The sequence below is a fragment of the Ammospiza nelsoni genome, chromosome 6 (assembly GCF_027579445.1).
Source record: "Ammospiza nelsoni isolate bAmmNel1 chromosome 6, bAmmNel1.pri, whole genome shotgun sequence".
NCBI classification, from domain to species: domain Eukaryota; kingdom Metazoa; phylum Chordata; class Aves; order Passeriformes; family Passerellidae; genus Ammospiza; species Ammospiza nelsoni.
The window spans coordinates 47,632,766-47,774,548 of record NC_080638.1 but is presented as its reverse complement, the minus strand read 5'-3'; the positions used below and the strand labels follow the sequence as shown (position 1 = coordinate 47,774,548).

The 141,783-nt window shown below is 39.5% G+C and overlaps 2 protein-coding genes and 1 long non-coding RNA gene across 3 annotated transcripts; 1 reads left to right on the top strand and 2 right to left on the bottom strand.

Annotated features, from left to right (window-relative positions):
• Nucleotides 1-30,474: 30,474 nt before the first annotated feature.
• On the bottom strand, nucleotides 30,475-77,475 carry KCNK13 (potassium two pore domain channel subfamily K member 13). Its single transcript, XM_059474718.1, has 2 exons — nucleotides 77,136-77,475; nucleotides 30,475-32,085 (listed from the first exon to the last, which is right to left on the bottom strand). Exons 1-2 carry the CDS (start codon nucleotides 77,473-77,475, stop codon nucleotides 31,193-31,195), a joined length of 1,233 nt encoding a protein of 410 aa, XP_059330701.1. The 3' UTR covers nucleotides 30,475-31,192.
• Nucleotides 77,476-81,223: 3,748 nt separating this feature from the next.
• TDP1 (tyrosyl-DNA phosphodiesterase 1) lies at nucleotides 81,224-117,180 on the bottom strand. Its single transcript, XM_059474051.1, has 16 exons — nucleotides 117,011-117,180; nucleotides 115,763-116,313; nucleotides 114,644-114,687; nucleotides 113,956-114,011; nucleotides 111,969-112,065; nucleotides 110,857-110,891; nucleotides 109,671-109,763; nucleotides 108,010-108,174; nucleotides 106,385-106,463; nucleotides 103,403-103,582; nucleotides 102,598-102,646; nucleotides 101,007-101,073; nucleotides 96,039-96,146; nucleotides 94,429-94,531; nucleotides 85,772-85,886; nucleotides 81,224-81,689 (listed from the first exon to the last, which is right to left on the bottom strand). The coding sequence occupies exons 2-16, from the start codon at nucleotides 116,307-116,309 to the stop codon at nucleotides 81,616-81,618; spliced, it is 1,812 nt and encodes a 603-aa protein (XP_059330034.1). The 5' UTR covers nucleotides 116,310-116,313; nucleotides 117,011-117,180; the 3' UTR covers nucleotides 81,224-81,615.
• An 85-nt stretch (nucleotides 117,181-117,265) lies between these two features.
• LOC132074314 (uncharacterized) lies at nucleotides 117,266-127,712 on the top strand. The gene is made up of 5 exons (XR_009418599.1): nucleotides 117,266-117,342; nucleotides 118,174-118,270; nucleotides 119,615-119,773; nucleotides 126,552-126,642; nucleotides 126,952-127,712. It is a non-coding gene; the product is annotated as an uncharacterized LOC132074314 (long non-coding RNA).
• Nucleotides 127,713-141,783: the final 14,071 nt, after the last annotated feature.

The window sequence follows — 141,783 nt, the reverse complement described above, 5'->3', positions numbered from 1 at the left end:
TGCCTCTGTCCTCAAGATTTTTAGTTCTAGAGTCAAGCAAAACTTCATCTTGTGCATCAGAATGAAAGAGCTAACAAGCACATAACATATTTCAACAACTTCAAAAAACTGGCAGAGCATGTTTGGGTCATGAAACCCAGTCCCTATGAACCCAGGCAGCCACACAATAGAATGCTCCAAAGAATTCCCTCTGTGCTATAGCTCTGCCCTGGAAATATTTCCCCATTCCTGTGATAAATATAACCTCTTTTGTACCCACTACCAAAAGTCCACAAGACTGTAACATGCCGCAGCAAAAGGAGATATGGAGAGATTCACTGCAGTCCTGGCAGCAGTGGGTCTTTAATGGGTGAACATGCCAATCTGATCTAAAAAGCTGATGGCACCTCATCTCTCCTTCAGTCCTCTACAGATTCTTCCTTTTGTCACTTGGCAACAGGGAATTTCAATGAATTTTCTCTGCCTGTAAATTGGATGGTTTTATTACTGTGCCACCATCTTTGTGCCTAAGTTTCCAAGCTGTCAAACAGCTGTGTAACCAAGCATTTCTGATTGCAAATTCCAGATTGTTTACTCGCACTTGATTTAGTTTCTCACACAAAGTCAGAAACCATGTTGGCAAATGAAAGAACAGGGCTGTGTTACTAATTAGTGTCCTGCCAATTTATAATATTTTACCAAGGCTAAGCTTCCAGCATGTGGTCACATGCTACACTCTGCTCTAAATTTGCTCAAAATATAAATGGAAACTACAGTGGTTCTTTTTCAAAAAATGCAAATTAAAATTAAAATGAATGTCAAAGATGTTCTGAAGCCTTTTGTTTCACTTAACAACACAGAATTCCTATTGATTCATCTGAAGTTCATGAAGCATGTCTAGGCCACAGCATGGAGAGAATCTGTCAAGAGGGAACTGGTCTGTAGAAAGACCAAATTATGTCCAGAAGAGTATCAGCCCCCATGTTCCCCAGCACTGCAAGCAAACCTCTGGGGCACTTGCTGCCCAGCAATGGAGGCTGGTTTTTCAGCAGGGCCTGTGCTAGAAGGATGTGCTCTGTGTGTGCAGGGCAGAGACACTGCCATGAACAGGAGTGTCTGTAGAAACACTCACCCAGAGGAAACTGGAAGGTAATGATGAGGTACAGCAAGGGCAGTGCTGACATTCCCAACCTTTCAGCTGCCTTTCTGCTTTATACATTAGTCCTGCAGAGATCAGCCTGAGCTTCCCAGGGAATACACTTTTTTTGCCATAGCTAGGGTCAGGGCAGTCACCAATCTCCCTGCAGCAGCTGGTTGTCTTCTTCTCATTAGGATGGAAAGAACAACTGTGGTAATACAAGGGCTTTTATGTTTTGTTGACCCCTAAATTTGCAGCAGCTGCTGCTTCTGTCCTCGAGGTACTTGGAGCTAGAGAGGCAAGCAGAAGGAATAACTCGTTCCCATAGCAGCAACCTCCAAGCCTTCAGTGCGGAGTGAGGCATGAAGGAAGGAGCCTGCCACAGGAGAGCAGCTCCCAGAATTTTGGAGTGTGAGATGTAAGTTCATCTGCCTGCCCATGGGAGGTGTGAGGGGTTTAGTGTCAAGTGCAGTGAACAACCTTACATCTTTTTCATACCTCTAGAAACCATTCTGAGAAGCTAGCACAGGTAAATCCTCTCACAGATACATGCCACCACTGCTCAGGGTGCCAGGTGGGGAAAGCATTTGGATTTGAAACATCTAACAAGGACTGCACTGCCTCACAAAACTGTGACAGCCATGCTGTGAACATCCTGCACTCCAGGTCCCCAGCTGCTCTGCAACATCTGTTAATTCTCACAACGTTAATTTGGCGTTGATTTTAATTGTTTTGTTTTTACAGGAAAACCCGACTTGAAGAATAGGTGACTAATCCCAGCAAGACTGTTCTGATGTGTATAATTTCACCCAGTTTATAGATAACCTTCTTAAGTACTGAAGGAAATTTCACATACTGGTGCCGAGCTGAGGAGGTGTGGACAATACCAAAACTGGTATCAGCAGGGTACAACCACTTCCCCAGAGTGCAGCAACATTGCCATTGGTACCTGATGGCGTCATCCATTGGCACAGTGTGGAGAATGGAGGCTTTTAGAAAGAGGATTTCTCTGCTCCAAGGCAAAAGCACTCAGCTAAAAAGAGCATTCATGTCAATCTGATGCCATTATGTTTAACAGAGCTAAATGTGTGACTTCTGCAAAAATAAAATACTCCTACAGCAGAAGGAGGAGAGACACATTTTACATTGTAGCAGCCCCATGGGAATGAGAATAAAGGCTAGAGATGCTGTGAGCCTAATCACACAGCTGTGGTTATTTTGTGCAATGCAAAACATGGGATTGATATTTACATAAATTCCCTGGGAAAGCTGTGAGGGCAGTGTCTGGCTTCCTGGCTAGCATGGCCTAACAGGCACAAGTGTCTCTGGCTCCCAATTCTCTGCTTTGTGATTTCTCTTTGCTTCCAGTGTCATGCCACTACAGAACTTTTATCATCATGACAAAGGCTTGGTAAAATTAACCTTCCCAGCAGAACTTACAGCTTCTCTCCTAAAATTTCAGAATTTTTAAATGGATCAATTAAAAAATTGTTGCTTGTACTATCTGGCTACATAACATCTAACAGTGCAGTAATGGTTAACCCACTAAAGAGTGTCTAGCCAACACTGACTCTCTGGTCCCAATTTTTCTGTCATCCCTTCTTCATGGGGCCAGACTTGCTAGCATGAGCAACAGTTAGAACCACAAAGAATTCATGTGCTCAAATTGCCACAAAAGACCACAGCAGAAAGTCTGAGATGCTAAACACAGTTGGTGCCCAGCCCTGCAGGGGCCTGGGGGAAGCTTCATCATTATGTCCTTAGAGAGAGTCTGCATAAGGAGCTGCATTTTGGCAGAGCACTTGACTTATACTGGGGGTGTTTAGCTGCTGCTCCAGCTGCTTTCCCTGCAGGTGTTCCTGGAGCATACCTGACTGGGCTGGGGATGGAGTGGGCTTGGGAGGAGGAGGACCTCTCAGCTACCCATCCTCCAAATGTGGCAGAATGTAGCACTTTGAACACATGCTATTAACACTGGTTTGCCATGGATGTCAGACATTTCTTTTTCTGCCTAGCCCCAAAAGCAGAACTCCTCACTCAGCCTTAACAAGATGCGGTATCAGTGTAGCATTCTACCAATCAACTTGTATTTGATGACTCCAGTTCTTCAGATCATGGGCAAATGCTCTATTAAGAAAGAAAATAGTACTTTTTTCACCTTGCTTATTTATTAATGGTATGAGTTACCATGGGTATAAAAGCAGAACACTAATTGGCATGAGGACCTATTTAACATTTAATCTGTATAATGACCTAGGTCAGTCAGTGATTTTGTCCCTTGGGATCTCAGCTTGACCTTTCTTGTGATATTCTGTCACCTCCAAGGATCACAGTGTGCTTTGTCTGGGAGCTTGCTTCTCCCATGGGGTCCACTCGTGATCTTTAAGATCACAGTAAAATGCAGAAAATATACAATTAACATACTTTATCCTGGGCCATATCCTGTAAGGACACCATATGCTTTCACAGCTTGCTGAGATTCTTTTTTAAAACCTCCAACAAAATCATAGATGCAAATTCAAGGGAAAAAAAAGTCTTGTCATTTGGACTTCACTGTGGGCCTTTTGCAGGTCTTGACTTCATTGGTCTGACTTAACTGCCCTGGTTGGATGAATCAAAGCATCCACATCAAAAAGAGAGGAGCCCTGGCAGAGTGCCACTGCCAACACAGTCAGATGTATTTGAGATTAACTGGTTGAGAGCAAAGTGCTCTGGCTTCTGTTTGGTTACAGTCAACATATCAGTGAGGTGACTGTCCTGCAGATCAAAATAGCCCCTTCTGGAGAGCTTTTGGTTTTGTCCTGGGGCTTACTAAACTATCAACATTAAAGTAACAGCTGCTATGAGAAGAGTTTGTGCATCCCATGCTTAAACAACTAAACACATTGATTCCTTCGAGTGAAATGGACTCTGCTGTTGAGTCATGCAGTCTTTATTACGGGCTGACTTCCAGAAGAGGCTGCATTTCCTACTGTCTTCATTATTAGTCTATTTATTAGTCTTAAGAATCTCAAAGTCTCCAAATTGTCAGGCAAAAGCACAAGAACACACTGGAATGGATTAGAAGTTAATATACTCTCTCAACAGTTATACTAATTTGGGAAGAAAATTTGTAATTGCTTTCAGGTCCATAAATATAGATCAAAAGCCCTTAATGCACAACTGCAGTGCATAAATGCTGTTTATCACTGGTGCTTTCCTTTTGTACATCTCAATGCATCCTACAAAAGTGAGCTACTGCAAACTATTACAGAGATGGGGAAAGTGAGTTACCTTTCCAAATCCCTGCCCAGAACCAGCATTATCCAAGCAAAGTCCAGGATTCATAAATCCATATTCATAATGCATGAAGTACTAGTCACACATAGAAAAGCAGTAGAGCTGTGCTCCAAGCCACATATTTCCCAGCTCAGTTTGGAGCTCACTCTACTGATTTCCCAAGCCTTAGGTGCATTGATGTCTTTGTGTGGGCAGGTGTGCTGGGGGTGGGGGTTTGCACCTTCCCACTGCTCCATCCTTCACCACGGCTCTGGCTCCCACAGGGTCTTCCAGTGAGGCCCTGCTGAGATTCCTGCTGCCCTAAGTAAATAGATTTTTTTCCCCAGTGCTTGGAGTGTGGATAAGAGCCCTCCCTTCTTCCAGCAGCAAGCTGTTCTTCAGTCTGAGTGATCTTGTCAGACTGTCTCAGTCACAAATATGCCCAGAGACCCTAAGAAGAGGATTCTAAAGATTATAGAATGAAACCTATGATTGTGAATTTGTTTGAAATGATTGTGTATTTGTTAGAAAAAAATTTTGAACATTTCTGCTTAAAGAACATCCAGTATTATTGGTATTGCAGGAAATAATTGCCCAGACAAGCCCAGTGGTTTGGATCAATGCAACAGCCATTACATTCCTGGAGACACTCTGTAATTATCCTGTATTTTAACAGTGGATAGAGTCTCAAGCCCCCATCATCCTGATCAAAGCTACCTTCATATAATGAGGTCTCTCAAAGTTTTCCTTCCCCCACCATATATGCTACTAGCAAGCCTTGTCATCCCATTTCTCACAAGACCAAGCACACTTGGCTCTCTTGGCATCAAGAAACAGGGCACAGCTGCCTCTTGAGGGAACCCACATGAGGAGCTGGTACTCCCACATGCTTCACCAGTGCTGCACCATCCAGCCTGTGCAACCAGCTCTTGCTGCCTCCCTCACTGCACTTCACTGTACCAAACCTGCCCCACGTCACAGGCCAGCTCCATTCCCCATTCCAACTGCAACACAGCAGTTCCTGGACTTTTTTGGACCATCAAACTAATTTTTGTTCTCATGGTATGTTTTAGGAGAGTTCTTCCTCAGCTAAGAGTCAAAAGGGACTGTGGCACTTGCTCATGATGCAGAGCCTTTGGCACACCAAGGGTTCTCTGAGGAGCTGGCAGTGCTGCTAAGAGTGATGGATTTGTCCCCACCTGCACTGAACCTTTTGGAGCAGGTCACCCACCCTACTTGTGTCTCAACACAAAGATCACAGCAGGAGAGGCCATAATGCTGCTGCTGTCATCACCCTTTCACCTCTCAGAGCAGAAGGAAAGAGTAAGAGACAAAGCAAATACAGCTTTTGCTGTGCCTTACCGAGGAAGCTGTCACCAGTGTAGGGCATTTTGGTGTATTTGTCTGAGGACAAGACTTCCACTTTTTCAAATTGCCATAGAAAAAATTGCAAAGGGATCATAGAGGCTTTTCTCTGAAGGGGAAGACTTGCTTCCTCCCAAGCTTTTACCTGCATCACCTAATTAGCTTCCTGCAATCCAGTCTGCATTGCTTCAGAACCTGATGTATCCTATATCCGACAAAGTCATTCCTGTTTCTATGTCATGCTTCAATTGCACCAGTTTGCAGGAAGTATTTGGATGTTAAATTTGATTTAAGTCATTATGTTTCATTTTTATTGAGACTCTTTGACTCACCATTTATTTAGCTGCTTCAGTTGCTTGCATGGCAGGTTGCCCATTGCCAAGGCGTCTGAGAACCTCATCACCAGTTTAAAAATCAGCAGACTGACAAGCCCCAAATCCTGAGAGAGTGTGCCAGATTTTACAGGGAATGATTCATCTTTCAGTTGGTAACTCCCAGCTGCTGACATTGGGAGGTTTAGTCCTCTGCATTGATAGCACAAGTGTCTCAGCCAGGCTCAGTCATTTCAGGCTATACAAAGAGACAATGTCTAAACTAGCTGATCCCTGAAGTGAAAGGGCCTGCCCCTGTTCATTGGCAATGTCAGGAAGGCTGTGTGCTCTCTAGTTCCCCTGATAGCCCTTGACATCACTGAGAACAGAGTAGCAGCTGTGTGCCATTTTCTTCATCCATGGTATCAAGATTAGGAATCAAGACTAAGTGTGAGAGCCCTTGTGATAAAGCAATATGTCTGGGAGCTGCCCAGAGGAGCATGTAACCTCAGAGGTCTGAAATTAGCAAGTAGGTTCTGAGAGATCCTGGGGTTGCTTTCTAATTATCCTGATGACAGCCCTCTAAACAGCCCTGCTGAGAGGCAAAAACATTTCACTAGGCTGTAAAATGCATGAACAGCAGACAAGACTTATGACATATTGTATGAGCAATGAAGTTGTTTTAGCAGTTACAAACATTGTCACATACAATAAATAACTGAGATTTTCCAAAATTAGGGCATTTTAACAAGTTGTCCTTAGAAAGCCTCAGAACCATTACAAGGAACTGCAAAGCCAAATTAGGGACTTCAGAGAAGCTTCACAAAGCTTTAATGATAGCAGTTAGCTATTAATGTTAGGTTCACACAGCAATCAATGTCAATTTTAGACAACTACATAAAAACTTTAGATTCTCAGAATGAATGTCCTGTCAGTACCCAGGGCTTGGGGACATATTAAACAGGTATAGTAAACGCACAGCCCTTGAGCATGTGAACAACAACCAAGGGCTGCATGGCAGCATCTTCAGCACTGTCTGACCCACACTGCTAGAACCTTCATCCAACAAGCTCAGAGCAATGCAGTGTCACAGGCCTGGAAACAGATCCTTTTTGGGCAATGATTATGGCAGTCTCCATGAAGTTTTTCTAGTTTTTCTACATCCTATGAGACTATTAATGTTGGAATCCATAAGTTAAAGGGTTTTTAGGAAATGGTTAAAAAAAAAAGTATGTAGGCCTTAGGTTGGAGTTTTGTTAGCATTGCAGAAAAGTTTCCCATGCAAGCAGAAAAGTTTCCCAAGCAGTAGACGTGACAAATAACAATAGGCCTCTGTAGAATTGGCTTTAAGATGGCAACAAGGTTATTTAATGTATATCTTTAGAGGTTAGCATGAATAGAACTTTGTTCTTTGTCTCTTATGAACCAGTCTTTGTTTTAGCTACGATTACGTATGTTTTATAAGATTGGATAGAATGCTTGTCAATACGTGTTTTCTGTGTGTGATTGTCTGAAATCTAGACTGAGATGATTTTATGTATTTCTGTATCAGCTATACTGAGGAGGACATTTTGGTGTGGATCAGTGAGCTGTCATGTCTCCATTTTGTATTTTGAGACTGATGTGCTGGAAATAAAAGCAAAAATCTCTTCACTGGTCTGGTTACAATGTTATCCATATTTGGATATTTTGCTGCGGCCTAGTGGGTTCCTTTTTTAAGACGTGGGTTCCTGACACAATTGGACTTGTATCTACCCGTCCCCCGCATATTAACACTACCTATAAAGCACACAGGAACATCAGCACTGAAACTGTCGGACACTCTTCAGGCATTGCCAGGTGTTGCAGCCCTACATGGGGCCATGGTGCCAGCTTGGGGCAGCTCCAGCATAGTTCCTGACCTCACCAAATCCCAGAATAAGTTAGGTAGGAAAAGACCTCTGATATAACCAAGTACAACCCATGACTGAACACCACCACATCAACTAGACGTGGTACTGAGTGCCACGTCCAGTTTTTCCTTAAACACTTCCAGGGACAGTGACTTCACCACCTCCCTAGACTGCCCATTCCAATATCCTCCTAATGTGCAACCTAAACCTTTCCTGGCATAGCTTAAGGCTGTGTCCTCTTGCCCTGCCACTGGTTGCCTGGCAAAAGAGACTGAACCCCATCCAGCTAGACCCTCCTTTCAGGGAAATGTCATAGGACATGCACTCCAGGGCCTTCAACAGCTCTGTTACCCTTCTCTGGACTCAATCCAGAGTCTTCAACTTCCTTCTTGAATTGATGGGTCCAGAACTGGAAGCAGTACTCAGCATGAGACCTCACCAGTGCCAAGTACCAGGAAACAACCACTGTCCTGGTCCTGCTGACCATTGCCACACCATTTCTGACACAGGCCAGGATGCCATTGGCCACCTGGACACTGCTGGCTCATGAACAACTGTTGTCAACCAGCACAACCAGGTCCTTTTCCACCAGGCAGCTTTCCAGCCACTCTGCCCCAGCCTACAGTGCTGTGTGGGGTTGTTGTGACCTGGGGCAGAGCCTGACACTTGGCCTTGCTGAACCCCATACAATTGGTTTTGGCCCATCAATCCAGCCTGTCCAGATCCCTTGGCAGACCCTTCCTACTCTCCAGAACAAACTTCCACCCAAATCAAACTTTTAAGACAAGGCTGACAAATGTGTTAGGGCTGTGTGAGAGAAATTTGCAAACTGGTATTTGCATCTGTCTCTTCCCAACTATCTCTGAACCCAGACAAGAGGTTGTCCACTCTTCACAGGGCAACACACACAATTTCATCCCCACAAGTCAATGTCATAGAGGAAAAAAAATAAATAGGGTACCTGAAGTTCAGGATATGGGTCTTATGAGTCACATAAATTTCACAGCCCAAATGACTACTGATGTACAAATCTGCTGAACTGTATGAATACCTGCATCAATGTGTTACATTATTTGGTCCTCAGTTGCCTGCTTAGTGCCAAAACTCTTGTCTGTCACAAATTCTGGCTTCTTCCTTGCACCCTTTTTCCATAATTGTATTTAAAACACATAGGAAGAAGATGCTTTAAAACTGTTTGCATTACTAACTGAAACATCATTAATATTAAATTTGTGCAGAATAATGAAATAGAGCAGAAACTAATCCTAATTTTGAAAAAACTAGTTTCTTGACATCTTCAGCTGTGGAGGGAAAAAACAATTCTTTCTGTTCTACAACTTTTGATAGCGTTTTATTCAAAATCCAATTCAATCACAGTTACATCCAGGCATGCAGTTTCTGGCCCCCTCCCAGGAAGAACTGGTATAATTGGGCTAAGGGGAAGGGTGTGCTCTTTCTTACCTGTGGCTCTTTCTCCAGCAATCCCTAGGGTAGCAGCATAATTTTTTTTCCTATGTCTTATCTCAAAGATATTAAAGTTACCACAGGGAAAAATAATTGCAGTGGATAAACAAAAAACAAGTGATTTTCTGCCTCTGGACCTGCCTACTTGCCTTCCTTAAATTAACAGCTTCTCAACTGAAATCCCAATACTTTCTAGTGTAAAAACCATCCATCCTGTTTATTTACATCCAGCAGGGTGAATAGTTCACTTAGTAGGCTCAAAAGGAAATCACTGTAAGCACCACCTGCAGCTGGAGAAAGGTTGCCCCAGGGCTCTCTGAAAGTCTTTCCTCTCTCTGTCCTTAGTCACACAACCTGCCCAAGGCAGCTGGAAGGTGTCTGCAGTGGCAGAGCAGACAGGGCAGTGTTCCCTGAGCCAGGAGAGTCAGGCTGTAACTCACTCCTTGTGTGGCCCTGGTCAAAGTACCTCTTTGCCCTACCTTGTCCATGGGTTGCCTGCTGGTGGGACACAGTGTTTGTGAGCAAGGGCTGGATGCAGCAGAATGAGCAAGGATGCTTCCTGAAACCAGGTCTGCCTTACGTGCCAGAGCTGGAGGTGCCTCTCCATACCTTGGAGGTGTTCACTAACCAAACACTGCTTCATGAAGTGAGACTGGGGAGAGCTTTTAATGTGGTCTAGTCATTAAAGAGCACTGGCCCTAAAATTGAGTTAAAAGGGAATCCAGTTACATAAAATATTAGCTGTTGTCTTGGTTTAAAAAGACAGGTGTCTGCTAAGGAAGGCAGGAGCCTCTCTTGAAATGGAAAATGTAAGCCTCCTCCCTCTGAATTATTATAGCTTTGAAATTAAGGGGGATCTCAGGCAAAGATATGGGAATGGGAATAACAGTTTTTTATCAGGAAAAATAAAAATGCAGTAATACAAAAACAACACTGACAAAGTCAGAATACAACCTGACACACGGTTGGTCAGGCTGTTGGTAGCAGTCTGATTGGATGGTGGCTGCAGTCCTCCTGCAGTGACACATCTTACATTTGCAACCCAAGACAGCTGTTTTTGAAGCCACAGGGAGAAAAGTTAGGTTAATTTTTTTCCCCCATTTTATCAGGAAGCTGCTTGTGAGGCTTTGACCTGATCTCATCATTCATGTAATTGCTGTAATCACTCCTGACACCTGATACACACACTTTCTAGCATTGAAAGAAAAGTATAAAATAGTGGTCTTAAAATTATTTCTGAAATGCAGGTTGGTTCTGTTCAAGCAACTGCTACATTTACTCTCTGCAAGGCAGAAAGCCTCATGGTGTTTTTTCCAGAGCACCTGGGATTAGGGAGAGACAGCCTGACCCCTCTCAATGCTTCTGCCTTCAGGTTGTGGCTGCTTCTGCCATACACAGAAATATTCTGTGACATCTGTAGCTCCTCCCAGAGCTACACTGCAGAGCTCCTGATTGTAACAGGCACACAGCAGAGACAGCTTGGGAACCCATGGTGTAAAATTAAGGAGTAGAAGTCCAGAGTAACAACCTGCAACACTGATGATGCTCATTACCAATCCTCACTTATGATTTTTGTCTACAGTAAATTATGACATACTGCAAACATGGGACTAAGTTTTAATGAACAAGTGCCAAAACCACCCCCTTCCCACATGTTAAAATTGGAAAGCTGAAGTGATAAGCAATGACTACACAGTTGCTGGGGCTCAGGGGAAACATATCACTGTATGTCGTTCCCAAGGACTGTCACAGGAGCTTAAATTCTTCCCATTCAACTTAACATTAGTCATCTGCCAGTTTCATTACCCATGAACAAAACCTGGAACAGCATGTCTTGTTGGAGTAGTAATATAAGGTGTCTTTATCGCACAGAACAAATAATGCTGAACTGCAAATATTTTTACTAAGACCTTCTTACACCAAGAGCCAAAGCTGAGAAAACTTGCTTGAAACCAAGTACTGCTGGCAGACTGACCCAGCACACCAGCGTTACAAGTGTCAGTGCCTGACACACCTTCCAAAGCTGTGGTACCTTGGAGTGTCTCAGCCTTTCAGCCCTAAATCGCCCTCACAGTGTGTCTGTGTACACACATTTCTGTACTTCTTGGCAGTCATCTAAAGCTACCTACTCTGTTTTTTTATTACTTCAGGGTAACACCAAAGAGGACAGAAGAGGTTCTGTAGCAGGTGACATACAGTTTATTGCTCCAAGAGCAATAAACACCTTCAAATCCCTCTAAATAGGTCACCTGCATCCTTTTTCTGTATGTGGAACAATGTCCTACTGTTACTTAGTGTATGGCTGTGCCATACAGTTTGTAATGAAAAGATTTTTAAAAACTTTGAGGCTGAAGATTTTGCAGGGTCAAGTCCCATTTATCCTCAGACTGCAAGTGACCCTGGGCTGCTCATCAGTGCACTGTAGGCACTGTTCCCAGCCATAAGGAGGATCCTTTTTTCTCCTCTTGAATACTGTGGTGGCATTTGTCATCAGGAAACCTGACCAGTGGGAAGTGTACAAACATCAAAATCAAGTTCCAGCTTTCCTTCACCACTTGCAAGTTACCTTAATCAGTATATTGCTGATTGATGTACATCAGTATATTGCTGATTGATGTACACATGAATCTGATGGTTTCATGCCCACCATGCTATTAATTTTAGGCTTAATCTGGGACAGAATGGGAACATGCAGAAAAGACAGTTTCAAAGCAATAAATCTGTCCTTTGGATGAAGGGTGTGCATCTACTATACCACGAGAAGTCAGAAAGCAAATAACTGAAATATACAGTACTGTCAGACATCTTAAAATGAAATTATTAATAATTTAGTCAGAGTTCATAAAATTTAGGTAGTTTTTTATATGAAGGATGCCTTAGAAGAAGACAATGAAATATCTTTGTTCTTTTCACTACTGCTGCTATCAATTAATTAAGTAGTAACTATATGTCATCTTGTCTTACTTTGTTACCAACTTGGGAAAGCATTTAGCTAAAAGAGATATAGGTGTTTACATAGGTGTAATAGAAAAATATTAGTTAGAAATGTTTGAAACATCCCAGTTTTAGGAGCACAGGCCTTATTCTGCGCTGTTTTTCTCAAAAAAAAAAAGTGTTGCTCCACTCAACCCATGAAACTCTAATACAAGGTTTACAGAACAAAGTAAAACAGTAACATCCATCTGAACATGACAATTTGATATTAGATGGGGCAATATTCTAAGCAATATACACGGTGCTGTTCCTGGAAATAAACTACTTTCTAAGTGAAAGGCATTAAAGAGACAGCTCCCAGATAAGCAAATTATTTCATAATTACTGATTAATAGAATTCAGTCACTCTTCTCTAAGGCACCTTGCACTGGTTACTGCCAGACACAGGTTTGATACACCATTCATCTGTATTCCAGTATTGTATTCTTCTCTCCCCATTAAGATAAAATAAAGTCCTAGTTGTTTATTCTGGATTGTTTTTGGGGGGGAGTGACTATATGAAATGAGACAAGGCATTGGAGAATTTATGGATTTTAAGTTTTTGTTTCAAGATGCTCCCTACCACCTCTTTACTTCAAATGCATTAAAATTATAATAGAAATTATTTAACTACACTTCAGGGAATATTAAAAGAAAATATCACCACATTTAAGAATTTCCACCATTAAAGGCATTGGAAACTGGATTTTATGTAGAGCAGAAGAAAATCGTGATACAATTTTCCTAAGCAAGTCTTGACATTCTCTAAAATACAGAAAGGCATTATTTTAAGAAAGAGACTGACATGACAACATATTTTGAACCCAGACATGCGTCTGTTGGGGTTGGATGGGATTATCATGCCCAGGATGCCTTTATACAGCTTAATTGAGTAACAACAGAAGCAAAGCTATGACAGGCACCAGCACTAACTGCACAAGCCTGCCAGAAAACTTTAATATTAACTCTTGCATCTAGGGCATGCCACAATGTTTGCACTGAAATCGTCATTCAGTCTCACTTGGCTGAGTGGGAAGGGGATTGCTACAGTGACCATGGTGACAGAACTGATAGCAGACCTCAGAATCACTGAGCTGCATCCCTTTAAGCATGATTCCATCATGTCCAGCAGTGAATGAAGATAAAGGCAAAACACAGACAAAATGTAAATCAGCTTTTTTTCACCTTTCAATAACGAGCTGAAGAACAATTCACAAAGAAGTGGTGGTTCTAGAAAATCAGAGGCCTGAGATGTCCCATCTGTTAGAGCATCACCTGATTTCCAGAAGGCAGGCTACTCTAGGGTAAACATTTTTCTCCCCTTCTTTTATTGCAGCTGTATTAAATCTTAATACTTGTATAAAATATTTGAACAATCACAGTACAACAGCTTGGGCTCTTATGCAACCTAGCAGGTGAAATACCAGGTTTTCAAATCCCATTCATGGGGAAAAAAGTGTCTGTATATGAAAAATGAGTTATCAGCAATATACTCCTTGGGAAAAGGAAGAAATCAATTTGAACACTTGGGGTACAGGTGCAATGTCAAGTTCAACCTCTTTCAAGAACCATGTATTGCAACCATAGGAACTGTAACCCACAATCAAGGCTAGCAGTAAGAAATTTGGTGGGTTTTATTACATACTTGTGATCATTTGGTCAGTATCTGATTCTTATAACTAAGACAATTAAAATGTTGGGGTTTTTTTCCCTTGTCAATGTAATGTTCTGCTAAGCTTGCATTATCTGAGAAGATAATTAAGGGAAAAAGTAAGTATCAAGCCCTAGATCACTGTGACACCAGGAGTTGGCTTTGAGCAGAGGCAGCATCAAGAAGAGCATTCCCTCCCAGAAGGAGCTGTGTGGGCAGAGCACAAACACAGCAGCAGAAGTGCTCAAGTGGGCAATGAAGCTGGTGGGGATGAAGACTGTGAATGACAAATGTCACCAGCACAACACAAATTAGAGGGGGAACATGACATTTAAGTCTGGCTTAGCAACCTCCTAGTTCATTCAGGGAAGGGATGTAGAAAGGCTTGGGAACATGTTGAGAATACAGCTGGACTAAAGAGCTGCTGCAGGTATGGTCTGTAGCTGGCAAGGCCAGGGAAGGTTTGAGATGTTGGCACAAGTATGGAACAGTTGAAGGAGAGGAGGTGGCACACCTATGGATTGGAGCAAAACGGAACTGAAGCAGTCAGCTGCTACTGTTTCACCACAGTTAGCAGAAAAAGGTGTTTACCACTGACATCACAGAAGAAATACTATTGATCAATGAATGAGACCTTCAAACTGGTAGTTCCAAATTGCCTGGGTTAACCACAGACAGTCCAGCACTCAGCAGCATATCTCAGCTGCCTCTATATGAACACATATTTGAAGACCCAGTTACTTAATGGAACATCCATGAGGGACAAGCAGCATTTCCTTCTGAAGTGTTCATTTGAGAGTGAAGACCACAAATGAGTGATTTAGTAAGAGCTGAAATTATCATCCTCCTCTTATGAGTTCCATTTTGCATTTATCAGAGCCAAGCTGCTCTCTGAAGACTTGTGTAGTTTTCTTTAGACTCAGATAATTTCCCCCATGAAAATGTTCAGTTGAGCCACTTGAGATTGATGAGAATTCTGAGTCTTTTCAGGAAGAGATGTAGCTGCTATAATTGGTGAACAGAAATTGCAGGGTCTTACTTTGATAAGCAAAGACAGTCCAGGCTGCTGGGGAGAAAAATAATTTCTATAGCTCATTGGCTTCAATATAGCTTTGAATTTTCCTTGTTTCATGCTCCGAAGAGGTGGCCTGACAAGACCTGGGGATGTTAACCAGTCCCTGTTCTTGTCACAACATTTGCACTAGTACAATGATTAGCACAGAGCCAATTGGCTCTTTCAAGTTCTGACCCTTGCTGACATGACCTTTAGTTTTAACGTCTTAAAAACATTTTCCTGTTCACTCTCCATAACCCTACAACCACAGCCTTGTGCAGCATTCCTACCCACAGCCCATATTCAGTGTGTCTGCTAAAAGTGGAGTTTGATTTAATTTCCCTCAGATTGATCATTTTGTTGGCTTGAATGTTTCCCTACCAAATGACCACAAGTCACTCCAGAGAAACACCATTATGACACAAATGCAAACCACTTAATACACTTTATCCAAGTGGATGTAACTCATTACTGTCCATGGTTAAATTTGATCCCTCACTCCCTGAGAGAAGTAAGGTAAAGTGGTAAAGAGCCAGTATTCTCAGAGTTCTGAGATTCATTCATCAAGATAACACCTAGCAACAAAAGATAAATGTCTTTATTAAGAACACCAGAGAACCACCTGCACTGTGGTGTTTTTTAAAGAAGATGCTAGTCTAAACACTCTCGCAAGAAGCAGAATATCTAGAAATAACCTTGCAGCTTTGTGACATATTCTCAGAATATTAGAACTATTATAGATCAAAGCTATTTTTAAAAAAATGTGTAGTTAAAGTAGTGCTGCATTAGGGATAATTGTATACAGAAAGTATCTGATTATACACTTAATGGCCAGATGTCATTCTTTTAATGGCTTTTTGATATATTGGAAACTAATTCAAATGCTTATTGGAAGCATTTGAACTTGCTCTTATATTTTTGCTGCAAGTGGAATTGCTCAACTTTGTGCTGTATTGCTGGAGCAAAGTTAACTCCTACTGCTCAAGCAAAAGGTAAGTCCCAGATGACTGTGACATGCATGGTGATGAGCACAACATGGGACATGGATTTGTTAAAAAGCTTACAGGTAAGTGACACTGTCATCACTTTTCCTACTACAGATGCTTTTGTTACTTATATCTTCAGGACTTGAAATTTTAAAGTAATTTTAAGTACTTTTACCATCAAACTTGTCTGCCACCAAATCATTAAGGGGCAAAGAATTCTCAAAGTTGGGAAAAGAAATTCATAGGAGTAAAATCAGTGGATGAGTGAAAAAAAGATTATGCAGTGAACATATTAAAATTTCTTTAGAGCTAATATAAAGTACACACATACATGTAAGACATATAATCACAAAATTTTCAAATGCAGTTTAGTTGAATATGTCCCTGAGACATACCTCAATTATTCCTCTTGCACAGTCTGGTCTGTGAGCTTATACTGGAGATTTCAGTTCAGCCTCATTTCCAAGAATATGAGAAACCTTACATAGTGCTGCTGTTTAATCTATTTAGTGTTATTCTCTTAAGATTTGGCTACCATCCCAGGAAAATCACATAGGTAAGGGAAACATTTGTAAAATAAAGGTGAAACTTTGGAGGAGTTAATTCAAATAAACTAAATGGGACGAATTTCAGGAATCTTAGAAAATCCAATTGCATAAATTCAAGGAACTTTAACATATAGAAATTGTTTTTATTTTAGTATGACTACCACTTGCAAATAAATCCATTGCTAGCTGTTAATTAGCTGTCTGGACAACAATAGCAATGAAAACACAACCCATAAACACATCATCAGACTGCCTGTACATAGGGCAATTGCATAGGCACTATCCCCAGGCACTTTGAGTTTTGGTTCTTGGCCCACAATAAAACCCAGACTGCCAGATCTTTATTCTGGTGTTTTCCCTGCTGCAGTCATTCCTGAACCTTCTCACCCACACATGCTCCAAATCTCCTCAGTGTTGTTCCTTTTACAGTTACTTTCTTCTGGAGGGCAAACAAAAACATCCATGCTTTTGGACCATGTGCATATAGACTTGCAAAGCTGTGCACTCCAAAATGGCATAGACATTAACTGGCAACTCCAAAGAAAAGTGCTAAACTTTTGTCTAAGGAAAAAGACTTGAGGTAAAATCCCATAACTCAAAATAACTTTTTCTTGTAGCTGTTCCCAGAGGAAATAAAATTAAGCATTCTGTATTTTTGGCAAATAAAGAATGGAAAGGAGAAACATGTTTCCTTATTCTTTTTGAGGTCATATGTCCCATCACAAATTCCATTTAAACAGGCTACAAGAACCCTGCTGTAATAATGAGGGATAAATGGAACTTTCAATCATCTCCTTTTCAATCAAACATTTTAATTTGGAAGCTGAAGACTGAAGTACAGGAAACTCATTCTGCTCCTGGATATTAGATAACTAATTCATAAGGGTGTCACATCTGCTATATGCAGGAGGAAGAGGGAGCATCATAAAGGCAGAGGAACTGCCAGTGCATTAAATGGCAAATTTACATAAATGTCCTTAGATTTCTATCAATCAACACATGTAGACTTCCTCTGAGCACAGCTTCTGACCTTCAAATCAAAAGTAATGGTCAAGAGACATAAATGAGACTACTTGCATCTATTTTCATCAGCAAAAAGTGGTTTTAAATAATCAGTGTCATGGACATGCTATGAAAACTTCTGAGACAATCAGAAGTAACAGGAAGTAATCAGTAAATTGGGGGAGTATAAAAAGTAAGAAAGAGGACAACTTTAGCAGAGAGTGTGTGAAACTTGGTATGAAGCACAATTCTCCCCTCAGATGCTCTCAGTGTTGGTATAAAAAGTATACCAACAAAGTATACCAAAAGAATCTTATCAAAAGTTAATTTAATCATTCTGACTACCCCTTGGAGTAGGAATAAGGCTTTCAGGCATTATTAGAGTAACCATACCAATTAGAAAGCATAAAATGAACAAAAAACCATCCAAATTTTGCCTCACTACTTCATTAGGACTTTACTAATAAGCGCTAAGAGAAATCAGTCACCCAAGAAATATCAGAAGTTTGAGTTGAAAAAAAATAGCAGAACTTGTGATTATTGCATCTGAAGACTGAGATTCTTGAACTCATAAACTGCAAAAAAATACCCAGCAAAAGAGGATGCTGCCTAAAGGAATATAGGTTAGAATGCAAACAAATGAAAAGTACAAAATCCATAGCATGGTCTCTTCTGTTCTCTTCCATTCTCATGGCACTGCCCTTGTCTGCAGGTCGGATCCTTTGGACAGGCTTTCAATTCTGACCCTTGAGTTGACCGGAATGGAGGAAGACCCAGCACCTGGAAGGCTGGATACCAGACCTGGGGTCTGAACACATCAAAAGGAGTAAAAGGGCAGAGCAGAATCTTCAAAACCTGGAGCTTCCCAGAGCTCCTCCTTGGCACTGATATAAAGGCAGGGCAACATCAGGCAGTGACAAGCCAGTGTCATGTACTCAAAGCTTTCAATATCAAACAAGCCTGATGCTCAGGGTAAAGCACAGCAGCACATTTCTAGCAGAGCACCTGGTGGTTGGTATTGATTGCACTGGAAATGAGGAACAGGGAGAGTAAATTGAAAATAATATTAAGTTCAAGGGTACTGACAGTCAACAAGCAAAGAACAACAAGATTCACACTGACATTTACATGTGTTTGTCTTGTTTCAGCCTGGTAAGTACCTACCAGGCCTGCTACATTATCAGTCCATCATGCCACAGACAGTGTACTACAGTCAGGATTAAATGGTACTTTTTTTTCCACCTAACACAGCAGAGTCTTTCACCACTCCAGCTATTTTCTAAAATATATCACATAGAATTTTAGGCTCTAGACCAAACTCTCTTCTGGTTAAAAAAAAACTCAAAAAAAATACATAGACCTAACAGACCTTTCCCCCACCAGTTTGCCTAATTTTCCTATCAAATAGTTTGATTTTTTTGCCACTTACTAATTGGTGAAATGTTGCATACTACAGTTTTTGTAAGATACAACCTAAAGGAAGCAGATCATGACCCTGTGACTGAGACACTAACCTGGGGTGTAGTAGACTGCTCTTTACAAGAACAAAAACTAGGTCTGATAATTTGTTTCCAACAGGAACTTCAATCTGAATACCAGCATTTTCCTGTGGGATTTATCTTGTACTGAGCAAAGCAAGAGGAGACTAAATCCAGTTACAAAGTATCTGTAAAACATAACCCCCCAGGTTATGCTCCAAGAACAACATTATCATTTACTACCCATGCGGAACATGAATTCTCCCTTCACTCACCACTGATAGTGTTTGTCAGGAGCACAAACTCAGACACAAGAATAGCTTTGGAAAAAATAGAACTGGAGACATAAAGATAATCTTAATTATAGCAATGGAGTTTCAGTGAACAGAAGCATCTGCCTTTGGGCAGACAGCACACATGGAGCCTGTGTGTGGGTCTGATGCCTCACACCAGAAGGGACAAGTGTCTCAATCAGCCATGTGCTGAGACCATGGCAGTGCTCAAACAAGCTCCTTAAACACCTCAAAAAGGTCTTTGGAAGAAACCCCAATTGTTTCCCAAAGTGTGCTGGATTGTTAAGCAGGTGGTAATTTTGGTCAGTGTTATCTGGAAAAAAACTTAATCCACACACATGATAACATCCCTGCCTTTCATTGAAAAGAAAACTATCAGTATCTTAATTTTTCAAAAATCATCTCTGGGCAAGAAAATAAATGGATTGCATGCTATTAATACTCTCACAGCTTCTCTGTTTGCAGGAGACAAACTTGGTGATGATACTGCTGAATGCTGGATATTGGGTATCCAGTGAGGTATTTGATTAGGCTGTCATTGTGAATAGGAAGAAAGGGGATGGAGAACCTGCCCCAGGAACATGCAGCGGTCTCAGCACCCAAACTGCTGGTGGGACAGTGAAATCTGTGTCAGAGACTGGGCAGGTGGCCCAAGGCAAAGCCTTTCCTGCTACCATGGTGGGTGGCTGCATGCGTACTTTGGGGTTGTGGTGCCAAGGAGGCCCAAAGGACAAGTGGCTGCATGGCTGGAGGCCTGCTCCTTGGGAAAATGAGGGCTGGATAACCATGAAAACAAGTTGCAAGAGTAGGGAAACCCTTGCAGCCCTTATGGGATGGGCCGGGCATGCCTTGAAACCCTCCAGGAGTGAAAGGGCCCCAGGTCTCTGTGCAGAGAGGGAAGCATGTGGTGGCTGTGTTCCTTTCAAAGGAGGCATTTGGGGTGGCATGGGCACATTCCCCCCTTTCTGTGGAGCTGGGGGGTAAGGGGACTGTCAGAGTGGGCTGGTATTGGAAACACAGCTGCTGTTTTAAGCTACCAATGGAACTTGGCTGAAAATAACTTTATTTTCAAGTTCAAATACCTAAATTATCTAGATATTTTGGAAATTTTATTTGAGAGGCTCCTAGATTAAGATATTCAAGTCCTTTACTTCCCTTCAAAAGAATACTCTGTTCCTGTAATAATAACTCAAACCCTTTGATTATCATGCATTCTCCTGCTGCAGTTTACCACAACAATAGGATTGCCGTGCATTTGCTTACACATTTCTTAAAAACCAGGCCTAAACATTTCCACTTTAGCATGCCATCAGAAAGGAGACCAGTGATTCCCTTCTAAAAGCCCAACGTGCATCCAGTCTTTGACGTCCAGTGTCACTTCCTAATGGTAGTAAGAAGATGAGGGGTATGTTTAGTCAAATCTCATCACTTTCCTTTCTGTGGTCCTGTTCTACATGGTCTCTGTGGTTTGTTATTATTATTAACCTGTATTTGCCTCCAGAGGCCCCATTCAGCTCTGTGCTGAAAATTGCTTCCTGCAGTTATTGCTGCTGCCAAACAGTTGTGCTACAACTCCTCTCACGAGCCCATTCAAAGTTGATCAAAATCAAGAGAGTGATGCCTTTACTGTACTGACCTATTTCATACAAAGCTGATTTTGTATATTTGATGTGTAACTCCCCAGGGTTCAGAGAGGGAGCAGCAAAACTTCCCTCCAGCAAGCCTAATCTCAGCTTTCCTGCAAGAAGGATTTGCTTATGATGGGTACCTGATATGGGCACTAAGTACATTTGATACCTTCTTTTTTCTGTCAGAAGAGCATTTCCTTGGATGATAAGCCAAGATGCCTTAAACTAATGAATAATGAACTCACTCACATTCAGCATGTACATTATAAATCCACAAGGCTTGTTTGGGAATTGAAGCAAGGAGGTTTCTATCATCTGCTGGTCACAAGTTCCTGCTGTCCTTAAGGAGATCAATGTTTGAAAAAAGATAATCAACAGCCTGACACATCAAGGGAAGAATGTTCTTGAAAAACCTTTTTGTCACACACACAAAAATAGTTGTTTTGTGTTTCAGTACTTGTAGCCAGTAAGGTTAAATATGTCTAGCATAATTCCACTTCAAATAGGATTTTATGTATAAACTTAAATTAAAATAATATTTATGGAAAAATATTCCATGCTGATGTTGGACTTTTTAAAAATGGATTTTAATCAGTAGAATGGAAATACTAGAATGGAATACTAGAATGGAAATACTAGAATGGAAATGCTGTGTTTTACACGTGTTGAAGATTAGGACTTTTACTTTTGTTTCTTTCTCTCATGGAATTTTGTCCCATCTATTGCTAAGAAACAATAACTACTGTTCTTAAGATAACAAAAGATGTGACTGAGAGGAAGAGGAGGGGGAAGGTGCAGGTGGTTACTTTCTTACCTGTGAAGTTCTCTCTTAGGAAAAGCAAAGATACTGGAGATTTTGGCCGGCTGGTGATGGGCTGGGCTCCTTTCCCTCTCTCGCTTTCCACATCAGAGGAGGCACGGATGGTCTGTGGGTGCTGCCCAGGGGATTCGCTGCCAGGATGGAGCTGTTGTCATCCCATTCTGCTACCGTGGGTGAGCCTTTGCTCATTAGAGCAGCTGTTGAACTGGGACCTTCCTAACACTCGTTCTGACTGGAAGGGACCCTCACAACCCAGGACCCCAGTACGCTCCCCCTTCCCAGAGGAAGTGTCTCCCTGATTCTGTGTGGCTGCTGCGACAGAGGAGCCCGGCTGCCGCTGCCAGGCCCCGCTACTTCCTGCTGCTGTCTCAGGCTTTTTTGCTACACTCAAACCCACACCCCTGCCTGCTGGGACACTCCCTGGCTCCTGTTATAGCTGTGGAGTTTCTGACACATTTCCTTTGTTACTCTGGGGCCTGCTCACCCCTGCTGTCCCAGCCGCCGCTCCGTGATTCCCGCTGCAGCCCACATCCCCACCCGGCCCGGCCGCCATTGCCGCGTGAGGGAGGCCGCGCTCGCCCCGCAGCGCCCCCTGCCGGCGCGGGGAATCATCGCTCCCGCCCTGCCCGGCCGGGAGCCAGCAGCGCCCCCGCTGGCCGTGACTGGAACTGCAGGGACGGGGCAGTGCCGCGCCCAGAGGGTTTCAGCGGCTCCCCGGTTGGGTTTGGTTTGGTTTTGCTGCCACAGCTGCTGTTTGTTTGCCTTGTTATGCACATACACACACTAGTAAAGAACTGTTATTCCTTTCCCCATATCTTTGCCTGAGAACCTCTTAATTTCAAAGTTATAGTAATTCCAAGGGAAGGGGGTCATATTTTCCCCATTCCATTACATTCTATTCCATTCCAAGGGAGGTTCTCTTCCTTGACAGATACATGTCTTTCAAACCAAGATAATGTGTGAAAGCCAACCCAAGTCCTTCCATCTATTACCAAAGTACTTTTGTATTTTTCAGCCTGAATTCTTCCAGGTGATCTTTCTATTAGTTTCATCTATTTCTGTAGCTCTGGCAACACAACTATTTTACAATATGCAACTGCAAAAGGACAGAGTGGAGTTTTATGTTGGAGATTTGGCAAATCAAGATTTACTTTTGTACAATTTTAAAATTTATCCACTTTTCCATCAACTAATCAGTTGTGCAAATTCCCTTGGGATCTGAAACCTAAATCTTTTTTTAGCTCATATCTGACAGCCAGGAATAAAAATATTGCAATTGCAGCTTCCTGTCATTTACACTTGATGAAACATTTAACACATTTGGTGTTAAATGAGCGTAAAACTGATTGGGAAACAGTGTTCAGACAACAGTAGGTAGAGACCAATAGTTTCATTTCAAACAGGAAAAAAGTATCGACTCAGTTTTGCAAAAATAGCGAGTCACTGTTTTTATTACTAACTTGGATGATGGAATACAGGACACAATTTTAGGTCTGAAGATGATGCCAGGCACTCAGAGTGGCAAAGATGCTGAAAGACTAGGATTCAAACCAATATGTATATGGGAAAGAGATCTGGAAAAACCAGAAGCAACTCAATAACCATCCATGAAAGTTGTACATCGGAATAATCACCTACATTATTGGAAGCACTGAAGTTTAGGTAACAGTTTCGAAAAAAAGAATTTGGCATTGATATTATATGAAAAACTGAAGATGAATCAACAGTGTTTTAAAATAGCAAGCCCCACTCCAGACACAGGAACAGCATAGGTAAGCAAGATGAGAAAAATAATCGTGCTGCTCCATGCTCTCTTAACAATATATTTTCTCTGTCTCTGTATCTCATTTTGAGCACTGTACTTGAAGGAAAAGTGACCAAGAGATGAAGCACAATCTGGAGCACGGTAGAGCAATGGTAGAAAATGTCACATAAGGAAGGGGATATTTCTAGCCTGAGATAGCAAAGACTGAGATGAGATATTGTAAAAAATACCTTACTTTCAAAAAGGAGGGGAATATTCTGTTCTCCATATTCAGCAGGGCTCAAATGCAAACAATGTGCCTCAGCTGTAGCAAGGGAGAGATAAATTTAGTGCCCGGGAAAATGTTTAAAATTAAGATGCTCTGCCATAGGTTTGCAATAGGTTGCCTGGGACAACTGTGAAATCTCTAACACTGGAAATTCATTAGAAGAATCACAAAATTCTCCATTTTCTTATCATCATGAGCTGTGGTTTGTGGATTCTAATTCCTGCTATTGCACAGACCTATTACATGGTGCCAAACAAGGACCAAATCTTCTGCAAATAGGGTGAATCATTTCTGTAGCTTCTGTTGTTCATGCACAGGGCCTTAAAGCCTTAGGAATTCAAAGAAGGTAAAAAAGTGAAAGGCAAGGATAGAACCATGAACAAAGAAGTTTAAATCCTGGCAGATTAAAGGGATTTTTTTTTTAGAGATGCTAAAATATCACAACACTTGTTGTTTACCCTTTGCATCTATGCTGCAATCTGAGGAGGTGTAAGCTCTGTTTGACACCTTCTCAGCTGATGGGGCATTCAGAACTCTCTGTGCCTCACTTGCTTTTCCTCCTGACTTGCTTTGTGTGGGACATATACCATGGTGTATTTGGCTAACAGAAGAATTTGATGAACTAAGAAAAAAAGTAAATGTAAAGAAAAAAAAAAGAGGGAGAAAGGTCACCCTGCTGGTGAGGGCTGAGAACAGAAAGTTGATGGAAAGAACAAGATGACACAAGCAGTCAGCATAAAGTAACTCTTCCTTTCTTTACCCTTGCAAAACTGCAGGAATTTTCATGGAAAATGTGTTATTTGTTAGAGTTTTTTCAGCTGATGAAATGAATGACTACCAAACAATTCTTAGAGATAATAATCTGGGTACTTTCCATTTTAAATTGGTCTTCTTTAGAAGTAGATGATTATTTTGTAGACCAAAAAAAGGTTCCTGGGCAATAACTTATTGCAGAACACAGCACTGTATGAGTAAAATTAGTATTTGCACAGCTGATGGTAAAAGCAAAGCAAAAGGCTAGTCACATTTCTTTGGATTATTTTGTAAAGTGAAATTAATACTTGTGCAAAATGTCAGATAAAGAATCCAGTGGCAAAGTCTCCATTGATTTCAGCAGAGCAGAATCCACTCTTGAATCCAGCCAAACCCAATGTGTAGAGCCAAAGTGCCATGGATTGCCTGCCAATAGGATCCTGCCTAGGAGCCTATTGCAGACAGACTGACCTTTCCAGGCCCTGCCATCTCAAATAAGGCTGCCAACAATAATGATACCTAGGGATCAAAATACCCATCTGCTGCTTATGAGGCTGAGAAAAGCAGCAGTCTGGGTGCTATTTACAAAGAAATTTGTTTAACTTAGTGTTGGCCCAAATGTAATGGTGCAGAGGAAGGTCTGTCACTTTCTCTTGGTAGGGGTGTTGTTCAGTCAGTACACTGACTGTACACTGACTGTGAACAGAGTGCTGAAGAAGCATCACCCAGCAAACACTACAGATGGGCAGGGACTAGCTAGGTCTGCTTTGGAAAAGGGTGACAGGATGGCATCCAGAGGCATCTTCCATAGCAGATTATTCTGTGCATCTCTGAAATGGTGTTCTGGACAGCATTCTCTCTGTCTAGTTCTGGCCCTGGGCACTAAGTGCAGACAGCAGGACACCCAGAGGTTCATGGCCAGCAATTGCTGCTACTGCAGCACTAAGGACTCTTCTGGACACCACTCAGTGTCTCCCTGACCACTGCAAACATGAGAACAATGGTGAGTCCAGCCTTTTGCATGCTAACAAACTTAGAACAGCACCCACTGCTCAGACCTTCAGCTCATTGCCTCATTTAAACAGATAAACAAATACAACTTTAAAGTTCTTTCACTTGAGCTGTGGCTACTAGCTAATAAGACCAAACCTCTTTGTTGTGCTGGAGAAATTACTCTGATGTAAACTTGAGTTAGGATAAAGAGGAGGATTTCTGCAGCTCCAAGCAATACATGTAAAGATTATGTAAGGTCATTTTCATTTTTCTTCATGTGCATCTTTTTTCTTCTAAAGATATGAAAAAAGCAAGATTAATTTTTCTCAGATAAGACAAACAGAAAACACTGACAGTGTTCTGTGGCTTTAAAAAGGGGAGTAGCTTTGAAAAGCATTTTGAAAGATAACATTTGTGAAAACAAAGCCATCTTGCCCCACTGAGAGCTTCTGTATGTACCTAATAGGAAATCTGTGAGTCCAGAAATTGCACCCTTGCTTGGGAAGAGTTGATTCTGCCTTTCATCAAGCTTCCCCTTTTTAGAAAGCTAGACAGCCTGTGGAGAATAATATTTCATTTAAAACATATCTCCCTATTGTGCCTCTCAAAATCTTTGCAAATTTAAATTTATTCTATTATCACAACTTAAAATAATGAAAGCTGAAGGCATACATTAGAGTGAAACTGTAAAAAACCGAAATATAACAGTGTATTTAGTCTATAAGGTTGCTCTTAGACTTACTTATGCTCTTATAAGTCTGTAGTCATGTTGTTTTTCTGTGGTTTGACATAAAGCAGCTCTATAAACACAGGCTATATCAAAAAGCTTCTGACTACTTGGATTTGAAGTGTCCTTCTTTGTGTTCACAATTTCTTTTAAATCTAATAAGAAATAAGACTATGTTGGTCCACCTTGATGAACAATGGCTTTAATTTTCCTAGTGAAATGTGACCTTTCAAGTAATAAGCAGAGTATTGAGTAGATATTGTTGCCAATGCTAATAGATGTTTGGAAAATAAGGAGTAGGGAAGGGATTATACTCTTATTTCCTGGATTAAGCAAAAAAGAACTGTGAACATTCTCAAACAGACACATTGTACTTGTGTATTTTGCAGTATTTTCTGCCCAGAGGAAAGAAAACACTTGGTGATTCTCCACAGCTTGTACATGAAATTAGATAAAATAACTGTACTATTTCTTGAAGGATCTAAGAAAGTGCTGTGTTAGCCCAGTGTTAGTAGCCTAAATTAAAACAACAGAAGATTCCAGCTGTATTGCTGGGAAATGCTGACCCTTCTCTAAGCTAAGGCTCACTCAGCTTCTGTTCCCAGAGTAGGGATATCAGAGGGTCACACAAAGAGTTCCACTTTCACAGCTGTTGGAGAGGAGTCATCCAAACAACTTAATATCCTCCACCTCCAGATAAAGTTTATTCAAATATAATATTAATCAAGAAGCTCTTTTCCCAACCTAACCTCTTTCTCTTGATCAATTCAGTCGGAGAAATGAAGCTGCTTTATTTTTTATGCCTAGCCCAACCTTCTCTTTGTTCTTCAATTTGTAAATATGTCAAATATAATTTAAAATGACAGAGGCCAAGATTAAATCAAACAAAATGATTAAATCAAACAAAACACATTGTTTGTGGTTTTTTGGTTGATGCAAAGCTTTCACCATAAAATGCTTTTAGATAAATTAATTCAGCTATTAGAGTGCTGCAGCACTGAAACTTTGCTCCAACACTTTGAACTTTCCAGGGACACTGTCAGGTCATCTTAGATTCAAAACCTAATACATGGCTGGGGTTCTGAAATTGCCTAAGGGAATCAGGTACCTGACTTCTACTGAAAGTTAGTGTGTGGTGGGAAGTTAATTGACTTCCAGCAGGACTTAAATGCCTTTGAAGAGTCTATTCATGTCCTTGCAAAAAGTAGCCCATGTCCTTCATGGACATAAATGAATGTAACTGCCTACACACCCACCTACCAGCAAAGTGCCTGATGCACACATTTTACAAAACCTAAACAAGACAGAAACTCCCAAGAGCTACCTCTACTTTTATTTGATTGTATTTTGGTTAGTACTAAATATTTCCTTTGAATGTAAAATAATTATAGTGTTCAATAATGACATTATTAAGTAGTGGCATAATGATAAGGTTATATTTCAGCAGATTACTCCATTAAGGACTTTCAGTTTCAGCCTGGCAGGCCGCAACCTGTAGTTTAACCCACTGATTTTAGTGGTACTCCTGACCTTTTAAAGTGCAGATGCAGAATCTTAATGCATCCAAGGTTTTCCTGTAAGCATTTTTGCCTTAAAACCCTCATCCCTATATCTCAATAGCCATCATGAAAATTCATGGCAGGCAATAGAGAAACTCAGTACTTTTGAAAACAGTTTTCTGTCTTGTTGACTGAGATTTTAGTGTTAAGCAATCTGGCATTAAAATTTGCACAGCTTTGAAAATAGGTTCCAAACTATTTCCTTTAATTCCTTATTGCTACTTTAAAAAGTAATGCAATAAATGTGGTGTTATCCATATTTTTATTGTAATTTATTTTCACACAGGATGGGCATTTTTCATCCCTGTGTTAAATCCTGCTCTTTTTTTGGTATGTGTACATCTGTATCTCCACTTGTTTTGCAAATTTAATATCTTGATATTAAACTATAATATTTAAGCTCATTATAATCAGAGCTTTTGGGGACTTCTCTCTTCAAGGCCTTTAGTAAAACAACTGTAATACCATGGGACTGTAGCCAGAAATTTCTTTCTCTGATCTTAAAAGTCTTATTTATCCACAGATATTCTCTAAGAATTCTACAGTCTCCTTGGCAAAGTTACCTCATTCAATGTTGCGTGTGGCTGCTGTAGGGGAACTCAATGACAAAGTCAGAGGTCTCTTAGTGACAGGATGATGCCATAGTACAAGATGGCACAGGGACAGAATATGCTGGTCCTTCATCTCTGACAATTGACATCTGTATACAGATGATTATTGCAGCTATTCCCTCGTTATCTTCAGTGGACATGACATCCAACCACAAAACCACTGCAGAGATCTTGCACCTGGCAGGCTTGGGCCACGAGGAAGGCAGTGCTTGAGTGAGCAAATGTCAGGGCTGATCAATGAAAACAGAGCTAGTGTACACCAAAGATCCCTCACAGCCTTGCCAAGTCTCTTGGATAAAGATTATTTATTAGTCCCTTGCTTTCATAACTATAGATGTTTTCAGACCTATTGAAAATAGCTGACAAAAATTCCTTTGTGGAGATGAGAAACCAGCACTGGTTACCAGAAAGAATGGAACAGAGCAACACAACTGTCTCGTGTCTTGAAACCATCTGAAGATCTTCTTAATGGTTGCTGAAGCAATAGTATAGGTTAAATCCTATACTATTTCTGCTAGTTGGCAGAGAAATACATCAATAACAATGAGATCTTAGGCTTACAGGAAATGAACAGATGTGTTTCTGAATGAATTTGGAAAGAAGGATACAGAGTAGTACTTCTCTGCTTTACAGCCAAGTATTTTTATTCAGTGAGATTAAGACAAAGAAGGCCTTGAGATTAAAAAAAAAAAAAAAAGTGTAACAGTGTAATGGATCTTGGGTATTATAATTTCATCTTAAATAGCTCAGTAGTAATTTTTGCTAAAACATAACCCCCAAAAAAGCCAAATAAAACTGCATTTCTCACAAAAGTTAGGTTTGGAAGCTGATTCAGATTTTTCACAGATGTAAATGTGAAAGGACTGTTAAAACTATGCCATTGCTGCACAGATGAGTTGACAGATATCAGAATCTGGACTTCAATTTGAAGCTTTCCTTGTAATTAAGAACAGCAGGATTTGACTTAAATCAGGATTTTTACCCCTAATAACGTCAAAAGAGGTTCCAATTTTTTCACTAGTTAAGTACATTTGTTGAATATCCTGGGTTAGCTTACTATATTAAAGGATTCCAAGCTTTTGTTTTCAAGTTCAAATATTGATAAAATTAGTATAAAAATGTTATTCTACAATATTAGAAACCTAAGTGAAAGAACTTTAGGCCAGAATGAAGAAAAATAATTAACTCCTAAAACAAATTAGACTGAAAAGGCAATCTGCATTGTTCTGTATGAGAGAACCACATAATGATGTTGTAAATTTCCTAATATTGCAGTATTCTGAAAGGCTTTCCAGCTGGAAGAAAACATTTAGTCCTGATGCATATACTACTCTTTCCAGGGGATGGGGTCCTTTGTGACCAGTTCTGCTTATTTACACTCTTGTATATTGTTTAGCTTTAATGTGTCGCAAGTTTAAAGGAGAACCAGGAATTCAGCCCAGTCTTCCTTAAATTCTTGCTAGATTTTATGCTAATTTAATTCAGTATTTCTCTAGCTACCTAACACAAAGGATGATTTCATTGTCATTTAAGATCACTTCTTTTCCTGTTTTCATGATCTTCTCACTGTTATTATTCTTCTCATTGAAATTTCTTTTCTAGTCATAATGAGCACTCAGAGCATTTCATTGAGAAAAACAAGGAATTAAAACATTTTCTATTTCCCTAATCAAGACACTGTCATTATTATCACTGAAAGCCAGGGAAACAGATGAAGAATGACAGAGTTACATGAAAGAGAAAAAGGACACTGCCAAAGTGATTCTGTGATCACAGTCATTTATAATAACACTCTGGATGCTGGCATAGCAATCTAATTGCATACTAATGCCTGTTGTGTAAACTCAGTTACTAGTTGCATTACAGATGCTGATGCTTCAGTCACAATTGAGGCAAATATGAACAGAAATTTGGAAAGTCCTTGATTGCTATTGTGGAATAATTCATACCACTTATCAGTGTGTCAATTTTCAATTTAATTTGACATTTTTGAAGCAGAAAGCCACAGTGATTCAACTCTAGAAGAAAAAGTATCCTTGGAAAAGAACCATGTTTTGAAAATGAAGAAAATAAAAGTAGGATAAGTTTTTATTCTATCACTTTTGACAGTATCCTATTATAGGAAAGACTAAATAAATTTTAAAGGCAAAATTATCTTCCCATTCACACTACAATAGCTCCAGAATATACCTACCAACTTTCATACTATTTTCCATTAAATTAGATCTGCAATATCACAAAGGCTGATTCATCTTTTGGTCTCAGATAAGTCACTTCCAGGAAACAGGCATGATGAGAGTAAGACAGAGAGCTCTAAACAATCTCTGAATTGAGAATGTGTTCAGTAGACACACTTGGTTTCTTCTCATCCCACAGATTTCTTATCTTGAAATCTGTATGTCACATAATGGAGAAGAACAGGACATAGAAATTTTATCTGAAGGCTAAATTAAAATCCTCCTGCAGTAACCTGCTTGAGGAGCTGGGACTGGTACAATGCAAAAACATTAAGTGACAGCCCCCAAAAAAGTCAAGAGGTCTTCCATCAGGAGGTATGCTCTTCACGTGATCCCACCCTGAGGTGGTGCTCTCTCCCTAGCTATTTCACTTGATTCACGTTGTTTCAATACCTGTTGAAATGGTTCACACAGTTTCACTGCTATTACTGTCATTATTTCACCTATCCACACTTGTCTCTGCCAGTCTGTTATTCATAATTGCCAGGGCTCCAACCCCACCAGAGAATCCGTTTTGCTTCGGGTTAGAGCTCATTTGCCTTGGATACCCATTAGCAGTTTCTGACAGCTGTTTCTGCATGATGGCCAGTGAGACTTTATTGGAGGCCAGGAAGTCTTTCATGGAGATCATCTCCCCTGACAGACGGCGTCCGTCCGTGTCGCTCTCGTTGACGCCGTCGGTCTCGATGGAGATGTTCCTCCGGCTGCGCACATTTCCCGGCATCACCACGTTCCTCCGTGAACGAAATAATCTTCTTTGGCACCTGTGGCAGCACTTGCAGGCCAATTTCTTTAATATCCAGTTTATGGACTGCTTGATGACTATAGAGATCACATTAAATAAGGAATAGATGCAGCACACCCCCATGAGTATGAAGACAAAGTTGCCAAAGCGGTAAAGGCCCTGGCTCTCGTACCTGACGTTCTGGCTACTGACCAGATCACCAAAACCAATGGTGCTGAAGGCCACAAAGCAGAAGTAAAGTGAGTCAAAGTAACTCCACCCTTCAATCGGTGTGTACATTGCAGAGGCACAGCAGGAAATGATGAGGGATGCTACACATAAAATCAGCATTACATAGTACACAGAGGGCTTCCAGCCCGCCAGGCTGTCCACCTCGGAGCTCCCCGAGCCCCGGCGGCTGTTGTGAGGGAGAACCCCTTTCCTCCTCAGCTGTCTCTCGTGGCAGGACTTCATCACGTAAGCTATGACCGTGATCAAGCGCTCCAGGAACAGGTTAAAGAACAAAATGGTCCCTGCACATCCTATAAGGCCGTAAAATATCAGAAAAATTTTGCCTCCAACGGTGGCTGGGGTGGTCATACCAAACCCTGGAAGACAAAAAGGAACAGTTGAAAAAATAAATCTGTAGGTGCCATGTTAGGACTTTCATCACATGCAAAATGGATGAACTGGTAGCAAATCTTCGTGGTACAGCTCAGCTTTGAGAAAAAATACATTCTCCCCAGATGTCACCCACTTGTGCTTGACTGAGTCTGAGCTGTAAGGGGAAGGAACACATGCCAGCATTTCCTCCAGAATCAGAATGAAACAAAAAGCAGAACAAAACACATGGACAGGAAAAGAGAGTTTATGGGAGTCCTGAATTTTGGTTTGGTTGCTAGGTTCACTCTTTCTCTCTTTGTGCTTTGAATTGCTTCCAGGCTTTGGGGTTTTTGCAGCTGCTGGTGCTTTTCTGCACCATGGCTCTGTCCCAGGGGTGGCTCCTGCCTTTCAGAAATCCATCTGCACCAAGTCTTTGGAACACAAAGTGAAATTTCTGAGGTTCACTTGACTCCTGGTAGTGCAGGAGGAACATCACCCGGCACTCAGCACCCACCGTAGCCTGGCTGTGGAAGCCCAGGCTGGGAGCACACACCAGGTGACAGCCCCTGGCAGGATAATCATGAGTGTCCCAGTAGGAGTTAAAGATGCCCTGCACCTGACTTTGCTGTCTGTCACTCATTAACAACCCCTTTTTAAATCAGCATTGCTGAAATTTTTCTATTTCTCTGTGTCCCACTCCATAGCTCAAGTCTGCATTTGGATCTTATCAAAAGTCTCCTCTGGTCTGATTCCCCGAAATGAGATTTCTTAGGCCAGAGGGGCTTCAGTCTACTCTCAAATATTTCCCATCCTAAAGCCTGAAATTAGTAATTTTGTTTTGGTTAAAGCTGTTGATAAGACAATCTTGTTTTAAAAAGATATTACTAAAGAATAAAAAGTTGTCCAGAACATCACTGAGCAAATTGGAGTAACACTCCTGACAAATCTTTGCTGGTGTTTTATTAAGATTATTAAAGGTCTACATAACTGACCAACTAAGCAAAAACATTTTTGTTGATAGGACAGAAAAATCACAGGATTTTTAATTTCTCTTTGTAACTATGAGATGCTAATTATGAAATAAACACGCTAGGCTCTGAGAAACAAAGGAAAATACAGTCAGTATCATATAGTTGTACTTCAAAGACAAGAAAAGAGACCATGTTTCCAACAGTGTCAAACTGCACCTCTCTTCCCATCACTTGGCAACCTGCTGCCAGCACAGATTCCTCTCTAACGCTGGCCCTGCCACACTGTGAAGTGTCAGCCCTCACTCTGAGCCCTCCAGCTTGAGCCCACTAACAACAGCTCCAGGCCTGGCCTCTCCAGGGTCTGCCCTGCACTTCTGCCTGCATCCACAATCAAACACCAAGTGGTTCTACAGAAGGCTCCAGCCTCCTCATTAAATTTCTGTGCTAGGGAGAGCTGGACTGCAGCTCTGTGGTGAGGAAAGCAATATGACAAGTGACAAACCACAGACAAAATGTTCTTCACGACAAGAACTTTTTCCTGTTGTTGCCCTTGGCACACAAATATTTCCTCTTGCTTTCCACCTTCCCTTTCTGTTCCATGGTTTGATATCTCTATAATTGCAGTTTTAATGCTTATTTTCAGTGCAGGCTGGCTTATACGCAAGTCATGACCTCCACCCTGTGGAGAGACACAAAAAAACAATGGACAAGAGGAATCTCAGCAGCTGGTGAGGTCTGCCCAAAGAAGCTGTGGGGAGGGAAGTGAGGGGCTGCCATGTCCCTGCCCCAGCCTGTTCCTTGAGAATGGAAGCAGCTGTAGGCTGGGCAGAGATGGAAAGGTGGGGAGTCCCTGGCAAAGGGTGAACAGCATTTTGGGACTGGCAGGCATCTCCTACAGCATAAAGCAAATGCCCTGGAAAGAGAAAGGCTCACGTTCCCAGAGGCAGTTTTATGCCTTTGGGCTGCTTCCCACAGGTCCCTCTCAGGATCCTGCCTCTGGCATCATGGCCAGAGCCTGAACTCCTCAGGCTGTTTCTTTAGCTGACTGGATCTTGTTGCTGGGTTTGTCCTGCTACCCACTAGCAAAGGCTTTACAAAGGCATTCAATTGGCATTCCAGGGAATCATGGTGAATTATGAATGAATGACTTAGTGAGCAAATAGAGCACCAATGTGACCCGTAGAGCCCAACAGCGAAAGAGCAAGAAATTACATTGCAGATTGGGAAGAAAATATAAAATGAAATTATGAAATCATATAAAAGAGGAAATAAAAGCAGTAGCTGACACTTGGATACTATTCAAAAGTACAAAATTGCTTCTTGTGATGAAGAAAAAAAAAGACACAACTGCAGAAAAAAATGCTGGTGATTTTATGGTATGAGAGAATGCTGATTAAGTTTAGTGATTTTTATTTTACAAGCTGGGTGATATTTCTTGAAAACACTGTTTCAAGTAGCAATTGAGATTGTAGTTAATCAAGTGGAAATCAGATCATTCTGAGCTGGGAAAATAAAATGTTTTAAAGGTTCCAAAAGTATTTCAATCAATTTGTTAGACATGTCTGCAGTGCCACTATTGATAGAAATGTATGACAAATTCTAACTTCACCAGCCCAGCAGTGAAGACAGCATTCTTAGTAAAAATTTCAGGATCTTATTTTGAAATCAGTATAATACTGATTTGCCTCTGTCCCATGATCCATTGACTTCTATAAATTAGTATGATCTTTCTTAATATTCAGCTGAACTGATCAAGTACATTCCTTAAGCTTCAATTTTTCTCCAAATACTGAGGTTTGGTTTTTTTTACCTCTTGCTTAAGCAAGAATTCTGGGGCTTTTTGGTGAATATTCATATTAATTCTGAATTTCTCTGTAGCAGATTTACTTTATTAGAAGCTGGAGGAAATTTAATTCCAAGTAGAGTTAGCAAAATTTTTCTAAGCACTGCACACCTCCTATGGAAAACAAATCTTTAGATTTTGTTTTGGCAGCAAAATTTCTGTTATGAAGTCTGGTACTGCAAAGCACTCTAAAATTCACCTGTGTGTTCAGATTATATTGTGTGGATATATTTAAAAAAAACAACTAAAAAGGGAAATCACATCAACAGTAGAATATAATCACTTGTCATTATTTCTTGAAGTTCTGGGTATAAATGGAGAAAAGTGAGCAGCTGTATTTCTTATCAATAGCCAGTTTGATAAGGACTGAGGTCCAACAGGAAGTTCTCCTAAAGCAGAATCCCCCAAGAGCAAACAGTGAATAATATCAAGCAAGTATTAATCTCAATCTAACAGTAAAAGATTATATTGAAATCAAACAAGAGGAAAAAGGCATCAACTGCCCATTCCAGGCCAATATTAGGTAATTTCATCTTTTCTGCTGCAAACTGCTCCAGTGCTACCAGCTGTTTTAAGTGTTTCTCATGGGTCATTACCCACACTCATCTCCCTCTGCCTGGTGACACATGGTTTGGCATTTTGTGTTTTAATTGTGGACGTCCTGACATTCACAGGGTACATTAATTAAAACTTCATTTCCTGAGGCAACCGGTGCCATGAACAAGTATGAAAAAAAGTTCATCAGTCCTAATCCCTCGTGAATGAAGCCTGGGGCGCCCCAAATAGCTTGGGTGTAGAGAGACTGGGACAGACAAAGAGATTTCACAGTCAATTTTAGATCATGCAATTGGGTCTTTCTATTGTTCTAAAGAATATCTCTCTTTTCTGATAGGTCTGAACTGAATGTATGCAGTTCACTGCTCCTACCCTTCCCACAAAGAGGAAGTAGGTAGAAAGAGGGGGCAATAATGAGTCATTGTGATGTTAGAAATATAAATCTCAACACAAAACAGATTCCAGTTTAGCCTACAATGAGAGCTCTTTGTGATGTTGTGTCTGTACTCCTAATGTAGTTTATATTTATTTCTTTTTCTCTGTCAGCTCAGTTTAGACACTCATTGGGGAAATGATGAATTTCCAGTGAAAAAGACAATGGATAATAATTGATAGGTGTGAACCAAACTAAACAGGACAAAGAGTTTCAACTGCAGTGAAAAAAAGATCAAGAAAAGTAACTAGTAAAGAGAAATACAGGAAGACTTAGATACCTGCAAAGATGCTGAGCCTCTTTTTTCAGACACATTCTGTACTGAACTTTCTACATAAGGATGTTTTGTGCTTCTAAAAGAGACAGAAGAAATAACTCTAACAGAAGCTGTACTTCAAAGGCTTAGTTGAGAAAATGTTCTATACTTTGCACTGTTCCAACAATGTGCATACTTTGGCAAAACTCACTTCTGCTATGATAACCTCCTCTGGTGCTCTCTGAGCAGGATAAGTACTCCTGACAAAAATTCTCCCTTGTAGAGACTCCTGTAAGACCAGCTAAAGGACTCTCAGATCTTGTCACATCACTGCCTTCATGACACTATGTCAGCAAGCTTGTAAAAGTGTCCTTTCCAGAAAGGAAGGAGGACATTAAGTCCTTTCCAGAAAGAGAAGAAAAAGACTCATTTCTGTGAAGACTTCCACTGTATGAGAGGCCACATTGATGGAAGGAGGCATGTGCTGTCACAGCTACATGATGGTAACAAACCTGCACTTAGGTCCAATTTTGATATGAAACAGTATCTTTAGTGCTGATGATTTTGCTAAGTCTATGCAGAAAAGCACACACATATGCATGCAGGCACCTCTGATTTCCCATCAGTGGATGATCAGCATCTGAACTGTGCAGCTGGCTGGTGAGACACACATCCATGCATGTTGTCTTAAACATTAATTTCAACATCTTGATCTTGTCTCTTATGAGGAAGGGAGAATGAGTTAGCCATGAAACTCTCCTTTAATGGAAAAATTATTTGACAAAACAATATTTTATCAGGACAGTCTGGGATATGGTATCATTTATTTAATTGCCAATGCTGTTTGATTGTGCAGATGGCTAAGTGGTGGGGAAAGACTCATCCTGCCCAGGGAGGCAGGGACACATGGCTATAACAGCATTCCTTTGTGCTCTATGCCTTCTGTTTCCAGATTTGTCTGCCTGAGCAACCTCTGCACCTCCTGCCCAGCATCTCCTGCTCTCCAGAGCTGTAAAACCTGGAAATGTCTCCAGGGCTACTTGAGCTGAGTCATAACTGCAGACTGCTGTGATGAGTGCTCAGCCGCTTGGAGACCTGGGACCTGCCCTGAGTGCTGCTGCAGCTGCTTCCATCTGTGCCAGAGTGCACCTGCTGTGCCATGCACAGGCAGGATGAGAGGGATGTAACCTCCTGCAGACCTCCTGGCAGGGTTCAGTCCATTCCAAAAGCACAAACACTGATGCTGGAACTAATGGTGTAGGATTTCTTGATGAAACAACACATGTATGAGATCTTTTTCCCTCTCTAACCTGTTTGGAGACTCATCACAGAGTGCTGACAGACAGCACTCTGGACACTGTTTCAGTGAGGCTGAAGATGATGATTTGAGGACTGCATGGAGGCCATGCTCAGTTTGTGCCGTCACTGGGGCAGGAGCCTTGTGCAAGAGCTCAGGCATAACATTTCTTTCCCTCTGAGAAAAGGCCACTTTCCCTTCTGTCACCCCAACCCTGTGACACAGGTGCAGGTTGGTGTCACACCAGGTGCGTGAATGGGACACTTCAGGGTTAGAAATAGCAAAACCTTGGGCTTTCACTGATTTGTTCTGCAAGGCATAAGAAAAACTGGTTTTGTGTTAGTGTGTGAGGCAAAGTCTCTATTTAACACAGCAAAGTTCAGCTCACAGAGGGTCATTGTTAAACCCTCTCTGGAGAGCTGGATGCCTGTTACTGCCCTTCTCTATCTCACATATGGAAACTGCATGTTCTGCCTTGAACAGAAACCCACCTTAAAAAAGTTTCCGATGTTAAGAAATTTAAAAGACTTAACCAGAAGGAATGCTAAAGGGACAATATTAAATGAACAATGTCATCAAAAAATCAATTTCAACAGACATCTTCATGGGTCTGTTGATAGTTCTGTAATCATGTCTGTGTAGTCCTTAAAGAATACATGACTGTAACTTTCATTATTGCAAGATTTTCACATAAGATAAATGGAAACCTTGCCATTCTGTTTTGTATAGTTAAGGTTATATTTTATTTAAAGTTCACACAAGGTCTTCTATAAGAAAAGTACACAGCCTTATTACAGCTGCTGTGTGATCACAAATTCAATCTATAAATGTTTTATGCCTACCTTCATGTTTCTGTTTATAATTTTTATGTAGTTTTTTATGCTGGAGGTGCTAGGTCTAGTGCCTTTCCATCACCCCTAGATAGATTTGTACCTCTGTACAGCTTTTGTGTTACTATAGGGATAGAACAAAGTTCAGTATTGAAATACCTTATTACTATTTTTGAACTTCATAACTTGTTGAACAGTCATTTAAAGGTTTGTATTTAGCCTTAAAACATATAAAAATTTATCTAATTAAATTATATATCTTGAATATTAAATAAATTTTTTGTATTTAAAATATTATATATATACACAAATTTTATTTAATATTCAATCATATTTTCCTTTTAGTATGTTGTATGAAAAGGCACTTGTGCCTGCATGTGCCTGGCTCCAAGACAACCTGAAATCCTGTGCTCATATGTGCTTAAGAGCTTCTGCCTTGGTATGGGCACAGTAATACTGACAAGTGGTAGTTCTGTGGACAAGGTTCATAACTGAAAAATATACAAAATTAGATCTGAGTCATATATATATACATATATAGAAACCTTCTTTTTTGTTGAATAGAAACATTTCTGTTGAATAGTCTACCTTACTAACAAATAGCAGTAACTTCAAACCATAATTCATCGTGGCAGGATAATAGTTTATCTGAATTGTGAATCTAATTAACACTGTTTCAAGGGTTTGTGTGCAGTCATTCAGTCTGTGTAAACATAATAACCCCAACTACCATGGAATAGGAACATAATACTGTGTACTCATTAAGCTATAAGTTCATCTACTCTAAAATTTTCCTTTTTAAATCATACAAAGCTGCCTGCATTTCAAGAATTTTCAAAGGTTAGTTTTAAATTGCTTATTGTTACTTTATTGCTGACACATACAGCTTTTCTCTGGAATAAAGTTTCAGCATTTCTTCTCATTTAGGGGTAAAACTATGGGAAACAAGGCAGGCTTTTTGGCCCCCTCAGGGGAAAAAAAACAAGTGGTGCCTGCTTGAATCTTCTTGGTAACCTGAGTTTGGGGACATACTGTTAGCAGCATCTCAGTGCAGGGGATTTTGTAAAATTAAAGCTCTTCCCTGGCTTTATATACCAACAATTTTAAGCAACAATGTCACTTGTGATTCAACTGAAGCAAAAATATCTCAGCTGTATTAAGCTCAAAAAAGAAAAGTAAAGAAAAATAAATTTGCAGTATTACAGACTGTAAGGAAGTTGGACACAGATAAGAACTTATTTTTGATAAGTTGAAGAAAGAGTATATGTGCAGGTGTGTTTGTGTGTGATTACATTTTCCTAACCAATTTCAAGCCTTATCTGGATGTCAGAGAGGAAGTTTGGTAACCATTGCTACCAGAACAACCACGTGCCAAGGGCCTCAGCAGGAAATAAAAACCTCATCCAGAAAATTAGTTTGGCCTGATGCTTGGATACATCAAACTAAAAGATAGATCAAAAGACCATGGCATAAAAACCAGTACAGATACAGCTTTAGTTTCTTGGAGACTGACAGAAAGCCCCAAGAAGTTAGGAATAAAAGAAAAAAAGTCATAGTACTCAAGCAGGTGCTGCAGGGACTACAAATATGAAGCAAAGCCCGTGAGGTCACACCATATAGAAAAGGCTGGTGGTATTGTGTGTAATAAGGATTTTGAAATATTCCATATAAAAGCAGAAATTAACATTGTAATTAAAATTTTAAAAACTGGCAGATGATGGCAGACAACATTATCAGACATTTCAGTGAATATTCATCACTGGACAACTGCTTCTGAAGAAATGACAAATCTGAGAGTGGTTGTGATGAGCATATGATGATAAATTTTGACTTTGGTTGTATTAACTCTGAAGTTTTCATCCATTAATCTGTGTCTCAAGAGCCAGGAGTTATGAAGGGGACAAAGGCTATTTCTCCTCTTTTTTTACATCTTGAAAGAAAACATTTATTCTGGGGTGGGAGGCACTGATGGATGGACACTTGGGGAAAAAGTCTGAGTTTTTCCAGCAATCACAGAATTACAGAACATTCTGGGTTGAAAAGGGCCTGCTAAGATCATCTCATCCAGTCCCCCTGTCATGGCCAGGGACACCTTCTGCCAGACCAGTTGCTCAAACTGTGTAAGGCTGGGCTTCTCCAAAGACTGTATCATCTACCAAAAAAAAACATTTTTGGCATCAAGTGCAAAAATGTCAAGAGAAACTTAAGATACCATAACAAAGGCAAAAAAAAAAAAAAAATCAAAGAGTTGTGACAATGGTAGAAAGCACAGTGAATTTTGGCTCAGTGAAAAGAGTAAGTCATTGCTGAAGCCATGTGCTGGCTTCAACCCACACAGCACCTTTGCTTTTGAAATGTCTGGTTCTTTCAAAATGTAAAAGGACTTGCTAGAAACCCTGCCCTAAATGTATTGCATATGTCCCTTCCTGTGAGGCCAGAGATGCTCTTTTAGTGACAGTTCTAAAGGTAAATGTCTATAAGACAAGCATAAATTCAGTGATCAAGCCTACTCACATGATTTTAACAGGTCCAAACATTTATGTAAAGCAGAGAGGCCATTTGTAAAACATGACAGGGAGGCTCAATACTCTGCTACTCCAAATCCTCCACAGTAACTTTGGCTTGCTGTGTAAGTGTTGTGCCATTGCAAATGTAAAAACACCCACAACACAATAGCTATTTCAAGGGCTGAATCTCTTCTCACCTATCTGGGTGATGATCAGTCCTGCTCTCTGTGCATATTCAGTGTCTCAGCATTTGCCTCTCCCACACAAACAGTTAAACAAGGACAGGACAGGCATGCAGAGGCGGGGAGAGCTGAATGAGATCTGAGATTATAGCAAGATGCTAGGGAGTAGTTAAAAGCTACAGAGCTAGGCATTTTCTGATATAACTGAACAAGTGATGGGCTATGGGCATCCCAAAATCAGACAGTAGCTAAGGTAGGAAGGGACCTCTGGAGACTGGCCAGTTCAGCCCCTTTGCTCAGCAGAGCCTCCCTTGCACAGTAGGTGCCCAGTTGGATGGGAATTCATCTGGAGGTTAACAGGGATCTCTGGCTTTCCAGTCAGATATTTATAGATTTGTGGAAATAAAAATCATACCTTAATAATGTCTGGAAACAGAAATGTTCACACATGCAAAGATAAAACTGCAGTGAAGCCTTTCAGAGGTAAAACTGTGAAACTATTTCTGAAACACTTTTGATTAAAGCTTAAATGGCCCATAATAGATTTTGACATCTTCATTCAAAGATCTTAATTAAAATTATTTATTTCAAGAAATCTTTCTTTACTTTCTCTCTGCTTTATGAGATTTTTCTCTGCAAGTGGGTTAACTGAGTTAACAGCTTTTCTTTTGTGAGCAATCACTGCACTGCTGTTGGAAGTGCAAGCCATTCTAGAGAAGCTCTCCTCTCTGCCTGAGGTAGCTCTCCTCTCTGCAGCTACTATTTCCAACAAAATATTTGAGAGCCCCTAGGGAAATTGAGCTCTTCTCTGGTGACAGTCCCTGAATAGAAATGATAAGGCTGAAAAATATAAGAGTAGAAACTGTGTGGGTGAAATGGCTGGCTGAACTTCTAAGAGGTTGCATGCACTCTGGAGTGCAGCACCGTGTGCTGCTCATTTTCTTGAAGCCTGAAGGTTGTGTCCTGGCCTTCATGCTAAGGAACAGGGACTTCAGAATGGACCATCTTTTCAAACATTAATGTTTAAAGAAGGAAACATATTTTAAAATGCACAAAGAGAAATTTATCACAAGAATCATCCTAGAGATTTCACATTATTTTGGAAGACAGCTTTTCCCAGTCTTTGGGAAGCTGTTAAACCCAGAAGCAGGAAGGTTCAGTGGTTGGCAGCTTATGTACAACACTCAGTTTTGTGAATACCCTTTACACAGATGTGGCCTGGTTTACTTGATACTGTTAATGCTGATCAGACTAATAACTAAATTTAATTAAATTGTTTTTCACACTCTGCTTATGAAAATACTGAAGCTGAGAAAGCTTTTACTAAATATGTTTATCCAAAACCACAGTTGTATTGCCTCTTCAACTCATTGAGTATTCTTCCAGAGGAAGAAAAAATGCCCAATTTACTCCAAACACAATCTACTTGTAAATTTAAAAACCCTTGAAAAAATGACAAAATAAAGTCCCAGCTCTTTATAGAAGTTTTGAAGATGCCACTTGTACTAGTAATAGGTTTAAAGGCTTCTAACTTCATAGTTCACATTACTTATTCCCCAGCTGAACAGCATATTTTGCTTCAGAAAAGAAGCACATAATTAAATAACAGGATTTCTGAGGACTCCAAGTGTCCAGTGGCTAACTGTGAAAAGAAATCTGAAAGTTTTGAGGCCATTTATCAAGTCATTTCTGCACTAGAAGGAGTCTGTGCTGTCTTTTGTCTCTCTATAATGGCTTCCTGGAAGCTAAGTCCAAAACAGTTTGCCATACATGAAAAGGCAAGAATGTTTTGATACAGCATATAATGTATATACTGAAAAATAGGTACAAAACCCTATGCCACAAAGGATTCTCTTCTAAAATAAAAACTTGTTAGTGAAGTACTTGAAGAGACAGAGCCTATCAGACTTGTGAAAGAAAGGTTTTTGAACTATACAGAAAAAAATCATTTAGACAAGAGCTGAAGAAATTAATGCTTTCAAAGTCACAGTGAGTTTTCTAACAGGTAGAGAAATAAGTCACATTCTCCAAATGAGTTTTAAATGAAGAGGAAAAGATTATGCTTTTATGTGCAGTTTTGAAAAAATTCTCAACACATACAATGAAGAATGATGCAGACAGAGAAAAATTAACCCTTTTTCAGCAGCAGAGGCAGACCACAGCTGCCAAACTCCCACAGGTGAAAAAGATAGGAAAAACCCTAGAACCAAAACCACACCAGACTGTTGCCAGGAGTATAACATGACTTAAGCGTATATTAACATAAGAATGTTGAATGACCAAATTAGATGGTCCAGTACAAAAGTATTTTGTGAAATAACAAAAGGATTAAAAAATTGGCTAGCAATTATTCCAAAGTACTTTGCTTCATCAAGGCTATTAGAGCTCCTGGGGTGCTGATACTTTAATGAAACTGGTGGTCAACCATGGTTGACATGGTGATGCCACATTTTGCTGTGTGCTGCATTGCTACCTTCCAGGACCTTTGGGAACACCTGCAAATCTGTATCACACATACTGGATTTGACAAAACCCACCACTGTCCTTTCCTTTCTGGCCTCCTATGAAATGAAAATTGGCTGAACTACTTTTTCCTCAGTGTATTTATATGCGTGTGAATATATTTGTATATATTTAAAGATGTGATTTTAAAGTTTGACTTTGAATAAAATTTTGCTTTTCAAGTGTCACAATGAATGTTTTCTAAAAAATGGTTAAAGAAAAACTAGCAAAAACATAAAACCACTCACCAGCTGTTTTGCAGTCCCAAGAGTTATGTTTTGCTTACAAATATGACAGTAACATTCTTTACCAGATGTATGTCTGGGCTTGCTAAAATTTGTTTTTATATACTCTTGATATCTTTATGGCTTTATGATTTATCTTTTTCAAAAGCATTGCTAATAGTTCTCCTAACAGAAGAACTAGAATGACAAGCTTTAGATAATTCAAATGACCACTTGAGAGGGAGATCTCTGCAAACTTCATGAAGTTCAGCAAGGCCCAGTGCAAGGACCTATGCAGGTCAGAGGGATCCCAAGCACAAACACAGCCTGGGCAGAGAATGGATGGAGATTAACCCTGGGGAGAAAGACCTGGTGGTGTTTGTGGATTAAAAGCTCAACATGACCTGGTGACTTGTGCTTGCAGTCCAGAAAGGCAACCAGATCCCAGGCTGCACCAAAACACATGTAACCAGCAGGCTGAGGGAGGTGCTTTTGCCTCTCTGCCCTTGTGAGACCTCACCTGGAATGCTGTGTCCAGCTCTGTGGTGCCCACACAAGAAGACAAGGACCTGATGGAATGAGCCCAGAGGAGAGCCATTAAGTTGATCACTGGGCTGGAACACCTCTTCTGGGAAAGCAGGATGAGAGAGTTGGGGTGGTTCAACCTGGAGAAGAAAAGGTTCTGGGGAGACCTTACAGCACCTCCCAGTACCTAGAGGGGGCCTACAGGAAATCTGGAGAGAGACTTTTCAAAAGGGAATATAGGGACAGGACATGGAGGAAAGGCCTCAAACTGAAGGAGAGCAGGTTTATATCAGATATTAGGAAGAAATGCTTTACTATAAGGGTGGTGAGACACTGGACAGGTTACCCAGACAAGTTGTGGACTCCCCATTCCTGGAAATATTCAGGGCCAGGCTGCATGGGGCTTTGAGCAACCTGGTCTAGTGAAAACTACTCTTTCCCATGGCAGGGGGTCAGAACTAGATGAGCTTTACGATAATTTCCAACCAAAATCATTCAGTGATTCTATGAAGTGATAAATCCTTCTGATTGAGAAATAAAGCATCCAATGTTGTCCAGTATTAAAAAGCATTTAAAGTATCTAGTGGAAAATCAAACATAAAATCCATCCTTGTTTGAACATTTAATGGCTATTCTGGTAGAGCATGCATAGTTCAGGGAAAGAGGAATGAAGATGTTTTCATGAGTGAATAGCAAATTAAACCCCATCCATCTGAGTAAATGGGCACTGACAGGTGAAGATATGAAGATGCCCTGCCACCCTAAAAAAGTTTTCTTTTGTGTAAGATCTGTTATTGCCCATATAACACCAATAATAAGGTGTCACCAGACAGAAGATCTGAATATACTTGAACAATCTTTGGCTAGCAATGGCAGCTGTTTCATGTGCGTGTTATAGCCAATTCATGTTCTCTTCCTTCCATCCTCTGATCTGCAGTTTTCAACATCAGGACCTTTTCAACATCCATTTACAAGACTCACAACCGACAACATAATGTTTAAAGGTGAAGATGTGTTAGCAGACCTTCTACTGCAAACAGAACTCACAAAAACCCTGACACCCGGATTCAAGAAGTACCTCAGGAACTGGTCCAGCTGCTTGACCACCTGTGAGTCATTACCACATGCCCCACACAGTATCTGGCAGTGCAGAAGATCCAGCAATACCTTCACCTCCTTCCCAAATCCTGCTAGGGGTGCAGCTCATGGATTACCATGTCTGGTTAGAGCTTCATTGAGGAGGTGACTTATTGGAAGTCATATTAATTTCCATTTCCATGTCTAGTAAATTTGTCTTGAAAAAGACCTGCTGCTGGACAAAAGGTCCAAAAGCAGAGAAGATACCTTCTAACATCCACATCCAATGACTGTGCATGCTGAGGGTACACCAGGGGAATGGACTTATGAATTTGACCAGGCTTGCATTCCCAGATAGCATCTCCTCCTGCTGCTGTTGGAATGGCTAGGGGATTAGGGAACCATTGATCTGGCTTTGTTGGGAATTTTTTTTAGTTTTTATAGGAACTTTGCTTCCCTGCTAGCTCTGTGAGGATTTCTGTTATTCCAGCTCTGCTACACATTCTGTCCTTCCTCCCTCCATCTTCCCCTTTATTGTTGGTTTAGATGTCATATTTCTGTTGTGTTCCTTAGCAAAAATTCAAACTTAGAAAATCCTTTTTACCTTGCTTCATTACTTTAAAAAGTACGTATATTAGAGAATAACTACTATGAAACTTAGAAGCATCTCATTAATTGGCTTCCAGCATTTCATAGAGATTAAACATGACATACTTACTGACACAGTAAAAACCAAAGACATGAGGGAGGCTGGGCTGACATCATGCATATGATTGAATTTTGGGTACCTCCTCCCAAACAAGTTTTTATGTGAGAACCAATCTGTTCTCATAAAATTATTAAGGGATATTAGCAGACCAGATTTACTTTACTGCATGTCAATTTAAATTTGAGAACAAGATTCTGTAGCTAAAAATATATAGTTTGAATGGCAAATTACTGTATTTTCTCCCTACATTATCAGAGTACATATTTCTCTTCAACACAAAATAATCATGACTACATGTATTTCAGTTTTATTCACAACTCAATTATGAAAACACAGAGTGCTCTGTAGATTACCTCCCACATGTCTTGCCACAGCTGAGGCCTTGGAGCTTGTGGGGAAGAGGATGTGCAGTTCTTCCACTCTTGTCTTTCTACAAAACATTCACAATTTCAGTTTAAGACTTTGCCATTTTACCTTGGAACCATTGCATCTGAGGAGTTCTCTGATGATTCAAGCAAAGATACCATTTGCTTTGCAGCCCATTCAGCACATGGAATTTTTTTTTTTCAGGGACGTTGTTCACCTCAGGTTTACTGAAAACATCAATGCTTACAGTATATTACTTTTGGTACATTAGAAAATGCAACTTTAAAAAACCCCAAAATTCCACCTTTTATATATCACCATAAAAAGCACCCTTTTAAGGGGACTGTACAGTTATGCTTCTTTTAGTACAATTTAATATTGCTTTATTTGTTCTACTCAGTAAATTCTGAGGTTTTATTATGGTATCCCCCACTTAATTTTATTTTAAATAGGCTGAAGTGACTGTTTTTAAACTCAGCAGTGTGAGAGCAGGTAATTCAGCATAGTCACAAATTACTGATGTGAGCAGTGCGAGGAAATGCAGATTTATTCCAGTGCTGTACAAGTAAGCACATGCCAACAGTCTACTCTTCCTCAATACCATGATTCCAACTGGTAGAGCATAGATATCTTAAAAAATGAAACGTGCTTTACTACTTGGCTTGTAAAATGTGTACACATAATTTTAAAACTCCTGCATTCCCCATTTTACACAACCCTTTGCAGCAGTGTTCTCTTTAGAGTGAGCCAAAGCACACAGTGCTGCCTGTACTGATCCCCAAGAGCTGGGTCAGGCACACAAACAATTCAACAGGCTGAACAGATGTAAAACCTTAAACCATGGGTTCACTGCTTTGACTAGGAAGGCATCTTGTGAGTAAGCTTTTCTGACCACTGCATTGGCAAAAGAAAATCTAGGCTCCCACTACTGTTTCCATAAGCTTCTCCTCCAAGATTTACACACCCGGTGTCCATTTTCCAAGTCTCTCTAAAACCCATGTTCTACATGACCAATAGGGAATTCACATTCAGTTTGAGAAGCTATAATATATTTCCATTTCACCATCTTTATTAGAGATCTGCCAAACACACTTCCTTTCTAATTTGTATTTGGTCATGAGAACAGCACTAGTTGTAAGAACAGTAATAGTATAACTCCCTCCTGTTAAGATAAGTTAAAGGTAATGCACACTAAATAAGAAAATGAAGGCAGTATTACCATTGATGGGGGGCAGGCTCAAGGATTTTGAAGCTTCAATGCCCAGTTTTGAGCTGCACCACTATTCTGAATAACAATATACTAGCTTCAGCTGTTCTTGGTCAGAGACCTTGCCACATCCAGCCTCATTACTGCTGTTGCAGTTCTGCTATTTGGTTAAATGGAATTTGTGTAATCTGATGGGTCAAAAGCTACAGACCAATGGTTTCACAAGAACATGTTGGGGATGAGGGAAGAAAAGAAAAAGAAAGCAGAAGGAGCTTGGAGTGAGGATAAATGACCTGATGTTGAGTGCAGATCTGAGTCCAAACATCCCAACTCCAACGTTGAGAGACTGGGATTTGAATCTCTGGGAACAGACTTGAGAGACGCTGGCTCTGTATCAGCACTGGGCACCTCATACCAAATCCTTTATAGTTTCAGGTGATGGCAAATTTGAGTACAGAACTCCAGTGGATCTCACTGTAAGTGGATCCCACCTACCAAGTTCTGCTTGAGCCCTGTTGCTGCAGTTCTGCCAGCAGTGCCATATCAATGCAGAAGTTGTCAGATACACTGATAACAAACTGTAACTTTCTCAATTTACACTGAAATTTGAGAAGAATTTATCCAGTGGCCATGGCAGCAGAAGCAGCTCTTACCCACTTGACCCTGGCACTGGCTTGCTCGTGCCAATGCACCTATAGCCTCACATTGATCCAAAGGAGAAGTTAAAAATCATAGAATGACTTGGGTTGGAAGGGACCTTAAAGACCACCTGATTCCAATCCCCCTGCCAGGGCCAGGGACACCTTCCACTAGACTGGGTTACTCAGAGCCTCATCCAACCTGCACTTGAACACTTTCTGGGATGGGCCATCCACAATCTCTGAGCAACCTGTTCCAGTGCCTCACCACCCTCACAGCAACAAATTTCTTCCTAATACCAAACCTAAACCTACTCTCTTCCAGTTTAAAAATGAACCTTTTGTCAGAGTATTTTTAACCAGTTCAGTCTTGATCCAGCTAATTGCACAATCCCATAAGAAGAATCAAGATGTAGGAGAGGAGTGGTTCTGAATGTAGAAGGGGTTTAGGACAATGGGTGCAGCACTGACTCTAAAGAACATCAGGGACAGGGTTTTTTCACCAGGTCCTAGTAGGTAAGTGATTCATCAAATGCTGGATATGCCATCCTCTCATTCCTGGAAACTTGCTTTCTGGAGGCATGTTTGCTTCACTCCTGCTTGCCAGAGGAGGCCCAGAGAGCTGAGCTCTGCCAGTGCTGCTGCTGGCACAGGAACTTTTTAAAAAAATTTTTAATTTTTTTTTTTTAACCATCAGGGAAATTCACATTTAGGTTCTTTTAGAGGAATTTAGTTTCTCTTGCACAGTGTGTGACAGGCATTTGTACAAGCCAGTTTAACCTGAACAGTTCAGCTGTCCAGGAAAAGAGCAGGTTACCCTCCCATGCAACCCTCCATTGAAGAAAAATTTTCATTCCTTCCATTACCACAAAAAGTAGCAGAAACAGCTATTATACATCTGAGTTTAAAAGCTGACTTATCTCCAGTTCTTTTACAACTGTATTTAGGAGTGTAAGAGGGACAGGTCCGTGTATGCCACCATGCCTCAGCTGTGTAACCTTTCCATGACCACAGCAGTGAGCCAGAAAGCTCGCTGAAAGCAAGGTAACAGGTAAGTATGGCAATGCTACTGCTGGAAACCTGTGACAGCGTTTTTCCTCTGTGTCCTTCAGTCTTTTCCTCCTGTCCTCTCCTGTGGATACTGGTGCAGGGAAACCAGGAGTGCAATACAGCTGCTTCCATCCGAAAGGCGACCTGGACAACCAGATAATTGATTTTTCTATGTTAATAATCCACCCAATTGCTGTTTCCTTTCTTTTCCCAGATCCAAGATAAAGCTTAAATTATCTTGCTTGCCTGTTTTATTTTTCCTTAGGCACTTCACTGGCCCAAGTCCAAGCCATTCAGGAGGAGGGGGAGAAGCTAGGACGTCACACAAATAGCCTTCTTTGGGACACACTTGTTAGGATTAGACTCCATCCACATCTGCTTTATATGATGGCAGTTCAGCTAAATCAACCTTTTTTCAAGTACGGCAAATTATTCACTTCTTAACAAACCCAAGAAAGACAAAAGTCTCCTGGGATCTTATTCAGCCAAACATTAGTCACATGCAGCTTTGGGTTTCATGCTTTATTTATTTCTAAGACAAGAAATTGACTGCAAAGATTAACAAGAACTTATCCTGAAATTTGCAAGGAGGTCTATCATATCATATTTTATTTATTCTTCTATTTCCCAGAGGATAGAATATAGCTCTCTGAAGAAGTTATAACTAAATAGTCATTGACTGTTTCTATTTCATTGCACTTTTTCAATAAAGGATGATTTTATCCAAGTCAAACTCCAATAAATTGAACTAAATCACATCAGAAACTGATCCACATTTTCAGGTCTACAAACATTTCCCATTATCATTAAACAGGCACAGTAAAAGTCTGCGAGCAGCTTAGAGAAACCTGAGACACCTTTTAGGTAGATGTGATTCTACCTGAAGACAACATTCAGATCTCCTGCTCCTATTTTTTCTCATATTTGATACAGGCATAATTTGCTAGAAATAACAATTTCACATTCTTCACATTTTAAGATTCTCCTCCCTACTATTTGTGTGCAGGTAAACTAACTGGAACACTGCAAGAGATAATTACAGCTCTGTACACAAAATACAGAAAGAGCAAGATCTCACTTCAAAGCAGATGCACAGCACGTGCACACCCACAGATGAAGTGCTGTGTTTAGCATCTGGATAAAATGCAATATTGACACCAACAATTAAGAAATAATTGCTAACGCTTCCCACTGCAGAACAAGTGAACAGTTCCATCAATGCAAGCTTGGTCTTGCCAGTTTAAAGTAACAAGATGCAGGAAATTGCCACATTTACTATTCATAGAAAGTTAAGCAACTCTTCATGGGCTATGGATACTTTTGAGTTCTTTTCACACATTCTAAAATTTCTCTTTTTCTGACAAAACTTTCTCCTGCCTTCCAGGATGAATCCCACTAAGTGTCAACAAGCAATATTGTTCTGCTATGAAGGGATGCTTGGGTTTATCTTGACAGAAATCAGAGCCTTTCAATGGAATGTGCACAGATGGCGTGTGGCTTATGCCTCGAAAAAAAGTGAAGACAGGAAGCACGAACTTGAGCTTTTTAGAAAGAAAAGCACTTGTTGATGGAATGTGCAGCAAAGAGGCAGGTGTGCAACGTGCACAGTGAGGTGGAGTCTCAAAGACTTCCTGTTGAGCTTCTCACCAAAATATGAATGACTGAAAATATTGTCACTACTTTCAAAAACTTGCATATTTGCTCAGTTTATCCTATGGTGAGGAACTTCAGGCTTGAAGCTGTGACAAATTGCAGTGCACGGGTCTTTGCTTCAAGAAATGAATCAACCAATGGATGGCCATTCAATCCCACTGATAATTCTTCTCTGCACTTTAATTACAATGGATGGATCTGACATTTTCTTTCAGTGATACAGAAGTCTGATATTCTGTGCTCTTTTTTTTTTTACTGGTTTAAACCAATCCTGATAGAGTTATAATTGGTTCTCTCAGAGATAACTTTTATCTCTACAATACAAATCAAAAGCAACTCAAGGATTTTTCTTCTTTATTGTTTGTTACACAGTCATAGACTACTGAAAGTGAGAAAAACAAGAAGAAGAAAGTGTTTCAGTAATTGCCATCTGTAGCTCTTTGGAGGATTTTTTTTGGTTAGCTTGAAGTTAGAGAAAGTGAGTTCTGCTTTTACATCTGGGCAGATAATATTTTGGCTGCAAATACTACAAAAGTGATGATTATAAAATATTTCTATTAAATAATCACTATGTCTGCTACAATAATGTGTTTATCAGCATATGGAATGGTAATTTAAGGCTAGAGTAAAACAATAGACTAACATTTTTTCTATTTAGACTTCTATTTTAGAAGCTGGAGAGAAATACCTGCCACAGAGCATCTTCTCATGTAGTTTGACGCAGAGATATATCGGAGGAGTCACTTTTCCCCCATGTATCATATGAAGTTCAGAAAACATGACAAATAAAAAAGGCAAAAACTGTTAATGTGTGAAAGGAAACACATTATATAAGATGGGAGATTATGTTTAAAGCAACAAAACTGTTTAGATTAAGAAAAATAATAGTAATTTACTTGGAATTATATCAATATTCTTGCTGTCAATACTTCTTGACATGGGAAAGTAATGAAATTTTCAGCAGGAAAAAGAACCCCTTCTTAATAAATTATAAATGAATCAATCTCTGTCAATGCTGATGGACAAATTCTGCCATAACTCCAGCAGCTGAAATGAAAGAAGTACTGAAAGTCTAAGCTGGTCAAATGATACAAACCCAGCTGCTAGACTGGCTGTATCTAAAATCACTTTTCAGTTTCTCATGCAGGCACAAAAGGATCACAGCCCCCTGCTTTTTCATAGCCTCTAGACTTTTCTTAGAAAACTAATCTCATGATACCCTATTATTTCCATTAGTTTTTCCTAAAAATTTTATCTTCTCTCTCTAGTCTTTGTATATAGCTTGAAGCAAGAAAGACAAAGCATAAACTCGACCAAGGGTGAGAAACCTGGTCTCTGTAACATACTTCAGGTGTCTTATTGAAGAAAAAAAGACGAAGTGCAAAAAAATCAAGCAATGAAGCAGGATATTAAAGACAATCTGTCAAAACAAATGTTTCAGTGCCCCCACATTATTATTCTCAAACCAGGTGAGGCACAGAATTTCCAAAATATTTCCTAATAATTTTAAACATGTATGGGGTACATGAAAAACCCATTCCATTAGCTCAAGTGTACAAATCCCCTGCATTTGGAGTAAAATCTTGACTTGGCTGAACTCAATGGCAAAGAATCACTTAGAAAACTGCAGAAGCCAAAGAAATGATGATTCACAAGGCTTTCACACTGGTATTTGCTTGTACTTTTCATAACTCAAATATTATATTCCATTGGAATGGAAATGGGATGCATACTCTATTGTGATTAAACTGACTCTCACTGCAGTTATATTAGATAATTGAATGTTTGCCTAATTTGGCAGATGTTTAAAACTAAGACAGGAAAACCAAAGTCTATCAGCTAGTGGTAAAACTTTGACTCCCTTTTCTTTTAACAACTTACAGCGCTAATTCCTTGACTAAACAGATGTACCAGGAGTATAAAATAAGTGCTTATCAGAAAAGCATAGTAAAGTAGTAAAAGCAACAAAACCACTTAAACTCCCAGCATCTAACAAATTCTTTCCATTGGCTGACCTCTAATTGACTTCCCATGGACAAGTTACTCACCACGTGACTGCACATCCACAGCTAAGGCTGCCCTGTGCTGTAGGCCAAAGGCCATCAACAGCAGTGGCCTCACATCCTCCTGGCCTTTCCCACACTGCAGCCTCCCTGACAAGGCAGCGCGTTAACCCTGCCGCCCAGTCCAGGCGTGTTGGCCACTCGTGTGCTGCTCCCCAGGCTAGCAGCACCCGAGTACTGCTGCACTTCTGAGAGAGGCCCAGGCACAGCCAGCCAGACACTCTGCCTGCTACACAGCACAAGGCAGTGTGCCCAGCATGGGGGCCCCTTGTCACCAGCTGGAAAAGATTGGAAATGGCATGAAATAAAGGCAAAAGTGTGTTTTGAGAACTACATTCACTTCACCCCTCCAGTGCTACTGGAGTGTTTGGTTTCCCAGGGAATATAGATATGGCATTATGGTGTTTGCATGCCCAACATGGTGTTTCCCACCTCTGAAAATAGCCAGCTAACCAGTCTTTGTAAAGGGAAGGACTGCTGCCAGTTGCCTATGAGACAATATGTCTATATCAATTAGAGAGGGCTATTTACACAGCTTATAAAATGATTAACTCTATTTTTATACATTCTCATCCACCATATACAGATGTTCACAGAGGAAAGTTTTACACCAGCCATAGAGTTTGTCCCTCCTTTCCTGTGCCTTTGTAACTCCATTACAAAAAATCTGTTTACGCTGGGGAAACACAACGGTGAGTCAGACACCAGGACAGAAAATTAAGTGACATATAAATCTGCTGTCAACAACAGATCTAAAACTTTGCACAAATGACTCAGTATCTAGAAAACAAAATAAAGATTATCTCATAAGGTTGACAAAAACTGGGGGGAAACACCAGAATCCCCAAATAATTTCAACAGCCTAGTTGAGTAATAAGCTACATAGTATTTTAGCTACATTACTTTTATATTATGTAGAAAAATATGAAAACTTTAATATTCTGAAAGCTACATGTGGGACATAGTTTGTCTGTTAAAATAAGGTTACATGGTATTCCTGAATTTAAAGTAGAACATCTTTCCTCTACTTCCTTGTCACCTTCACAAAACTCTGTGAACTGACTAAGCAATAACTGAGTTTTCTGGTTTCTAGAACTACAGTGGAAATACATAACTTGACTTGCAAAAAACAATTGTGTTTTCCTTGCTGCTAGAGCATTTATCATGAGGACATGCCATTAGTGCTTCTAGTGATTGTGACTCAGAGAGGGAAGGGAACTGTTGGGTTCTATTTTAAAGAAAATACTTCCTTAGAAAAGTGTGGGCTTATTTTTAGAAGTCTGTAAAAGTCACTTTGATTCCTCAGAGTTCTTTCAAAATTACTGGAATGTGTGATGCATTCATACCTACAATAATTGCATTAGGATATTTGTTAGGAAACTCATGCTTAATAAATACTGTTATTTGCTCTAAAACTCAATTTCCATTGATGTTCATGTTCTGAACAATGATCTATTAGAGTTAACTCAGTGCAGCTCTAACAAGTACTTCGGAGAAAAGTCTGTATGTAGGCCCCTGTTAAAGCTTGTGGTGACTCCAAAATCCAGAGTTTCAGTGGTAAACAGTTAGCAGTAAATTTATCCCTCCAAATATCCCGTGTTATAGATTAAATGGAATTTTTTCAGTCTTTTTTTCAGATGAAGACAGACTGAATTAAAACTTTATTTCTAAGCATCTATTCTAAACCACCATTCATATTTATGTGCTGCAATGACTAACAAGGGCTACTTAGACTGTAGCCTTTCTGATTTCATTATATACTCTATACAAAATTAAAAGGCATACCAAGTGCTAAAATGGCAATAATACAAAGTATAGAGAGGCTGAGTTAATTTTATCACTAGCAATTTTGCTGTTACTATGGCAAGTGTGAAAGCATTCCTATTACTTAAGGCAGGATTTTGCAGTGCTACAAGTGCTCATCTCAGAGATACTTAAACCATTTTTTAATATATTAATTACCTCTACTATCCACCTTTGACTTTTCCCTTGTGGACAAATATTTCCAGCCCATGGCCTCATTTTTTGCAGCTTTCAAGACAGTTTCAACACAGCATTTGGATCTGATTCTGTCTAAAACTGCAGAACTGGCTCTGCTCCTGATTTTACCCTTGGCCAGGGAGACCACCTGAATTGAACCTTGAATATTGCCAAGAGAATGGTTCAGTAAAGAGTCTCCCTGAAGAAACAAAAAATCATCAGACTGTTGGGGAGGAAAAGGAAAATATTTATGGAGGAAGCAGCATAAAATATATTAAAAAACTTATTTTAATGCATCAATGTATGTAAGTCTCTTAACTAGTGAATGATTTCTTCAGCAAACTATGCCCAGCCATTCCCTGAGAATTTAAGTCAAACTCCATTGTTTGTCTTCCAGGAGAAAAATCACAAAATACTCTCCCCCTAACTTTCTGGTGCATTTGCTCATTTTCAGTGGACAACTTCACACTCTGCCTTTCTTTTGTCTTTAGTTTCCAAGTTATTAAGTGGTTAATCTCTAACAAGCAAGCAGCAAAGCCATCCCAACAGGTAAGGAGCAAACCTCCTAATGCTCCAATTTGTCTTCTTACCTGTTGTTTAAGGGCATACTGTGAAAAAATGCTTCATCCTTGCATGGGAAAATGTGGGATGACAGCCTCACGAAGGTGAACATTTTTCTTCCGATTTCTTTTTACCTTGGCAGAATATCACAAATTATTTCTATTTCCTAGAGCTTCTAGGAAAGCAAGGAAAAGTAACACCAGCAGACCATTAATCCTACTGTGGTAAAGGCTGGGGGCTTAAATCAACAGCATTTATGCATGTTGCATTACATGAAGAATGTGTGTGTAACAGCTGTGTGTTCAGCCCCACAAATGCATCATAAATACTATATACACACATGTATACTATCTTATGTATCTCATATATTAGATCTTAAAATCATACAAGCATTTTACTCCTGCTACATTTCTGTAACGGCTCATTCTGAGACATTAGGGCAGTGTTTCTCCTATTCATGCATGGCTGCTGTGGAAGCAGGATGTAAAAATCCCACAGCATTTACAAGGTGTGGGGAAGTCCTGTTGCCCTATCCATATCCCCACCTTACTGTCTGCCAAGGCACTCATTGCTTTCACTCTGAGAAGGGTGTGCCCCAAATATCACTGTAGTATGAGATCAAATTTGGACATACGGGAAGATCTGCAGGAAAACATCACTTCAGAGAGAACTAATTTTCAGTAGCTGGCAAATCATTCCTGACTTACATAAACAGGAACTGTAAGGTTCCTGACTGAAACTCAGATTATGGCATAGTCCATTTTAATGTTCAAGACCATCTGTAACAAATTGACAGCAACATCTTGGCTGCCACATCTGCTTAAGTGTGACAATAAATTTTAGGGTCTAGTCTCTTGCACTGAGATAATCAAGTCCATATAGTCCAAAAGGGAAATTTTATTCTAATTTTCTACTTAAAATACCTTGTTAAGGAAGGCAAATTAGCAAGATGACACTGTGTGCAATATTGTTAAGACCTTAATCAAGTCACCCCTTTGAGCAATATCCTGCAAGTGTAGCTTGCTGATTTCTTGGCATTTTTCCCTTTCCAAAGCACTGAGCCAATCTTAAGCTATTTCAGGACTAAATACAAATCACCACAACTAACACAACTGGATGCATCAGCATGAAATATTAAGTTACCCATTCCTTAAATATATTTCTTCTAGAGCCATGTTTATTTTTAAGAACAAAGCACCACTTCTCAAGGAATACATCCAGTAATACAGAGTTTGGGGTAAGGACAAAAATACATAATCCAAACTCACGTTGGCGAGAAACTGAGATATGTCCTTTTCTCCTTACCTATTATAAGCTGACTAGCAAGAAATAAAAGTGTTGCTGAGTTCTCAAATTCAGGACTTTTTAGGCTTAGGTAATTACCATCAAGCTCTAATCTAAGAAAATAGACTCGTAACTCAAAACACACTTAGTTCCAGCAACAATCAGTGGCACTGCCTCTATAAGAGAGGAACTAAAATTGCCATTAACAGCAAATTTCATATCCCAATGTGCTAAGCAAAAACATTACCATTGTAAAGGTGCAATCATCATTTTTTCCCTAATAGCAGAGCAACTAATTTCATTGCAATATGGCTCCTGAAGTGAAGACAGAAGTGTTAGGATGATTTGCATTTCAATATGGACACAAGAACCCGAGAGCTGTAAAGTCAGCTTCATGCACTCATATTATTAGCACTGTATTAGCAGTGATCTCTTCCTAGCAACTGCCAAAACTCCAAGGACAGCAGGCTTTCTTGCCTACGCTTGCAATACTCTTCTTTCTAGCTGGTATGCTGTGGTGGTTCTAAATGGTGGTTCCATGTTTTTTAAACTATAAATATCTGGGTGAATTGGTGTGTTTTTTCCATTCTTTACATTGCAGGGTTTATTATTTGTCCTGGATTTTCCCTACTGAGTACTGAAAGCTCTGATAATTTATGAGCCCAAGGTTTGTACTGGGGGATGTAAGAGTGAAAATCTCCCCCACAGAATCTCCCTCAGCTGATTCAAAGCCTGCTTTCTCTGGTAATTCTTATCTTACAACTGCTGAGGAAGATCCATGGTACTCTTGATTTTCATTAAATGTGATCATGAGCAATGTGTAAGAGTGAAAGATGATTCACTGGATTTTATGGAGGAGAGAAACACAGCTGTTCCATTTATACACAACAATTTTTTTCATAGTCCCACAACAATGAAGAGAAATAAAATATTTCAGGCAGAAAAACTGATGAAGGTAACAATAAGGATGCCATATACTAGTTTCTAAAATGGAAGTAAAGTTTCATCTCAGTCATTTTCATAAAAGATTTCAGTTTTGTTTTACCTGTTTCTGCTTACAGCTCAAAAGTTGCTCAAATTCTCATCCAAACACATCCATATGTGAATATCCAGTCTCTATCCTTTCTTCTTATCCTTTATATTCTAATGTATTTAGATAAGTATAATTTACAAAGCAAAAACATTTTTAGACAAAGATCAGGGTCTCCCTGCCTATTCTGCCATGAGAAGCCCCCCATAATTCTGTTGAACTTATGTGTGCACATTTACATACTACATGTGAATGCAAACCTATTCTTTTCATGCCTAGCTTTGTATTAGAAAGAGCACTTACACCCACAAACATGCTGTGAAGCTCAAAGCTTTCAGAAATCTAATGAAAAGCTTGGCATAGGAAAATCCAGTAGTAATAGCATCTAAAACAACAACAACAACAAAAGGCATATTTGTAGTATTACTTGGGCATTGCAATAAAATGGAGCTTATGCACCCACTTGCCTCCACCTCTCTGATTATCTGTCAGTCATACTATGCTTCAATAGTTTTTGGAGTTGTTGATCAGTCTCTGTCAATTCTCCAAGATAATTATGATCCTACACATTTTCTGACAATTTGAGTTTAGGTGACAGACAGAGATGCTAATTCATGTTGTTGTAAAAGAAGAGCAGCCTGATAAAAGCTCTATATATTATGTTTGACAGAGATCAGCATATTCACATTTCCTAGCTTTTAGCAATGTATCTTCATAAGACACAGCATAGCCTGATTTTTGTGAAATGAAGGGGATCAGAAGGTACTTAACAGTTTCTGTAGAGGGGGTTAGCTCAAGTAATGAAAGGAATAAATCAAAGGAAACTCAGTTCAAGTTAAAATTAAATATTAAAACAAATCTGATCAAATTGTAACAATCTTAATCAAGTTCCAGTAGATCCTCACCAGGCCATTTGGGATGTTAACACATCCACAATTCACTTGAAACATGAGTTACAACCCTGCTTTCTTTCCTGAGGTTATTACCAGATGTGTGAGTGTATCAGGTACAGCTAGAACTAAAATCACCCCTAAACTCAGTTCCTCTATAAGGACTTGACAGTCATCACTAGTCTCTGTAGGACTTTGATCAAGTATCCCCATTTTCATGTTCAATACATGGTATTACTCCTGCATTTTGATGGCTTAACAAACACAGAAGTTATCTGTATGATGTATATGGTTACTACATGAAAACATCCTACCTGAAAAACAGAAAATCTCATATCAAGTACTGTCACAGCATCTATCACAGCTGAGACAACCACAACTCACAGAGTATCACCACACAATTTTAGGCTTTAAGCAGTCACCCATACAGAGTAACACCATGCCTCATCAGAATACTGCAAGCAGCTGCCATTTCTTGTTCTTCAGCCCAACCTTTTACCCCTCATGCTGATGCACGGCACCTGTGTGCCTCTGTTCCCTTTGTGGTTGGTCAGTGCCCCTGGGCCCTCCATGGCTCATTGCTGTCAGTGCTGCTCCCCTGCTGCTCACAGCTGTGCCCACTGGGGATGAGGCTCAGCCCAGCCCCATCCCAATCACCACAAACTGTGTACCTACAAAGTACTGTTAAATTTGAAGGAAGATTTGGAGGTCTGGTTTGTTTTTATGTATGTATTATTTCACTTTCTTGTGTAGGTGTGTAAACGAATGCAGGTCTTCTACATCGTGGCACATGTCAAATACACACTCACACAGAGGCATCTCAACAGCCTGGGCAGCCCTTCTCTGTAACTTCAGCAAGGAAGCCTTCTGTAAGGCAAGAAATCTTCATTTCTAAGTGCTGATGCACTGAAAAAAAGTAGTTTCTGCCCAAGACTAAGCCAATCACAGCCCTGCACCTGCTGATCAGCACAGTCTGCAGGCATGGTGGCCTTGGCACTTTGGCTCCTGGTGACACGTTCAGGCCCCCTTGGCAGTTCCTTGTGACATAGGGGCAGAAAGGCTCCCAGTTTAGGCTTCACACTTCAGGCATAGGCTTTGACTGATGACCATGAAACTGCTTCTGCCATGGCTCATTATGTTATGTCTAAGGGGACAATGACAGTTTTTCCAACAAAATGTTCTTGATTTAATGAAACTAAACTGTTATCAGTTGCAATCCAGAAAGGTTCAAAGGAGAAAATAATCTCTCAAATGCTGCAGGGTTGTTGTTTTAATTGCTAATTTGTGCATATTTTGACAGTAATCACTGAACCCTGTGATGGTCCCAGAGGTCCCCATGGCGCTGCTATAAGATGTTTTGGCAGATTCTGCAGTCCTCAGACCAACACTAGGAGGATTTACTCAAGAGCATATCCTGGGGTTTTTCCTTTGCTTTACACATCAGAACTTCAAGCCTCCATAGTTTTGTCACAATACTTTGAAAACTATTCTTTTAGTGTAAAATTAAATGGACACCAAAGACTTGAAATCTAATAACTCTAAAAAATAGCTACTTTTTGCTCCTGAGATTGAGGTATTACAGAATACTCCACTTCGTTTTCTGTTTCACCTTGCTGTAAAAAATGCCAGTATGAAGAAAATGAGCAATATTTCATTGTCCTTTGAAGAAATTAATGGAGAAAAAAAGCAATTAAGAAATTTTAATTTATGTTTTGTATGCAATTGCAGAAGGAAAAATTAAAACTCAACTCTGCAGGGACCTGTTTATATGTTTTACTTGCCCCAAGTAAGAAAACAAGTAGTTCTGTTACTTCAGGGTCATTACTAAGGATGCATAAGATTAGGCATTTGCATAAATTTGAACTGTATTTCAGCCTGTATTTCATTGTTCCTCCACAAAGTACCCAAAGTGCCTTAATATCAGTTGCTGTGAATAAGCTACAGCAATTCAGCCAGATTTCCAAATCCTGCGTGCTATGAGTCATGTAGAGAGATGTCCAAGCTCTCTTTGTACCCTTGACTTAGATTTGTTGACTTTACTAGGCACTGGCAATTGTGGATTCTGTTCAAAACCACTAGTGGTGTTGTCTGAATTTATTGCATTGCAAGGACTGAAATAACCAAACACCTGGCAAGTGAGAAGCAAGTCCTGCTTGGCCACAGGGAGGCTTCAAGCCTTGCTTTCATTCCCCACAGCAGTGCCTAAACCAGCCAACTTGAACACAAGGCTGGGACTGAGCCTTTTCTGTTCCTTCTTAGGGAACCTGTGCCATGGTGCTAACTTGACAGGAGGAGACATGGAACATGGACACAGAGCTGCCAGGGAAGGCAATGATTGTGTTGCCTCCTCTCATTTTGCCAATATAGTGACATTTTGACACTGACTATAATCACTTACAAATTCTGTTAAGGGGTCATCTTTCACCCCTGCCCTAGGAAAGTTAGGTTCTTCACATGAATCTGCTTCTGGAAAAACCACTCCTGTCAGCCCCCTAGCTTACTCCACAAGACAGCTGGCTCAGGTAAAAGCCTGAGGGAGCTTCTCCAGACTTCTGTCCTAGAAAAGCACTCTTCAGGGAAGCCAAGATCCAGTTCAACACAGCCTGAAACCCTCAGTCATGCCTGTGTTGTCATCAGGGGTAAGGTAATGGTCAGGAAAAATTAAGAAGGAAACAAAGAGGGGGGGGAAGGAAGATTGAGTGCAAAGTCTGTGGTTGTTGAAAGCAATTTAATATAAAGTGGAAGAACCATTCATAGCAGTGCCTGTTGAACTTCTGCTGACTTCAGACCCTACAGCTTTACTGAGTCCTGAAACAAAAAACAAAACCCAGAAAGGCTCTGAGAGAGATTTGTTTCTCTGAACAAATTAATGGCAAACACAACATTCTCCATTTTAGAAATAAACTTCTGAAATTAAAAAGCCTACTACTATGGCTGCTATTTGACACAAAAATGAATTTCATTATTTTGGGAAACAAAACCTAATCAGTTATGTGATTTCTGAGTCCTATTCAGTGTTTGATTATGCATCTACTCTGCTGAGTATCTTTTTGTTCTATATTGCTTAGTTTTGTGGTGTCTTACATAGATTTACTTTTTTGGATTTCCTCTGAAAGGGCAAGTGTTGAAGACAGTATACATCTACAAAAACAGTTTTCATATGCTTCAAAAGTATTTGTCATTCTTTTGATATGGCTGTTATTCCCAGTACTTAAAAGCTGTCTTTGATGTAATTGAGGCTTTTACTCCTCTCTATCTATTGGGCTTTTGATCACCTCCTAATTAATGAAGTAATGACAACCAATTATATTTACATCCAACACAAAGCATATTGTTAAAGTTTGCCATTACCACTTTCCTTTCTTGCATGCTAACACAATGTTGTAACCTTAACATTTTCTGCCTCACTGCTGCTGGGAGCATTAATCAGTAAAGTTATTTATTCCGTTTTAATGTTTTTATTGACTGCCAATTATACATGAAGAGATGAAATGTCTGCATAACTCATGACTCTCATAATGCTTCTTTCAAGCCAAGTAAAGTTATTTCTTCCATTTTAACATTTTTATTAACTGGCAATTATATATGAAGAGATGAAATGTCCGCATAACACCTTACTCCCAGGATGCTTCTTACAAGCCAAGTTTTCAAAATACTTAAAATGTATCAGGATCCTATAGTTTTGCTCTGGACAAAGCTTCATTAAAGATATAGAAGGGAGCTACACATCTCTCTACAGGTCTACATCCAGGTTTTATCACTGGTTTCAATTATCTAGTCTGAGCTGGAGCTCTGCAAGAGCACAAGCCTCAGAAACAGTGGGGAAGGCTGACTTCAATTTCTTATATTCTTGTTGTTGGGTTTTTTGCCAAGGAGAAATTGAATTTGATGCTGTATTTAAGGCAGAGGTTTCTGACATTCTCTATGAAAAAAAAAAAAGTTTGTTTGCTTTCTCTGGATTTAAGTAGGTTTCTGTTGGTCACCACAGATGAACGTCACCAGGACTTCTTACCAAGTCCCATAATAGTTACTTGACATGAAGAAAAGCCCATGCTGCCAGGGCTTGATTCTTCCCTAATTTTAAAAACAGAGCATCTTGGAAAAATGAAAAACAATAAGGTAACAAAGAAAGAAAATTACTTCTATTAGAATTGTTTCTGTTTGCTAGAATAAACTAGGAATTTTCTAACAAAGCATTTTTTTTCATGGGATATAACAAAGCTTCAAACCCAAGTGATTCACAGACACATTTTGGTTTTGACATATTTTCCCAAAATAGAAACAGGATTCTGACAATTGAGCAGCCATCATCCTTAGTGCTCTGCTGAAGAGCCCTGGTTTTCCTTGTGTGTGGCTCAGGGACAGCCCCACTCTGTGGCTTGTCCAGTCACAAGTAACTCATAAATAACCCCAACACGACTTTGTCACAGAGCCAAAGGCTCATGACAGCCAGCTGTGCTGGCACTTCTCAGACACACAGCACTTTTCAGGCTCCCTTTGGCATGGGGAGAAACTATCCTTATTCCAGGAAAAGGTCCCCAACTGTCCCAATACCAGAAAGGTTTCAGAAAGCACTCTCTTTTTTAGATTCAGCAAGTGGAGTCCTTGGAACATTCAGCAGTGTGCAGAATCCCTGGCATTACATATCTCTCTGCTCCATGCTGCTTTGAAAAATGAGAAAATATATTCCTGCAGATGTATTTTTGTGTATGATCTGCAGAAACTTTTGGAATCTCTGTATCTGAATGATATCTTGAGCCTGAACTAGCTCCATGAGGTCTGTGCTTCCTGTGACTCCTTTGAAGACAGTGCTGTTGCAAACTGTCCTGTGGCACTCTGAGCACCAGCACTGTGCCCTGCAGCAGTTGCAGAGCTGAGGACTTTACTGGGCCAGTTACCAATTATCAGCCAGCTCCTTCCTCATAACTTGAGTGTCTGCTTTGTTAACAGTTCTGCTAAGAATCCCTTCCATTTGATACCTTGGTCTGCATCGTGGTGTAGCACTTCAGAAATGAAATCACAAATATTCTGCAATCTAATTTACCTTAGCCTGGAGGAGATGTTCTGCCATCAAGATATAGATCCTACCAGTGGCACTCATAGTGTAGCTGCAGCGATGTGAGCTGTATCTCTGCAACAAGGATTGTGCAGAAATCTGCATAATTTTCTACATCCTTAGGAAGGTTCCCAACATGTTCAGGACAACACAGGAGAAGGTTCTCAGCAGGAATGCCAGGCTGAAGCTGAGACAAGAGGGAAGTGATATATATAGAGAGATAACTTCTATCTTAAATATTTTCCAGGATCACATAGGATGGGTCTCTCCCCTATCTGTACATGCAGATGAAGTTTTAAGTTCAGAGCTCTTGTTTGCAACGAGATTATGCCAATTTTAAGCCTTTGCTGCAGTCAAAGAAAACACAAACTGCACCTACTCCAAGTGATGATATTTTGTGCAAATGGTCTAAGGGAGGAAAACACTTTCCACTGAAATGGTGAGAAGCAAAACAGGCATTTCCTGTGTGAAATAAATGACATCATTAATGAATGGATCTTTTCATGATGCTCAAGGTTTAGAAAGTAAGCAAAAAAGGCTCAAGCTCAAGGTAATTAATAAAGAAATTAAATGTAGGAGCAAGCAGCTGTGCAATGCCCTAATTATCATGTGTAAGGGACAAAAATCTATCTTAGGACTGATTATAAAATCAGAGAATCATTTTGGTTGGAAAAGACCTTTAAGGTCGTTGAGTCTAATTGTTAACCAAACACTGCCAAGGGCACCAGTAAACCATTCCAACAAGTAGTCCAGGAATACACAGGCAGAAGGTTTTGGAGCACAGCTTCATTGACAAAAGGCAAGTGTCCACACTGAACATGCTCTTTATCCAGGCATATGACTTCAAAATATCTGAAGCACCTGAGAATGAGGGACAAATACATTTAAGCTGGATGATATTCAGTGGCACTAAAAGACAGCTAGATCACTTCAGTTTGAGCAAGGAATAGTGAGCACCTGCTGCTGTAGCTCAGCAGGTGACTCTAAGCTTGTGATCCTCATCCCTAACACCTGCCTGCCTCCTGGCCCATTGCAGGGAGGTCTGTTTGCCTGCAGTTGCCTTGATCACCTCTGCTGGTCCTTCCCTCCTAATTTCAGCCAGTTTGCTGCCAAGGTGTCTGCTTAAAAAGAGTGATGATATCCAGATAACTGCAGCTCTGCCTTTAATGTGGACAGAAGACTGAAAGTAGGATTTACATGATGTGATATTTAGGCTGATGAGCCTCAGTTATAATGGCAAAGAACTTTAGGAAGAACAAATACATGAACTAGTATTAATGGGTGATACTGGGTGTTTTATATTTAATGGGAACTAAATTAAGAGTACAAGTTTGTTATAAAACATGACTGTAAAATCACCTAATAAACAAGGCAGATCTATGTGTGTTTTGAGTCATACTAATGATTTCTTCAGGGTGAGAAGGCTTTGCAGACAGGCTGTATGACACAGTATGTATCCCTTTGAATGCTGGTAAGATTAAAAAGATCTTAAAATTATATGCAATAGCCTCAGTGCAACAGTGTTCCAAGATAAGACATGGATTTGAAGACTAAATAAAATCTTACTACCAAACTCAGTATTTTGTCCTTGATTTGAATAGTGAAACACTTTACAATCTGTACAGAAGTACAGTGCAACAGATGGCTTTTAAAGTGATTGAAAATTCACCCACTTTGTTATTTACATGCTCAATTTTAAACACAACAGGAGAATGGTTCAAATGCTTCTACAATAAAACCTCATCCAGTTAATTTCTTTTCCCAGTACTCTCCTGAATCAGCTCTTGAGGCAGGAGATAAATCATTCTAGGGGAGCAATAGAGAAAAAACATCTCTAGTAGGAACCTTTCTCCTTATAAAAGGACAATTTGCAAAGCTTTTTTTAATACAGCTTCAGCTGCCTAAATTACAAAATATTTAGTGTTTTGTTATGACAAGCCTTTACCTGCTTCCTTCTGTTGTTCTGCTCTTCTGGAGTCCAGACAAAGAAATTGGAAGGGACAAACGTAGGAATGTTGAAACTGTCACTAATAGCCCTCAAGAGTAATTAAGGACACCCATGAGTAAATATTTTATTTCTTTTTGCAATATTTCAATACTATAACTTCTGAAAGTTGTACCCCATGGGGTGTCAGAGAACAGCCAGAACACAGCATCCAGTGAAAACATGGCGAGAATCCTTTTGTGTACCTTTGCCTGGAGGAGCAAAATTAAACCATGGGCAAGGTCAAAGTTTTACAGAGGGTGCCAGGACTCTTCTAGTGTTGCAGGGGTTTGGTTTACAGCTTGTCTGAAAGGCAGCATCTCCTTCAGCACAAGGATGTTTAAATCTGTGGTGAAAGAGGAAAGAATGGCCAGTACTGCTCCCTGGAGCACGCAGACAGTCTTAAGAACCTTCTCATTAAGGCACAATCCAGTTGGACCTGCTGACTTGATAAACCAGGAATATTGCTGCCTAGGAGGGATGAGGTAGACTCCAGCTCTTTGAGCAGATGAGAATTTCTATTTAAAGCATTATACATGAAAAATGAAAGGAAGAAGAGCAGCCTGTATAACAAAATTAACTCCTACTTAGAAAAATAAGAGAAACTGGCCATTACAAAATATTTTTCTTAGAACAAACAGCAAAACAGTGCCAGTACATAGCATACAGGGAATGGAAAAGAGAGGTGATGTAGGAAGACTACAAAAGGAAGACATATTATAAAAAGGAATTGCTCTGCAATACGAAAGAAAAGTTGCATATATAGGGGTTATTTTACCTTAACAGCACTATTCTATTTATATCTTTATGGAAATATCTTCAGAAAAAAAAATTTCTGCCACTAACTGGACTATAATATTTCTTTATTTTCCATGCCATTAATGGAACATGGTTTTGCTCTAAGTGGTTTAAAATTTTTGAGCTTGACTATATTAATAACTTCATGTGTGAGCAAAAGAACACAGAATTCAGTATTGTGCCTGTTTAGTGGGCATTATCCTCCACCAGAGAGAATCAACAAAGCTCAGCTGCCCCTACAGGCAGGTATGAATGAGGGAATCACGAGCACAGATGTGCATGAGGAACAGTCTATTTTAGCAAGAAGGCTGGACAGCTGTTTCTGTGAAGTTCTGACCACTTACAAAAAAAAGGGTCTTGCAGAAAAGTACAAATGGATGCAAATACATGCTTAAAATAGGAAACTGGATTTTTAAAAGTCTGCACCTGCCTTTAGTACTTTTAAATTTGATGTTTTGCTCCTTGGAGTTTTTTTGCAATGTTACATTTTTACACTGAAGGAATGCATGCTTTCCACTTCTTTAGTTTTCCAATAACTGATAACTATCACATTTTCAGCAGAACTACTTTCTATTAAAAACAGTCACACTTAAAATAGGCATATTAGTTGTGTGTGAATCAAATCACATTTAGGGTCTTATTAATAGTCTCACTGTGAGAACAAAACCACCTCAAACTCAAAACTGGTTTGAGATTGCAAAAAGCCTGGGCTATATTTGCAATCAACAGCACCTACCGATATATTGAATTTTCACTTGTCAAGAAATCTGAAACACTTCCATGTGCCATATTATGCCTTCAGGGGTGGCAGTGTGAAACCAATGGAACTGAAGTCTCATGAATGCTATAAAAATCTCTAGTATGCTATAATACTAAATATTTTTCATGAGAATTTAAATTATAAAATAATATTTCACTATTTAGCTATGGAAGTTCTTTTTTTTCTTCATTTTTAATATTGAAACAATTCTGGTTTAGGTATTCTTAATGTGCTGAAAAAGCTTTAATATGTGAACTGCTAGTACACCAGTCAGCTGAACCTTTAACAGTAGAGATAATTCCATTGGACAAAAGTACTATCTATCAGTAAACAGAAACAGTAACAAAGCCTTTATCTCCAGTATTTTATATCCTGATCAAATTATTTAAAAACTCAGTTAAGACAGTCAGAGACAGTCAGCTAACACTGGGATTTAAGTTTGCAAGCCTTCCCCCAGCATTTATGATATAATTTTTAACAAATTCTCCCTCTTTGTATATGTGGGTTAATCCAAGTAAAAATAATTATTTTATATTAATGACTATAATATATTTCATTATTTAAACTGATTATTAGTTAATAATCACTTAAGTCAATATAGTCTTTTTTTTTTACCATCTTCACTATTCTGCATACCCAGACCCTCTTTGTTCCTAGAATTCATCCATGGGACAAATTAAGACTGGTCCTGTAACCACAAAGTAATTTGTTTAAATAAGTGTTTTTCTTTTCTCCATCCAACTTATCCCACTTCATGTCATGTCTAATCTTTTCAGCCCTGATTAGGCTTCTACTTTCAATTAAAAAAGCAAGTTTTCCTCCAGGAAATAGGAGAATTGTGTCACCACTCTAGTCAGAAAACCCTCACATGCTGAGTGCCGCAGGCCATAGCACTGATCTCCAGCACAGGCTCCTGAGGGAACTTTTGGCTTGGAAAATGAGAGATTCCTTGGAAGCGAGTATTAGGCAGAAGCAGCAGGATAAGAGCAGGCTATCAGTTCATGAGGTGAGCAGGCTGGAGAGTGGCCTGGCTGGGGAATGGGTGCATTCTCCCTTTGGCTTATGTGGAGGAAGGCAACACCTCCTGGAGCTTTCCTTGGCCTGGAGTTTGCATGCCCAGTCTGCCAGGGAGCTGCCAAGGCCCTGATCTCCTCCCCTCTGGGCAAGGCTGCAGTGCAGCAGCCTGGGCATGGAGGCCAACATTTCATTCAGACACACAGGGCTCCTACATGGTCCCTGCTGCATGTCACCTGAAGGACTACATTCAATTTTCAGCAGTGTTTTGTGCAAAAAATGGACAATAACAGTACTTTCCTCATGCTCTTTGTCCCCAAGTCATACCAGTATATCAAACACGAGCAGAAGGAGGTACAGCTGCCAGAACAGACACTTCCAGGAAAGTACTTAATTCCTTGCAGGACCAAGTTCTTCAAAGTAACCTTCTGTTTATTTTTAGCTGGTTTTCTTGATGACTATTTTTCCATCCATTTTTTTTTTCATTCCAGCAGCAGTAAAGATATTGTTATATCTGATTTCACTGCTCTAATTAAGTAAGTACTTCTCAGTGCATGATCAGTTATATTTTGGTCTGGTTTAAAGTTTATTTAATTTGAGACATATTTCAACCAGGGTAGCATAATGGCACATCTCAAGGCCTGCTTGATCTTAATATTAAAATGTTAGTTTATTTCCTGAAGGAAATAAAAAAAATCTAAGAAGTTTAGTGTAAATTTGTCAAAAAATTCTTTTTATCTGCACTCTAAAAATAGAAGTAAAAAACAGCAAAAGAACAAGACTATATGCAGTGTGATTAACACCCTGCTTTTTTTTTTTTTTTTTTTTTTTTTAAGGATAATAGGAATAATGAGCACATACTATCACTGAACCTGGGAAAAAAGCCCTGGCAGAGGCAGAAAAATGTAATCTAATCCATTCACTGCACAATGAGGGAATTAAGGATTCTGCATAATTCCTGTGAAGTGTCTGGTTAACCTGAGTGTAAGGGACATCTCTATGTCACTCCTAGGCAGACTGCACACTTGCTTCATTTCATTCAGAAAATTTTTTCTCATATACAATCTGAGTCTTCTGTGTTGCAATTTAAGCCCATTGTCTTTTATTTCTTCCTGTCATCATTGCTTATTTAAAGACTGGCAAAATGTTTGTCATTTTAAATTGCCTGGAATTTCAACCCCTGCTATGAGTTGCCAAAGTGCCCATTATTGCTTTAGTAATTTCTTTGAATACTCTAGAATGCAGTTGAGTTAGCTTAAATGATTTTAAGAGATCTGACAGATATAGGGATTCTAACCTATTCTTTTACTTTCCCCTTTATTACAAGTGTTAATTGTACCACACAACAGTTCAGAGCTGACCTTTTCAGAAGACTGACACAGAAAAAGCCATTACACATTTCAGCCTTCTTGGAATCATTTGTTGAGAGCTATTCCTCTTTTCTGTACAGCAGGACAATGTTTTTCTTAGTCTTTCTCATCACTATTTTGCTGATGAATCAATTCACATCACCCATGATACCCTTTGCTAATAGCATAATTTTGTATCTGTTCATGTATTTTCATTTTATTCCTTTTATTTGTCTTCACTGATCTAATTTTCTATCCATTTTCTGTATGCTTTCTTCTTGTGACAGAAATTAACTTAAAATCTCTACCTTTGTCTTTTACTGTAGTTCCTGTCCTCCTTCTATATTTCACATATGGATCCATTGAGCCAGCATCATTCATATCTTTTGTCCAGGAAACTGAAAGTCCCCCTTAAATAATTTTTCTTTAGTTTTGGTTCCTTTGAGATTCTAAACGGCAGATCGTAAAGCTTTACTCTCAAAATCCTCTGATTTTCTGTACTTCTTCCTTTCCCTCTGAAGAATAATGAACTCTGCCACTGCATGGTCATAGAATTTGCCTTCTACACTTCCTAGGTTAAAGTCAAATTCAGAAAGGATTTTTCTTAAATTTCTTAAATATGTTTCAAAAACTTACTAGGGAATTTGTGCTCAGGTCCCAACATATTCACCTGGAAACAGAGAAATCCCCATATTCTATAAAGTCATGCCCTGGAAAATGCCAACTCCTCACAAAAAATCCTAATCCTGATCTTGTTAAGAGAGTGTAACTGATAACATGATTTCCTTTACAGAATTCAAGTGTTTTTAACTACTTACTGATGTCATTTAAATGAGAGAGGGACAGAACCTGTGGCAGAGAAGTTACAGTCAGTACTGCCAGCAGTGCTGATCTGCTTCTGCTGCTGCCTGGGTGTCCACCTGTAGATTGACAGGGTGGGATTTATTTCACAAAAATTTCAACACTAATAGTAGAAGTATGAACCTTTGCACTTGACAGATCAGTTATTTTATTCTAGTCAGGGAACAGGTACATTAGTACACATAAATTCATGTGATTTATTTTAGATATCTTCTGCAGAACTGGATGACTGGCAGTAACAGAAGTAAGAAAATTTACATGTGAGACAAGACCTGGCCTTTCCCCTAACCTTGTGGATTACAAACACATGGCTTAACTTTTATTTTAACCAGTGTCCAAGAGAGAACATGCTAGGCTATCACACGTGTACCTTTTTTAGATATTGCTTATAAAAGCAAGATTTCCAGGTTGCTTTAATTTTATACTTCCTTTCTACAACATGATTTAAGTTTTCTACATTGTTCTGCATATAGCAGAGACTGGTGACAATCCTATCATTATAACCAAAGTTCTCCTTCTCACATTTTCTCTACATCTTTGCTTTATACAGATCTGTCATATATTATAGAAAGCTTTTGGTAAAGTTAGAGTAAACCACCTAACTTTTCTTTCAAAGGTGGGCAATGTTCTAGTTTATTAACAGATGCAATCCAAGGCTGGTGGCAATTACAACTTCAATGAGTTGACAACTACAGTAGTCTCTGTAAATGGCCCCAGTTTACCTGCAGCTTCCCTAAAAAGCCACTTGCTCTAAAAATGCCTTCCTTGCTCTAGTTGTGGCTCAATGGCTAAAGCAGGCAGGCCATTTTGAATTATTAGAGCTGTTAGCAGCTTGTGTGCCGTTTTGGGCACCACAATATTAAAAAGACATTAAGTTGTTAGAGAGCATCTAAAGGAGAACCATGAGGGGAACTCTGTGAGGAGCAACTGAGGTCACTTGGTCTGTTCAGCCTGAAGGAGACTGAGGGGAGACCCCACTGCAGCCTACAGCTGCCTGGTGAAGGGAAGGGGAGGGTCAGGCACTGATCTCTTCACTCCCATGACCAGTGAGTAGACTGAGAGATTGGCCTGAAGTTGTGTCAGGGAAGATTTAGGATGGATATTAGAAAAAGGTTCTTCACCCAGAGGGTGGTTGGGCATTGGAGCAGACTCCCCAGGGCAGTGGTCACAGCCCCAAGCCTGACAGAGTTCAGTAAGTGCGTGGACACTGCTCCCAGGCACATGGTGTGACTCTTGGGGCAGTCCTGTGCAGTGTCAGGAGCTGGACTCGATCCTTGTGGATCTCTTTCAACACAGGATGTTCTACAATTCTATGATTCTAAATACTTCAGGCATGGTACTGTTCAGTAAGGGCAGACAAGTGGTCTCTGTGACACCAGGAGTAAGCTTGGCCATGGCCCCAGGTGGAGCATTTACTGCAGCTGCCACTCTCTGCTCAGTCTGTGCACAGGTGTGGAGGGACAGAATGTAAGAAAATAAAGATAGTGCAGAAGGTAGTCGTACACCTGAGGAGATGCAGCTGTACTAACCACCAAAGATTAGGAACAGGCCTGCCCTTAACAGGGCACAGCTGTGTCCACTGAGGATGAGTGCTACAAAAGAGTGGGTTAGCTGGGTGAGGAGTTTTTGGAGTGTTGGAGTTTGTTGTCTGTACTATGAAGAGAGATGGAGGTTGTTAGCTGTGCTGTGAGGAACTATCCATGAGAAATCACTGAGAAGTTATGGAGCTTTTGCAATAAGATGGCAACACACAGGAAGACAGGGTGACCTCAAGGCTACAAGCACTAGTCCAGCTCTCTGGGTTTAATGACCTTGGTGGTTTGCTGGGCATTATTACACACACTTTTCCTCCGCACAGCTGTAACTCCACTTAGCAGGAACTGCAGTGACAGGTGAAAATGAGGAAACAGGCACTTTGTGACACTTTTCAGAGCTCCTTCCTTCACTCCATGACACAGCTGTAACACGGACACTGCAGTTATTTCACCCCATACAGACTTTCCCATTAGCAAACAACACTTCCATGAGCAACCCCTTCTATGAGGCTGCTTAAAGAAGATGCTATGCTTCTATCCCTTCTGTACAGTACACCATGTGGTTGCTCATTGCTGCCTATTATAAAAATCCCAGCCATCACTCCAGGCAATTTTATCTTTTGGGCCTCAGGTAATGTATCAGTTGACGAATTTCTTTTCTCACCTTGTATCCGGACTTTACACCTCCAACCCAATTTGCTGCAACTTTTTGCAGAAAGGAAGGATGCAAATTTTAACAATTTCTCCAGAAAATGTAACTCATTTTGTGAAGATGATATAATTTCCTCCTTTGTCTCACTGCTCACACAGTTCACACAGAGAAGACAAGAAGCAACAGGTTCAAATTGAAATACAGGAAATTCCATTTTAATAGGAGAAAAAGACCCTCTTATAATGTGAGGTTGGTCAAACACTGGCACAAGGTGTCCTGAAAGAATGTGGAGTCTCCACCAAGAGAGATAGCCAAGCTGCCACAGGATGCAGCCCTGAGCAGCTGACTGTCACTGGCCCTGCTTGGAGTATGGGGATTGGGCCAGACAATCTCCAGAGATCCCCTCCAACTTCCAGCAGCCTGTGAAAAGGGCAGGAATATCATAAGTCACTTTGAGAAGTTGCTTCATGCTATGTGTTTTTAACAGGATACATTTTATTCCAGCTCCCTACATCTTGGAGGCACTACTGTGCCAAGGTACCACAGAGGTCCTTGGATATCAGAGCACCTCATGATGACTGTGACCCTACAGTCTAAGGCTGCTGAATACCCAAAGCCTGCCTAATGTGTCTCTGTATAAAACACATAAACATTCGCTGAATTGAAAATTGGGACTTAGATCTTGTTTATTTTCTGGTCTGCAGGTGTTTTATTAGGCTATGCAAAGTGGAATAGTTTCAACAGAAAACATTGAGAGTCCCACCTTGAAATTATTCCCCAGACAGGTGGGCAGGGCACTTGGATGAGACACAGGAATTGCTTCAAGTCCTGACTGAGAAAGAAGTGGCTTTGAACTCTACCATCTTGAGATATTACTACTACCACTTGATTTCTAGGCAAAAGGGACACAACATTATGTGACAAAGGGTAGACTGAAAGCAAAGTGAGCTTTTGAAGGAGCCCACTGGACATGTGTGGATAAGTTAGGCACCTGCCTTAATGGGATTGAGAGGCTTTGACACCATCTAATTCCTTGGGATTGCTCGCTGGACAGTCTAGGCAGTCTCCTAGCTGGGCAGCTGTTTGTGGTTATGTTCCTGACATTTCCCTTACTGCAAAGGAAACCTTACTACTGGGTCACACTGGACACCACTGCTCAAAAAACCCATCAAGATTAGAGGTTACAGGCTGAGCCCTGATAGGAATAAACACTTTTATGGAACAAACCCTTTAATTACTAACTTGAGAAATTAATTAATTTTTACTAGTTCAGGTTTAGCTTTGTATTTTCTTGACAAATGAAAATAGGCTGTTTATGTTTAATTTTGACCTCTTGACTTGATGCACTGATACTATGTTCCAAAATCCATGTGTCTAACATTTTATGCAAATCTTAATTAAAAATACAAGATTATTCCCTTAGTTACTGCAAAACTCTACTTTCCTCTGAAATACCTGATGGTATTTCTTTCTAGCTAAAGTCCAGGGAGCAGTTGATGTGACAAATAATGTTTGACTGATGCTTTAGCAGTAAATCAAAATGGCTAGGTTCACCTTATTTACTGTGAAAGAAATAAATTTATTCTGATGGAGTAGCAAAATAATTCCTATTATGCAAAAGAGGAAAAAAAAACCCATAAAGTTTATTTTTTAAAAAAATTTGTTTTTACAGCAACTTATCTGCTAAATATAAAGCTTCTATACCGGCACATAGTACTGAGTGTAGAAGGTGAGCTGATATTAAGAATATGTCATAAGCAGCTATTCCTAAAAAACGGTTTTTAACTGAAGACATCAAATTTTATTTAGTTGTAGGAATGTACAGAGCCATCAGGAGTATAGACTGAAAACCACATGAAATAAGCCATCATACTTTCCTCAGAACTAGCAAGGCTGCTGCTAGAATAATACATTAATATTGGAGCACTGTACTAGGGCATGAAAGAAGATTGGGAGATTTGGACAGAGCTGAGAAGAGAGACAAAATATTGATTTTAGAGGTGTAAAACAAAATCTATTATTAGGATGCCAATATGGTTGATACAAATGAGCGTGTGGTTGCCTGCAGGAGAACACTGCTGAGTGGCACATCTGAGGAGACCTGGTCGAAGCACAATCCTGAGAATGCCTGGAGAGCCCAGCCTGCAGCACAAGCTCTGTTAAAGCATTGAAATGCACAGTCAGTCCCACAGAGCAGAAGTTCTACTGGGAAGATTAAAAAAGAGACATGCTATCGATATGATGAAGAAGTGCAGTGCTACTGACAAGACTAAGAAAGAATGACGCAATTCATAAAACCCACTGACAAAGTGTCATCACTGATAAGACTGAGAAAAGCAATGTCAGGCCAAAAGAAAGGACAGGATGCAAACTGCCAAAGTCTCCAGACCATACACAGCCTGAAGGAAAACGGAGTCTTGAGGACATTTCTGCAGAAACATTAAGGGAGCTGTAAAATGTGAGCAATGGACATCAGCAAGTCATAGAAACTACCAAAAATCGTGAGTGGGTAAGTGGATACTTGTGTTTGTGGTCATCTGCAGCCAACAGGATCACAGACATGCTTCTCTCCTTAACAATCTTATATAGATAAGACAAAACTTAATGTAGAAATACCTGCATCAGTTGACACCTGTGAAAAGTAACTGTATCACTGCAAAAGGAGTTACAACACTGGTTTTCTGAACTGAGGGAAGGGACACGCTGACAACGGTCTTTGAGTACCTAAGAGGCCATTCTCTGATTACAAAGGATGGCAAGAGAAAAATAACACAAGTCACTGAACTGCAGTAAGGCAGACATCAGAAAAACCTCAGGGTAATAATGCACAACGCTAGATTCCTTGCTGAAGCTGTGGAATCTCCAACAGTCCAGGTGGAAATGGCATCTTGGACCAACATCATAAAAAAAAGTCCCATATAACTGGCCATCTCTAGGAATAGAGGCAAGGCAGGTGGAACTTTTGAGATCTGGTCCAATCTGATCTGATCCTTTTACTACAATTCTATGGCTGTAGCAAATGGTTGCATAAACTCTGCTTATTTATTTTGATCATACAAGAAGCACACTTCAAGGGACATGTTATAATGGCAAGCAAACTACAGCAATCCACAAAAATGGCCATAACAATCATAAATTATTTTCAGTTGCCAGTTCAGCAGAACATTGAGGCAGTTCTTGGGTCTTAAAGACTTTAGGTCTAAGTACATAAACCACTCAAATCTTGAAGCACTGATGAAATACAAAACCAGTCCAATGACATCTTTAACAATAGAATAACCCCAGACTTAAAAAACCTCAGTATTAGAGGGGAGTATGCTGCAGGACAGGGCAAACTCTTACATATCCCACACAAAGCAAGTCATCTCTAATCTCCTCTTCAGGAAAAAAAAAACCAAACAAACAGAAAACCAACCAACTGTTAGTGGAGATTTCCTGAAGAACTAAATAACCATACCACAATGTATATTTCATTCTTGGAGAGGGACTGATGTGAATTGGCTATACCATTACTAAGATTTAATGATCCCATTTGTCACAGTGATAACTGCATACAGATTGCCTGTCTTTAACTAAAGAAAGCTCACTTCCTCCGAGGCTTTTAGCTGTCTGCAAATGCCTAAATGAAGCCTTTCTTTTGACACCCATGGGCTCCCTGGGGTGCTTATGTCAGTTCCTAGTGCTATCCCTTTTCATCTTAATGTACACCTGTCAGACTGCTCGGATTTTCTATTCTGTATCACCTTTCCCTGAAGGCTCCTTCAGCCTGAATAAACTTGGGTTTATTCACAAGTGAAATAAATTTGCCCTCTGACTTGACGGTTCTGCCTTGGAAAGCCTGAAGGAGAAAAAGCCGAGTGGTTTGAAACTCAATCTTTCCAAATTGTACACTTTGCAGCTGGACACCACAAAATCAGTTTAAGGGTTCTTGTTAAGACGATCCTCAGAAAGGGCCCTGAGCGTACAGCCTATGAAACCACCAGATTTAAGATTTTCTGTAACGTTTCCCAGAATTTAAAGACATGCAGGACTTTTTAAAGCTTTCGGCTTTAGATGCGACTGGTCTCTCACAAAGTCTATCACTGTATCCCGAGGACAAGTTGATCCGCGCAGGCAAGTGACACCCGCGCGGAGCATCCTTGTGTCCGCTGCCCTGCCTGCCCGAGCTCGGCCCCCAGCGCCTGCCCGGAGCTCCCGCGGCGCTCCCTGAGCCGAGCGCTTCCCGCGAGAGGCGCGCCCGCGGTAGCGGCTCTGTGAAGGAAGAAGGAGAAAAAAGGAGCAGCGAAGAGACAGGAGCGTGCCCGGGCACCGACACGAGCCCGCTGTGAGCCCGCTGTGAGCCGGCTAGGAGAGGAACAGCGCAGCCCCGGCATCCCCGCCGCCGCCCCGGTGCCCGCCCGTCCCGCCGCTCACCGATAGTAGAAACGACGGTGCCCACGAAGTAGAAAGCGCCGGTGAAATCCCATCGGGGCCGGATGTCATCGACGCGGATGCCGGCCACGTTCGCCTCCTCGTATTCCCGGAGGAAGTGCTGGAGCTCGGCACGGCTGAGGTTGTGGCGCCGGGTGAAGTTCTCCAGGCGTTCCTCCCAGCGCTCCTTTGCCTCCCGCTCCGTGGGCAGCTCGATGGCCGAGAAGACGGCGGCGCCGCACAGCATGTACAGCACGATCAGCACCGCCAGCAGGAGGAACCGCGCGTTGTCCGCGTTGAGGCGACCCGCGCTGGAGCAGCAGCAGGCGCCGCGACACGCCATCCTCCGCCCGCGGGACCGGGCTGCCGCGCCGCCACGCTACGTCGGGGCCCTGCTGCCGCCGCCGGGCATCACGGCGCCGCCCGCCAGCCGTACGCGGGGCTCAGGGCGCCGCGGAGCCCGGCGGCGGCGAGCGGCGCTCCCGGGAGCCGGCCGGCACCTTCGCCCCGGGGGCAGGGCGCGGCCCCGGCACGGCCCCGCGGCGGGCGCGCTTCGGGCTGCCGAGCATCCTGAGGGCGAGGGAGCCGCTCGTCCCGTCCCGTCTCAGAGCCCCTCAGCCCCGGCGCCCGCCGCGCGGGGCTCCCGTCCCCGCCACTTTCATATCCCCTTCCTGCCCCCGCCCCGAGCACGTCGGAGCGGAGCGCAGGGACAGGCACTGCCAGGCACCTCCTGCCTGCTGGGGGGACAAGGCGGGACCGGCGGCAGCTCGCCCCCCGCCCTCCGCTTCGCCGCGGGGCTCGGCCGCCCGGTCGCCCGCACCATGGCCTCGGGGGAGCCGCGGGCCGGGCCGGGCCGCGCCCTCAGGAGCAGCTCCCACAGCACAGGCGCGGCCGCTGCCCCCGGAGCCCAGCGCCGGCAGCGGGCAGGGCGGGCTGGCAGAGCGCGGCTGCCCCGCGGCCTCCAGCCCTCAGAGGGGCGGTGGCCGCCCCCCTTCCCGCCCTCAGGTACCCGGCCCGGGCTGTGGGGCCGAGGAGCGCCCGAGGCAATCGGGCACGAAACCCGTCAGCCAGTGATATCCCCTCCCATCAAAGCCATAAAAATTAGCGCCCTTTGCCGAAAGAGGACACCTGCTTCTCCACAGGTCTGGTTAACCCACTGCCTTCCCGACAAGCTGCTACATCTCTGTCCTCCAGCGCATGGTAGTCGAAGGGAAATTGTTTAGGGAAGACAGAAGCAGCCTTTCCAGCTGCTATGTGGTTTTAAAATTAGTTATTTGCAGGTTCAAAGAGCAGAGCTGTCGATCCAAATCTGCTGGAAATATCATTCTCACTATAAGAAGAAAAAGCTAAACTCAGCAATATCTGGTACTTGCTACAGTGCTGAATTCTACTTTTAAATAATTGGGGCTGGAATTCAGCTGCGCTAAACGTAATAGTATACAAGCACATTCTTTCCAGGGAAGGACAACCTACATATATTTTTTCAGAAAGCAGGTTAATGAACTATAACATCCACTTCCCTCCCCCCCCCCATTTTCTAATAACTGTGTTGCAATGAAAATGCAATGGGAGTGAACACTATGATCTTAGAAATCTCCCTTAATGGCAGATAATTGTACATTCCATATAAGAGCCATTGATTATCTCACAGCCTGAGGTATTTGAGTATTGGTCTGAGCCCTAAGGGTGCACTGTGGCAGTTCCAATGCCAGTGTTTGAGAGGATCACCACCTGCGTGACAACTGCTAGAGCAGCAGGCACAGGGAAAATGAGTCCTTTTCTTATGTTGCACAGTCAACCAGCAGACAGGGATAAATGCGAGTTGTGTTTCATTTTTTCCTATTTGTTGTTATTCATAGGTGATACACCATGTGGCAGGTTTTTGTTCCCTCCTAATTAGTCTTTAGCATAGACTTTAGCATGGAAATTAAAATTAGCAGCAATACTAGAAGACATTAAATTGCCAAAAATAGGAAGATGAGATGCCAGCCAAACCAGACTGTGCTAACGGTAACAACACTTCCATTAAAAAATGCTGCTGTATCTTTAAAATTATTGGCAGCTCCTATTAGAAGAAAAAACCAAAACCCACCTATACTTCCCGCTTTGCCAGTCAGAAGGAAGATAGAACTCTGCCATTACATGTTTAACCAGCAAAGGCAGCAAAACTGAGTGAGCACCCTCTATCCATACCTATGGCTCCATCCATCAAACCTGTTCAAGGGTGCCTTGGATTAACACAGTGGGAAAAAGAGCCTTTAGCTGCTTGCAACCATCAATGTGATTTTTTTGCCCAAAGGAATATGAACAATAACACTATTCAAAGGAATATGAACAATAACACTATTCAAAGGAATATCGAAGGCAAATTATTCAAGGTTATTGAGTTCCTCCTTATTTACATATTTTGTTAATGTGGAATGTCATTTTTGTGTTTGTCTTGGGCATAGCAATAGTTGTTGCATTAAAGCAGGTAAGATCATCTGGCACAGTTTTGAAAGACACATGTACTACCGTCATTGATCATCAAAAATTGCAAATTCCCTTAATTTGTCAACTTTGATCTTGGCAGTGATTTAATTATCTCTTGAGAAGGTGTCTTTTTAAGGATATGCTCCCTATTAAAGGATAGAACAAGAGCAAGTTGATATTGACCGGAATCTTGAAGAAGAAAATGAGACTATGGCTTATTCTAAAGATGACTTTATTGTAAAACAGGTCACCATTCCCATTGCTCTTGGGTAAATAGCTGGAAAAATTGGAGTGTGTGGAAAGCAGGAACAGTGTAATCAGTCAGCCATCCATAACATTTAAGCAAGGTGGAATACAGAAATGCAGTGTGTTCACTAGCATAAGAAAAATAAAAAGTAACTTTTTGTTTTTTACCTGAAACTAAAAAAGTAAGTAGTTAAACATGTTGCTGACATTTAATTAACACCAAATCAAAGTGAATATCTTTCAAGCCTGAGCCCTGAATGCAATGCCACTACCCTCAGTACAGCCACTTGGCATCACTATCAGGACACATGCTACTTTCCCTTCACCTCAGCACAGCTCCCTCGTGTCTGTGTGCAGGCATCTGGGGACAACAGATTGGTGGCGGTAAGGCTTAGCACAATTGTAAAATAATAGGAAAGAAAAATCAATACATTTACCAATTCTGTCGATAATATTGACTGGCAGCCCTATAATTAAGAAAGCTAACAGTCACTGAGTACCCCAATAATGATTACTAGTAAGTGTCTGGTCAGGGTAGAATTATTATTAATGCATTATCAAATTACTTGGAAGACCCATGCAGACATTTAGTTACTCTCATTGACAGTGCCAGTACTTTTTAATTAGAGGTCTCCTTTAGAGGTGATTAGCTGGTACACTTAACCAAAACTCACTGATTTTCTTTGGTGAAGCTCTGGAATGACTGCAATATACTCCTGAGCCAACTTCATGCCTAATGAAATATCCTGACAGAGAAGCAAATAAACCAGCCCTCCATTACTTTTGATACTGAACAAAAATTCTTCAGGAACATCATAACCTTAACACTAGCAAACTAATTTGAACAATGCCTGACAACCCTCAGTGAAGGATTTTCCCCTAATATCCAATTTAAACTTTCCCAGGTGAAACTTCAGATTCCTCTTGTCCCCTCACTTGTTACCTGGGAGAAGAGGCTGATTCCCACCTGGCTACAACCTCCTTGCAGGTAATTGTAGAGAGCAGTAACATCTCTACTGAGACTCCATTTCTCCATGCTAAACATTCCTAGCTCCTCCAGTTATTCCTTGCAAGACTTGTGCTCCAGACTTTCCAACCAGCTCCACTGCCCTTCTCTGGACATGTTCCAGCCCCTCAATTTCTTGTCATGAGGGGCCCAAAACTGGACACAGCACTCGAGGTGTGGCCTCAAAAGTGCTGAGTATGAGGGGACAATCACTGCCCTGGTCCTGCTGGCCACACTAATTTTAATACAAGCAATGTGTTCTATTAATGGGATACTGTCAATTTTATCAAATACCTGGGAGTACACTTGCAAGATACAAGTTCCAACCCAATCTGAAATGTACACATTTAGAAGACAGAACAAAGGATATGTTAACAAGATTGCCTTTATTTTAATTTGAATTTTACATATAATTTTTATTCCAGCTACTGGGGTCAACTGACAGTCTCACAGAGCAGTAATTTTAAAATTAATTACAGCTATAAATGCAGAGAGACTCTGAGAACAGTTCTTGTCTTGAAAACCATATTAGGAACCACAGTAAAGAAAAAGCATATAAAAAGGTATTCAAAAAAGCAGGTTCACTTGTAATAATGTGGTTACAGATTCTCCAAGAATCTCTCCCTTATTAACATTTTAATGTTTCAACTACAAATTAGCCATTAGAGCAGACATTATAGCTTACAGAACAGAAACAAGCAGTTTTTCCAAGTCAGGCTCAGTGTCAGCAAGTGGAACATCACAGAGTACTGGAAACACTTATGATGGAACCCACATATTTCCATGTGTATCAGGGGCATCAGTGTAAGGAATATTCCAAATCCACGGTTGATCTGCAAACCAAAACAAAAACATACTCATGACAAATTGATTTATCAAATGCAAAATTTGATTCTCTTCCTCTTTTCTCTCTGGAGGGAAGAGGTAAGTCCAAATTCTCACTGATTTTCAATTAACATCATGTGCAATTTCAGTTTAGCAGACATTTGTTTTCTCTTTTTTTTAACTGTAAGATAGAGAGTTTTCAAAAGGCTTTGCTTTCTCCTCAGATATTATTTTAAATATAGTTATAACCCAACATGCTCACCAGCTGTATAAGAACTGTATTTCAGATAATATACAAGTACAGTAATGCAGCCAAATTTGGTATGGCCTAGTGCCAGCAAGTTTTGCGCTGCATCTCTCTTAACCCAATGTAATTATAAATAAGCACTGTAACATGAATATTTTTCACAGGGACAGTAAGAATTCAGTACCTAAGAATGACACTGCCTGACCTCTGAAAAGTTCACATTTACCCCTCACTTCTTCAAACATTACATTTTCAGATGAGCAACATAAAATTTGCTCAAGGTAGCTATTATTGGTTTGCACCACACAGTTCCCTCCCACTTCTCAGAATACAGAAGCTCTTTCCATTCTTGGGAAAGAGAAAAGGCAACACAGCAGAAGTTAACTGCTAGCTCTGCAACCTGCTGTGTGCTCTTCCTCCTACCATACATGTGGCAGAAATGCAGCTGTTCTATGAATCCAAGGTATTATTCTACTCCTTGCAGGCTACTCCTGCTGAAATACAGAAAAATCCTTTAACCTTTTTTCAGTGATTTTTCTCAATTAAGAAATTTATGTAAATCTAGCCTGCTTCTTCTCTCCATGTACAAAATGAGCCCTGAAGGAATACAGTGACATTAATCTGTAATATGCATAGATTAAACAGAATTGTACCAAGGATGACAGGAATAGCTATTGATTGAGATTACTTTTATCCAATTAAATTTACAGGATCCAATGACAACGCTTGACAATATAGGAAGTGAGAATTACTGTAGCAAGGAAAGGAGAATAAGAAAGTGACAAAATCAGTAATGAAGGGTTACATAAAGTACACAACAGCACATTGTGACAAGTACCATGGGAATTAAACATGGGCAGTTTAATGCTACTAAGTACTCATTACTTGCCACAGGAGTGTTCTTCATTCTCATACTGTAGTTCCATATGTTGCAGTAAAACACATCCCAGCTATGCAAATGTTTTAAAACGTGCCTACTTACAGCAGGAAGAGAGCAGTAGGGTAGGTGGTTGGCTTTTTGTTACAGTGGACAGGTGACTTCAAAGCATATAAAAAATAAAAGGCACCAGAAACCAGAAGAAACTATAGCACTTAAGTCACAGTGCATTGCCAAGAAAGCTCTCTAGGTTTCTGGCCCAACAACAAGATATCTAGACTTTGAGTCATCTCTTAAAAAGAAAAAAAAGTAGCACCATTATTTCCCTATGCTTGTTTTATCAGTCTCCTGCTGGAGAGCCATGTGTACCTTTTGTATTTTAGGTGAATACCTTACCAGATAGTAAACATTAACAGTTAGAAAAATGGGTACAGAATAGAGCAAACGTTGGGAAAAGGATTGAGGACTTCAAACATACATTCAGATTTAAGCACTGACCTCTATCTATGACATCAGAATAAATCCAGTCCCACTCAAGCACTGGAATCTGTCACTCAAGAGTACATTATGCAGCTTAGACTTATCCATCTTCCCTATTTTCCTACCATCTGGCAGTGACTCTGCTTAATTCAGCAAAACATGCAGGCAGAGAAAAACTTCAGATGTACAGAAATAACTCCAGTCACCTCCTTAAAGCATGCTGAGAGGTCTCAATCCCTAATTTAGCTCTTTCTAACTGTAGCTATCTAAATAAAATTTGCTCAAGGTAGCTATTATTGTACTTGGAACTTTGTTCTGTTAATGGGATGCTGCTGATTTTATAAAACCGCTGGCAGTATTTTAATAAGTCATGTGTAGAACTAGGGCTGATACAAATTATAATTCAGTTATTTATAAAATGGCAGGTTCAATTTTGAACTATTCATCACTTTTAATAGGATCTGTAACACAAGAGAAAGGTAATGACTGTGCACAAATACTGTATGATGGCAGCTGTTTACTGTTGCACATGAAAATGACTGCCAAGCTTCTCAAAGTTAATTCCTTTGACCTTCTTGGGGGGGGAGGGGGTGGAAACAAAAGCCCCAATAATTTTTCAAGTGTCCTTAACATACCTACCTTTCACACACTTCAAGATCAGTGCTTGTTGATTTCTGATACCCCAACTGCACCTCACTGGAGTCAGTGTTATCTACTAGGCTGGTAGCACAGCTTCACTCCTGCTTCATTTACAAGCAGCAGAACTCCAGCAGTGGAGTCAGCACTCAGTAAAATAAATGAGCCATTCCTGTCCCACTGCTACTTAAACATTGTCTGAAAGCTCAGATGGAGCACTCTTTCATTTATACTCAGATTTTTGAACATCCTCTCACAACTTAAAAGACCACCACATTTTACTTAAAGGTAAAGAGGCTCTGGAGAACTAGATAAGTTCTTTTTAATAACACCTGAGTATCACTCAAAGAATCCATGCTGGCAGGCCACCTGAAGCCTTCATGCTCTCATAAAGATGACAGATGGCAGTACACTCAAAACTAGGCACACACAATTGAATAGCAAAGGATAAAACACAAAGAAAGCACCTTTGTGATCCTCTTCCTATGGGTGTCTTTTGCACTGTGAGTGGAGATCTGGATGAGAGAATTCCTGGTTGATTTCTAAGCCCAGAGACTGGATTCTTACCTCTACTTAATTTAAAAAGAAAGCTTCAAAGCAACAAGTATTCACATATATAGAAATGTTGCAAATAACCAGACTTCAAGTCATTCTACATGGCAAACTCACTCCCCACTGCATGAATTTGGAAAGTTCTTCCTTAAGCGTTTGCAAAAGGTGCACCCTGCACTTCAGTCTCTCTTATCCCCTCCCTCTGGGTGAGCATGGCATTTGAAAAGGAACTAGTCTTGTTCCTCTCAATGCAAAAATCATACTTAAAGATCTCAAGAAGGAGGAAAGGCAGATGGGGAACAAATGTGGGATCTATATGAATATTCACAAACAAAGGGATGATTTCTGAATACCAGGACAATGACCACTTGTTTGGGAAGAAAAAAAAAAAAAAAAAAAAGAGAAAAAAGTACCACCCAGTACTGCAGCTTTAAACACAGGATTTGCTTTGTTTCTCAACAAAGTGCTGATGTGATGAGGAAAAATAAAGTATTTTGCACTTTTTTGAGACTTCCCCCAAATCGTTATTAAAAAACCTTGATATACTTCGAGTTCCCTCCACATAACAGATGATTTCCTCAGTCAGTAAACTGTGTAATATCTAAATCACAAATGAAGTGAAACTCCTTGACTACAGTAAGCAACTTGTATTGGCAAGAGAGATAATAGCAATACTGCAACTGAGATGTGATGATGGGAACGCAATGAGAAAATGTCATACAACAAAACTCTTATACAACGAAATCTCAGTACTCATTTAGAAGATTCTACAAGAAAATAAAAATCTGAGTACTGTTAAAGACACAAAGAACTTTTATTTATAGGCTATTGTGTGCATGATTCCCAAACACCAGACTGGACAATTTTCAGCTTCCCTTCCAAGGAACTCTCAATTCATACTGCTGGTCTACAGGTTTCATTTACCTGAGTATCATCGATACATTGAGCTTTGCAATAGTCTTTTTTATTATGACAGCCTGAATCTGTTGGTTAACTACAGAGACCTTCAGGAGATTGATGTATCTGTATGATTTATTTATCTAGATATTGAGTAGTACTGTCAGCTACCAGATTTTTTTTAAATTCTTTAAATGTTCTGCCCTAAAGATACATCTGCTGCCCACAAATGGCCTTCTGCTGTTCAGCTGACTATTGGAGGTGATCAACTGCAATTGCTCAAAACAGCAATGTGAAAAGAGTTAGTAATGTACATGTTACACACAACAAATGTTATCTGCTAAAAATTAATGAGGTCATGCAGAATACAAGCCTGCTTTTCCTCTGAAGTCACATCTTACCTTTGCTTCCATACTTTTCTGGTGGGAGGTCATAAGGTACAGGAAAATATGTTGCTGAATCTTTCCTTTCTGGCAGCTTTTCCCTTCCTACATGAAAGTAACCTTTGTCCAATCCCTATGAAAGAACAGAAAAACACAGAAGAAAAGATTCATTAGTTTCTGGGACAAACTTAATCTACAATAGATGCCTTCTCAGTCACTATGTTAATGAACAAAACTTTCTGCCTCCTTTACTGAGATTGGATACTTCATGAAGCACCTTAAAAACTCAGCTTCTCTTACTTCTACTGTTTGAGCTCTTCTCTTTTTATTACATCTATTGGCTTGGCCATATGGGTCCATATTGGATATATTCTGTCTTCTCAGGCCTCTACACATACACTAATTTACTTCCATGTTTACTAGGTGAACTCCTTCAGTGTTTAATATTTAACTGAAGTGAAAAGCTTCTAAAATTTGTCTTTGCTGTTTAGCTTCATTCTGACCACATTAACTGGATGCTCATTATGTTTCATGGATTAAACCAGATATCACTTTGTGTTATAGAAGCAAGTCTTCAAATCTGTGCTTTTCAGACATGTTGGGTAACATCATCCACAGACACAAAGAAATTTAATGAAGATTTGAAACTGCTTGCACAAAATCTTCAAAGACTACACTTATATTAGAATGACAGCATTACTGTCAAACAAGGTTAAGGACTAAAAAAAGAAAAATGCAATACAGTACAAAGGTAGACACATTTAAAATTATTCGAGTAACTTGGGCAGATGGTATTGCTTAGCTACTTCTCCAGAGAAATTGGATCCCAACTGTAGTGAACTACATGAAAGCAAAATCTCTTAGTTCTGAGATTTCAAATAGCTTACTGTCAATCAAGTAGTTGGATTAGAACAGACTAGAAATTTAAAGGCCATCAAGTTTCTTTATTTATAAGATATTACTGACAACTATTTTTCTTTCTAAAATCAAAGAATAGTTTGGGTTGGAAGAGATCTTCAAAGATCATCTAGGTCAATCCCTGTACACTGGGCAGGGACATGTTCCACTAGTAGCAGGTTGCTCAGAGCCCCATCCAACCTGATGCTGAATGTTCCCAGGGATGGGCTATCCACCATCTCTCAGGGCAACCTATGCCAATGTTTCACTAACCTCAGAGTAAAGAATTTCTTCCTTAGCTCTACTCTAAATATACCCTCTTCTAGTTTAGAACCACTGCCCCTTGAACTGTCCCTACAGCTCTTGTTAAAAAGTCTGTCCCCACCTTTCTTATAAGCCCCCTTTTGGTAGTAAAAGGCTGCAATAAAGTTTCCCTGGAGCCTTCTCTTCTCCAGACTGAAGAACCCCAAGCTCTCTCTGTCTTTCCCCACAGGAGAAGTGCTCCAGCTCTGACCATTTCTGTGTCTCTTCTCTGGACTCAGTCCAACAGGTCCTTGCTGTGCTGGGACCCCAGGGCTGGATGTAGCCCTGCAGGTGGGGTCTCAGAGCACAGCAGAGGGGCAGAATCCCCTCCCTGCCCTGCTGCCCACACTGCTCTGGATGCAGCTCAGGACACAATTGGCTCTCTGGGCTGCTCATGTCCAGTTATTAACTTACATTTTATTCAAGCTCTATGGTCCACCAGTCTGAGTTTCACAGCATTACTCTTTTGTGATAGCACAAGCAAGCATCCTAATTGCCAAAAAAATCCCATGGTATTCAAACATACACATGGTCTGAAGGGAGAGTCCCAGCTATACACAATACTGCAAGTCCTTCTTCACTGGAGTTTTACACCATCAAATGCCATCATTTTAAGTAGGAGACAGCAGCATCCACATATGACCACACAAAGCATGGGAATCAATGCAGCCTTGTGCCTTTTTCTTTAATATTCAAGAAGAATAGTAACCTAGAAAAAGGAGAGCTGCCAAAGACAATGTCAGACAGCAGTTCTAGCAAGTCAGTTCAAGAATCTCCCTTAGAATATAGATGCACCTTTTGTCTCATGACCCAAAGTAAGAACAAACTATAGGTTATGATGTAAGAAACATTGTACATTATTTCAAGGACTAGGAAAAAGCCACTGCCCTTTAAAGAAAAGAACAGAAGAAACAAACAAGGTTCATGCTAAAGGACTGCATGAAAGAAAATCCAGTTTGAACTTCCCTTTCTTATATAATTTCAGTCAGATATTTTGATAAATCTGCATTAAAACCAGGCTACAGCATTTTGTGGAACTTAGCCTTAAGGTAACAAGTATATGTTCAAAACAGACCAATGTAAAGATGCAAGATTCCTTTTAAAAGCTCATAAACATCTAAGGGTTTGAAAATGACTGGGAAAATTCATAATTACTTACACAAAATGCAATCTAGTTGTATAGCCTTACTTCCAATGAATTTGAATCACTCAGGGATTGGTAGAAATGTCATGTAAAAATGCAAAAAACATACTTTTGTTTGTAGTTGAAAGAACATGAATTATGCCAGGGATTTTACAGCTCACAAACAACAGGAAGTGTGTAAGTGGTGGTGGTGCTGAAATATATTTTTTCATAACTCACAGCAGTCAGGTTGCACTTGGTAGGAGGGTCTGGGTGGCGTGTATTCCTAGATACTACTCACAAGATGACATACAAATTGTCAGCATGTATGTGACATGTATGAGGTCTGATTGCCCAGACATCCCATGAGCTTCTCTGGTCTTCTACATCACCTACAGAAGAAATGTGGAGCAGCAGGGAAGGTTCCTCTGCCATGCTGTGAGATGGTTTTATGCTACAACAAACTTCACGTGCCTGATCGACAGCACCACAACTACAAAGCTGCTGCCTGGCACCATCTGAGTTGGACATTTGTGAAACCTTTATTATCACAAAGCACAGTGTAGAACACAACCTACTTCAGCCTCTACCTACAAAGTAAGGACATTTTTCATCTCGTTTTCTTCCTCCCTGTTATCCATTGTTTTCTTCAACCTAGCAGTATTTTTGTTTCTGCTTGATTTCTTCTACACTCCATGCCCTGTTACTTCTTCAGCGTTTTTCTTTCCAGGCATTTTACCTCCTTCTCTTGTTCTACAACTTTGGTTTTCCCTGCCTTTTCTTCCTCAGTACTCAGCAATTATATTTCCCTTTCCTCTGATGCTGTCCCCCAGTGCAGCTTGACTCAGTTCATCCCAGAAGAGTTTTATTTGTCTGTAAGAATTTAACCTATAGAGATCTTCCATTCAGGAAATATTCATCTAAGAAGAGACATCTGGTTTTTCTCAAAACACACTGGAGTAAGTGTCTAGTTTGTGGAATACATTCTTTAACAAGGCTCTCTGAGGAGATTCACATGCTTTTAAAAATAACTCGTGTCTATCTTCACACAGAAATTGAAGTAAGTCACACTTTGTCTGTTTTGAGCATTTCCTGAATGTTGACAGCTCTCACTGCTGTTTCCAAAAAACAAACCAGCAGGACCTTGCAGAAAATAATTTTGTCTGACTTATAAATTTTCCTCAGCCACATTCTATTCTGTCAGAATTTTTCCCTCAGCAACTTTATTTTGCTCTTTGACTGCTGCTTACAGCAATACATTTTGAAATGCTGATAAATACATATCTCAATTGGGAAAGAATTTTTTTGTACTTTTAAAACTTTAGGTGCTGATAGGGCTTCTATTAGTAGCTTAGCATCATACATTGAAAAAGCAGACACTGGGAAAAATGGGAAAAGGAAGTTTAACAGCTCTTACAATAGTGTCTTCCAGTTTTTGCATGCTTTTTTTTGCCCCAAACACAAAGCAGACTGCAGGCTATAAAAAAAGAGATCACAAGATAAAGGTAAGAATTGCTAGCCATACTAAAGTGGGAATTAAGACTGATACCATTACAGAATTTTGATCCTACTGAAGTAATTTTTAACAGGAGACAACTATTATCCCACTGGATGATTATGGGATTGATGTTTCCAATGCCACTAACAGAAACATAGTCCTTTTTGGCAAAACTACTTAAAAACTTGCTGGTTTCAGCAGCAAAGAATTAAGCGTGCAAACAAACTACAGGGGCCAGGCTCATCAGGCCAGCAGAATACACAGCAAAACCTTCCTCAACACTGGGCACAATTATTCCCAAGAGAGCTTTATCCAACTGTACCAGAAGAATTATTTATTTATTTTTTTAATAGGAAGCCAACAGTGACAAACTCAGGTATCTAAATCTGAAGGTTCTTGGTTTGGAACATATGTGTCTGGGTGTCTTTAATACTGGAATTTGAAAACCTTGTGGCAGTTCTGTGAACACTTAAAGCGAGGCTTAGCATCTTGAAGTCTACATACAAAATCTTTGTTTAATTACATTATTAGCTTTCCTACTCCCACTCCATTTTACATGGGATGAAAGACTTCATCTAAAAATAGAGAAACCAAAGAAGAAAGTGGTATTACATTGCCTTGGAAGTTGATGTTACAAAGAGCTTAACCAGCTTGATTTTGGTTCTGCTCTAAGTTGAGCTATGACAGAAGGTGCCTGGCTCAGTTATTCAAATGCAGAAGAAATTTAGGCAGTTCAGTTCTGAAAATCACATGCTAATGCCTGGCTTATCTCTAATCCAGTTCACACACCCAGACCCAGAGTCAAGTACAAAACAGCACTTCACTCCAGTGAGTATTCAACATGAAATACAGCACTTCAGAATCTGAAATATTGTTGTTAGTTGTCTGAGTTTGATTATCTAGATATAATTACAGGATTTGATAGCACTAGGTAGGCAATTATGGGTAGGTTTCCTGTTTAATAGCATCTGTTATATTTTTCTGAGCTTGTATTTCTAAAAGCTGACAGAGCCAGTATCATATTCATGAAACCTCTAAAAAGATTTAAGTATTTCACAAATTTTTATACTATTTTACAAGTCAAGCTCAAATTATCTTAGCATCTTACCAGACACAGAAGCTGTGAGGAAGAACCATTTACTTAAAAGGCTTTCCATTAGTCACTTCCAAGATTTTTCAAACAAAATAATTACTGGAACATGCTTCCCAGAACTCCATACTTTTTGGTCATTGCATTCTCACTGAATGTTTTACCTGTTAAAGATATACTTTATCTCAGCCTCTGGAAAGGAATCCCCAGCAGCTGAAAGAGCAAGTTGAAAAAGAGTGTGCATGTAGGAGGTGAGAAATGGAGATGGAAAGGGAAATGTAGTTCAAACACAGGACAATCTTACTTATAATAAGCATTATTTTTTACTGAACAGAAGCTTGTGATCTAATGCCAGCATCAGCTGATTTTTCCCTAAACACTAAAACTCTAAATGATAACAGCTGTTGCTATATTGGGAACAACCATTCAACATATTTCAGAGAGTCTGTATTAGCACACCAGACCAAGACCCAACCTCAAAGTATAATTTTGGAAGCATTTTAAAAAAAGACAAAAGCTGGCAGTCAGCTGATAGCAAGTGAGGAACGACCCACTTCCAAATTTGTATTCAGCAGAAAATAGAAGGCACAAACTGCAGAGCTAGAGGAGTTCTTAAGATAAGTGACATGAAGTGTGTGCTATGCAAATACACCAGGGTAGTGTGGCCAGGTAGTTCCAGGTGCTGGATTAAGGCTCCAGTCTTTTCTGGGACATGGGTTCAACTTCCATCACAGCCAGGAATATTTTAATTGGATTGGATTATATGATCTTAAAGGTCTTTTCCCAGCCTAAATGATTCTATGATGCCAAGTCTTAACTTCTACCAGAATACTTGTCATGAACTTTGTGATAATACTGCATGAAATAACCTAAAGAAACAGAACTATCAGAAACTGGCAGCATTAAATCAGCATTCTGATACCTAGAGCATGGTGAGTCCCTTGAGGCCTAGGAAAGCTCAGTTATGTTTCAAAGCACTTCATGTAGTTTATATTTTGCATAGCTTTAGCTGTGAACAAGCATTTCTGTTTCTAAAAATTTTAGTCTATTCCAAGTTCTCTGCTATCTTCACTTAAAACTACTCCACCACATAGCACTCTAAAACCACAATGAACCAGTGTGACAAGCAGACAAGTTATCAAAGAAGCACTTTTTATGCAGCTAACTGCAGGGCATATGCATAAGAAATTCATAAACTAAGCAGTGCAACTTGAGTATCAGATGACTGCATGTACATAAGCCCAGTATCAGTATTTGTCTGACTACCTCCTTGTTACCAAGGGTCTCTGCAGGCACACACTTCTCAGGGAAGAAAGGAAAGCAGCTGCAGTGTCTCTCCCTGCTTTGCTCCCACATACATTGTGGGATATCACACACATGTGATAATCAGGTGACCTCCTCTGGTTGACAGTCTCCACAATTAATTATCAATATGTAGGAAACTGGGAGAAGAACTAAGTATTCTCTTCCAAAATACATACTGTTCTATATTCTTGCAAGTTTTAAATGAGCTTCAATTAAGTTATGCTCTGAGAAGTCTGAAACCCAAACATAAGATTATCTTGAACACACTGACAGGTTTTAGTACAGCCATCTAAAATCTGTAGAAATTATAAAAAAGCATAGGAGCTTTCTATAAGAAAGGCAAAGACAAGGGAGTTGAAGGCTGTAGAGAGAAAGCACTGTATTCACACCATGGTTAGCTAACCTGTTACACACCACTTTGTAAAAATACAGCAGGCCAAACAGACCCAGTGAGGAGAACCCTGAGAACACCATTATGTAATAGTTTTATATCTGGATCTGTTTCTCTAGAATCATATTTGCATTTTAAGTACAACCTTTGTCCCTCTATTTACCACCCTCCCAACCCAAATGATACAGAGGGAAAAAAAAAATTGAGAAAAATAAAAGTGATCAAAAAATCTCCCCTCTAGGAACAACTGAGCAGGATAAGAACTCATCATTCTAGACAAAGATAAAGGTGTCTGGAAAGAGAGGTATGAAAAGGATGATTAGGGATCACATGGGTCTTGCATCTTTCAGTGCAAGGAAAAAAAACCTTCAAATGAGTAACTTTCAGAACCGCCTCATGTGACATTATAACATTGTGGAACTCAGCCAGAGCAGACTGTGACTGCCAAAAGCCTACAGATATTTAAGAGCAGACAAGAGATGCTCACAGAATAGGCCTCTAAGTCGTGAAATATGCAGGGACAAACTACTACATGAATGCCTGGCCATTATAATTTCACCCAGCATGGACCTGTTATAGCAAGCCCACAGAAGGGCCACAAAGATCATCAGAGGGCTGGAGCACCTCTCCTACAAAGACATGCTGAGAAAGTTATTATTAGAAAGTTACATGACTGTGTCATCTGGTGATCAGTTATGTTTATACAAACCCCTTAATTTACTAGGTACAAATACACCAGTACCATAGACTCTTTGCCTGGCAACACCTAGAGATAGCCAACTGGAAACTGGAGTACCCAACTCCCAAGAACATTAATTTATCCCTTTCAGGTCAGTTGCTGTTAAAAATTTTTGCACAGCTTTGTTTGCCCAGTGCTTCATTAATCTGTTATTAACAGTTGTTTACACAAATGGTGTTTCCTTTTTTAGAGCTTATTGATATAAAAAACAATGCTTCCTGCTATAAGAAGCTCTCTGATAAACACATTTTCTTCCCCTAAACCATGCTGGAGAAAAGCATCTCTAAGGTTCATGATATCAGAGACCTCACTACTATGCAAACTCATTATAAATGTCAAGATTGAGATACAGGAATTCTTTAGCTGCACTCAGAAACCATCAATCTTAATATGCAGTCTCAGGAGACTACAATTATCCAGTTAGGGTAGGCAAACATTTTTACAATTCCATAATATTAGTATATATTCATTTGGGACTACATTACTAATCAGTAGAAATGACAGAACATTATGTGATCATCTGTGAATATTATCTAGGAAATAAATACTCTTTATCAGCAAAATATTTCTAAGGACTTTTAGCATACAAATACTTTTTCACAGAAAATTGCAGTGGTCTTCCCTGGAAAGAAGAAATTTCACACAGGAAGAAGTCTGAATGGTTTGTGATCACAGACTAACTGCTGTTGAGAACATTTTGGTACTGTCAGCTCATCAGAGAGAAGGAGGAATCAGCCACATCTTGCATCTCCTCCCATCAGATAACAGACAAAACCCAATCTAAACAAAGAAGGGAAGATTTTTTCTTAAATACAATGTGTAATTAAGGACTTTCTAGCACAGGATTTCATAGAGGGCTAAAAACCAGCAAATGTAGATCAATAAGGAACTTGATGTTAAGAGAAAGTCACGTGACTGCAAATGCATTTCAGAGAATGACCAAGAACAGCGACTGGGGCAAGATTAGGAATCATTTCTCAAGTTACACCACACACGCACCTTACATTAATGTGAATATGCACTCACAGGCCAGTTTTAAAAAGCACAAAAGAAGAGATTTGATCATCCTTTCCAATAACATTTAGGTATATGTTACAATTTCAAAATATTATTGCCTGTGAGTAAGAGGAAAAAAGCCATAATACCAAATCCATACCTGCTGTGTAGAAAAACAAGACTATGAATACCTGTGAATACAAATTTGATTTCCTATTAACTTTATCTGGAAATACAGAACCTACTGATCAGATTATTCAGTTATGCTTGTATTCATAACTATTTGCAGATTTTCATGATATCTCAGGATTTGTGCTTGAACTATGGACTTACAAATGCTGAAGGCAAGAAAAGAACTCCAAGTTCGTAGGAACGGATCATCAGCTGGCTGCCATTTTTCTCCAGAGCTCCCCAGGCTGCTTTAGATAGATTGGCACTATGAAGAGAAACAAAGCATTTTAGTGAGGCACAATCTTCAATGCAGAAAATGTTTAAAGAACATAGCCTAGCAATGTCCTTCTAGCAGGAGAACTTAAATTCAATCAGAATAGTCTTCTCACAAAAAGTGACTTGGTTGTTATTCCTTGTTGTTATTTTTACAGCACAGTGGGAGCAACAGAGACAATATGTAGAAAGGCATTCATACAACACATGTGGATAATTATACAAGCCTATTTCTGTCATACAGATCTACAAGACAAATTCAGCCTTTTGAATCTTCTCTGCAGAAGGAATTTCAGAAAGGAATTTGGTACTGGTAAATAGCTTCAATTTGATGACTTAAGCAGATTAAAGGCTACCTCAGTTAGGACTAGCTACAATACCTTCAGTACAGAGTGGATTTGCATTTTACATTTTACTATAGAGTGTTAAACAGTATCTTTTGCTCTTGGCATTTTGTTCTTGGATCTATTTATGATAATAAATACTTAAGAGGTTTTACGATAACAAATACAAAGAGGTTTTGTTTCAATTTGTTATTCAGCACCATGCTGTATTTAATCTTTCAACAGTATCTACTACAAAGGAGACCAATTTGGGAGTCAAAAATATATGCAATTCTCTTGTCAAAATCTACTTCTACAGCACAATATGAAATTTACACCTTATGCTTCAACTGATGGACATACTGGCTACTGTTTGGTAACAGCAAATGGTGGAGCAGAAGAAACATGAGAAGAAAATAAAGCAACCATGAATTTCTGTATTAAATGGAGTGAGCATCAGATTTAAACTAATCATTACCACTATTGCAAGCAACAGTATCTATGAGTGATGAAATTTAAAGAGACTAAATATAAAGAGAAAGAAATATTAAAGTAACTGAGCATTTAAGAGTAAGGACAGATCATAATCTGTCGAATATAGGGTTGCATAAAAACTGAAACATATCTGTATTTTTCATTTACAACAAGACATTCTCCCTTCAGGTCAAGAAATCCTTGCTTTCTCTTATGGCTTTTTAAACAACAGAAATATAAAGCTTGTACTTCCAGGCAGACTGCTAAGCAACTCAATCTGACAAGAGATCAGATTCCAAATTCTATGTTTTATTACAGTAGGGCAGCCCAAGTAAAACTTCAGCTAACCTAAACTCTGTTTTGTAGAAACCAGCACATTCATACTATAGCACACCATATCTTTAAGAAACTTAACCCAAATTTAAAATATTTATCACTTTAGTTGGTGTTGAACCCCAGAACTGGCAGTCACAACTCAGACAAGATTTTAGTGTGATTATCAACTGTTTCTGATGTAATAATTTCAATCTGCAGCCTTGAATGGGACAATGCAATGGAGAAACATTAAATATGGACAAAAATTCGTATTGCTATTTGAAGTATTATGTGGGTTATGGAAGTAACTCACCTGGGCCTGCAGCTGACAATAAAACCCCCATATATAAAGTTCTTAAGTGAGAGCTGTACTGGTTAGATGTTTACCTTGTTACCAAGAACCAAGCAATCTTCTGGAAGTCAGGAGAGAGTCTCATGTAAGTCTTAATGTGAGGCATGGCATGAGTTCGACCCGTGACTTCTGCTGACCATTTGCTAGAAAAGCAAAAGGAATTCTTTTCATACATGGTTTTATTTTCAGGTCTAAAAAATACCATATGACAGCACCATGAATTCATGAGTACTACATATACTTGTCACACTCAATACTTACTTCTCCTAGAGAAAATCTTAAAATACTACATTTAACTGAACTGTTAACAATTCTACTAGAAGTCAGAAGGGCAAGGGTTTTTTTCCTTAAAACCAGCCCAGAGAGATATTCTCCTCAGTGTGCCAGGTTCTCCTAACAAGTTTTTTCCACCTCTCAGTTCCTTGAGTGCTATCTGGAACAAAGTCTAAACTTCTGGACAATACACATTCTTTGAAGACTATCAATGGTTATGACTTCAAGCAACCGAGTTTGGCACCAAACTAAACCCCACAGAATCCTGAGTGTACTACAATTTATTATCCATGACATAAAGGCAGGGAGCAACTGGTAGATTGTTGCCGCTACTCTTCCTCTTCCCCCTTCAGTGCCTCTAAGCTACTGAGAAATTTGAGGGTTTAAAAGAATAGAGGTCATATCTATGTGCATATAAAAAAATTAGATTAAAAAAACAAGCCATTGCTGGATTGCTTCAGCATCAATGTTAAAGTAAGCAAGCAGTAAATGTATGTACATAACTGAAAGTATGCAGTCACAGCATTAAGAAGCACTTTATGTTCATAGCTGTTAGTTCTCATCCAAATTTAGGAAGAAAGCGTAACACACCTTCCCAGAGACATTTCTTTCCACAGACTTGAAGGAAGACTCCAATTTCAGTTGTCACAATCCTGCTTCCCTAACATAGCATTCTATTCTAATTAGCAAATCCAAAAGAATCAATTAACTCTGAAAAACTTAAGTGCACTGTGTTCCTCTAAAAGCCTGAGCCGACTGACTTGGAAGGGCTGGAATTATTTACCTAGGTTGACTTTCAGGACTAACACAATACAGTGCACTTAAAATTAAGAGGCTTTGAACTTCATGGGTGAGGACCTAGTTACTTTAACAACCCTATCCCCCCTGATCAAGGAAAAAAGACCTCTGAGAACTGGTCCTGTACTCTTAAACAGCAAGAGCTGAAACACTCTGCACATTTGATGTAAACTAGACTTCTTTATATTTTGATGCAAGCCACATCAAATTCTCTTTCTATAGGACAGATGAAGATATATATGATACAGAATTAGCTGACTAAACTTGTCTTCCCCTACAAACTCCACACTTTCCATACATACAAATTGTAAGGCTGAATCATGACTCAACCACCCTGGTTAATAGCTTTTCTCTCACAACTGACAAGCATCTTTAAGTTTACGGGACACAAATACTTAGGTAATTCCAATAAAATTGTAAAAATGAAAAACAGGAAAAATAAGTAGAACTGGGAATTTAAAATTTATTTTCTTTAGATTTACCCCACTGCTTTGCCCTGGGACTAACTTCTCCCCTCACCACTAACTGCAGTTATTCTGAGATACTATCTCAGTCTACTAACTTTCTGCCTCCTTATCTTAAGACAGATACAAATAGTGTGCCTTAGCAAGAGTAATACCACTTCTATCTATTACCTACAGTACTCTAACTGCAGTTTGGTTTCATCTAAAATGATTGAAACTTATTTTAGAAAGTTGAAATCAGAAAGGGGAAAATACATTTTGGCCATGTTTTCCCTAGCAGGACAGCACAAACATGTAAGGATTAAAAGGGGAAAATGAATGCCAGTTTTGGCCGGGATAGAGTTAATTTTCTTCATGCTGGCTAGTATGTATGGGGCTATGTTTGGATTTGTGCTAGAAACAGCACAAACACAGATATTTCAGGTGTCACACACAGCCTTTTCTGCCTCTCACACCACCCCAGTAAATAGTCTGGGAGGGGACACAGGCAGGACAGCTGAGCAAAGGGATATTCCAGACCATGCACCATTATGCTCAGCACATGAAGCTGAGGGAAGAGATGGTGATGGGGGGGTCATTCAGAGTGATGGCCTTTATCTGCCCAAGCAACCACTAGGCAACCAAGCAACCACTTCCTGGGGATGACTGAATACCTGCCTGCCCAGGGTGGGGTAAACCAACTAATTTTGATTTGCTTTTATGAGTAGCTTTTGATTAATTAACACACTGTCTTTATTTCAACCCACAAGTTTTCCCATTTTACTCTTAGGATTCTCTCCCCTATCCCACTAGGGGGGTAGGAAGGAGGGCAGAGGAGCCCAAGTAAGTGGCTTTGTGGTGCTGAGCTGCAGGCCAGGACTAAACCATCACAAAATCCTGGAAACTGAACTGCACAGACATATCCAATTCATAAACAGAGACAGGAATAACTAATTTTCTACTACACCACCTCTTGAAGCATTTAGTTCTCTTACTTCAAATACTGAAAGAATTTTCTATCTTAAGATACTGGCAACAAGGCTTGAGAGAAACTAAAACACCTCATCTCATTAGTTTCAACCTAAGAGAACACTTATGATCTCTGTCTCTCATCTTTTATGATTTTAGGGGAACAACACTGTACTTCTGCAAACTGGGAAGAAAACTCAAAACTTATTCAAAACTTTATAAATCTAAAGAACATGCAAAGCTCTAATACAACAATCATCGTGGACTTGTCAGGCATATGTCAAACAAATTCTTTTCCAACCAAGAATTCCACTCTTTGAAAATCAATATTTGACAAAGTGACTGCACAAACATAAGGCACACCATATTAAAAGCAAATAAACTAAAAGGAATGTTAAAATACAATACTATTAAAGCTGATCAAATGTTTTGAAAGCAGCAATTAACAAAAATTACTAATAATTGCAAATCTGTCCTCATAAATTAGTAATACTGGAAGGGAAAACAAGCAATAATACCAGAGAGAAAACTCTGCAAATTACTCTGTTTACACAGTAGCTAATCTAACAAAGCAGTCTAGTCATCATTTGCTACAATCAGAAAAGTAAAAGCAATATTAAGTTTAGTCACACTATTTAAAAAAAATTAAAGTTCTGAGCTGTATTATAGGTTAAACACACTCAACTGGCAGGAGAGAGAAAATCAGCCCACAGACATTATAAAAAGTCTGGGGCAGACATCCTGCCTCTTCAGTTGAGAGGCTGCAGGACACCATCTTCCAACTCCATTAATCTCTCCCTACTTGCAAAAAGGAGTTATTAATTTTCCTTTACTGTAAGCATAAAAGATTTGGGGTTTTTTCCTTGCAGCTTTGGTAGAATCCCTAATTTCCTGCTGTTTCATACTACTTTCCAGTTTGAAGAAGTATTTGCTAAACTCCTGTAAACCCTCCACTGCCCAAAGATTTGCATTATAGCAAGTCTTTCAAACAGCTCATCTTGCATTTACACCTAGTGAAACCTGCTGTTTTCTGGTTGTCCCAGGTTCCACAGATACAAAGGTGCAGTCTGCCTCCTGCCCTGTGGTAAGAGTTTACCTGCAGGCTCTGCTCAAGGCTCCTGTGCTGCATTATGGCAGGGTAAGGGCTGCACCTGGGCAGTCACTACAGAGCACAATTCTGCAGGGCCACTGCCATCTGCAGCCAGTTCCACAGCTGAACCTCAAACAGCCCTTCTGTGCCAGAGCAGGTCCCTGTATGTCCAAGGAGACAGCTATGTGGGCATTTTCTCATTGAAAAGGAATAAATAAATGAATTATATCATTATTAAGTAACATTCTGTGTATTAAATAAGAGACTAACTGAAAAAAGGTTACGTCTGTTTTCTAGTAAGATTCTCATGAGGTATGATGACAGAAACCAAATTAAGACTGCACAAACACCTCCAGATTGATGAGTATTTTGCTTTTTGAATCATGACTGAACAAACTTGAAAGCTTCAAGTTGATTGCAGCTTTCTTCCTTTGCTGACTGTATTCAGAGGACACAGTTTAAAGGCAGGAGACAGAGCCTCACATGCTTTCTGCCCGAGTTCCATTCCTTGGACGTTGACCAGCAAGGTTCACAACAGCAATCACCTTCACTCTAGAATGAAAGATGCTCTCTGCCACAATCAATTCTACTTCAGTCCCCTGAACATACACCCAACTGAACACAATCCTACTTCTTACCAGAAGCAACAAAATTTTCTTACCAGAGCAACTTCTGTCCAGAAGAGTTAACAGTTTCTGATGAAAGGAATGGGAAGTTGTGGTCTTGTAAGAGGTTACAAGTTCTATTAATTTTATTTTTGATCTTTGCAAAACAACTTTCTCCATTGTTCTCTAAACATGCATAAGTTTTTAACAATTCAGCCTGAGGGAGACATCTGGCATGGAATGCGTCAGACTGTTAGAATCTGGCACAACTAGCAGCATATGGAAATAGAAATTTTTAATAGAAAATGTCAGGCATCTTTAACAAAAGATTTTGCCACAAGGGACTGAGAATGTTTGCAGCAGGACTGCTGTACTTACAAGAAAAAAATAAAGCAACCACCAAAAAAAGCCTTTCTAGTCCTCTTGTGGCTCAGTTGAAATCCCATTAATACAGAGGCACAAGTGGGGAAAGTGAAATACAGCCGGAAGTTGAGGAAAAAAAAAAAAAGGAGTAACATCATTCCTGTTCAGGGAAGGAAACATTATATAAAAGCTTACAGAACCTTTAATCCAGTAGCAACATTATCCCAACAACAAAATTATAATTTTTGTAGATGAACAGCATGTTTTCTACCAACTTTTGGAGAGAAGACCCAGCAGATAAGCAACTTAAGGCCTTTATTTTAAGGAGTTTAGGAATATCATACTTGTAACCACTTCCACTTATTTGCTTAAGCACTCAAACATTATAGCACTGTAACTTTAAACATACAATCTGAATTAAAAAAAAAAAAACAAAACAACAACTAATGGAGTTCTACTTACTGAAAATAGGAATGCAACCACAGCTGTTTCTGTGCTGTCTGTATACTGTAAGGAAGTGAGCCACCAGCTTAAGGAAAAAAGCAGAACATGTACATTTATTTTCTGGAAGACATTCTAAAAGCAGCAAGTATCTTGGGGAATAAGCTATCTGTCCTACCTTCATGAGTTACTTTCAGGAAATTGTTAAGTGCTCCAGTAGTATAAAATGGTATATACTTGCTGGAGTTCTTTCCATCTTATAATTTAGCAAGTTCCTAAACATTACACAGAGTATTTACACTAGGAAAATCAGAAACTGTATACAGGGAGAACTATGGATAGTTTTTTTATATGATACTACTTGATATCAACAGATTGGAATCACTACCCATACAAAATAGAGGAAATAAATCAAGCAGCTTTCAGAAGAAAAAATAAACCTTCCAAATCCCAAACAATGTTATTTTAAAAAGAACTTCTATGATAAAATTATATTTGTATTGATTTGGCCTTTGGCTAATGCATGTTGTGATTTCTTGAAATGGATTTAAGAAGAATCAGCCAGGCATACAGAATTATATTAGTGTTGTGTAGTAAAAGCATGATGCAAAGCCTACTGTATTCAACATGTCCTAGAAGACACCAAATGAACTCATTACAAAAGCTTTACTACTCTCAGGAATGCACTAACTGCAGGAGTCTAAAGAACTGTTCACTTGCACAAACACAGAGTCATGTAATTCACCAAGTGTTGTGGGTCTCACCCTCTAGAATTATTTACTCATTTGCTGCTGTGAGAAAAGAACTAGGAAGAGAGCAAAGCAGGTCAAACTTTAAAGGGTATAAAGAAAACTTTAACAGAATTAAAAGAAAAAGAACAAGAAATCAGAATAAACCTTCAGAACACTTCTCTTTCCCCCCACTCTATGCCTATAAATTCTCTGGCTGCAATTTCTATGTATGTCCAAACACTAACCAGAGGAAAGACAAAAACTGCTGAAAACATTCATGCTAGCTCCATGATCAAAACCTACCAGCTGCTAAAATTCAAAAGCTAGTCATGCATAGGAGCATAGCTATCCTATATAGCTTGCAACAGGAACAGTACTTGTTCCTGTTTCAGGTTGGCTGGGCCCATGCTTTTACAAATATGACTTAATGAAAATAAACATGGCAATAATGAACAAAACAGTTGTATATACAATATTAAAAAAGAAAGACCAATAACACTTTAGCCTCCATTCTATCTGATGTGCAGAATAACACTGCAATCAAAACAGAAGAATTTGACACACTCAAACATGAATTTTCTGCCAAAATGAAATTATGACTGGAGTAAGAGCAGTGGACAGGAGCTGTTGATTTCCTATGCAGTGACATATGAACATGGCTAGGATAGACAAATGTTACAAACCAATGCCCACAAAACCTTATCTATTCCATCACAACAGAAGTCAGAGCTCCAGCAAAAGCAGAAAGATTCTACTGCCACCTATTCTATCCCATTATCAGCAAGATGAGAACTTCATGTTCATTTAACATCAACCACTGAAGTGATTCTGCAGGACATTATGACCACAAAAAGGACATAAATGGGGATTCATCTGCTTACCAGGATAGCCTTCTAGACTTTGCCTCACATTGTTCACAGTAGGATAAACCTTCATGGAGATAGAACAAAAAGTAACTTCAATAACACAGCTCTGAATAGACAAGCTGTTAATTTTCAAAAACACTTTAAAGAAAACCTGAGAAAAAAAATATTAAAAGCTTCATTTCTTTGAAGTAATAAAATTACACTGCAGCTTACAACTACAATTGTACCAGTAACACAGAAAATCTAATATTTTTACCACTCTTATAGAGCTAACCAAAATTAGCTAGGAATTCTCAAGTAATACTGCTTCAGCCACTTCCACAGCAGTCAAAGTTAGTTCTTAACATTATTTTATATTTTAGTCTCACACCTCAAATACGAGATATGAGTATGCAGGGGATTAGCACATGGTAAAGGCATAGCTTGACCATCATATTTCCTTGATTTAACAAACTCCTGCTACAAACTTTTCTACTTCTCCCCTTAATTCTGCTAATAACCACAGGTATTAATGACTAAGGATTCAGCTACATCTCAGCAGGAAAAACAGCTGCATCTACAAAACCCAATGAAAGACAAGCTGTAGAATGAGAAGATAATTTTAATGAGATGACATAAATCTAGTGTCATGCAGATGGAAATTGTGGTACATTTTTATAGCAAACCACATACAACTAAATGGCTTTAAGTGGCATATATATAATTTCATGATCAAAACTGCATTACTGTCTTCCAAAAGTTAAAAGCAAAACAATGACTAAGATTTCCAAAACAAATGATTTAGTGTTAAATAAAGGTCACCAGCACCTCAAAGACATACCAGATGAATTGGGACATCACATTTACGGAAAGCTGTCACACTGCTGCCAGCAGCCACCAGGCTGTCCTGGAACTCTGAGCACAGCCACTTGGACCCATCAGCTCCCATGGAACCAATGCTTGAGAACTGTCCAACAAGAGGCCAGGACTCTGGGATTGGCACAGCATGCTCCTTCAGAAGCTGGTGAGGAGAATTAAAACACTGTTAGACCTCAACACACACGGAATACCTTCATCAGCTTCATATCACTTTTGATATAATAAATCCTCTGTAATTTACTTCTGATAATGAAGGAGATTAACATTCATACTACATATTTAACTTTGCAATGAAAAAAAATCATTGGGCTTTCCAAATAAACTCACTTCAAGAGAAGATTAAACATCACAAGTTTTATCCAAAAGCACCAAAGCCACCCACTAAATAATGGGTGAAAAGAATGTTAGCAACTCTTTCTAAAAACATGAAACATTAACTTCAGAAGTTCCAACAAATAAAACTAAATATTTTTCATATTTGGTGGTTGTTGGCCATAAAATTCCTCTTGTATCCTAAAGCCATGACACCCAGCTACAATGGAAGTCTACAATAAGAGGGGAAAAAAGAACAATTGAAGAGAAAACTGAAATGATCCTTTTAGAGGAGTTCTTAAGCTGTGAATGGAATTTAAAGTCACATTAAAAACAGATTTATACAGACAGATACTAAATTGTATGTAGTTGCCACCTTTACCCCACTCTAGAGAAAACACACAATCTAATGGCTTCAGTCATCAATGTTAGTATCATCAGGTCTACCTGCATTGTCACTAAAAACCTTTTTAAATCACAGAAACATCTGCCACAAGATCATCTTTTTCCCTTACTAGCTTTTTCTGTTTTATTTTTTCTTCGTTCTATATCTAAATACGCAAAAAACATCAGACAAAGTGTACCAGAAAGGACAAGCTCTTAATGAGCAAAGGGATGTCCACAAGAGTAACCTCATGTTGAAAAGCAATATGATACATAAATATTCTGTATGTCACACAAGTTTGCCACAGACCTCATTAGATTTTCATATAAAATTCATGACAGTATTTGAAATAATGCCATTTCAGCAAGAGGTGCAGGTTAAAAATTCTTCAATTATGAGAAGAATTTAATAGATGACTTGAAATACCTCATCAAATTCTGAAAAACAAAACCCCCCCCCCCAAAAAAAAACCAAAAAAAAAAAACCCCAAAAAAAGGGGCCAAGCCAAACAAGAAGGGTCCCTGTAAACTTGATATATGCAATCTTGAAGATTTACCATTACAGCTCACCTAAATAAACATAAGACCTCTAAAAGCAAGAGAGTTCAACTATTAACATAATACTGTCACATTCACCCCAACCATATCCCTAAATCCCACATCTGCACATCTGTTAAATATCTTCAAGGATGGTGACCCCAACATTTCCCTGGGCAGCCTGTTCCAAAACTCAACAGACTTTGAAGGAAGTTTTCTTAATATCCAAACTTTATCTCCCCTGGCACAACCTGAGGCCATTTCCTCTTGTCCTATCACTTGTTACTGGCGAGAAGAAACCAACGCCCCTCAGCTACAACCCCCTTTCAAGTAGCTCTAAAGAGCAATAAGGTCTTCCTGAGCCCTTTCTCTCCAGGCTGAACACCTCCAACTCCCTGAGCTGCTTCTCCAGCACCATGGTCCAGACCCTTCACCAGCTCTGCTGCCCTTCTCTGGACACACTCCAGCACCTCAATGTTCTTGTGAGAAGAGGCCCAAAACACAGCACTCGAGGTGTGGCCAGTGCTCAGTACAGGGGAAAATCACTGTCCTGTTGGTCAGACTACTGCTGACACTGGCCAGGATGCCACTGGCCTTCTTGGCCACACACTGGCTCATGTCCACCTGTTGTCAACCAGCACTCCCAGGTCCTTTTCCACCAGACATCTTTCCAGACACTCTGCCTCAGCCTGTTGCACTGCATGGGGCTGCTGTGACTCAAATACAGAACCTGGCATGCAGTCTAGTTGAATCTCACACAGCTGGCCTCCATTCATCAATCCAGCCTGTCCAGATCCCTCTGGAGAACCTTCCTAGCCTCCAGCAGATCAACACTCCCCTCCACCTTGGTGGGCTCAATAAGGAGCCCTGGGGAACACCACTTATGACTGTCTGCCAGCTGGATGTAACTCCATTCACCACTCTGATATCTGCCATCTAACCAATTTTCTACCCAGCAATGAGTGCACCCATGCAGACCAGGAGCAGCCAGTTTCTCAGGAGAATTCTGTATGAAGGCTTCACTGACATTCAGGTAGACAACATCCACAGCCTTTCCCTGACCCACCAGGCTGCCACAGAAGGAGATCAGGTTAGCCAAGCAGGATTTACCTTCATACTCATGCTGATTGGGCCTAATGCCCTGAGTATCCTCAGTTAGCCAGAACACCTGATAAATTATTGAAAGTGGCTCAATGAGCACTTCTGCCAGCTCCCTCAGTGGATCCCATTTGGTCCCATGGACTTGTGTCCATTTCAGTGTTGCAGCAGGTCACTGACCAGTTCCCCTTGGGTTATGGGGGTTTCATTCCACTCTCTGTCCTTGTCTTCCAGCTTGGGGAGCTGGACACATGGAGAACAGGTCCTGCTCTTAAAGACAGACAGAGGCAAAGAAGGCATCAAGTACCTCAGCCTTTGCCTCATCATTTGTCACTATGTCTCTCCCGGCATCCAATAAATGATGGGAGATCCTCGTTAGTCTCTTTTTATTACTAATGTACTCATAAAAGTATTTTTATTGTATTTTTCATCAGTAGACAGATTAAGTTAAATTCCAAGTTGCAAGCCTACATATGTTATTGCTAACTTTAACTGTAACAATGTATTAAAAGACTGATGACAGCTGGAAAAATTGGATAGAACTGAAGAATTCTGTCCAAAATTCTATTTATATCTTAAAGAATATTAACAATAAAAGTTACAGTTTTGGTACCTTTCTGAGCCTAAAATGGCCCCACTTTTCTTTATCACTGCCTTGATATCGTCCAGGGGTAGAACCAAGCAGAAACACTCTAAAAACAGAAAAAAAGCCATCAGATTTTTGTAGATCTCAAGTGCTTTGGTTTTAAAGTAGCAAGATATTTAAGAAAAACTTACCAGCAAGATTGAACACTCAAGTGCAACCAGAAATATTTAATGTCTCTCATGGGATTCATAATACAAAGAAAAGTGGAATTTCAGCTGTATAATTTATTATCAACCTCCTGTATGGCTGTCATATATCACCAGGCTGTTCTACAGCAGAGACAAGAGCTAGATCTTTTTCAGTGTGCAAAAATGCAGAAGATAGATAACGCTGGCAATACACACAAACAGCTCATTTGTCCCAAATTGGGCACGTAATTTTGAGTAAAGCCAATCTACTGCTACATCCAAATCAGCAGATTCAGGTATGAGTTTTCATTTGGGCACCTAATAGTTCAGATGCAAAGTACAGCTTTTTCAACACTTCCTAATAATGGGTTTGGTACCCTATTTGACTTTACCCTGAAAAGGGGGAAGAGACCTGCCTGAAGTCACAACAAGCAGCTTTAAGCTGCTGTTCCCTACTGTATACATCTCATGCCTAATTTTCTTGATGACTGAATGCCCCCTACCGCACATCAGATGGCAATCCTTGTTCTAACAAGTGACTTTCCTACCACATGCATATCACTAGCTAGTTGAGCTAGGGCTCAACTCATCTGTTTAAACTCATGCTGATGATCAATGCAATCAGAGCAGCTGTTAGCTCACCTGATTATAAAGTACACGCTTTGTTTTTGCCCCCTCCAATCTTTTAAGACTCCAAGTAAAGATAAAAGCACTTCTTAATGTATAAACTAGAAAAGGTTTCAGTCTTCACTACCACCGCAGTATGTAACCATTTTCAGCTTTTCTTTTCAACAATTTTTGTTCAAATTATAAAACAGTAATTAAGTTGCCAGGGAGCTTTACACCTTCTGAAGTAAATGCTCATATTTAAGTGCAACTACTTATTAGACATGAATTAAGCATCCTGAATTATTTTAAAGTAATATCAGCAATGTGATATTAGAGAAAACTATTCCAAGACCAGTTAGGCACAACACTGCCCACCAAAACCAATCCAAAATTCTACAGATATATATGTTGATTAAACTCTGCCTTACCAACAGAAGCCTGTTCTGAATAAAATCCTCATTCCAGTAACCTTTGCTTACATGATCTCTTACATGACAAACTCTATACAACAGTTTTTTTTCCACTGGTAATATTACTAGAGTAAATACTTGAGCCAGACTGGCTCAAATGAAACCAAGTCCTTATTACTTCATAGGTACTCTCTGTAAAGTTGCTGCTGGTGTACCTTTCTTCTTTTAAAATGCATGCTTATAAAAGTAGAAGTTGGTCTATTAGACATAATCTACACAAGAGAAAGTTTTTAAAACCACACAGAGTCATGTATGAACACTCCAGCCTGAAACAAGATTACCTTACAAAATAAACACGAGGTCTAACAGATCCTAACACCAATATTTAATTTCTAGAAAAAAAAGAAAAAACCCACAGTGCAAGTTACCTTAAGATTATATATACCTTGTTTCTGATAAATCATGTTCTTGAATCAGATCTATCCATTCCTTGAGTGCAGGAGAATTGTAAGCTGCCAAATAACTTATTAGGTCAGATTTAAAATTAGTTGCAGATTCACCACCAGATGCTCCCTCAGGTAGCCTTGGATATAAAGGGCTTAACCATATTCTTAAAAGAAAAAAAAAAATAAAAATCAGGCATATAAACAAGCACACCATGCATTAATAACACGTGGGTTTAGTATGGGAATAAAACACATTTGAAGATCCTAAACAAGTACTTGAAAGATTCATTGTGATACTAACTATAAATGTCTCTACTAACTGGTCAGGCTCAGACTTAGCAACCATCAGTTCTTTCATCAACATTTTCTACAGGAATAAAACACTGCAATATGTTCTGCTAAACTACTGGTTTGTGCAACTGCCTAGAAAATCACCAGTTAAAGCATCTGAAAGGTTTATATATTTGAAGAGTAGCCCACAATAATAAATTGTCTCTCAAGAACCTTCATCAGAATAAAATAGGATAGAGACCACCAGGGAAAACATTTAGTATTTCTTTCCACTCACACATTACTGCAGCCATAGGACCCAGTGATTCTGCATTATCAACTTTACAATGTGCTGATACTACCCATTGAAATTCAGAACCACCATACTGTGATCCTGCATAACACTGCAGTCTGCAAAAGCTAAAAAAGAAAACTATTTCTCGTATTTCACAAGTAGGGCAACTTGCCAAGTGTCCCAGTAGGTATTTTCATGCCTTCTCAGCTTTCTGAAAAGCTAACTGCCATAAGATACTAAAGCCACTCATAAGATTTAAAGGCAAAAAAAATCACTGTCTATTTCTGCCACTCAAAGAGCTTGTCTCAGACAAGTAAAGTCTCAAAACCCTGGCATATTTAATGGCAGCAAAATGGCTGTCCAAGTGACAGTAACCTCTGAAAAACAACTTTCTATTAGTTCGAAGAAATTTTATACCCTGATTTATTGCGGTCATCTAACTAAAAAAATGCTCCCATAAAATAGCCAAAAAACTGAAGACTTTGAGGACCCTTATATGAACATGCCACTTCATCCTGGTTTTTGTGCTTGCCAAACTATGTCCTAGGTTGGTCATTAAGTTTAAAGACTTCTACCAAAAAATAAGACAGGAAAAAAATTCCTTCCCAGGAAAGGATACTGTGTGAAGATTAGGTCATCTACTGTATTACAGAGCCAATAATGCCCAACATTTATCAGACTACATTCTAGATACAGTCACAACAAAAGCAGAACATTTGCACATCCACATTATTCTTAAGTGTTAAGTATTAAGGCAAGTTTTAAATAGCTGCTTCAAATCTATATAAATGGTACTTTATAGCTAAAAGTTTTTTCATAAAGAGACAGCACAGCACGATAAAATTTTGTCTCAGTCAGATTGCTTTTAAGCCATCAGCCTACTAGGAACATAGTTTTGTTTACAGGAGAAAGCAAGAAAAGTCCAGACCCAGACAGCTACCAGCATTTTAAGTCCAATTTTAAAATTTTTTTAGAATAGCTCTATGTTAAGAATGTAAAGACTTGCAACACTAGATTATCTAATATCCCATCTCCAGCAGGAGCAAACACCTATGGAAAGTATTAAACATTCACCTACTAGGGATTGTTGCTTACCCCTGAGTTTTCTGGTGCCAATCATCAGCAATAAGATTGGATGTATGTATCACAACTCGAAGACCTTCTTCATACAGCAACAACATCATCTTCCTTTTAAAAAAAGATATATAACTCTTCATTTATTTCAAGAACACTGATGATAGGAGATAAATTAGCAATTCATTAAAAGGCTCCAAGGTAATTATTTTCAAAGACCTGTTCTGCATCATGCAAGCACTTATGACTTCAATCCATGTGCATTGCAAGCTCACATGGCAGTCATTAGACTATCCCCATATATTTTATCCCAGAGTACAGCTTAACATCTCATGCAACTAATTACCCACAACAAAGTGAATATTTGCAGAACACTTCCTATATTTGCACAGCTCTTTAGACACTTATCTCTTTGCAGATAATCAGAAAAAGAACTAAGGAACACTGAAAGGCCTTTACTTATTACTGAATTTATTAAAAAACATAGTTACTTCCTCTTTAACTGACTTTTACCTTAAAAGTGGGTATGTTTACAGCTAAACATTGTGATGGCAAAAAAGCTATTTATTTATCATAACTCTTAAGCTACAGCACAATGAAATTTTAAAACTAGTAACTGAGATAAACATACACATCTGTATCTTTTGTAAAAAAATTGGTCAGATTTTCATATCCAAGTTTTCAATAGCTGTGTAAAGGCAGCATATCCATGTGATCCCAAAGGATGAGATCTGAAACTCAAACTGAACTCAACTGATCTTTGCTAAAACATAAGATCTATTCTTTTCTGTAGATTTCCATCTACAAAATTCGCTTTGAGACACTTCTATTACATCCAATTCAAGATTTTTTCTTGAGAAGACCCCCAGATTTGCTAGTTATTTTCAGATCCTCCATATGAACTGAAAAACATGATCAGTAAATCAGTGTTGTGTCAGTCCTGCCTATGACTGAACAAGTTTGCATTAAAGTTTTGGTATTAAGGCATGAGTTAAGAGCCAGGACCTGCAGTCCACCTGTCAGACCAGTTCAACTTCAACTGTTTAATCTCCACATCTCATATGTACTCAAATAGCTAACTTGTCTCATTAAACTAGAACAACCCTGTCACCTCTAAATAGAAGATGCTTATGGAAGCTTTAAGACTCAACAATTTCTATGGAATCCAGTTTTACTGCAGACTTTTCTGCTTCATGGTGTTACTTACGTGTGGTGAGTTCCAAATGCAATATCCAGTTTAGCCTACAAAATTAAAAGTTGATCATTAAAAATTGCTATTGTGCATTGCTTCTTATTTGGTTTAATTTCACTGCTCTCTAGTGGACAGATCACAAAATACATTATCTTCCTTCTCCATATTTCTAATGCACTTTCCACAAGCTAGATTTCAGATGGTAATGCTGGAACTGTTCCAGAATTTGTACCTCTTTTACTAGCAGCATTTTCAGAAATAGTCAGCAGAAAATAACTGAAGATTCCTGCTGGACATGGAACAGAAGCCAGCAATGTGCCCCTGCATGAAAGATGACTAACAGGGTCCTGGCCTGCATTAGGAGGAGTGCTGCCAGCAGGTCAAGGGAGGGGATGCTGCCCCACTGTTGAACACCAGTAGTACTGGGTTCACATTCAACAAGAAACTCAGGATTACCAGACTGTTTCAAAGAGAAGAAAATTCCAAGATCATTCTCCTACTAACAAAGTGCATAGTGTTCCCAGGATCATTAATATACTTCACCTGGCAAAATCCTAAAACACTGGAAAATTGCCATAGCCACATCCTCCCCCAGGATGAAGCCAATGGCTTCACCACTTAGGGACAGCAAAACAAGGAACAGAACAAGAGATAAAATGGCACCTGCCAGGAGGCATGCTGACAGCAATTTTAACAGTATCACAGAGATTATATGTATCAGCATTTTCTTGTGTAAAATGTATTTGGGAAATAATAACTCTTTGATGAGATTTAAGATTATAGTGACACTAGGACTAAGTTCTGGGTTTCACACAAAAATAATGCTTCCTTTTCAGCCACTTTAAGAATTTGAATGCAACATGTTAGTGGAGAAGGTGACCAGCTCTTCTGTGAGCCCTGTGACATTTCTGTGGGCAGCTGTTCTGTACAAACTTTTGGGGTGAAACCTACCATAATCACATGTGACCAAAATCACTGCTAGCATGTTCCTATGGTCCTGGTATCCTGGATATTCCTCAAAGTGTAACAAAAACCTCCCCACATAAGGTGTCTTTTCATCAGTAACAAGACTCTGAGTGTAAGATATGGCTTAACTTCAACTAAAGGATGATACAAATGTTAATTACCTGACAAAAGCTAATATTCTCATAAGGCCGTGCTTGTGCAATTAGTTCAGCTTTGGATTCTCTCCTCTCACCATGAACTATCAGCAATGGCTTCTTCCTTAAACAAAAGGAGATTACCATTAAAACATCAAGTGAATCAGCAATGGTATCTGGCCCCTAAATCTGACAGTCCAGCAGAAAGATGGCAGTGAAATCAGTATGCCTTTTTAACTAATTCAAAATACAAGTAACTACAATAGAATCTCTAAAGAATAGACACTGGAAAACTGTAACAAAAAAAAAAAAAAAAAAAAGGGAAACAGGAAGTGTGGAGTAAAGCAGGCACCAAAATAAAAACTTTTATACAAGATCATAAAAGAAACTCTCCCTAGAGCTCGAACAGACAAATGTAAGCTCTCAAAAGCACCAATATGCACAATGTGGACCTAAGACAATTTAGTAATTATTATCTACAGAGAAGGTGGAACATTGATAGGGAAAAGGAGAGGGTCTATTCTGGCACTAATTTGGTGTTCACTTCCTAAAAGCAAACTTCTGGTCATGCCAACCAGATCTAATCCATAGGGAGGTGTGTGTCAGGTAAGAGACTGGACCACCAAGAAAACTCAGCCCACTGAGTATTTATGGGTTTTTCAAGTGAGTATCCACAAAGTCCCATGAAGACTGCAGACAAGGAAGAGGGACCTCAAGGCCTTGGGACAACTGGAGCACAAATTGTGTTCTCTCCTGCCAGCTACAGGGAATGATGGGACAGGGTGGAGCTAACTGCACAGAGTACAAGCAGTTAAATGCATAACTACAAGACAGGACTATGGGGCATCCCTTTGCATCCCCACTGGGATACTGGCACACTCAAATATTTCTATAAAGCACCTGCACACCATGGTACAGGGCACAAACAGGCAGAACTGGAGAGCTGTGTGCACTCACAGGGCTTTGATCCATTGCAATTACAGAGACAGGGTGGGATAGCTCACACAACTGGAATATTGCCATGAAGGGCTACATGCTGTTTAGGAAAGACAGGAAGGTGCAGTAGTGGAGCTGTCCTCTACATGAGGCAACACTTGGAACCTATCAATCAAGATGCCAGGGGTTAGGATAAAAAAGCAGATGAGTAGGAGTGACACTGTTGTAGGTGTTTGCTGCTGCCATCTACTCAGCAGGGCTAAGGGGATGAGGCCTTCTACAGCAGCAGTACAAGCAGCCTCAGACCCAGGCTCTTGTGGGGGACTAACTACCCTGATGTGTGCTGGAGAAGCAACACAGCAAAACAAACAGTACAGGAAGCTCCTTGAAAGCATTGATGACAGCTTTCTGACACATGTAGTGGAGGATCCCACAAGGAATGGTGTGCTGCTCAACCCAATGTGGTCCCTTCCAACCTTATCCACTCTGTGATTCTGTGAAGTCTGGTTCTACTGCACTTCCAGCAAAACAAAAAAAAAAAAAAAGGCACATTATATGCTCACTTCATCTGCAGGAGTTTACAGTTATCAGAAAGGAATTTCAAGCAAACAAGAACTGCTTTCATGACAACACCCATCAACTTACTATATCATATCCATGCAACCATCCTGATCCTAGCCACACAGTTTTCTTGTGCCCTTCCTACATTCTCTCCTTTCTCTTGCACTATCTGGCTCTTGACTCAGTGAACTGTATGGCAAAAAGCTTCTTGTTCCATCTTTACAGGTCATCTACTGCCATCTCATTGAGGCCCACAGTGGGACCTCCTCAGTGTGAACTAATAACAATCAGAAACCAGCTATCCTGAACTCTAACTATTTTCCAGTCTAGAAAACAGTCAAGAAATCAGAGAACTACAGCTGTGGAATGAGAGAAGAAAGAACACTAAGAGTCTGTGCATATCAAATTGGTAACAATCATCTGCAGTGCAAAGAAGTGCTTATCATTCACTTAGAACCTTGTATGAACAGAAATGATCTGGAAATGTCATCATTTCACCTTTGTAAAATAAACATACCTGAATTCCTGTGGGTACTGTCTTACAAGCCATCCCACATCTATACAGTAGTTAAACTTGTATGTAAGAAAAAGAAAACAGACTCATTAAAAAGAAAAAACAGCTATACCAATGAACTACAGCAAAAAAGCTTTTTATGTTAATCACACATAAGTATTTACCTCATATATAGCATATTCTAAAAACAGGTGTATTTTTGACTTTTATATGCTTTCTTTCATTCCTCTTTAACAACTAAAGACTGAATTTAAGTTACTCAAAAGTGTGCATTAGTGCTCCTAAAATTTACCATCCAGGGAAAAAAAGAATCACATGCACATAATATAAAAGCTTAGGTTCAAGGATCATCTCTTTGCCATGTGTTTATATCATGAATGATAGCAAAACTTCTAGGCAATAACAAAGACATTATTCCTAGATTGCAAGGCATTCTTTCTTTCAAAAAACCTCATTTATATTAACATAAATACATGCTTCTCAGTTGCACTTTCCTCAAAAACAGGAGAAATCAGTTTTATAATTGCCTAAATTCTACAGCAGAACATAGGATGGTGTTTATATTTCAATAAATTGTTCAACAGTTGGAAATATTTAATATCAGCTACATGGCTCAGGCATGGATTACCAAGTTTAAGATTAATGTAGTGAAACAAGCAAGAGAAATCAGCTTGACAAACAGGAAACTCACCTGGGCAGAAGATATGAGAGTTCCAAAAAGAGGAGACAAAATATCTATTAAAATATTAAAGCATAAATAAATAAAAAAGACTTCAAGTAAACATATAGCATCTTGAACAGCTTGATAACTACCACAGTACAAGGGCCAGATTGTTCATAGACCTGGTGTAACAGAGGCATTCACAAGTTTATTGTTCCAAGTATTTCAAGTCATTGACTCTCCTGTGAATCATTCAGGATCATATGCTTAGAAAAATTAATAATCCTCTTAAAGCAAAAAACAAGTTTTAAAAGCTGATTAGGAAAAAGTCCAACAACATATTGAGAAAGGGATATTAAATTGCTCTCTCCTTTATCAAGCGAGCTTGAAGAACTGTGGCAGAGTAGCAGCAATAAGGGCATAGCTAATGCTTATTTATGTGCTGCAGACTGATTGTGGGATATGTGTATCCATAGCTCAATCATATTAACACAGGAAACTGTACACAACTCTCTTATCAATACTTGTTTCTGATTTCGTCTTGTGATGCATAAGATTTTATTTCTAACTACAGGGATGTTTACAGGTGCAGAAAGCTCTTTCCCCCTTACATCAAACAACCACTAACAGAGCATTCCTGAGGCATCCGTATTGTACACCAAAGACTCCATATTAACTGATAGACAGCTCTCTCCCACCTGAATTTAAACAGATCCATGAACCCCAGACACAGAATTTCAGAAGTACTTCACCTAGTAATAGTGAATTACTAGGTCCAAACTACTCAGTAGCACAAAGGCAAGCGCAAACAACTACTCAGAGAGTTATGCACCCAAGTAAAACACCCCTTTAAGAGCCACAGGGGCTTTTCCCCAGACTAGCTCACAGGGAAAGCAGCAATAAGAAGCAGCATGACTTGCCTTGGCTAAATAGTTGCAATTAAGTATCAGCAGATAATGTTTTATACACTATACTTCTAAAAGAGAAAGGTCCAGATAACAGAATCAATTTCTACAAACCTGCGCGTTCAGAATACGAAACCTCAGCAACACCAAGAAGTAGCTGCATTTAAAAATACCCACAAACTAAAAATGAGCATTCCCTTGCTTTCACCCCAAAGCCCTCTTGTAGTAGAAGCCACTCGTTCACCTTTTATGTGCAGGGCTCCAGAATTATAGTTCCGTTCAATTCCTCTGACTTTAGTGAGAAAAAACCTGAAAGGACTGCCTCCAGTCACCAAATCCCAGGTATCTTGGGCTTCACTGGGTGTTACATCATACTCCTCCTCTTTCGGATTCTCTGAGAGTTTGTCATCTTTGCAAAGATTCAAAGGATGCTCTTCGGACACATCGTGTTTTTCTTCTTTCACTGTTTCTTTGTGGACATGCTTTTGCTGATCTTCAGGCTCTTCATCACTACTAGAAAGACACCAACCTGAACCTTCTTGGCTTGGTCTCTGTTTTACTGCTGGAGGTGCTTCTGCAGAAAGACTTGTATCAGTGAACTTCACGGGGGAAGCTTTTCTCTTGTGAGCAGCTTTCCTAGCTTCAGAGCATGGATATTGTGGTCCACTAATACTACCACATGCAGCATCCGATAGTGAAGATGTACATGGTTTTTCACTGTCCGAATTTTCCTCGGCACTTTCATCACTGCTGGACACTGTCCATTTACCGTGTGCACCCTCCTGAAGCATGTTCCTAGGAATGAAAAAACACCAAGCAAAAATTGAACGTTTCTGTTATGGTCAAGCCTGTCTCCCTTCCTAGCTCCCACTTGTTTATTACTGAAGAACTGTGCTTCGGTATTTGGCTGAAGCTCCGGGAAATTTCCCAGCGTACAAGGCTTGCTTCTGTGCCCAGGAAACAAAGAAACACGTGCAATGAGGGCAACCAAATAGGAAGCAGCGAATGTGAAAACCTGCACATGGAAAACAGGCTAAGATAAAGGAAAGCATTCTAAAAATCAGATGTGTGATGTGAACGACACAGATATTGCCCCATGGCTGAGCGACCCAGCTCGCCCTGCGGAGCGGACTGAGGAGCCCGGGCCCAGCCGGGGCGGCGCTTTCCGGCAGCCCCGCGGAAACACCCCGGGACCGCGGCCTTCCCCCGTCACCCTGTGCCCCCGGCGAGCCCCTCCGCTGTGCCTCCCCCCTAAACCCGGCGGCAGAACCGGCAGCCACCGCCCCCACCGCGCCGAGGGCCGTGCGGCCGCGGCTCCCGCCATCGCCCCGCAGTGAAAGCAGTGCCCGCGGCCGGGGGAGGCGCCGCGCGGGCCACGGCACCAAAGAGCCCCGGCAGCCGCTCGGGGCCTGCAGCCCGTCAGGCCCCTCGCCAACACTCACTCACCGACCCCACGCCCGCCCTGCCCGCCGCCAGCACCCACTCACCTCACCGCCCCACCGCCCGCCCGGCAGCGCCCGCGCTGGGGAGCGAGAGCGGGAGCAGGCCCAGGCCCGGCCCGCCCCCTCCGGCGCGGCCCCGCCCCCGAGGCAAAGGCGCGCGGCCGCCGTGAGGGGGCCCGGCAGCTCAGGGGGCTCCACCGCCGAAGCCGGCGCGTCTCAGTGAGCTGAGTTATTCTAACGAGCCTTCATTGGACCTTAATATTAGTTATGGGCAGGTGCGGAATTTGCATAATGGTTCGCTTGGCGCGGTGTTAATTGCTGTGTGTGAAGTGCCCCGCTAACGAGATAACTGCGTGAGGGTTTCGGCAAGGAGAGGAGGAAAGTAGGTGGAACATCAAAGGAGGAGCGCGGCCCGCGTCAAAGCGCGCTTCGGCTGCTGCGGTGAACTGAGCGTTTGGTTCTCGTTTTTCTAATTTATTGTAAGCTTGTGGCTGCAGTTAACAATTTCTGGAAGTGTCAACACGCAGTGAAAAGTGCAGGCTACTCTTGGAAAAGCTTTCCTAAAAATTCAGCTGGTTTGTGAAATTTCCTCAGTGCTTGTCTGCTGAGCTGTGTTTAGCGGTTTTCCCTGAAACGCTCTGTGGATAAACCTTCGCTACTGTCAGATATGATGCTGTATTATCAACCCTTGCTGAAGGTGTTCTGTGGGAAAAGCTCTCAGGAATGTTGGATGGATTCCTATGTTATGAGTGTAGTCTCTTCTCTGGAAATGCTGTTTTGTCTTCTATAGGTACCTCAGAAAATTTGATGGCTTCTGACTTCACTTTCATTGCACTCTCTCATCATAGTTCCTGTCTGTATAGTGGCTTAATGAGAATTAAACCTATCTGGCATTTTTGAAGAAAACAATGCATGGTCTGGTAGAAGCAAATTTCATGTGATTTGTTTCCCAGAAGTCTGTACTATGTATTCTAAGTTTGTAAAAAGCTTTTTAATCATAAGCACATAAAATATAGCAGTATGAAAAATTTTATTTTAACCTAAAAATCCCAAACTGAATGGACTTGCCCAGTTTCAGTTTTACTGGAACAGAGTAGATGAATAGAGGTGATTCAACAAGTGTTTCTTTTGTTTTTCCTATAACAGTTAAGCAAAATAAAAAATCCTAGGTTAGGTTTATTTGTTTTTAATGCAAATTACTTTCTTTCTGTAGGTTTTTGAAGTGTGCAATGAAGACAGCAAGGGCTATTTAAGCAGAGAAGACTCTACAGTTGGTCTAGTAATGTTTTATTTGCTAGAAACCCTCAAAGGTATATACTTTTTTTATGTTCTGAAGATCCAGCTTATAGATGTCTCACTGTTGAGAAGAACACTGGTCTACACTAATTGGAGAGTGTTGCTGTAGGTGTGGTAAACAGAAATACCTACAAATTCTAAAAGTAATTTTCTAATTTGCACGTATTTATTCCAAAAGAAAATAATCAAACCCCTGGCTTTTCTGTTGAAGGCTGTGATGAGTAGAAGGTTGTATTGTATTTCACATGTGTACAAGATATAAAAAGTGACTTACTGAGCTTGTTATTGGTGTTTGTTAGTGGTACATTCAATTCTTTATTCAGTGGTTTCAGTAAATGTGAAACTGCTACGTGTCTCAGTAATAAATGTGTTCTCAAAAATATATCTGGTTTTAGTTTCAGGTAATAGTTGGACATTTTTAGCCATGACTTCTCAAATGTACATCTACAACTGTACAGAAATCTTAAGAAAAGAAAGATTGAGAGAAATAATGTGTTTCCATGCTTAGAGGAAAATACAGGATATCTTGTATGGCTTGATGTAGTTTTAGAAGTCGTATTTCTACTCAAGTAAGTACAAGTGAATTAAAAAAGAGTATGAAGAACACAAAAATTTTAGAATACACACAGTATGTGTGTGTGTCTTTCTCATGGCATGTCAATAAATGAGACTAATTTACTATAAAGTGCATTATATATGTAAAGTATAGAAAGGCTGAATCATCTTTCTTCTTCAGCCTGAGCAATCTTCTTCCCTAATGACCACTGGGGACTAATTATTATTATTATTTTGAAATTAAGCACTTATATTACAAAAACTGTCTTGACAAGGTCATAAACAAAATTGTGTCTATGATAATTTAGAGTAAAACCCACAAAAATATTTTAGTAAACTATAAGAGTAGTAATTTGTGATGCATTTCAGCTGTGGGTAAAAATTTTCTCAATGAACTGTGGCCAGATTTAAAAATGCTTAAGGCCTCTAACGTGAGCCCTAACTGCTGAATTATGAATCTCAGAATGCTCAGCTTCTTCCTTATCTATCTTCTCCTAGCTATTTTTACCATATAAAATTAAGTGTTCTGTCAAATTCCCTGGATGTTTCTTCCAGCAGGAGTGCTCAAAACATGCTTAAGGCATTTAAACAAGAGCAGGCTCTGTGCATGAGTCACTGATGGCATCTCCTTGGAAGGAGAATGCAAGTAGAGGACTCCTGGGCAACAGGAGATGCAGGTTTAGTTATTTCTCCCTGAAAAGGTGCCAAGTCACCCAAGTCACACCTGCTGTGGCTTTAGGCACTACTGTGACCATTTGGTCTGTGCAGCTGCACAAATATTAATTAAGAAACCTTTGTTCTAGGTCTGATTCTGTCATCTCGTGGTTTTGCTTGCTCCTTAAGTGGGCCCAATTCCAGCAACTGTTGCCCTTTACCCAATTACTGCTCGTTGTGAAGATCCCTAGGAGGTCCCTGGGGAGGCAGATACTTCTCTTTTTGTGGCTTCTGCTAGTGTGCATTAGGTAAGGTTTGTAGCACAGCCACATGTTTTGCTTTTGCTGATGACTGGGTCCTGAGTGTGTTCCTTTCAACATGTGTGTGGTTTTTAATCTGCTTCTGAGAAACACAACTTTCTCTGTGCACCAGAGAGGAACCAAATACAGATGTTGAAGTCCTAAAAGTCAATTGTTAGGATCCAGTTCTTGAGCATGTTATTGTGCAATTGCTTTGTTGTCAAAATTCACAAAATCCTAGGCTACAGGAGCAGCCCTTCTATTTTTTTTTTTTGGAAACGATTAGGAACAGCCCTGGCAAGGAGAGTACTTTCAATTGTTTTTGCAAGACATGGGGAATAGCATTCATTATTTCTTAACGTGAAACTGTTTTTCAGCTGCACTACTTACTAACATAGTACTTTCAGTAGAAATGGCAATTGCTTAACATCATCAACTGCAGTCAAGCAACTGAATTTTTTAGTTAATTGTTGCTGCATTTTAGTTTAGTTAATTTTTGCAGTTTAATTTAGTTAATTTTTTTAGTTAATTGTTGCTGCATTTTTTTAATCACGTTTGCATTTATTCTAAAAGTTAAAAGTAATACTAACTTTACCCACTAGATGTCAGGAATGAACTCTTCCTTGGAAAAGCTGAGCTCTAAAAATTTGAATCACATTCCTATTCTGCTTGATTTTTCTAAATAATTTGTAATGTCAATGCTCTATTGTGAGTAAAATATTATTTTAGTATGATTGTTAATAGAAATTTTGAACTTTATGTAATTTTAATGTTTAAAATTAAACCTTCTGAGGCAAATAACTGGGAAAACTGTAACCAGAGATTAAACTCATTGTTGAACTGATACTGTATGTATATCTGCATAAAAATGCTGTCATTTCTGGGAACTAGCAACGTTGTAGGAATCAGGTCTACGTGACTTTTATTTTTTCATTCTCTGACAGTTTGGATCAGTGATCCTCTTTTCCCTAAAATTATTTGAAGTCATCTAAAATGCTTTTATATTTCAGCAACCATTCAGCTAACTAGCTCCTGGCATTTAGTCTTCCAACTGAAAAGGGTACTGCAGGAATTGTAGTCATTAAAAGATGTCATTTCCAAGCTGAAGTTCCTTCCTGGTACTGTTACATTTAGACCTGACTAAAAGCCCTCCCTGCAGTGTTCCTGGGAGGCCAGGCTGTCGCAGACATTTCTCCACAGAAATCCTTTCTTTCAGATTTCTGTGTCTTCTGGAAGGCAGAGGCCTCAGAAGGGAAGGTAAACAATTGTTATCAGCTGCTGTGGAATGCAATAGGATGCACCTTGATTGGCTCATTTTCTATGTTTATAATTAAGGGCCAATCATCAGTGCAAGCTAGGGGACTGAGTCCCTGGACACAACTTTGTTAGAGATTCTTTTCTATCTATTCTTAGCTTAGCTAGCTAGCCTAGCTGCTCTGCAAACCTCTCTCCTTATTCTATTTAGTATAACTATAATGTATTATATATCATATATTAATAAATCAGCCTTCTGATCAAGATACAAGATTCACCGTCACTCTCTCACCAGCTGCACCCACTCAGGACGCGGTAATACCAGGCCCCAATGTCCAGGGTTTTCCTTGAGCCAAGGCTGTGCCTTCATGGAGGACACCAGCAGGTCAGCAGCTGCTGCTGAACGAGGTGCCAGCAGCAGGGCACCCTGGCAGCCAGGGCAGAGAAGGGCAGTCTGAGCTCAAGGCTGCTTCCAGCTGCTCTCCTGGCACATCTCATCAGAGCTTTCTAGACAGGGCCCCCTGTCTGTTTCTATATCTGACATGGTCATGGGGAAGTGTTGCAGGCACGGTGGAACATGCAGCCTTAGCTTAAGTGGTCTCATCATGTTTGGCTTGTCCTTTCTCCAGACTGGAATAAGCTGAGGTTGCTCTGGAATCTGCTCCCATCCCCTCAGGTGGCTGTCTCAGTGCTGCAGCTATGTACAATCTTATACTTGATAACACAGATGGAAGGGTTTAGACTCAGGAGCATGCAGTCATATCAAAAACCAATATAATATAGCTCAAAGTGGACCTCTCTGCTTTATTTGTCTATATACTCCCTTTCTGATCCTTACATTGTTTAAAGATGTTTTGCAGGCATCTCTTGGTCACCTCCTAATTCAATTCTGAAAAATCTTTTTTTTTTTTTTTTTTTACTGTTTTCCTCATGTAATTTAGCTTATTGCTTTTGTACTATAAATGAATTCTGATGACACACTAATATAAGTGAGTATTAGTGAATCTTGGAAATTTGCTAATCAATATGTGTCACTCCAGTGTTCCTGTCAGGTCAAGTTGTGAGGTAGGAACCTGCTGAAAGACACTAAAGGATATATATAGTACATAAAATAAGATGGGTTCCAGAAAAGCTGTAGAAGCATAAATGATGCAAATATTTCTCACATTTCCTCTTATTTTTTTCTATATTTTTGTTGAAGTTTTTATTTTAGACAGATTTACCAAATTAATTTTGATCCAGCTGGTCTTCAGTAAATGCCAATCTGAATATTAAACCAGAAATTTCTTTCATTGTTTAGAGGAAATAACAGATGTGGGTGCTGATGCTCCAGAAGTTAAATTTGAATATTACAGTTCCTTTGTGTATAAAGAACTCAAATTTCTACAAAGTTAAGCATCTTTGTTTAAAACTACTGAGTTTGAGATTTTGATATTGATTAGTACTCTGTTAGGGCTACATATATAGTTCCTTTTTGGATAAAAAAGGTGATTTTATTTTAATTAGAATAAAATATTTTCTTACTTAAATGCCATAGTTGCTACTGTTGTATAATATGTACGAAGCTGGGGAGGGGTCAGGAGAGTCAGACATAGGAGGAATATCTGGGGTTGTTTAGCCTGGAGAAGAGAAAGTTCAGGGGGACCTTATCATTCTCTACAACCACCTGAAAGGAGGTGGGGGTGTCTTCTCCCAGCAACCAGCAAGAGTCCAAGGGGAAATGGCCTCAAGTTGCCCCCGAGGAGGGTTGGACTGGATATTAGGAAAAATTCCTTCAGCAAAAGGTCTGTGAGGCATTGGGACAGAAGCCTGGGGAAGCAGTGGAGGTTCTGGAGCTATTTAACACACATGTAGATGCAGTGCTTAGGGACATGGTTTGGTGGTGAACAAGGCAGTGCTGGGTTAACACTTGGTCTGAAAGGTCTTAAGGGTCTTTTCTAACCTAAATGGTGCCATGATTCTAATCTTTCATTCTGTAAATGAGCTGACCATGGCTATTAAAGACATTTCATACAGTTCTGTAATATTTTTAGTGCTTCTATGTTAGGTTTAGCTTGAACTTATTCTTGCCACTCAAAGTGGCATTTCTTAATAGCAACATTATATTGATTAATGACAGAGAAAAGTATTTAGTAACTTTGAGTGTTCAAGCTGGTGATGAAAATTTCTATGAATTTTTTGATAATGATACTGATTAACACACTATTAACATGGGAAAATACTGGACTCCTACATCATAATTCAAGAAATAAGCTTCTCATTTATATAGTCCTGCTTGGGTTTTGTTGTCCTTGACATTAGCAATTTATGCTCAAACTTCTGTTTGTAGGGTCATGTGGCAAGTCTTATTGGATAAATTATTCATATAAAAAATGAAGTTACAAAAAACTGAGGTTGCTTTTCTGCTAAATTCCATCTTCCCTTTTGCCACATGACTCCACAGGTATTTGTATCAATATGTTTGAAAGGCATTAGGGAAGCTGATTCTGTTTATGATGCTAGAACACATGCTTATTAAGCCACACCCTTTCTGGTAAATCTTTAATTTAGGCAACAAATACAAAATAAAGATTGTTTGGTTTGGGATTTTTTTCCAGGAGAAAAAGCACATGAATGTCTGAATCAGAAACAGTGAAGATAAAAAGATAGATCATGGATTTGTTAATACCTAGTGGCTTTTATGATTTTTAAGCTGTCCTTTATGTGTGTTGACATAGCTCTGCAGCCTTTTCTAGCAGCACATGAATCGGTGGCTCTCCAAATCATTGAGTGGGTGGGACTCTATTATAGGAGTCATTCTATAAAAGGAAAATTGCATACTGTCATTTTCTGGGCTCTTATGTTACTATGAAAGAGAAGGAATAAATGGATGGAAAGCTTATACTGCCTTTTTTATAATTTCCCTTCCGTAGTTATCCAATTGAATGGAAAGCTGCTCATGCAGGCAAGTTCAGCATGTTTGGGCAACCTCTGTTATTATAGAAATGGTGCATGTACAGAACCTAGTAGTTGAAAGCAGCAAGACAGTGTAATCCTGGAAAGTGAGATGGTAATAGTTCTTAATATATGATTTTCAAGAAGAAGTAAGCAAAAAGGCACTGGAAATCTGTACACTGATAGACAGATTTAAATTGAGACAGCAGGTGGAGCTGAAGGAGTTGTGCTTTTGAACCACTGCAGGAAGAAGAGAATATGAATGAATCAAAAGGAAAAGAAGTGCAGAGCTTTTGTTATGTTACTAGATAAAGGAAAAATTCCTGTAGAATACAGTTATCTTCTCAAGAAAAGTAATTTGTTTAAAATGAACATAAGTCATATATCAGCAATTATGTGAGAAGAGTATTAATGTGTGTTTACACATTGTACACATTGAGCTGAAGTGGGATCCCTTTTCAAAAAAAAAAACATGCATCTGCTGAATTTTTGTGTCAGGATTTTTGCATGTTTTTTGGAGAGACCTTAACTTTTGTGGGTCAGATTTTTGTTTCTTAATTTTTGTTTCACTTTGATTTTAGAATAAACGGTCGATTCAGAGCTTACAAACAATATTTATATTTTAATTTCTTTAATTTTCTGCTCCTTAGAAAGGTAAAGATAAATGTACAAGACTTGCACACAGCATACAGAAGGAATAACCAATTCAGTTTTACACTCAATTTTATTATGGGTTTCACAGGAATCTCTAGCTGGGGTTATACATTATTTCAGACTTGGCTTCTGGGAATGATGCCAGATAGATTGTTTATGCAGCATGGATCTTTATCCATGGCATGCAAATGGCTTAGAAAAGTCCAGGTTTCTCTCCAGTGTAAAGAAACATGAGATGGCAGGTAACAAAAAAAAGTAGAGGTAAACAGAAGTATTATACTCAAGTATAGAAAATATGTGAGAAAAAATTAACTATATTGAAATGTTTTCATGATTATTCTCTAACTTTGAAGGTTATTATTGCAGTTTTATTTTTATTTCTATAATTAAAACTATTCATAATCAGTAGACCTTAGTCGTACATATTTTTAAGGAGGAAAATGAAACTGGCTTTTTTTTTTTGGCAGGGAGATTTATTTAATTTTACATTTTTCTAGATCCATTATTTGAAAAGTTTGTTAAGTTTTATGAGGACAATGAAGATTGCACCATTATACAGTAATGAAACAAGTAAATATTTACAGCTCTTGATACGCACTATAAGGATTTTTTCTTCTTAATATTTGAAATATTAATTTAATTCTGAAGCAATTAAGCAAAACAGAACACCTGAAGGAAATAAAAAGACGAGATGTCCTGGATGCAGCAAAGTTAAATCAAGCACTGCTAGGCTAATAAAGATGGTGTTGATGTGGCTGAATGAAGTCGGGCTCAGTGGACTGCAGTGTTCTAGACTGCAGCTCTGTCTGTGGTAGCAGCACCTCCTCCAGCTGTTAGAGGAAACCTCTGGCCATTCCCCTCTCCTATTTGCTGTTACTGCCTCTCATTATGTCTCTGACTCACATTTCCCCACTCATTTATGCCGCAGGTTGTACCAATTCCCTTGCTTGTGGCTGTAGATTTCTTTTACTTCTCAAGACAGACCAAGGAAGGGACACCAAAGGAACGAGGGGTTTTTTTCTCATTCTCATTGGGAAGTAGATGTGGAGATTCTTTCTCATTACTGTTAAATAGCAAAGGATGTGCCATCACCAAACTGAAAAAGGGAAAACTTTATCAGAAACCTCTGAGCTGATGGATTTTCAGATCCCCTGCCTTTTTCTTCCTGATCTCAGACAGGACTATGGTCTTTGAAAAGAGGGAAAGTGAAACATATGGCAGATCAGATGTTGGGATGATCTGATAAGCATGCATTCAGCTTTTTGCCATGAACTAAAAGTAGCTTTTCAAGTGTTATTTTTAGTGGGTTATTTCAAAGGACTTAACTGTTTCAAGCACTGTGGTTTTGTTTGCCTTGCTATGGTCTACAGTAGGCTTGAGATGCTTTATTTTCCAGATGAGTCTGGAAGTGAATTCATAACCTGAGTGATTGATCAGCTGATATTGCACTGATATAATGCATTCAGCAGGATTAAACTGAACTAATAAATTGAGTAAGTGGATTGTAACATTTGTGAAAAAAAATTAAAACACAATGTTCAAATTATCCAAGTTGTCAATGAAAATGGTAGATTTGAAAAGTAATTTTGAATATCTTATAGTTATTTTCAAAGCTTTGCAAATTTCAAATTTTCAATTAGTTTGTTCAGTTTTTCAAAATGTCTACTTGTAAAATGAAAACTTAAATAAGAGAGTTGTAGATGGAGGCACATTACTTTTGGAGAGTTCACACTGGCAAAAGGGAATAGTCAGTATAAAATTTGTTTTAGATTGTTCATCTTTATATAGTTGCCTTTCTAAAACATTTTTCTAATGCAGCAACTTAGAGTGTATCATCATTTCAAAACTGGGAATTGATTAGCTTGCATGCAAACATTGTATTAAGTAGTTTTAAAAAACACCCTAATTTACATTATTTTTCTCTTGCCTATTCCTAATCTTAAAGATAGAGGATTTTTGCCTTTTGAAGACTTCAAGAGAGCTTTCAATTCTGTTTCTTCTAAGTTATCTGAAAAAATCTTATTTGAAGCCACCAGGTAAGATTAACAAATTGATCCATATTCCTGGATAGAAGTCTTTTTGTTCTTTCAGTTAATTGAAATTATTAGATTTTATCATGCAGCTGAAGATAAAAGCTTCAGCACCCATTATTGTTTCAGTGCCTTTATTAATAAAGATTATACACAGATTATTGTGTAAATAATGCAATAATTAATATAAATTTTATAACTAGTATTTTTAAAATAATAATAAACAAATAACAGGTACATAAGATAATTTGTTGCCTGTCCTGTTTCTTAAGAAGCTTAAAACTATTTGCTTTTACATTTTTCTCTTCTAATCAGGAAATGCGTGTTCAAGAGCTGTCTCAATGAAATTTAGTTAAACAGGAGTGTATATTGCAAGGTAGTAGTGGTGAGATTTCTTGCAAGGTGAGATTGGCTCAGAAGTGTGGATGTTGAGCTTTATTTAGGGAAACAGAGCTAAGGCTTTTGTCCTAAATTGATCTGTACAATTGGATTAAGACTGTATGAAAAGAAAGCCATAAGAAATATTTTTGTCACAGATATTTGTGAGAAGTTTCATGTATTTGTGACACAGAATCTATATTACAATAGATTGTTGTAACAAATGAAGCATATTTCATATTTGTTGATACATTTCTTGTTCTTCCCTCTTTTTACCACAGAGATCAAAATTAAATTTTGTGACTGAACATAATTTCAGAATGTTTCTTTTATGTTAAGTAAAATAATGTACAATACTTAGTTCTTTAAGAGTTTTTAAATGTGATGACTGACCAAATGTGAGTTCTGAAATTATTTGTGTATTAGCAATAAATACAGCACAAAGGGATCAGGTCTGTAGAGCAGGAATTTTATGATGGGGACCCATTATCTGTATTGAGGGGGTTTCTTGGCCCAATTCTAGTCTGGTCAACAGAGGGTGGAGTCCTTTGGGTGCATGCCAGGAGCATACCCTCAGTTTCATTTCATCTGGAATAAATGCAGTTTGTATACTGTGAGCACTGTGATGTTCCCCATAGTACAGTCAGTAATGGAGACAGGGAAATTCAACATAAAAAAGCATTCCAAGTCTACAGTAAAGCATAGGTAAATATTGAGACAAGGGGAAAAAGTTTAATTTGTATATTCAGAGCTCTGTGATATTGTTAAATGAAAAGGGTTCCTTATGTTTATTAATAAAATTCTCTTTGGTGAAAGTGCTGGCTTCAGACTGGTTCCTTTAATTTGGAATGCATTTTTGCATGTGTTGTTTTCTTATAGTTTAAGTAAGATGTTGCAGAAAAAGCCAAGTCTATGCCTAGTGTCACAAAGGCAGGAACAGAAGGGAGGTAGGAAAAGAGTTAAAGGCACATTCATGATACTTAGCTTGTCTACTTACCATGCAGAGCAGGAAATTTTATGCTATGGAATGTAATTCTCAACATATTCGGAGATGTAAAATTGAAAACAAGTGTATTCAAGCTATGCAGAACACAAGGAAGGAATAATACCAGTAATTGATTTGCATGAAGAGTAAAGGGCCCCACCAGAGTCATTTACCTTTCAGTGAAAGTAGAGTTGATTTGTAGGTATGCAAAATGCTCATAATAGGGGCATATATACATATTGAACTAATTTTAACAAATTTGCAGCTTGAAAATGGAATCCTTTTCTTTATCATTCATATATATGCCTTATTAATATTAAAAATCTTAAATGTTCAATATAACGTGGCAAAAAAGAACAATGGATTATTCTGGATTATTCTACTAACCTACCTGTTAAGAGCTTTTATGCTCAAAGTCTTTATTTGGCTACAAAGGAGACCCACTTGATACTTAAAGCCAGTATTTATCTTTACTATATACTAAAATCTTAGCAATTTAATTAAAGAATTATTTTTAATACAGATTTAATAATTGAAAAAAAAAAGAGAGATAAAAAAGTACTATGCAGCAAAATGTCTTAAAGCAGTTGTTATGCACCTCCTACTACCTATCCCTTTCTCTATGGTTACTCTCAACCTTCTCAGTCCCCAAGCTCACAGGTTCAAGGCACGCATGGTAGAGTGAATTTCCATTATCCTGACTTTTTCACCAGAAGGAGTGTAATATTCATGTTGTCTTGTCTCTCTAGCATCTACTTTGGGTTATTTAAATATGTTTGCCTGCCCAGTTTACACCTTTGTCTTTCTTCTCAGGTCTGCAAGCCCACATTGTATTCCAATATATGGCACAAACTACATATTTCAGATATTTGTTCTTTGCTCTGTCACCTACAAAAATATTTTTGTCCAGTTCCTGTGTCTGCATGTCTTTAACTGACCATAAATGAGTTTTTAGTCTTGGTCTTTCAGTGTGCTTTTCACTTTTAGCCTGTGCCCTGTATTTTAACATCCCATGCCTTTACTACTCCATATGGCATGTTATTGCATCTGCTGTCATGCCAGGCCTGTATTTCTCTACATAAATATATAATTTTACATAGAAGGAATTCTTGTTACTACTATCTGTGTAAAGCTATGTTTATGCTGCATAAAGTTAAGCACAAATTACACATAGCCACCCGGTCCTTTAAAGAGCTGTTGCTACAGATAAAGCAAGTGGAATCTCCAGGGCAGGTCAAACAAGTTCAGACAAGTTCAAAGCCTGAAAAGCCTCAGTCCTTGCAAACTCTCTGCAGAGTTTGTGGCCTGTTCCTTGGAGTGGCTGTACTGAATTTACTGAAATCTCTTGAGGACCATATCTAATCTCATCTCAGACTGATAAAATAATATTTCATGTAAGTGTTCTTTCTCCTCAGGTGTTGTTTTCTTACAAATGTCAGTAATATACTGCATACAGCTGTTGCTGAAGTTTGGAGAATATGGACAGGTTTTCAGTTTATATTTGATTGTATTAACTGACTGTAATCTTGCCTGAACAGTAGAGTAACATTTGTTTCTGATCTAATGTTGCAACAAAATGATCAGGGGTTTTATTCGACACCTGACGTGCACCTGATTAGAATGCCATTGAACCACAAAACCTCAACATTCTGGACACAGGAGTTGCAGAAGTGGCTGCTAAGGTAAATGGTGTGGTCCTCCATGGTGGGGTTCTCTGTAATGGGTAACACACCCATGAGAAGAAGAATTGCTTTATGCTATTGCTGCTGCTCTTCATGTAGCTACAAGTATATGAAGTGTGCCAAGTCCTTTGCAACAATTATTTGTGATAAATGGCCATCTGTAAGTGAATATGTTGTCATTTAAGGTGGGATTCAAATTCTTAAAAAGCAACTTGAAGTACTGTTTTCCTTTTTTTTTTTTATGAATATGAATGTCATATTTGAATTATATAGTATTATTAATTACATATGCTGAAAAAAAATTTGTCCTAGCTGTAACATTTGCTCAGAAAAACAGTCTATTTGTGTGTTAAAGCCTCAGAGCATGATAATGGGAATAATAACAGTAGTAAGCTGAAAACCAACCATGTGTAAATGTGGATGAACCTATAAATGATGAAAAATGTCTTACAAACCAAAAGTGGACAGAAAATTCCCATAAAGTTTTTAAAGCTAGCAAGCATAACTCAGATCTTAAGGAAGAAAAGAAGGCATTCATGATCAGCTTTTTATGCTACTGTGCCTTTAGATTGATAGTATCTCACAGTAGAGGTATATTATTACTTTTGTATGTATTGGTACTTTCCATACAAAAAAATGACCTAATTGTCTCATTTTTCTTTCATGTAATTATCTAGTAATGAGAAAATAACCTGTTTTTCAGAGCCACCCCATGGAAGAAATCTTATGCTCTTCTATGCAAGTTTGATTTATAGACATGTAGTGCAGAGCACAGTGAATATGAGACATTCATCTTCCTATGGCTAGTTGCTATGGAAACATAGTACACAGTACAATGTCATTCCAGCTCTGGTGATGCCTGCAGTAGTTTATCCCTTTGTTGTTCTTGTTTCTTAAGCAACTGTCTTGCAGCCTTTCATATTATCACACTTCATCACCTATACAAATCTTTTTCCTTATCTCTTGAGGACCATATCTAATAGAAAAGATCCATTTTTTCTCTATCTGTACATGTCAGTATGTTTTTGTTTTTTTCAGTCATGGGTTAAAAGCTTGTCCCATGCCCAAAAATAATATGCCATTGTCCTAACATTGGTAAAAAAAGATGCAAACAAGACTGCACATCAGAATGTAAGGCATCTGTGTCAGCATCTTTATTTACCATTTCCTGTCAGGGACTAGAGTTAAGAATTATTTTCTCCAACCAGTATCCTACCCAAGGAAGACAGAAAGGAAAATTAATCAGACTGTCCCACCTGTCCTTAGCTGGTATTTGTGAAGTGTACAAAAATCCAACAACTGTCTCAAAATACTCCCTCTGTTTCATGCCTGTGAGGGAACAATTGGAGAAATAAAAGGAGATCCTCATAATTTACCTGAAAAAATACTAAGGGTGTTATGGGGAACAGGAGTCAAATTGAATGTTTATTGCATTGGCAGTCTGTACCCCAACACAAGTTCTTTGTTGAGGCAGTATCTGTTTGATAATTCGTTGCACAGGGAGCCAACACATTAACGAAAAGTCTGTGTCCCAGGCTCTGTGTAAGTGGGGTGATACTTTGCAAGCAAACTTTGTCAGCTAACACCTAAAGATAGATGTATCTTTTGCGTAGTAGTAGTACTAATGAGGTTTGTTTTGTTTTTCCTGTCTCTAACTCTGTTGCCAATTCTGCCATCCAATTACTTAACAAACTTTGCTCTTTGTGGTGGGCTGACCCCAGCCAGTGACTCACTGGCTGCCCCCGCAGTGGGGCGGGGCAGAGAATCCAAGGAGCCAGAGCAAGAGAACTCGTGGGCTGTGATGAGGACACTTTAATGAGGGAAGCAAAGCTGAGCGTGCAAGCTAAGCAGAATACAGAATTTATTCACTACTTCTCGTCAGCAGGCAGATGTTTAGCTGCTTCCTGGAAAGCAGTACAGCTAATCATTACTTTGGGAGATAAACTCCATAACCACAAACTTCCTTTCCTTCCTTGTCTGTTCCCTAAACTTTAATTGCTGAGCATGACATCAAAGGATCATAGAATGGTTTAGGGTGGACGGGACCTTTAAGCATCATCTAGTCCAACTCCCCAGCCATGTTCAGGGACATCTTCCCCTAGAGCAGGCTGATCAGAGCCTTGAGCATTTCCAGGTGTGGGGCATCCACAAGTTTTCTGAGCAACCTGTTCCAGTATCTCACAACCCTCACTGTAAAAATTCTTCTTTGCAGCAGACCCTCTTAATAATTAAAACTATTGTCCCTATCTTGTCACAAGTAGTAAAGATATATCTGGCACCAAATCATTCTAACAAAAACTTTAAATATATTTTTTAGTGGTTATAACACAAGTCTGTCTGTTATCCCAATCCTACATAAAATTCATTTAAAAATCTGACCTCTCTTACTTATCACTTTTTCTGAAGAAAGTTTTGCATAACTACAGGTATGTATTTTTTCAGGTTTGAAAGCAAAACCTACCATGCAAGTGTTATACAATGTGCCACTCACACATTTATCCCTTCTAAATAGTTAATTCAAGCCAAATTACTACATGGAATATTTGAAGTTATTGATCTAAATTAAGTTCATATGTAAATTTAAAATTTGTCCTTTTTATATTTTTGAGGGTATGTCCAAATAAGTATTTAAAATTATTTTAGCAAATTTAAATAAGTCACTGGTTCCTACCTCTTAGTTATGACTCCTGCCTTTCACACTAACCTTCTTTCATTGGTCCTTGAGGTTCAGCATAAATTGTTTTAACAGAGACCATTCTTATTTAACATTAATACTTTTTTATTTTGTATTGCTGCAAGTAGGGATATGCACGTGGTCAGCTGCCATAATATATTCATGGTAATACAATTTATTAAAATATGTTAATGCCATAGGAAGTGCTTAGCTCGTCATATCCTTCATATTTAGTAAAGCTGTGACATAATAAAACTATTAGAATGTGACAGCTATAAAATAGACATCAAAGATTAATTTTTTTTTTAATTGTGATTAACATCTGTGGTAATAGCAGTACACCTGCCAACATGCCTCAAATGTCAATCAGTTCTTTTAGTAATAGCTTGTATTTATTCAGTTTGATGATGTCTTTACAGGGACTACCCACACAGATGCTGATGATTTTTAATTGCATTGGATGATAGAAACTGCAAAATAGACTGACCCAACCAAACTGATTTCAAATGAGTTGAACAAAATTATTGAACAGCCATTAGATGACAACAGCTCATGCTCATTTTCATCCGAAGCTGAACCTTTACCCTGAATGGAAAATTACCTAAGTTCTTTCAGAGCAAACATTTTATTAAAAGCAGATTTTTCTCCAGAATTAAGAACAAAAGATTTCTTTTGAAGTGCAATTTTTCATGTATGCTGATAGACTGAAAACCTGATCCATCACCTCTTTAGGAAACCTGTTGCAGGGTTTAATCACTCTCTAGGTAAGGAATGCCCAGTCTGAAGTCCCCTGAATGAGCTTTGAACCATTCAAATGTCCTGTCACTGGATCACAGTGAGAAGGGGTCAGCACCTCCCTCTCCATTTCCCATCCTCAGAGAGCAATGAAGTCGTCCCTCAGCCTCCTTTCCTCCAAACCAGGCAAGCCCAAAGTCCTTAGCTTCTCCTTGCAGGACATTCCTTCCAGATTTTTTGTCCTCCTCTGGACGCGTACAAAGAGTTTCACATCCTTCTTAAATTGTGAGGCCAGAATGGCACACAGGAGTCAAGGTGAGGCCCACCCCTGCTGAGTCCAGTGGGGTAACCATCTCTGCTGAGCAGCTGTTTGTGCTGGGTTTGATGTACCCCAGCATGGAGCTCACCCTCCTGGCTGCCTGGGCACACGGCTGACTCACACTGAGCTGCTGCCAGCCAGCACCCCAGATCCCCCTCTGCTGGGCTGATCTCCAGCCACTCCTTTTCCAGGCTGTACTAGCGCCTGGCCCTGCTCTGTCCTTGTGCCGAATTCAGCATTTTGACATGTTACATTTCCTCACATCAGTCCTTGTCCAAAGCCCCAGTCTATCTAGATCCCTCTGTCGATGTCTTCTGTTCCTCAAGACAGTCAACAGCCTCCCAGTTTGGTATCATCAGTAAACCTGCTAATGGTGCATTCAAATCCTGCATCCACTTCACTGATGAATATATTGACCATATATTGAATATGTCTATTGAACCTGGGGCACACCACTGGTGACCAGGCACCAGCCAGATGCAGCCCCATCCACCACAACTCTTCGAGCTCAGCTCTTCAGCCACTCCTTCACCCGGTACATGATGAGACTGCTCATTCTAAATTGTGAATTCCACAGCTGGGCAACTTGTCTGGAAGGAAGCTGTGAGGGACAGTATAAAAAGCCTTATTAAAATCCAGAAAAATTACATCCACTGCCTCCCCTACATCCACTAGGTGGGTGACCATATCATAGAGGGATATGAAATTGTTTAAACAAGACTTTCCTGTTGTGAACTTGCACTGGCTGTGCCTCATGATTGTGGTATTCTTTAAATACCTTTCAATACCACCCAGTATGATAATCTCAATAATTTTTCTAAGAACTGAGGTTAGACTAAGTGTAGTTTCCTGCATTTTTCCTCACAGCCTTTTTATAGATAGGAATAACACTGACTAGCATTCAGTCAGCAGGGACCTCCTCAGGCTCCCAAGATCCTTGGCAAATGACAGAGTGGGATCCTGCCCAAACATCTGCCAGTTCCTTCAGAACTCTGGGATGAATTCCATCAGGTTTTATGTACCTGTGAACATTCAGCCAGTACAGCTGATCCCTTACAATTCTGTGTCCACAAATGGAAAGTCACTGTGCCCACACTTGTGGTCATCCGAGTCAAGGGCCTGAGCGGACCAAGGTCCACCAGTGTTGTTAAAGACTGAGCCAAAACCCCACAGAGAGTACAGTAGAATGATATAGTACAAATAGTATGAATAATATAAATAGCAATAACTCCTTTGCAGTAGCAAAGAAGTGTTTGCAAAGTCCAGGGTCCCTTTACAGCAGGAAAAAAACATGGCGAAAATAAAAATGAGCCAGTCTATGGCATAATAAAAGAAGAGTCTTACGTCAAATAGTTTACTAGTTTTCTTCAGATTTAGATTTTTTTCTCTTCTCTTGCAGTCTCTGCTGCATTTTGAGAAAATGAATCAGCATCAGAAATGTAACACAATTAAAAAGGGGGTATTGTAATACTACATCCTAACAGAACTTAAGCTAACTAGTTTAAAAAATACCAAATACCTGATGACAGCACTTGTCTTTAACGTGACAAATTTATTATTTAATTTAATAAATTTAAGTGGCAACATATACTCTTTATAAAACACAGCTGCATGGTGTCCCTTCATCATTAGTATTTTGTTTAAATTAATGATGTTATTAATAGCATTTAACTGATCTATGCGCTCTTAGCAATCCCTATATTCCTGAACTGAACAAAGTTTATTAAAAATTTCCTATTTCAACTTTAAAAGACTTTCTGTGGGGGTTTTAGCTGTCTTCTTATGAGACTTATAGAATAATGGGTGTCCACTTACTGACACCTGTGGAGTTACAGGCTGGTTTCAGTGAGAGCTGAGATCAAAGAAATCATTTTACTTCTGCAAGTTTTATAAAAATAGGTGAGCAAAGAAGACAGAGATGCTGCAATGGCTTCAACAGAGGAAAGGGGTGTTATATGAGAAAATTTATCTTAGCAAGTATCACAGAATCTTCATGGAAGCAAGACCTCATGAAGAACCAACTATGGAGAAGGTTTAGACAAAGATTTCATCAGACTTGATACTTTGTCAGTCATAACATACAAATATGCAGGTAGTCAGGAATTGTTAGTTCAACTATTCCCAGAATTGTTTGATATGATCTATATTTTTATCTTCTTTTCTTGTAATATTTCCCTCAGCAGTTTGGAAAGCATAATGCCATGAATCCTGAAAATTTAAAACAATATCTGAATTTTTGAAATGCATCCACTGATTTTTTCCTCCAAATTTCTTACACCTGGTGCAAATTCTCTTGAAATAAACTTATTGTCAAGAGAAGATTCCCTTTTAAACTTCCCTTAAAGAGAAGATTCTGAGAAAAAATAAGATTACATTTGTGCTGGAGCACATGCTGCATCTCGTGTCTCAGTGCGTTGATGATACTGCAGAAGAGGAGCCTTCAGTAGATGACAATGCACCATGACAACAGGCAGTGTGTACACATTGTGCCAGGGAATATTCTGGCTGAATGTGAGAAAAAAAAAATCTTTGTTGTTGAGAATAGCCCCACTCTAGATTTCCTTCTCTCAGATGGAGCCAGAAATTGGGTCAGATTTCTTCAATGTGTTTATACACTGCAGTCATTGTAGAAAAGGCAGTTGGTTCGCGCTAAATTCTCTATTCCTTTGCAAAATAAATCTTTCATGGCAATTACTCATGCTATTGGTCTTTGGTTTCTAATGTCTTAAAATTTTTTAGTTCTTTATCCCATCTCACCCTCCCTGTGAATTCACAACTATTTTTTATGATTCTTATTTCTTTGTCCATTTTGGCTATTAACTAGGAATAGGAAAAAAAATGTTAGAAACTAAAGTGCTCCATAATTATTCTTTATTTGGAACATCTGATGATGCCCACTGTGATAGGTGGGTAATGGGGGAGTATGTTGCTTACTCATCAGATATCCTGTTGTTATTGCTATATTGCTGTTGAAAAATATTATTTTTCCCTAGCTCCTAAAAATTCCATTTCAGTCAGGAACTGTCTCTGTTCAGGTTCTGTAGCCTAGAATTGAACAACAGATGAAATTGTATTCTCTGCATAGACCTTTCTAAATCAATTCTTATTATTTATTTATTTTCACATCCTGCCAATGCTGGTGAAGGTTTAAGTTTCCAATTCTATCATCACTTGATACAGCATGGGATTAATCTGATGTGGCCTCATTATTTAAATTTGTACCCAGGTAGATATTAACAAGACAAATTAACCTCTTATAAAAATCTGATGTACCACCAATGCTCTGGGTCCTCTGTCAGGACTACTAGGCATGACATAATCTTTCTATCTTGATATGGGATATGCCTTGTATATACTGCATGAGTATTGCAGGTGAATTTCTGGAATGTGTACCTGTGTTTAACAAACTCTAAATTCATTCAATAATTTAGATTTGTTTTTTTTTTTTCTTTCAAGATATTTTCCTCTAAGAGAATAATCAAGTACCAATAGCCTCAGATGTTTAAGGCACATTGCTGATACTCAGACTCTTGGTTAGCTTAGAAGCAGAGATTCTCCTCTTTTTTTCCTTCTTCATTTCCAATTGGCTGCTAACTATCTAGAATTCACAAAGATTTCCCTTATAAATAGGATTGTGGGTTTTAGCCATTGTGGAGTCTCTTGTATCTGTTTAAGTATTTTCTTTATAGAATTTGATGATAAGAATTACAGAATAATTGGTCTGGAATTTAAACCAACTTCAAGAAAATCAAGGTTTTACTTGTCATGTTTCAATCAATTACTTGACTGACTGTTGAAAGCCTGCTGTCAGAATTAGTAGAAGGCCTTAGAATATGTGTGCACTGTTAAGCAGTAGAGAACAGCCCTGCAGTTGCTCAGACACGCAGAGGTTGTATTTCTACACTCAAAAATGCATAGGGAGACAGATTCAGATCTTGCTATCAAGACAACCCAACACTTCATATTCCCAAATGGCCTGCAGAAACAGGTAAAGAAATTATTTTGAGTTCTTCATGAGTCAAAGTCTTATTCTTCAAACTATTTATGAGTCTTGCTGAAAGCAAGTCAATTCCCATATTCAGAATGCAGTTTTGCTGTACAGAAAGCAATCTATGATCTCTGTAATTTAACTAGTAAGTACATTTACCAAAGCAAAATAATGAATTTTTGTAACTGCCTTGTATTAAGGATTTTTTTTTTTTTTAGCATATTCTTAGTTAGTCTGTCTACTGTGTTATATGTGTGTCTTTGTCTTCTGATTATAAACTCCTAGTACTGTTAATCTCTTTTGGAATCAAATAATTCTAGGAAATGAGCAAATTACCAGCCCTTGTTTTCCTGACAGATAGCTTTGATTTGTCTTATCTACTGCAACTAACTGTGTCTCTTGCTCAATCTAATAAATACTAAGATGTTTGTCTTACCCATCTAAATCACAAACTTGGCACCAAATCTCTTCTTCCTTCTATTGGTTTTTATCTGCTGGGTTTTTCTCCCCTGAGTAACATAAATATGGTATATGCACTACAATGCCAAATGTAATATTAATTCTCTACCTAAGTTAGGGAATGTTAATGCATAGAGGCATTGTCTTCTGCTTATGCATCAATATACATAATACACTATGACTAGAATTTTTGAGCATGAGTGTTAGTCCCATTTAAGGACCTAATAGATTTTTAAAATATTAATATTAATTTTATAGGGAAAAATAATAATTCTGCAAAAACCAGTAGCATTTTAGTGTCATTTTAAAGGGCATGTTATATTTTATTTGAAAGAAGGAGAACATCTACTCTTTGTTCTTTTCCTCCTGGCTTCTTATGTTGGAAGATTATTACATTCTTCAAACATTTTCCTGCTGTCCAACTGTGCTTCATAAACACTTCAAATGGAGTCATGTCTGCAGTCATCTAGTAAAATGGTCAGTAAGGAGTCAAAGATGCATTTCAATAACAAGCCTTGATTAACTAATTTCTTCTCTGGCCCTCACCTTAGTGCTATTTTTCTGTTTATCTTAGTGCTTTATATGTGCTATGCTTGTTTTCATGGATGTACAAAGCACAGCCCTACTGTTTTATAGACTCATTCCTCGCTTTCTCATGCATTTAAAATCCTGACTGTTTGGGACTGCAGGATTTTCACCATCAGCCCACTCTCATAGTGAATTTCCTTTTGCTTTTGCTTATGTCCATCACTTAGGAGACAGTAAACAATAGTCATACTTCACATATGTGCCTACAGATAACTTAGGATGGTATGAATTTTAGTAGCTTCTGAAGTCAAGTGACTAATATTATCAGTACTCAAAGATCATTGATTTCCCCTGAGCAGTGTCTGTAGTTAGACTTTAATGGATCTGGAAAATACTGTTCTTACATGTTAACACTTCTTCATAGTGATGGCTTGTAATAGTGGACATTTTTGTATTTTATCTTGCTTTTATACTTGCACTTTTAGGAGTGGAATATCTACACAGAAGCTGAAAATAACTTCTTCCTAGTCTTTTGATGAATTAGTTTTTGGTAGCAACTAATTCTAATTTAAGTCCAGAAGTCAATAATTAATGTCAAGGAACATGGTGACCATGCCATAAAACTTTATCAAAAGGTTTTTATGAAACTTGATTAGGATTTTTTCACTGGCATGAATTGAAATGATGTTATCTTGCTGAACTGAATGCATAATGAAGCCTACAGAGGCACTCATATGCATTTATTGCTTATTTAGCACATATATTATTTCATTTTCAAATCTTCATGAACTTTAAATGTAACAAGATATATACAGCCTCCTAGTGTCATGTGATCTCCTTCATAGTCTTGTGACTTGATAACTGTCATGGTTTAATTCCAGCTGGAAACTCAAAGCCTACAGCTGCTTATTGACTCCACCCCCAGTGGGGAGGTAAATCAGATTGAGATAAGAACAGTTTGATTATTGAAACAAAGTAAAATAATGATAATGATAATAAGAAGGTGAGAGGAACAAGTGATGCTCAATACCATTGCTCACCACCCACAGAGTGACCCCAAGCCACTTCCCCAGCAATGATTGGCCCCTCCCAGGCAATTCCACCAGTTTATACATTGGCCATGGTGCTCTGTGGTGTGGAATATGCCTTTGGCTAGTTCAGGTCCCTTCTCCTGGCCATGCTCTTTCCTGGCTTCTGGAGCACCTGCTCACTGTCAGAGCACAGGAAACTGAAAAGTCCTTGATTTAGTGCTTAGGGCAAGCACTGCACAGCAAGAACTAAAACATCAGTGTTACCAACATGGTACTCATAGTGAATCCAAAACACAGCACTGTACCAGCTACTAGGAAAACATGTATTGCTGCCAAAACCAGGCCAATAGTATAAGGCCTTTTAGATATTACAGAAAATATTATCTACGACTGCAGCTTTAATAAGGAATCATGAAGCATGCTTGATAGTTTTTAAGTTCATTTAGATTAAGTGGGTTTAAACTTCTGAAAATTCAGGAAAATCCAGCATGATGGCAGATGTCCAGCCACATCCAGCTGTGATTTACCTTTGGTGACCAAAGGGACCTTTGATTTGGCTGGTTTGTTTGCTGAAGCTGGTGCTGCCAAACTGTGTTCCCATACAAATGGTATAATATATTAGAGACAATCTTAGGAGAAATTGTTGTATCAATGGAATTTCTGGTTTCTACTACCTTCCTCCTCAGCCCTTTTAATGTTTTAATGCTTCTTAGTCCCAGGAAGACATGTGTTAAGTGCACAAGATTTTTTGAATAAATAGAAAAACTTGGTTGAGATGAAGTTCCATGCCAAAGAATAAAGCTTTCTTCTTTGTGTCAAAAGAGTGATTCAAGACTGACATATCATATAGCTGCAATTTATTAAAGATCTTGTGCATTGCCTGTGGATGGTGCCATGTGGTGTACTTTCAGAGAGGGGTACAGAGTACTTTTGTCAGTGCTTGAATATAGTATTGATTGAAGAGGTCAATTTTTATTGTATAATTCAGTGCCAAGTTAGAAGCCCTGTGAAGGGACAGGGTATGTGCTGACATGTAGAAGAAAGACCTAAGACTGGGTAGCTGGAGCAAATTGCAGCATGCTGCCTGCTCTGGAGTAGGGAGACACCTTGACTTTTCATTCTCTATGGTCATTTTTGATCAATACTAACTCTATTTTTTTCTTTCACTGTATACAATTCTGGTTTTCTAGGGAAGTAATTTCAATGCATTTACACTTTCTGCCTATCCTGTCTTAATTATTTTTAACACATTGTCCAATTTCAACTGAATTAAAGACAAATAGAGGCTAAATCTTCCTAAGTTTCTATAATTCAGCAACATGTATTGTTTTCCAGCTGAGGCAGAAATTGTCTGAGAAATAGAAGCAAATTATCTGTTAAGCCTGTATTTATTAATTTCTTGCATATATATTATTTTTAAACATAGCTAAAGCTTCAATGAGTTGTGGCATATAGTGTCTCTTACTCAGCCAAACAACAAGATAAAAGAAAAGGGTGAGAAGTGTGAAGACAACGAGGAATATTGTAAAGTGAGAAGTCACTGAGGAGTCAGGTTATTGTGGTAGGTAGATGAAACAAGTCTGTGGAAGGCTAGATGAATCATTTCTCCCTTCATTAAACAACTTGTTTCTACTCCTCTAAGTAATTTTTTTCTAGAAGAGAAAATTGGATTGATGCTGACAGCATCTGTTATTGGCAAGGCTAATTCCTTAGGACCTTATTAACCCCTTACTAGCCTGCTATAACCCTGAGTGGCTTTTTGAAGAGAATTTATTAAATATTCCATGACTCTGAAAGAATGTCAGAGAACAAAAATGAATAGAGTTACAGGAGACTGAAGGATGGCAGGTGATTGAATTTCCTTCATATTCTGTAATAGCTTATGGCCAGGAATTTTCAGTTTTTAGTGTTAATAGGAATGCTTGAAAGCAAACACCTGTGATGTCTCTATAGGAAGTCTTAACAGTCTCCCAGAGAAAGCTTACTGAAGTTAACCTGATTGCAATTCTGTGTATCTTAAAAGAAACATACAGTACTAAAGTCTTCTGTTTCCTGATGGATGAAGCAACTGGTTAATCCAAAACATCCTATGTTTTAACTCCTACATTGCTCCTTTGTCTTAAATACATCAGATTTACTCTACTCTGTACCTCCCTGACTGTCATATTTATGAAACAAGGTCCATCTTGGGTACTAGCTCGTAGTGTCTTCTACCCTTCCTGCAGGTCTATTTTGGAAGATTTTTCTCTTTTTTGTATTCTTGACTTTGCACCTGTATCCAAGTTAACAGATACATTTCTTCATAGAGAATATTTTGTGTATTATCTTTCTTTTTAATTAAATAGAGATAAAATCAAAGAAATACCAT

Excerpts from the sequence above, each read along its gene's own strand:
- KCNK13 (XM_059474718.1), bottom strand. The coding sequence starts at position 77,475 with ATGGCGTGTCGCGGCGCCTGCTGCTGCTCCAGCGCGGGTCGCCTCAAC. Across the intron at positions 32,086-77,135 it reads CACCGTCGTTTCTACTATCG|GGTTTGGTATGACCACCCCA; the intron begins GTGAGCGGCGGG and ends TTTGTCTTCCAG.
- TDP1 (XM_059474051.1), bottom strand. The coding sequence starts at position 116,309 with ATGCTTCAGGAGGGTGCACACGGTAAATGGACAGTGTCCAGCAGTGAT. Across the intron at positions 106,464-108,009 it reads CATGATTTATCAGAAACAAG|AGTGTTTCTGCTTGGTTCTA; the intron begins GTATATATAATC and ends TTCTGTTTTTAG. Across the intron at positions 101,074-102,597 it reads AAGTCTAGAAGGCTATCCTG|CTGGTGGCTCACTTCCTTAC; the intron begins GTAAGCAGATGA and ends TTTTTCCTTAAG.